This window comes from Callorhinchus milii, unplaced genomic scaffold, assembly GCF_018977255.1.
Source record: "Callorhinchus milii isolate IMCB2004 unplaced genomic scaffold, IMCB_Cmil_1.0 Scaffold3, whole genome shotgun sequence".
Taxonomy (NCBI): Eukaryota; Metazoa; Chordata; class Chondrichthyes; order Chimaeriformes; family Callorhinchidae; genus Callorhinchus; species Callorhinchus milii.
Window position 1 is genome coordinate 20,744,392 of NW_024704744.1, and position 119,424 is coordinate 20,863,815.

General features: G+C 40.1%; 2 protein-coding genes, 1 non-coding gene and 1 pseudogene across 3 annotated transcripts; 1 reads left to right on the forward strand and 3 right to left on the reverse strand.

The window, feature by feature from the left end:
• Positions 1-28,331: 28,331 nt before the first annotated feature.
• LOC103187476 (rho-related GTP-binding protein RhoB) lies at positions 28,332-29,203 on the reverse strand. The gene has a single exon (XM_007906985.2). The coding sequence runs from the start codon at positions 28,967-28,969 to the stop codon at positions 28,379-28,381; it is 591 nt and encodes a 196-aa protein (XP_007905176.1). The 5' UTR covers positions 28,970-29,203; the 3' UTR covers positions 28,332-28,378.
• Positions 29,204-37,401: 8,198 nt separating this feature from the next.
• Positions 37,402-47,220, reverse strand: LOC103187481 (annotated as a pseudogene).
• Positions 47,221-52,451: 5,231 nt separating this feature from the next.
• On the forward strand, positions 52,452-109,542 carry LOC103187477 (pumilio homolog 2). The gene is given in 22 exon segments (XM_007906991.2): positions 52,452-52,724; positions 64,810-64,878; positions 68,978-69,083; positions 70,840-71,024; positions 77,127-77,296; positions 79,566-79,839; positions 85,656-85,749; positions 88,255-88,380; positions 89,274-89,419; positions 89,779-89,824; positions 89,827-89,907; positions 92,123-92,266; positions 94,410-94,694; positions 96,179-96,415; positions 98,000-98,267; positions 98,783-98,912; positions 99,336-99,464; positions 99,599-99,736; positions 100,386-100,511; positions 103,349-103,470; positions 105,267-105,459; positions 106,663-109,542. Coding segments are annotated over 22 exon segments (3,474 nt in total). The 3' UTR covers positions 106,795-109,542.
• trnaa-ugc lies at positions 60,618-60,689 on the reverse strand. Its single transcript has one exon. It is a non-coding gene; the product is annotated as a tRNA-Ala (tRNA).
• Positions 109,543-119,424: the final 9,882 nt, after the last annotated feature.

A 119,424-nucleotide genomic window follows, 5' to 3' on the forward strand; every position in this document is an offset into this window, starting at 1 on the left:
GAGGGATTATTATTCGGCGTGTGGAGTAAGGAAACTTGCCCAAGGTTTCGCCCTGCCTGGAATTGAACTCAGGTCTCTAGCTTGCAAAGCGAGTGCTCAACCACTGAGCTACAGGACTCCACAAATTTTACCTAAAACTGTTGGGTTTTAGGTGATAAAGACATGGACCAGTGTTTCAGCAGCGTGAGGGGTGAGGTAGTGCCGTAATCTGGCGATGTTTTGGAGGTGATGGAAGGCGGTGCCAGTTGTGGTGCGGATATGAGGAAGAAAGGACAGCTCAGGGTCGAACGGAACGCCGAGGTTCCTGACTGGCTTTGAGAGGTGGAGAGTGCAGACTTGGATGCTGATGCTGTCAGCGCCTGAGGTGTGGAGGCGCTGACGAGAGCCAATCAGGAGGGCCTCAGTTTTGCGCACGTTGAGCTGAAGATAGTTGTCTTTCGTCCAGGACTCGATGTCAGACAGGCAGTCTGTCAGGACATCGGTGGTCGTGGAGTTGAGGGTAGAGGAGGAAAGGTAGAGTTGAGTGCTCTAACCACTGAGCTACAGGACACTTTATTAGTAAAGGCAGTATGTAGTATTAAACTGAGCCATACAAAACCGTCTGTATAATTAACAAAATTGAATCAACATCAGGTGGTAGCCCTGTAAATGTACTTGTGGTAGTGAATTTGCTTATCTAAATGCAACAGTTTTAGGTAAAATTTGGTTAACTGAGCTCTCTGAGTCCTGTCCCCATTCAGCCTCCAAGCCTCCACACAGAACAGGTTGGCAAGTAACGATAAAGCCCAGAAATCCTGGAATGATTTGTTAGATGAAGGATGCTGAAATTTGATTGTAGCCAATCAGTGCCACTTCAGTGTTGAGAAATAGATTTAAATTATATCAATTCCCCACTCATAAGCTTAATAATAATAATCCTTGCATTTGATACAGCGTCTTATCATGTCATTGAGACATCTTAAAGCACTTCACGAAATATATTGTAAGGTGAATTGACTGTATATTCTATGGGCAAAACAAATTTATAATTGGTGTTTGAATGGCATTTCCCAAAGGAGATTCAATGCATAGGGCAGTGCTGTTTTCAGATGCTGTTCAGTTCATCAGAAATATCACTCGACCTGATTGTGCGCAGTACACATGGGACTGAGTCAAAATCTGAACAATGGAAGCAACTGTATGCACCAGAGGAGAGATGGTTGTTTTGGCATGCTATGTGGAAAAAGCTGTACAAAGACCTTGCTACATGTTCTGTCACTCACCTGAACAGTACATATTCTTTGTACCTTGAGAAGAAAACATTTATTTTGGCTTTTTGAGCATCCTCTGACGCCCAGCCACTATTCTGAAAAATGTTGTGTGACTTGGATTTCCTTTCCTTCTCTGCTTTCCGATTTCAGATTGCTGCTGGCAGCCGTGTGGTGAGCTTGAACTGATCCAGACCATGGAGTTATTCTAAGAGATGCCAAGGTCCAGATAGATCAGCCACTGGACAGAGTCAACCGTTGATACATTGGCTTCATTCTTTTGTACCATGACATTTTAAATGGTTCCTAATATGCCTAGAACCCTTTTTTTTGCATAGAATGATGTTAAAATATGGAATGTCTTATACAAGCTGAAAGCAGAAGATATGTCCATACTAGGATTTAAAAAGGAACTGGATAAATACTTAAAGAAATTTGATCTTAAATGGGATGTGGAATTGGCATCAGAGTAAATAACAAATTTGCCTATAAATGCACTACACGTCACAGTAAAATCTTGAAAGCGCATTGAGATGTATTGATGACGTGATAACACGCTATTTCACAAGCAAGGATTATATTTTAATTATAATATAACTAAATTAATACATATTAATATATATGTATAACTTCATTAAGGTAGTTAGCTTTAGCACAGATATGGTGGTATTCTTCTATGCTGTAGACTTCCTACGATTCTGTCGGAGTCTCTTCTACAAATGTAAAAAAAAATGAATTTGCTACGTTCCATTTTCACTGTTTTCAGATTTTACAGGGATACAGTACAACACATGAACAGTTACATCTGTAAATGTACTAACGCATAGATGGGAATTTGCCTTTGCTGAAATCTATGAAGTAAAGAATTTTAATCTGAATTTGGTTAACTGAAGAACTGAATAAAAATGACTTTGCAGTTTTACAAATTATTAGGTTTTTTATATAGATTTCTAATGGTTTAAGCCTTTTTTTCTAAAAATAATCTTGGCCAACAAACTCCCAAATAAAATTGGTCATTCATTTCATCGCTATTTGTGGCCTATTGTTGTGCTCAATCGGGCTGCTACTAAATACAATCAGTACACTTCACAGTAAATCCTGTGAAGCGCTTTGGGACATCCTGCCAACATGAAAGACGCTATACAAAATGCAAGGATTATTATTATAACACAATTTAAGAATTTTCCAAAATTCTCTGCTGGTCTTAAATTTTAAGAGGATGATCTTTATCGTAAGATCAAGAAAACATTCAGGACTGAATTATGCTGCAAGTTTTTCAGTGATAAGACTCAGAACAGGGAGCCCAGCACTGTTGTAATATGATTAATATTCATTACATTTGATATAGTGCCTTTAACGTTAGGAGGGCATCTCAAAGCATTTCACCAGTTATACTGCAAAGGAACTATGTACTCTGTAGGCAAACGCAGTTGCCAATTTGCACACAGCAATTTCTCACAAACAGATGTTGAAGTGAATGACCAATTTTATCTGGAAGATTGTTGGCCTGGACATCGGGAGAAACTCCTTTCTCTTGCACAATAGAACCATTAGATCTTTAACATCCACCTGAATAGGCATATGAGACCTTATTTTAACATCTCATCCAAAGGATGGCATCTCTGACAATGCAGCACACCCCCAGCACTGCAATGGAGTGTCAGCCTAGACTGGCCAGCACAATAGAGAAAGATTTGATATTATATTCCTTGAATTACCAGCAGATAGTGCTGCAGCTTTTTGGTACCTACAACAAATAAATACAAAGTGGTATGAACTCAGAGATAATGAATGAACCCTTCACATTTGTGCCTGACACATCTGAATGTTGAACAGTTTTGAGAGTAAGTTCCATTCCTACAGAAATGCCGCTGCATATTTGTCCCAAATTTGTAACTCAATTGTTCCATGTGGCTGAGGATCAATACGTATTTGATGTAAGCATCTACTGATCGGCCTTGAGTTGGCCAGATTCCAAAGCAGGAGATTCCCATGATCCTGATGAAGCTTCCTAATGCAAATCCATCTTAGAATGGATAATTGCCTTACAGAGTATATGACAGAAGCTTGCTTATGATAAAACTAGTACTGGAGGCCCAACTACAAAATCTCCATTATCTGTCGGTCAATGGACATTTTATATTTTGTATACATATTCACAGCACATATTCATAGAATTTAGAGCATATTACAGCACAGAATCAAACCATTTTGCCCATTGAATTCACATTGTTTTTCTCCACAAAAGACATGTCATCTAATTTCACATCTCACTCACCTGCTTGCTCTCCTTATTGTTCAATATTCCTCCTTACTAAGCATGAACACTGGCATCTTAGTAGATATTCCTTAAATTTAAATCTTTAGTATTGTCAACTCAGTAACAATGCACAGTATTATTTGCAGATTTTAGATAACAGCATAATATTTTTGACAAACTGCCCAGAGCTGCAATATAGCTTTGGATTTAAACTGCAGCTGTATTTGATGATAGTACATCAGTAAATGGCTAGTAATGCTAGTAAGGCTGTAATGATAAAACACTCAGTCTAAATCATGCATCATGCAACAGAATATAACCTTTGTTTGGAAGCTGTGGGTGTACTTTTGTTTCAGCCAAAAAATTCCTTTTGGATTAAAACAATTTTTTTCAAAAGCTCTTGTAAAATAATTACTTGTGCATTCATAAGGGAAATGGCCTTCACAGGGGGAGGTTGTCAGACGCATTTTCATTTCTAACAGCTCCAATGACCTTGTAGTGGGGATCAAATCCAGTTGGTCTGAACAAAATAATGAATATAAATATGAAAGGATTGTATGTGCTCCTTTGAACAAGGAATAAATGGTGTCTTTATAGTTACTATGCAAATTATTCACAAAATAATTTGGAATATTGAATGTAATTGTCTCTTTTGGATTGTTGCTGAAAATGTACCCACAATGGATTTAAATGGAAGCAATGGATGAATCTGTATTATCCAATCCTCAATGTTGTAAATCTACCACACCATTACAGCAGGGCAGATTCACAGCAGGTTTAGCTCAACTGAAACAGCAGAACAAAAGGTTTAGAGTTGCAAAGGCCAATTTTAGGACAGGCACCAGGAAGCTTTTCTTTTCCCAGAGGGTAATTAATGACTAGAACAGGTGGGGCTATGACACTGAATTCATTTTAAAAAAAACAGGTTGATGCTGTGTTAGAAAGGCGATATTCTGGAAGGATGAGATCAGATGACTGAAGGGGCTTTTTCATCCAAACCAATGCTGTGATCTTGTGACTGTAGGAAACTTTCAAGATTACCCATTAGCTTAGTTCACACGAAGGTGTGATAAGATGCTCAGGATTACGTACTTTGGCTCTAATTGAATGAGAATTCTGAGGTTGGCATATATTGGTATGGTATTTTTACTAACAATCTGTATGAAAATGATGCAGTCCAGCATAAGATATGACACAATTTTACACTTACCAACATGCTTATTTGAATCTTGCTTGTTACTTGCGGGCCTATTTTTTAAAAGGATTATCCCCCCTGTTTATTATGCTGTGTAATTGCTTTCAAGTCATGATTTTTATTTCCCTGATCTCAGGCAAGTCTTTACAGGCTAACATTGCAAAACCTACATCGCTGTCTGTAAGGGCTGATTGATAGCTCAGTCCACTCCTGGCCAACAAATATGGAAAGCATAGTTCAGGCATAATTACTGGATCAGGGCTCTTCATCCTGCTAATTCAGGTGCTGTTCTCTCCAGAGTTGGGATGAAGACCTATCTAAAAAGGTAGGAGTAACTGACAGTCTGATTTATTTGGTAGCGCTCTCACCTCTAGATCAGAAGGTTTCGGGTCAGGTCCACCATTGTGGATTTGGAGCTTGTGATCTTTGGCTGACACTGCATTGTCCTGTCAGCCAAAGATCATGAGCTGAAGTCCTTCAGATGTGATGTGAAACTGAGTTATCAGCTGCATTTTTGGCTGTAGAAGAACTTATGACAGGATTTGAAAAGAGAAGGGAGATTTCCTGGTGAGGACAGGATTGGCTAATCAGCCAGTTAAATTCGTAATTTGTTCTCTGGCTGTTTCTGGGGTATTGCTGTACACAAATTAGCTGTCACATTTGCCTATAACTACACAGTCATTAAACTTTACATAAAAACTCTGCTTTGATGTAATAAGGTGCTGTATCAAATACAAGGATTATTCTAACTACTTCTGGAGGCAGAAGCAACATTATTTTTAAGTTGCACTACTGGAGTTGAAGACAATTATTGTCATTTCAATCCTCCTCAGGTGTTGAAATGCCTTAATAAGTTGTAACATTTTACCAGTGTAGCTCATTTGTGTTACTTGCTTCCTGCATGCTATAGTGTGTGTACATATAATAATAACAATAATAATTTGATATAGTGCTATTCACAGCTTCTCGACATCTCAAAGCGCTTCACTTCATATGCTGTAAAGTGAATTGATTGTATATTTGTGGGCGAAACGCAGCAGCCAATTAAGCACAGCAGTGTCCCACAAACAGTCGTGGATTGAAAATGACCAATTTATTATTGTTTTGTTTTGGAGGGATTATTATTAGGCATGTGAAGTAAGGAAACTTGCCCAAGGTTTCGCCCTGCCTGGAATTGAACCCAAGTGTCTCGCTTGCAAGGCGAGTGCTCTAACCACTGAGCTACAGGACTCCACAATGTAAGGATTATCATTAAATTATAATAAGCCTGAACCATCTGAGCAAAGTGGGCAGGAGGAGTGGGGTACAAACAGGTCAGAGAGGTAGGGAGGTGCTAAGGAGTGAAGAGATTTATGTATGTAAGAATTTATACTTGACAAAGGTCTGAAATTTTTCATGGTCTTATCTTTAAAATTTAACACCATGCAGAAATTTAGAAAATTCTTAAATTCAGTCTTAATTTTACATAGAGTTACACAGTGTGATAAAAACGTAAAAACACACCATTTGACCCAACTAGTCCGCACCGGTGTTATACTCATGTCATGCTCTGGATCAGAAGGTTGTGGGTTCATGTCCATCCTTCGGGATTTGGAGCTCATGACTTATGGCTGATACTGTATTGTCAGAGGTGAAGTCTTTCAGGTGTGATGTTTAACTGAGTTCAACTGCCTGTTCATTTGTGGCTGTTAAAGGACTTCCTATTCCCCTCAACTATATTCCCTTATATTCATCGATTCCTATTTTGGTCAATGGAAAACCATTTTCCAAATTAAGATTACATTTATGATTTTCCAATATTTTGCCCAATCTTACATTTTAAACAATAATCTTAAACTCAATTCCAAGAGAAATTGTGGGTCTCTAAAAATAATAATGCTTTTTCACAATGGCTCCAAAATAGTACGGTGCAATTTAGCAATTCAGATCACTTCCAATCCCCACCATTTACCTCAATATTTAGCTAAAATGATACTTTTAGTCCACAAAAATGAAAAATGTACCACCAAATTAAGTGAGAACTGTCAAAGTGTCTGTAAAACACAAGTATGCTATTTTCCAGCTGGCAATAATGTGGTGCCAAATTAACAACCAACACTTAGAAAATAAGGTCCATTGTCCCTAATATCTCCTAAATATTATGGAAAATACCTCATGAGAGATTATTTATATATTTTTTGCCGCAATCTGTACTTTCGCCTTATCTCCCGAACAATGCTTGGCTAAGAGCATATGCTGGTCTGCCAAGACAAACACCAGTAAAAATGTAGTCAACTTTGTTGCTCACACAATAGATTTTCCTGTGGACAAGCTGAGGTGTGTGTAGCAAATGTGAGTTGATTTTTGCTTCCAGACACTTTAGCTGCACTGTGTCTGTGTCCTTGCCTTCGTGGCCTTTATTTTACATGTTTTGACGTTTGAACAATTAATGTTGCAGAATTGAAGATGTTGCTGCCAAAGAATTTCACCTTCTTTTGTTAAGGAACACCAGAGATCTTGGATTACGTCAATAAACTATTTGCTAATATTTGGCTATGACGGTAAACTGCATTATGAGGAGTTAAATAATCTGTGGAATATTTTTGAGGAATGTCCAAAATACAAGTGAAATATTGTCAAAACATCTATCCTTGAAAAAGAAGAATGTTAAAATTAATGAACAGGAGTGGGATTTGACTATATGCCAATCTGGCAAACTGCCCAACACATCTTGCCTCTGAGGCAGAAGGTTGTTGGTTCAAGACCCACATCTACACTTTAAGCTGATAGTCTACCCTGACACCCCAATGCAGTACTGGATTGTTTTTGTTTCAGTACTGGGGTATACTGTTTGTCAGAGCCATGTCCTTCAGATGAGATATTAAATGGAGGTCCCGTCTTTCTGTTCAGATGGATGTTAAAGATCCAAAGCTACTACTCAAATAGAGAAGGGTGTTTCTCCCGGATCCTGACCAACAATCCCACAGATAAAATTGTCATTTACTTCATGGAACAATGCTACGTGTAAATTAGCTGCATCTGCCTCTAAATATACACTATAAATATAAATCAAGTGCTTTGATACAACGTGATAAGCTACTGTATCAAATGCAATAATTATTTTTATTGGGAAAAAACACCATCATAGACTTGAGAGACCAAATGACTTGTTTCCGTGCTATAAAATGCTCTTAGGATTCCATGAATCTCTCAGTATGCTAATTTCATACAAATAGAGTTGTAGCTACAATTGGTTAGTTGTAATCAATGTTAAACATTGCTGTGAACAGAACAACTCATCGAGAACATTTTCCCAGGGAACAAATTAATTGCATAAGTTGAAACTTTTTGCATAATATTGAAATATAGGATCAGCCTCAATTATTTATTACATAGTCCCATATCAGGAATAACTACTTGTGTGAACTATGAAAGGACAGGGTAAGAAATCAGATCACATTTCTTTTAAAACAGCTGTATGTTTGGTGACTCACTGACGTATATTGTGACATCCTTCCTGGAAGATGTTCAGACATCCCTACTGGAAAAGATGTGAGCTTTCCTTAGTAACATCACAATATAAACTTCCACCACTGTTTGTGTTACGATTACCACCATCAGCTTTCAATGCCACACTGATGTCTGTGAAATAGTTTGAAATGGTTGACACTGAAGTGTAATTCAAAACAACTGGAGATCAAAGTTAAATGGAAATTTTTCACATTGTTTCGTAACACCTGAAATTAAAGAATCTAAACCATGTTTGCTTTTTACAACAAACTGAACACAGCACATTCATGTTGGAAAATCTCAGGACATTATCCAATTTCTGAAACGTAAATTACTAGTTTCATTTTGAGTTCAAATTTATTGCTTTTCAAGAGCATAATATTTATTGGTTTCAAGGTTAATGTGAAAAAGATTACATAAAAATCCAATCCACAATGTCAGATTTCATCCACATTATCCAGATGAACAAAAAGCACACTTAATATTTTGCTAAAATGTTAGTTCAGATTTTTGAATTACTTGTCTTTGAGGATTTAAAAAAACTTAAGCCTTTAGGAATCCAATTACATTCACGCAAATGTACCACATACATAGTCTGTATAGAAATGCAAATTGAAATCTGCGCTATCATTTTAGAGCTTTTTTAAAAAAAGATACAGCACTGAGCATAAAACTGAAGTCTCTCATTGCAAAGGTGATTTCAAATACAAATATTTCTGATAATAATAATCCTTGCATTTGAAATAGCACCCTTTTACAATTACAAGCATATCAGCCAGTTTCAATATATTAATATCCTACAAGCAGTCAGGAAGTGAATTATTAATCTTATCTGGGGACTGTTGACCAGGACGCCGGAAGAAACTCCCTTTTTTTCAAATAGTGTAATGGGATCTTTAATATCCACCAGTAGTCATAGGATACCTGTGGAGTCCTGTAGCTCAGTGGTTAGAGCACTGGCCTCGCAAGCGAGAGATCTGGGTTCTATTCCTGGGCAAGGCGAAATGTTAGGTAAGTTTCCTTACTCCTCACGCCTCTGTTTACCTAGCAGTAAGCAGGAACCCAGTTGTTAGTCGAATGGCGGATTGCTTTTCTGGAGATAATAAACTCTCAAAAAAAACAATAATAATTTGGTCACTCAATCCATGACTGTTTGTGGGACACTGCTGTGCGCAATTGGCTGCTGTGTTTCACCCACAACTATACAGTCAATTCACTTTACAGTATACTCTGTGAAGCTCTTTGAGACGTCTAGAAGACATGAAAAGTGCTATATCAATGCAAGGTTTATTAATATTATTATTATGTCAGCCCAGCTAAATGTGAGTAAAGACAATATCCTTTCAATAAACCTGCAAAGGCTGCTTCTACATCCGCAAACAGCAACCAATCCCCACTGGAATTGTATTTAACCGAATAAGCATTATTTTTATCTGTGCCTGCTCAGTGAATCCATTTTGCTACTTTACTGTAGTTGCAACACAGATTATCCAGTCACATTCCAGAACTGACAAACTGCAATGAGCACTGTGTAAACCCATGAAAACGATACATGATAACTATTTTCAATGTACTATTTGTCCAGAACAAATACATTAATTGGTCAATATGAATTTCTCTATTTGGAAAAAAATCATAATTTGCACATTGAGCTCAGTGTTCAGGCTGTCACTCGAGGGCTAAAAACTGATGTGCCAAAATTGTCTACAAATACAGTTTGCGTTTTAAACTCTGGAACTGCTTGCCTCAATTTTAATCACCTTGCCCCCTTCCTGTTTGTCTTTAAATCAAAGAGGGGGCAAGGTGATTAAGTCTCTCTTCGTCAACCATGCCTATGGTGCACCTCCCACTTGGCATCAAGCTTCGCCACTCTTGAGTGATCTGATTATAATCCCGATGTGAAAGCGCTCTACAGTGTAATGTGTTGTTGTTGTCTTCCTCTTCGACTGTGCTTAAGGCCACACCTCCGCCTGGCTCCACCAATGTTAAGCGTTCTGAGACGCTACCCTGTGTGGTGGACGCTATATAAGTACAAATTGTTGTTTATGTATAATCATGATCTATTATTATCATAGATGCATTCGCTTGCATTTAATAACACTGTAAATGAAATTAAGGCTAATGAATGAAAGAGATGTGACAGTGGGTTAGCAACAATGTGATCTCCAGCTCAATTGACTTCTCACAATTGTTACATTGAAGGAATTCTTGCCATTTCCAGCTGTCTGCAAGATTGAATAATAATCCTTGCATTTGATATAGCGCCTTTTACGTCTTCTAAACATCTCGAAGTGCTTCATGGAATATACTGTAAAGTGAATTGACTGTATATTTTGTGGACAAAACATGACAGCCAATTGTACACAGCAGTGTCCCACAAACAGTCGTGGATTGAGTGACCAAATTATTGTTTTTTTTCTTAAGGGTTTATCAGGCATTTCTTGAGGGATTATTATCAGAAGTTTCTTGAGGGATTATTATAAAGAAACTTGCCCAAGGTTTTGCCCTGACAGAATCACATTTTCCTCGTACATTTTGATACAGTACTTGAAATGATATTTACTATGGGAACTCTCTCCTCGCCGGCCTTCCCGCCACCTCCCTCCACAAGCTGCAGGTCATTCAGAACTCTGCAGCTCGTGTACTGTCCCGCACCAGGCTTCGGGACCACATCACTCCCACCCTCGCTCACCTCCACTGGCTCCCCATCCCCCAGAGGATTGATTTCAAGATCCTCACCCTCACCTACAAGGCCATTCACGGCCTTGCTCCCTCCTACCTCTCCAACCTACTATCCCCTACCTACCCGCCCGTACCCTCCGTTCCTCTGGCTCCGGTCTGCTCCACATCCCCCGCCCCAACCGCCCTACCATCGGTGGCCGGGCCTTCAGCCTCTCAGCCCCTAGGCTCTGGAACTCTATCCCCCAGTGCCTTTGCCGCCTCCTCCCTTTCCTCCTTCAAGGCCGGTCTCAAGACGTTTCTCTTTGACCGTGCCTTCAGCTCTCCTCTCGACTCTCTACCCCCTCCTCGCTCCCTCCCTTCCCTCCCCTCACCCTGAGCATTTCCCCCTTGCTCGGGTCCTGACCCAACTGTGCAGCGCCTTGGGACGTCCTCCGGATGTGAAAGGCGCTCTATAAATGCAATCCTGTTGTTGTTGTTGTTGTTGATCAGAAACAGTGATACTTAATACAACTTTACAAAACAACAGTTTTCTATACTGACACTGCTGTTCCTAACAGTCGTGGGCAGAGGTGCTGTTCAGTGATGGCTCGGTTGAATCCGATTAACTAAATGAAATGATCTTTCCATAAAAAATATATATAAGCCTTGCAATTGATACAATATTATATATACATAGCTGTGTATATTAATGCTCTACCTTTTAGACTTCCATTTTCCTGACGAGTGATTTTTCAACTCCATTGTTGGGGCATAGCCTTAAAATCAGAGGCAAAACAGTTAGAACTGAGGTCAGGAAGCATTTGTTTACAAAGATGGTTGTGAAGTTGTGTAATTCTCTGGACAAGAAATTGTATTGGCAAAATCAATAGGGACATTTGAGAGAAAGAAACTTGGTATACATAGGGTATGAAGAAAGGGCAGGGAATTGGGATTAAAAGATCCATTAGGATCCGATAACTAGTTGAAGACAATAGATAGTAATAACAATAATAATCCTTGCATTTGATATAGTGCCTTATCACATCTTCAAGACGTCTCAAAGCGTTTGGCAGAGCATACTGTAAAGTGAATTCACTTTATATTTTATGGGCTGAATGGCCTCGTCTTGTTCCTATTTTCCTATGTTTCTAATTTTTTTATGCTTAGAGTGATCATACACATAATGGGGGTGAAAAATGCAATGTTCCTTATTATGTTGTTATCACATTTTAATCTGTTGTGAAATTTCACATTTAAATTCATTGCAAAAGGTTAATTTGTGGAACTAAACTCCTCCCCATTATCTTTGGCAGCAATGAGTCGGCAACAATTTAAATTTCAAAACATTGTTGCTACACATGAAACTGACAGAAGTAAGTTGGTATTGTGTATTTAGTTGTTGCTTTCAAATGCCAATCTCCGATTGGGGGCAGTAATGGAACCAAGAAATCTTTGGGCTCAGCCACCACAACAACTTGTATTTATATAGTGCCTTTCCCGTAGAATCCCCACTTCCTGCCTCAAATATCTCTTTATTACTACTTTCTAATTATTCACTGTAAATGAGGTATTCACAGTTTTTCTTTATCTAGGTTGAACGTGGCAAAGAAAACCCAATACTCAGGCCTTCACAGCTTTCTTTCACTCTATTAAACACCGCATTTATATTACAGGTTCCCAGTGCCATGATGCTGCCCTTTTTGTATTGTGGGCAGCTTTTGGGAGAAGAGAAAACGTTACCATGGGAGGTAATGCCGTGCAGTTGCTTTTAGGTGCAGTGCTTGACCGATTAGGACTGTCTTACATGCTAGCGCTTCAAAGCTTGCAGAGGTCAGGACATGTCTACTCCTGTCTGTCTTGGATTACTTCAGACCTATATGGGTTTGTCAAGCATGTCTCTGCAGTCACTTCAGCCACAGGGAAACCCTGTTTACCCTCCCCCCTCCTCCTCCAAGGAGAATATTTGATTTTAGTCTATGAATCATAAGTTTATATCTGGCACTTGTAGCTCACCAAGTGGTTGGGGAACATCCAGTCACTTTGCTGACATTAATGGGTGGATTGAGGAACCCAGCGCACTGCCAAGTAGATTGATGACTGCTTGTATTTCAGGCGGCAGTGAGCACACAGGGATACTTCCACATGCACCATGGGAGACAAGCATCATGGAGTGAATAGCCTGTGACAATTATCAGATTGAATCTGTTATGAAGCGACTCTTTTTTCCAGCCATTTCTAAAGGCTCACTGCAGAACCAAACACAACCCTACAATGGCTTGATGGTGGATTTGCCTACAAATGTGTGATATTTCAAAACAGAATCATTGTGATAATTATTCACAATAAAATTCTGTGAGGCACATGGAGATATCTTGAAAATAATAATAATCCTTGCATTTGATAATGATGCTTTATGACGTTTTTGAGAGGTCTCAAGGCACATCACACAATATACTGTAAAGTGAATTGATGGTATAGTTTGTGGGTGAATAAGGCACTACATCAAATGCAAGGATCATTATTATTAGTGATAATCGATCCTGAAAGATTGACCTCGGTTTAATAGTTGCACCTGGAGATTTCGCCTTTCCGAGATGCCTGCCAACCATGGAGATCATGTTTTTTAGTGCAGCTAAAATCAGGATTCCAACTCTCTCAAATGCTGTCTCCAAGATTTAAAGACAGAGTTGTGCTAGTTTTCCCATTACCCAAGATTGCTGTCAATTTGTTTTCATTTTACAAGTAGGAAAAATACACTGTGCAGAAAGCATGATAGTGGATGTGTCTGTGTGTGTGCTGGGGGTGGGGGGGTAATTCCATGGCCAGCCCTTAAGGAAATTGAATTAATCCCTCCCTCCCCCAACACACACCCTCACGCTCACATTCCCTTAGGACCTTCAGACTCAGTCTTTACGGATGTCAGTATAACACTTATGTTAAATGATGAAAGATTATTCCTGTTGGATGGTATATCTGTAATACCAGGATGTAAAATCAGGATTGTCACAGAGTTAAAGGGGAGGTTAGGTGGCTATTTTTTAGGGCTAATGGATTATGGAATGCTTTGTCACAACTGGTGGGTGAGGCAGTAGCAATATTTGAAAGGGAATTGGATAAATAATTAAAGAGGAACAGTACAACAGACTCAGAGGAAGAGCAGCGAATTGTGACTAGAGTGTATAAGTTAGCATCAGCATAGGTTCAAAGTGTAAATGTCCTCCTATGCTGTCATTTCTATAATTCTATTATAGTGTAAAGAAAATGTAACAAAATAGACATATTTTCCCCAGCTTTTCATCATTGAAAGCTGAGCAGGTGCAAGCATTCTTGTGTGAAGAAAAATCTAAATGAGCTTTAGCAGCAGAATCTATAAGAGTCTCCTTTCTGCACACATCACTCAACAGCCCACAGCCACAGATATTCCCACAGGAAGCCAGGCAACATGAAACCACATCAGGAACTTGGATAAAAGAGGTTTCTTCAACATGATGGCTTAGTTCCTGTAAGCAGTGAAGATCTGACCCTTTTAGCACTGAGGTACACACACCAGTCCAGCATTTAACTGTAAAGTCCAGATTATCAGTAAATTGTCTTGTATTTTATGAGAGTCGCATCCACAGCTGATTATAGCAAAATGTTATGATCAGTAATTCATTCATTACATTAGCTATTGCTACAATAAGAGCTGTATTTGTGAAAATCAATTAAATACTTGATTTGCGCATTGATAGTAAGACTGAATATAGAACCCTAGAAATTAGAGTCTACCAAATTCATTTAACTTCAGGACATTTTTGTAATATTTTTTCTTGTCCACTAAGATAAATCTGGCAACATTTCAGAATACTTACCTAACCTTACACCTAATTCTTTTTCCTTGACTGATTTCCTTCTCTTTGATATGACATTTCCATGTACCTCTCAGCTGAAAAATTAAAGGATAGCAACAAAGAGGAGATTCATTCAGACGTGTATTGAGACGTTATGCTGATATCTCTGCTCCAGTGTTAAAGCTGCCCCCAAGGTGGGTTTATAATATATTTATATATCACTGTAACTCAGTCTGCGGCACTCTTGCCTCTGAGTCAGAAAGTTGTGGATTCAAGTCCCAGGTTAGGATTTAGAGCTCTTAATCTAGTTAAACAGTGCAAAGCAATGCAGGGTGATTCGTTGCCTTATTAGGATAGAGCTTGTCTTGTTAGATGAGAGTTTAAACCAAAGTCAAGCCTGCAATTCATGCTGAGCTATGCTGCTAATCAGGAAGCTTGCAGAGCAGGGATTCTTCCGTTAGCTCCTGTTAAATCCTGCAAGTCAAAGCCTTAACGGATAGGATTGTTCTAACTGCCCAAGAAATGGGAAGCTTCCTATGCACTGCTCTCAATGTGGTTTTAAAACAAAAACAGAAGTCGCTGGGAACACTCAGCAGGTCAGGCAGCAACTATGGAGAAAGGAAAGTGAGTCAATGTTTCGGGTCCACGACCCTTCGTCAGAACTGACAAAGGGTCGTGGACAAACCGCTATGTGGTTTTAGTTAGGTTACACTTCAGTAGTATCCCAAAGTACAATCTGGGGTCCCAAAGCCTTATGTTGGTTATGCCAGCATACACACATTGCTGTCCAGAATTAGGTAAACAGACTCTTTGCCCCCAGGGAGATTACGCATTCCATTCCAGACAGAAGTGAATTTCCATGTATAGGTGGGATGCACATGTGGAACTCTCAGTCTAGCTTGGAGACTCTTGAGACTGGTGATGGGTCTCTGCATGTGCCAGACACCCAGCTGTTCAGCTGAATGTAAATGATCTTATGACACTACTCAAAAAGAGGAAGAAGTGTCCTGGCCAACAATCATCCAGATAAAACTGGTAATTCACTTCAAGGCTGATTGTGGAACATTTCTGTGTCCAAATTGGCTGACCTGTTTGCCAACAAAATACAGCAATTTGAAATGGTTCAATCTTCTAGGTGCTGAGAAACACTCTTGATGTCATAGATGCTATTTCAAATGCAAAGATTATGCTGAGTGCATTGCAGAGTTCCTGGGACTCAAATTGTCAGCTGGAAATGGGATTTTTTGGAGGCTTTGCACCTTATATTACCCATAAGAGGATAATGATAATTGCATTTGGTATTGTTATAAAGTCTTCGCGACATCTCAAAGTGCTTCACAGAATATACTGTAAAGTGAATTGACTGTATATTTTGTGGGCGAAACTGATATGCTGTATAAGAGAATGACATCCTCAGAACAATACTCCAGGTTTGACAAGACTTGTACATCTCTATGTTTCTAAGCGTCACCATGCAATGTGTCACTGTGAGCAGAGTTCCACACCTGCTGACTGTGATAGTGCCTTGTTGAATTAACTTCTGAAAGGTTGGGCGTGCTTGTTACATTAGTTACATTTGGGTAGCTTCCATGCAGTGAACAGCACTCACATTATTTACATACACTGCCTCTCATTTTCAGATTTATCCACCTCTGGAAAGTAGCTCAGATACACAGCTGGAGCAGCTCAATGATGTTACAATTAAAAGACCATTCATTGCCAGGGAATATAACCCCTCACTTTGACACACCCTCCCAATTCCCTTTCACCCCTACCTAACCCAGGAGCATTAGGGTCAGTTGGAGCATTATAACTGCAGCCCTGGATGAGATCAGCACAGACCAAAGCTGCAACCTTCTGGTCAATATAGCCTAATGTTGCACTATACAGTGCTTTTATCAAAGTCATTGGGAGAGCTGCCAGCAAACTTTCTAACCACACCAGTCTAACCAGAAAAAGTGAGCCTGGATTGCTATTCCATTCAATAATTTCAGTAGAATATAAACTCCAGCAAACTCAATGGGGGCACTGTCCTTAATCAGCCAGTCCTCTAACAAAAGTCTAAGCAGAAAGTTACCTTCAATCTCACTTCATTCACAAAATAAGGAATTTAAACCTTCTGGGTTTCAGAAAGGATTCATTCGGTTTTCACAGTATTTTTCTGAATGACTTTCTTTGTCCCCACACCTATTTCTTTTGACTCAACCTTGGACTATCTTCTTGTAATTTGCCTAAGTTATTCTCAAATTAGTTATTACTGTGAGGCCCATACACAGACCAGTTGCCAAAGCTTAACAGACACACTAAGTGACTTTGTAAACCCTGCAGTTTTCATACTCAGAATTTGGAGATCTAAAGCTGTATTTATACAGCAATGCAGAACCACTTCAAGAAGCGACTCTGTAATTATATACCCTGAGACTTGGATGATGTGGGATCTACTCAATTGAATGATGGGTGGATTCTACTATATCTGAAACAGCACACAATCATATCACATCACACACAGAAATACACCATTCGGACATCAATTCTGCAGTTGTATTTTTCTCCGCATGAACCCGTTCTCCTGTTCACTTCCCAAACCCTTTAAAGGTTCTTCATTTTCAAGATCCAATTTATTCCTTTTCAAAAGATTTTACGGGTTCTGCTTCCAACAATGTTTTGTGACAAGAGGATTACGCATTTCAATTTTCTAATCTGCACAGATATTTTCCCAAAATGTTACCCTTATGGTGTTGCTCTTGCCTCTGAGTCAGTAGGCTGTGGGTTCAAATCCTACATCAATACTAGAACTCGCATAGTGTAAGCTGACACTCCAAGTGTAGGGTGGGGGGAGGGGGTGTTGCATTGTTGTAAGTATCGCCCTTTGGATGGGGAGTTAAACTGAGGTCTAGTTTGCCTGTTCAGGTGTTAAATATCCTATGGCACTATTTGAAAAGAGAAGGAGTTTCTCCCAGTGTACTGGCCAACATTTCCTCAAATAAAATTGGTCATTCGTTTCATCCCTGTTTGTTTGTGGGACATTGCTGTGCGCAATTGTGCTGCCATGTTCGTCTTCAAATACACAGTCACTCCATTTCACAGTGATTCCTGTGAAGTTCTTAGAGACTTAATTCCAACGTGATATGGTGTTATACTGTACCAAATGTAAGGATTATGTTATTATTAATTTCATAATAATTTGGAATAAATTGTAGTATGCCAAATATAGGTAACTGACCACAAAGTAATCCAACAAGAGGGACAAGCAACAGGTGAACAACACTTACAGGATTTTAATTGTCGCATCAATTGAATAATGGAATAAGGATTTACTTTACTTCTTGCATTTTGCTCCCCCAATGTTATTTCTCTGTACATCCTTTCATGACTTACTCCGACAACAGGTTCCAGATTTTTAAGATGTTTACTGGATTATCCAAGTTGTAAATCAGTGTCGGTAGTTCTTTCTAAAACTAGTATTTGGAAATTATATACTTGGAATTTATTAACCTTTAACAAACTCAGTGGAAAAGGATTAGTTCGCTAGCTCCTGGCAGGTGACCGCGAGCACCTTCTCACTACAATTGACAGAAGTTTTGACCTCTTCGGTTGCTCCCTCCAAATCACAGATTGTGCCAAACCTCAGCATTTTGTTTGACCCTCAACTCACCTTCAAACCTTTCATCGGAACTCCAACCAAATCTGATTTCTTCCATCTCCACAACATTTGCCGCCTCACCCATTACCTCACCCTCAACAGTCAAAACCATTATGTGTGCCTTTATTTTCTCTTGACTCAATTTTTCCAATGTCCTACTCCCCAGCCTCCCCAGCTCTACCTTCCACAAACTCCAGACCATCCTGAATTCAGCAGTCTGTACCCTCTCACACACCAGACTCCATGAGACCATCATGCTCATCTGCCCTCAACTCCACTGGCTCCCTTTTGCCCAGTGAATCAATTTTAAGATCACACTTATCTTAAATGGGTTTATATGGTTTTGTTTTATCCAGCCAGTCTACTGAACACAGAACTAAAATTGTAACTTTCAAAGGTCAGTGCTTCTCCTCTGGTTGCCAACACAACAGCTTATATTTACCATCACATTGATATTACAACGCTCCTCCCCGACCATAATGGGACATTTTGATAGTGAAACAGAATTACGAGAGCATTTAAGTACAATATATTCTGCCCAGTTTATTTTACTGGAAATGTTTGTTCTTGAGTTTGAGAGTGTGTAAATTGTAGTCATTGGATTTGCTCACATGTACAAATAACAGAATTAATTGAAACAAACTTGTCTGTCATGACACTGATTAATGTCAAAGGAACTTTGAAATCATTTTAATACATTATCACAACTTAATAAAATTAAAGGTTATCAAATGCTTTATTGACTCAGGAGCATTGTGGATGTGGTGTCTCATTTGGTTGTGTGTCCCTTTCTGTATCATCTTTCCTTAGCTATCTTGCCTGTGAATCAAAGGTTGAACATAACACCATTTGAAAAGAGTAGGGTGTGTCCCCTGGTGTTCTGGCCAACAATTCTCCAGATTGATGTTTCTGGGATCTTTTTGTCGCAAATGTCTGTCAAACCTAGGCTAACTTTTTCCACCCCTGAGCTTTAATCGTAGGGCTAATTCAAGTTCCTCCATCATTACTGCCCTAGTTCAGACCACCTAAATCACTACAGACCCTGAATAAATCTGTTCTGTGCTGTAATGCCTGGTACACCAATCAGTACATTCACCCAGCAAACCACCTTTTACTTTGCTTTAATGTAATTCAGAAATACTCCTCCCCCACTCCCCCTTTATACAAAAAAGACACGATACTGAGTGATGAAAATGAGCTTCATTACTGGGAAATTGCTTTTTGTTTTGATCAGCACAGTTAGAGACCCATCAGCCTAATCACGAAAATATGTTAATTGTAAAAAATAATCCCCTCAAAATAACATCTCAAACCAAACTGAGAGTTTCATAATGCAAGGAAATTTCCCTTTGTCTGCAAGGGAATGCACACTCTTCCCCATAACACCACCCCCACCCGATACTCATCCTGCTTACCTAATCCTGACAAGTATTAGGTTCAGGTTAATTTGTGCCAAGGCCTAGGAATCTTGTGAGATAAGATACTGCTAACGTTTATCCAGCTAACATTGCACAGCTTGTGATGGTGCCCACAAAATACACAGTCAATCAACTTTACATCCTGTGAAACGCTTTGAGACGTCTCAATATCATGATAAGGTGCTATATCAAATGCAAAGATTATTATTATAGTGAACACTGGCAAACTTCCCAGTGCTTATCTATCCAGAACCATCCTACATGAGGGCTTTGACTTGCTGGGTAACAGGAGCTGAATAGGAAGAATCTGGTCTTTCAAGTCCTGCCAAAAAGCCAACGCATCTGGTCTGTCATCAACATTATCTTAGACCAGCCAGGATCTGGACTACCAAGACCACTACAGAGGATCGATCTGATTCTGATATTTCATTGCCAGGCATGTTACCTTGGAGCTAGCTCAGCTTCACCTCTTCTTCCAAGCAAAGTTAAATTGGTTTAGAGCAGGAGGTAGACATTAACCCATGCTGTAATTCAACAACGCATGTACACAACATCTGATTTGTACACTTTACAACAATCTCAGAAAAATAAATTATTTATGATAAAATAATAATCCTTGTACATATTTAATACTGAAATTCATCACATGAAATACCTCAAAGCGAATCTCAGAGTTAACTATAAGGTGCAGTGAGTGTTTTTGTAGATGAATGGCACAGTCAATTTGCAACAGAGAAACATATCGCAAACATCAATAATGTGTGAATGAGCAGTTTTTTTATCTGTAGAATTGTTAGCTAGGACATTGGAAAAAACTCCTTTCTCTTTTCAAATAGCATTTATGGGATCTTTAATGCCCACCTGACCAGGTAGAGGGGACTCAGTTTAATATCTCATCTGACAAAGCAACATTCCACAGCGCTGTAATGAAGTGTAATCTTAGACTATGAGCTCGAAGATTCAACACCGTTTGAACCTACAACCTTCTGACTCAGAGCTCAGACCGACTGAGCTAGGCAGTACTTCTGCTGAACTTGAACGTGAACCTCTGCTACATCTCAATATTAAGTCAATTGAAAAGACAAGGATTATTATTATCTCTCCTCTTTCAGAAAATACAGTATGTTCCACACTGGGCAGTATAAAGTTTCCATTGAGTTGGATCTGAGCCATATGTCATAGATGTCTACTCTCAGGGGTCAAAATTGCAATATACCTAAACACATCCTGCTCCTTAAATATTTTAGGCCAGTATCTGGAGCACAAATTTGGCAGAGTTGGAGGGCCGGGGGTAAAAGGGAAGCTGTTGAGAAAAAGCAGTAAAGATACATGTTAAATTAAGCTGTATCTATGTCTCCAAACTGACACCAGCTTGAAACCAAAGTACTGAGGCGATCTTATTTATAATAACAGGAATTAAAAATGCAGAACTGTTCTGCGAAAACATGTTTTGAATGGAAAATGATTAATATACAAACATGTTTCAGAAAGTCCTTGAAAACAATCAAGTTCTCTTCAGCCTTTCCTCTATTGTAGGTTCTATATCTCTCAGAGATGTGGTAGGTCACTATTGCAACAATGTATGTATTTTACTCTGTTCGAATGCATCAGCGGGCTTACTTTTTCAAAGGCTAAAATATCTTGAAGAAAATGTACTGTAAAGTACTATACAGCACCTCTTCTGGGAGTCAAGTAAGTGTTGCAATGAGCAGAATGGTGCAATATATGAGTTTGGAATTTGGTATGTTCTTAGGCTTAAGCTAATTGTCCTGAAGTTTAAAATTGTGTGGAAGTTTGGGAAACAGTTTTAAATTCAGTTTTAATTTGTAAGTTGTTTTGCCATGACACTCAAAAATAAAGCAATAGGTGAAATAGGGCATTGCCAAGCAATGTTCTGGAGATGGGGGAAGGAGCTGGTGGCCAAGGACAAGATTTAGTGTTTTAAGGAGAGTTGAGGGTCAAGGAAAAAGCCAAGATTGTGCAGTGGCTTGGATAGGGGAAGTTGATGTAGACAGAGCCAGAGGCTCTGGTGAGAGTCAAACAAAATGGCTTCAGCTTTGTTAGCTTTCACCTGAAAGAAGTTAATACACAGGACTTTATGACAAAGTGTCAGTTGGTCAGAACTGACTTACATCAAGAGAAGTAGAGTTGGGCATCAATAGCATACATGTTGAGCTTGATATCATTCCTACAGGTAACCGCACTAAGATGGAGCGTAGAGATAAGGGAAAGTAGAAAACCAAGAAGAGGTGCAGGGTGCAAACCCAGATGAAAGGATTCCAAGCAGGAAATCATGGGACAGCCATTGCGAAGGAACAACACATTCCAGTACTTTGGAGAGAAAGGACAGGTTGGAGATAGGGTGATAGTAAAAGAGGGTGAAGGGATCAAAGGTAAAGATTTTTAGAGTTGATGCCAGCAATTTTCAAAAGGCAGGATACAGTTCTGGAGGATAAGAAAAGGTTGCACAGTGCAAATGTGTATTTTTTGGTGGAGTCAGTTGGGTGTCTGACGCACGTAGAAACCATCAGATTGCTTAAGCGTATCCAAACCAAACAGAGTTTCATGCATCCCACCTATATATGGAAATTCCCAAGATGTTTATTGGAAGGAATGCACACTCTCCCTAGAGGGATACATCTGCTTACCTAATTACAGAATGTATTGGGTGCAGATTGGCAAGAGTCAAAGCTTGGGGACACCAGAATGTGTGTTGGGGTATTACTGGAGTCTAACCAATGAAAACTAATATCTTTCCATTAAGGGCATGGTCTAGTAAACTTTCCCACTGCTTGTCCAGCTAGGACCACCCTACCCTTTAAGGCTTTGACTTGCAGAGTTAACAGGAGCTGAGCGGGAAGATTCTCTGCCCTGAGTATCTGGTCTGCCCTTCCGAGTCCTGCCGATGAACCAGGTACTGTGGACCTGTCTGGTTTATGAGGTTAATCCAGGTCCTCATGTTGAGGGGCTCTGGCAAATAGACATACCCACTGTGAAGCCAATTTTGTTCCAGGGTACTGAACAACAAGTCAGCGTAGGCCAGATCCCTCCCTGCAGCCGCTTCCTCTGTTTGCTTGATCCTGGAGTTTGCAAATGGGCTGGAAGAAGCTTCTCCACTGCATCCCCAGGAACTCAGAACTATAAAGGAGAGTGTTTGCACTCAGATCTTATATGCCACAAATTTGACCTTATTAGCCTGAAAGATATAGGATTGCTTGGAGTTCAGAATTCAGATATGTAGAAATAACAAGGATATGTAAGTCTGAACAATATTCACCATTCCTAGTTTTCTCACTAGTTTCACTTAAACAGTTAATCCCTCCCCCAGTGTTATCAAAGAATTCTGCTGTGGAGGAGCCCACGTAGGACCAAGGCACACCAACAGCATTTAGACCTAAATTTCAACTTCTGTCGCAACAGTTCTGAATGGTGCAAGACATTACTTGCCAATTCAAAGGTTGCTGTTAAGCATAGAGATTGAGCAACAGAGCTACTTGTTTATACAGCCTGAAAGCCAACATTTGAGGAAATGTTCCTAAACTGTCAGACTGCAGAAATGTAAATGTGCTCCTTTGTAGACTCTGAAATTTGAAAGAAATGCTTCTTATGACATTCAAGTGAGATATTGCAACCTTATAGATGAATTATACTTCATTCATCAGTGGTTAGAACAGTTTTTTGTCCAAAATTGTCATTTATATTTACTGAATATAAAGAAACAAAAGCTCCTTTTTCCACCAATAGTTTTATATGTGGCAAGGATCCAGATTTCTTCTATAACGTTCCTTTTGTATTATTGGATAGAACTCAACTCACAGTTCAGTGCTGAAGCAAACTGTTGCATTTGAGAAACTATAAAGTTATCTTCCAAGGGGAGTAGGAGAGGAAAAACATCAGTTTCCACAAATGCAACATGTTCAGACAGGATGTTATTGTTCAAATGCTATAGCCAAGATCGACAAGGACAATATTTACTCACTTCCAAAAGGATCTATTCAAAAGTGCAATAATTTGGGTTTGATTCTTTTTTAAAATTGCCAAAAATACCAAAAAGTATTCAAACAACCACAAAATTACATTTGTATAGCGCCTTTCATGTCGGGAGGATGTCCCAAGGCTCTGAACAGTCAGCGTTTTGGACCCAAGCTGGGGGTTAGGATCAGGGAGGGTGGAGGGCAGGGTGGGGGGAGGAGGCGACTGAAGGCATAGTCAAAGAGGAGAGTCTTGAGACGGGTCTTGAAGGAGGCAAGGGAGGAGTCGAAGCGGAGGGACTGCGGGATGGAGTTCCAGAGGGTGGTGAGAGTGGCAGAAGGCCCTTCCACCAATGGTGGGGCGGGCGAGGTAGGGGACGTGAAGCAGGCCGGAGCCTGCTGAGTGGAGGGAGTTGGTATTCCCTTTGCTAACTGCAACTGAAATTTGTGGGTTCAAGCCCTGCATTGGGATTTGGAACTCGTAGTCTCGGATGACCGTCCAATGTAATGCTGGGTGTGTGCTGCATTGTTGGAGGTGCCACCCTTCAGATGAGACATTAAACAGAGATCCCATCTGTCAGTTCAGGAGGATCCACAGCACAACCCAATTAGCACCCAGGCCGAGCCGTCCCTCTCCACAGTACCTCATACTTCCAGTTACAGATCACTTCCTGCACCCTCCAAGCTGTAGCTGCAATGTGGAGGGATGGGAAGAGAGACGGAGAGGGAGGTATGTGTGTAACAGTGTGAGTAAGTGTGTATGTTTGTGTGTATGTTATATATACAGTATTATAATTGCCCGTCCATTAATTGATATCCACCCAAATTTCCATTCCTAGCTACACCACTGATTCACTTCATGGCTGTTTGTGAGATGTCACTGTGTGCAAATTGGCTGCTGAATTTGCCCACAAAGTACAGTCACTACGCTTTACAGTATATACTGTGAAGCACTTTGAGATGTCCCCCTAACATGAAAGGCATTATATCTAATAAGGATTACTACTTTTCAGCACAGCTCAGTTGAAGCATTAGCAGAATATATTTCATTCCCTGCAAAAGCAGTGCTGGATATTTGCACGAGTGTTTGTACAAGGATAAGTGATTGAAAGGCAAAAAATGCTGTGGTTCAGAAAACTACTATTTTGTAAGATTAATGCTGCTCAATATTTGAATACTGCAGTTACTTTTAAAAAAAAATATCAACAAGGGAGAATCATTTATTTATTTGCAATCTTTCAGGAAGGCAAACTCCAAGCTCCTGAAGGTTTAGGGAAAGCACAAAGTACCATATACAATACAAAGGCACCCAAGATGAGGGTGGGAGATAGGATGGAGGACATTAAGCAGTGCCCCCCACCCGAAGGGAACATCTGAGTTGTTAAGATTTGAGGAGGTTTCGCCTAGTCAATTCACTTCACAGTATTTTCTGTGAAGCGTTTTGAGACATCTCAAAGACATGATAAGGCTGTATCAAATGCAAGGATTATGTATCAAATATAAGTAGGGTGGTACAAGATTGTGAAAGAAATCAAAGAGAACGCGAATTTTGAACTCAAAATACAAAAGTCACTCACATTATCGTTTAATAAAATGAGTACGAGTAATAGAAGAGTTTCTAAGTTATTTTTCTATTCAAAAATAATTTTAAAGTACACATGCAAATTTAAAAAAATCAAAAGTGTAATAACACTTTATTCTTGATAACTGCTTTTCTCACCTTGGCGTTGTACTGCAGACAATGAATCTTTTTCCACTTGCTTTGGGTTTTGCTTTTGTCACCAACAAGTTCCTCTATGTTTGCTGTCCACTTTTTGGATTACATTCCTTATAAGGGCAGATGAGATCAGGACATGAGACACATTTTAAAAAGCAGCTTCATGTTATGTTGGGAGGATGGTAGGTTTATTCTAGAGATCAAATGGACCGAAGGGCCTTCTTCATCAAAACCAATCTTCGGATTAAACATAAAGGCACAGTAGGGCAGGTTTTAAAAACTGTTACTGCATTGCTAATTGGAAAGGGTTCATTCTAAAAAAGATTTAACTTATTGTTCTTAATACCATCCTCCACCAGAGTTCATAAATTATATTAAAAGGGAATTATATGCTTGGTATTATAAGTGTATTAAAGATATATGGTGCAGGCAGGGGAGCAAGATTAGATTAGGATAAGGAGAAAAATAACAGACGTAATGGGCTATAATGTCTGATTATGTGCTGTGATTCATAAAATAATTTGTGATTCTGTCCACATGGTTAAGAATTTGCTGGGTATTAAGATCTCCAAGAACTGCAGTAAATTGACCACTTCCTGTTGTATGTTAAGAGATATGAATCACTAACATTTTATCAAATATAAAATATTAAATTGTAATATAGTGTAGCATGAAACAAAGAAAGCAGCACAAATATTCAGTTCAAAACTAATCATAAGCCCTACAATGAAACATACTGCAAAGTATTGCTTTGGCATTCAAAGCATGAAATTAATAAAGGGGGGGGAAAGGGGAAATCAAAATATCTATCTATTGTGTGTCAGCTTGGTTCTGTTACTCTCGCTTCTAAGTCTGCAATCCTGGTGAAGTGCTACATGATCAGAAGTGACACATATAATAATACTTGCATTTGATGTAGCCCCTTATTACGTCTTTGAGATACCCCAAAGCGCTTCACAGAATATACTGTCAAGTGAATTGTGGGCCAATTGCGCCAAGCAGGGTCCCACAAACAGTCGAAGAGTGAGTGATCAAATTTTTATTTTTTTAAGGAATTATTACCCCCAGAAAAGCGACTAACAACCGGGTTCCTACATACTGCTAGATAAACTGAGGCGTGTGGAATAAGGCAACTTGCCCAACAGTTTGCCCTGTCGGGAATCAATCACAGGTCTCTTGCTTGCAAGGCGAGTTCTCTAACCACTGAGCTACAGGACTACATAACCTCACCCGGGACATCAAAGATCTCAGAAGAATAATGAGCAACAATCTTCAAGATAAAATTGATCATTCACTTTGTGGCTGTTTGTGGTGGGATCTTGCTGTGATAAAACAGCTGCCCTGCTTAACTCCTTAACAACGATTACACTTCACAATATTTCCTGCAAAGTGTTTTTGTTTTTCATATATATATATAAAAAAGTTCTGGTCTGCTTTTGAGTTCCCAATGCTAATGAATGAAGCAAAACCTCAGAAGTCATCTTGATTATATTTTAATACTTTCTGTAAAAACATGTTTACACAGCTTATATTCAGTATAGAGTCCTGTAAACAAATGTACGTCTTGGCTTGACCGTCTGTCAGTTTTAAACTGAGACAATGACCCACCTCAGTACCACATGAAGACGTATCAAAAATATTAATACATTTAACCCTCTCTTAAAAATCAAGAGAACAGTACAGATTTTCAGACAGATCAGCCTCATCGCTGAAAACAATGTACTTTCCATTTCCTTATTCTGGCCCCCCCCCACCCCACACAAAAAAAACATTTCTTTTTTATAAAAAAAACTTAACGTTAGTGTCCCAAAGGTCCGTCCTCAGTGCTGTCACACAATATATATCTTGAAAAGCGTGTTTTTTTGTTGTTTTTTAAAAAAATTGTGATCATCACCCTTAGTCCCGTTTAGATGGGAGTGGTTTTGTGGTCAAGTCACTTGTGCAAACAAGTTGGTGAGATGTTGTGTTGTGGGCACCAGTGCTTCAGGCCAGTAAGTAAGTGCCTTGAGTACTCCTCTTCAATATTCAACAGTCTGTGAGGTCTTCCAGGGGCGTCTCTCTTGCAGATCCTTCAGTTCACGCGAACACCCCACAGCTTTCCAGCCTGCTTCTCCCCTTCCTCCAACCCACCTCCCCTTCCCCGCCGGATCGCCATGTAAATGGTGGGAGAGAGGGGGGGTGGGAGAGAGAGAGAGAGAGAGAGAGAAAAAAGTCCCAGTGGCATCTCACATGGCGAATAATGGTTCAGAAAAGAATAGCCAGACATTGGGATTGGGATGGACCCTTCAATGCAAACGCCTGGGTTGCCCTCCCCGGTTAAGAGTGCCGTCTCTTACTGAACGTGACATGATTTTTTTTGTTGGGTGTACATTGTATTGCATTAATGTGTGTTTCAAAAAAAATAAATCCAAATCCAACCCAATAAAAAAAGACTTTCTCCCTTTCCTTCCCCCAACCCCCACCCCCCCAAAAAAAAAGTGATGGGCTCTTGCAATTGCTCCTTTTCTCAGCAAACCCCCTACTCTTTGCTCCCCTTCCCGATTTATATATATATGTATACATATAAAAAAAAATCTTCGGTGACCCTCTCCAAGACACACACAAAAAAAAGAGTGATCGCCTCTTGCAAAATCGCCCCCTTTTTTTTTGTCCCCCCCCCACCCACCCACCCACCCACCACCCTCTCAGCAAAACCCCTCGCGTTTCATTCGCTCCCCTTTTCCCCTTCGTTGATGCGACCCCCAATCCCCGCGTCGACCCTCCACAACACACACAGACAGACAGACAGAGAGGAGAGGAGAGAGGAGGAGAGGAGAGGGGAGAGATCGGCTGAGAACCAAACAAAAAAAAAGAAAACAGCAGCAATAAATAATACCCCCCCCCCCCCCCCCCCCAAAAAAAAAATAACAACAACAACCATCAGCATCGGGGGGGTCGCAAACCCCCATCACAAGACGCTGCAGCAATGGGCGCAGCCTCTGCTCGGTCGGGGTCGCTTCTGCAGGGCGGCCCGGGTGGCCGTCTCGAACACCTCCCGGACCCCTTCCTTGGTCTTGGCCGAGCACTCCAGGTAATCGTAGGCCCCGATCCTGACCGCCATGGCCCGGCCGTCCTCGGTCCGGACCGGCTCCTGCTTCATGCGGGCCAGCTCGTTCCTCACGTTCTCGTCGTTCCTCAGGTCCTTCTTGTTGGCCACCAGGATGATGGGGACGTTGGGGCAGAAGTGCTTGACCTCGGGCACCCACTTCTCGGGGATGTTCTCCAGCGAGTCGGGGCTGTCCACCGAGAAGCACATGAGGATGACGTCGGTGTCCGGGTAGGAGAGGGGCCTCAGGCGGTCGTAGTCCTCCTGGCCCGCCGTGTCCCACAGGGCCAGCTCCACCTGCTTGCCGTCCACCTCGATGTCGGCCACGTAGTTCTCGAAGACGGTGGGGACGTAGACCTCCGGGAACTCGTCCTTACTGAAGACGATCAGGAGACACGTCTTACCGCAGGCGCCGTCCCCCACCACCACCAGCTTCTTCCTGATCGCCGCCATATGCGGTCCGGTCCGCCTCGGCCGCCCGGGCCCTGCGGGACTCCCGGGTGGTGCTGGTGCTGCCTGAGCCGACTGTGCGGTGGCGGCGGCGGCGGCGACGGCGGTGCCTGAGCCGAGTCGCCCTGTCACTGCTGTGCGGATCTGCTGTGTGTGTGTGTGGCGCGAGTTTAGTTTTGGATGTGCTCTCACACTCCCTCTCTCTCTCTCACACTCCCTCTCTCTCTCTTCTCTCTCACACTCCCTCTCTTCTCTCTCACACTCCCTCTCTTCTCTCTCTCTCTCACACTCCCTCTCTCTCTCTTCTCTCTCACACTCCCTCTCTCCTCTCTCACTCTCTCTCCTCTCTCACACTCCCTTTCTCTCTCTTATCTCTATCTCTCTCACACACACACACTCACTGGGATCCCCTTCTGCCGTTCACCGGCGGTGAAGCAGCTTTTTAAAGCACCGCAGCCGTCGCCTAAATATAGCCGTCCAATCAGCGGCCGCGGACCCGCTGCAGCCCCCGTGCGCCCCCTCCCGGCTGTCGGGGATTGGAGCCGCGCCGCCGGGGGGAGGGGTGTAGGAGGAGTGGGGGGGGTGTAGGGGGGGGTGTGGGGGGTCACACGGCTCTCAGTCAGCGGCAGTTTCAGTCAGTTCACGGGTTTTTTGTTAAAAAAAACCCTCCTCCCTTGAAGCAAAAGCAGTTTTTTAAAAAAAATTCTTTAAAATTTAAAAAATTGGCCCCGGAGGGCGGGGAGGGGGGGGAGGGGAGGGGGGGAGCGGGGGGGAGGGCGGGGGAGGGGAGGGTCAGGGCTGAAGGGGACGTTTCCCATTGGACTGGTCAGCAATCTCCAGACAGGAGGACCGGGCTCTGTGGTAATGTTCTCCACCCCAACCCCCACTCCCCCCCATTACCCCACTACCCCCACTCCCCCCCACTACCCCCACTCCCCCCCCGCTCCCCCCCACTACACCCCCCCACTCCCCCCCCCTCCCCACTACACCCCCCACTCCACCCACTACCCCCCCACTCCCCCCCCACTCCCCCACTCCCCCCCACTCCCCCACTACCCCCCACTCCCCCCCCCACTCCCCCCCACTCCCCCACTCCCCCTCCCCCCCCCCCCAGTCTGCAGTGCTCTGCCAGCACTCACCCCTGAGCAGAGAGAGAAGCCTCTCGTACTGTTAAGGTACTGGAGAGCCAACGCTGCTCTGGTGGAGTCGAGTCCCCGAAGAAGGAAAATTGGGAGTCAGATGTCTTTCAAGAGGGGAGAGGAGACGATCGGCCGAAGAAAGTGCCTCTGGAGTCCCTGTCCTACGTGTTTTCTGTGTTCCATATGTATTTGTAATAAAAACGATAACAATCCTTTTATTTATTTACAGAGCGTTTACATCGCATTTATTTTGTAAGACTCGTTGTTGATTGTAGGCAGATATGAGGTGAAAACTCAAAGAGGAGGAACATCTCTCAAATAGCAACACTATATTCAAGTGGCAATAGTGCTGTTTGATATAATGCATTTGTTAATGCCATTGATGCCCTTTGAGACATAAGTAACATACCTTTATGTAATGCATTTGTAAAAATAAGGTTTGCCAAAGACTGATTCTTTAACAGCCTGATCAGAAAATAATCTGCATGAAAATTTGACAGATCGATTAGCAAAAGAATGATTACAAACAAAAAGTAAATGCAGTTTTTCAAACTGAATTCCCAAACAATGCTCGGGGTTTGGTTCTCTAACTATGTCAATTTAATGCTAAAACAATTATATTTTGGCAAGTTTTATTTTGCTCACTCAGCTTGGTGTCTGAAATGTGGAAACTCATCACCACGCTTTAAAGTTAAATTAATTCCAAATCAATTTCATATGCTGATAGGGAAATTTCCAAAGGATAGTTTTAAAATTGACTTCATATAAAAACTACTAAAGGTCTACCACCTTACAATTTGTCCTCTCGCTAAGATATATAACATTGAGGTGAATCAAGCAGTAGGTGAATTGCACACCAGTAGCTTTAATACTTATAGAGAAAACAATTGAACCAGACTGATCATGACCATTTCAAATGAATTATAAGTACCATATGATGTCACCACAAAAGTAGCTGATTGTGTTGCAAAGCTCTTACATGGGAGGAAGGGGGATCTCAAAGTTCAAGAGAACAAGCCAACACACAGACGTGTGATTTAAATTTCTCTGAAATTAGTCCTTATCTTATTCTCCCAGTCCCCAAATCTTGGCTCTACTGTTGACATTACTGATATCATGAAAGAAACATTAGCAAATTCCAGTTTAAGCTGGATTGCTATCATGAGAGTACAAAAGCGAAGATGGTGTTTGAACTCATTCCTCATCTGAGGCAGGTGAGACTCATAAAGGAGGAAAAGAAGCAGATATCGCACGGGCCAAATGTACTTTTAATTATCAGATGAATCATTTCAGTGAAGTTCCAAAGCAGTGGTGGTTGATCCTACTGATATCTCGTTTCGTTTATAGGGCTTCCTCTGACAGCAGATCTCACTGAGCAAAGCTGGAGTCCACTATCTCCAGAAATGGGTCTTCGTTCACCTTGGCAATCACTTAACACTACAATTCTGCAGCTGCACCCAACAGTAGTATCAGTGAACATACAGCCATGCAAGCACTAGTTACATAATAATATTAATCCTTGCATTTGATTTTAAGAAGTATAGCGCTTTATCATTGAGATAAGGCACAAAGCTGGTTGGACTCCAGTACCCCAACACACATTCTGGGTCCCCAAGTCTTGGCTGTTGCCAACCTGCGCCAAACACTTTCCGTAATTAGATAAGCAGGATGTGACCCTCCAGTGAGAGAGTGCACATTCCACTGCAACAAATATCTCTGGAATTTCCATGTGTAGGTAAGGATACATGAACTTTCAGTTCGACTTGGATACTTGTGAACATGGTTTTACGTTTCTCCGGCTGACTCCCCTCCAAAAATCTTTTTGGAAAATTTCAACCTGGCGTGTATTGATATCAAGTAAATCTATTGTATTTTTTGAGAGTATACAACAACAACCTGCATTTATATGGCGCCCTTCTCGTGGGATAGAACCTAACTATGATTGTGAAGTTACTTCTACAATGTGTTTGTCAAAATGAATAGTCAGTAAAACCCATGGTCTCGTCACGTTACTTCACTTCTGTTTTCAGTTCTTCTGTTTGTTAAGGGGAATACTAAGTTTTGACGCAGTTTGTTCAGTGTGAAACCCATTGATTAATTTCTCTAATATGGGAAAGGCAACACACAAATACTTGGATTCGGAGAAGATCACCATCTACAGGACAAAGGTGGTAATACTCAACGTGTTCAGGTTTGGCCTTACATAGAGAGAGATAGGTGTTGTGTTGGTCAGTAAATAACTAGCAAAGAAATCTAAAACATTAAGAAATACTGAACCAGAACCTTGTAGTCCTCCTGATGTCACAAGAGAAGATATCTTAGCGGCAAGAATAAATCTTGAATAAAATCATAGCCGAATATTTGATATTTTGCCCACAAAATACACAGTTAATCCCACTATACAGTATATCCTGGGAAGTGCTTTGAGAGAGCTTGATAAGGCGCTAAATCAAATGTAAGGAATATTTTTATTTTATGGCAATTATAGCATCCCAAGATGTCGTAAATTTCACCTCTACATTGTCCTGGCCAACAAGCCGCCAGATAAAAATTTAGATTCTATGCATCTAATGTTTGGAACATGCCCACTCTGGATTCCATTGCGTTATTTTGCAATGCTATAAAATAAATTTCTGAGCTTGAAACAAGCTCCAAACATTTCTTTAATGTTGTTTTGCAATGTTAGCTGAATTGCATTTTCAACTGTTTAAATATGAGTAAGAGAAGTGAACATTCAGGCCTTTACACTATAATTATTTAATTGCATTATTGGGTCAACTCTTCCATTTGTCCACAACTTTGTGGAGCGGGCAAGCCTCCCATTCTGAAATCTTGTTTGATGCTTATTAATTTAACATACAAAAAGCCTTTAATTCAGATCCCTGTTAAATAACCTGCTTGCTTATACAGTACTCATTTAACTGGCTCAACCATTATAATAATAATCATTGCATTTGATATGTCGCCTTATCACGTCGTTGAGAGTCTCAAAATGCTTAATTCCTCTCTTTCTACCCTTGTGTTCTTTGTGTGCCTTGCAAAATTTCCTTTTTCCTCAATGCAATCCCCCCCCCCCAACAAATTATATTTAAATGCTATTCAAATCATATATAAATCATATTTAAACCCCAAACAAATTTGGAACTTGTTCTTTTTTTCTCTTTCCATTTTCAATAGTTCTAGTCACCAGAGGTGAAGGAATTGATCAAATACAAAGACCAAGCCAATCTTTTAAAATCACCTTTGGTAATCTTTATCAGGTTGGTTAAATATTATTACTAAAATCGCAGGTAAATTGCTGCTGTGCAAAAAAATGACCTTCGGTGTAATCTGGCATGTTGCAGCACATCAGTTTAAAGATAATATTTTTTTTACATTAAGTCACTTTAAGAGGTTCTTTGAAGCTTATGTTTGGTAAATCCATTTCCACCCACCTCTTTCCTAGGCTCACATAAGCAGTTCCAGCAATTGATAGTATCATGTTGTCAAGATGTATCAAAGCACTTCAAGGGATTTACAATCAAGTATTTATTTTGTAGGTGGATGAGGCAGCCAATTTGTGCACTGCAATGTCCCACAAACAACCATGAAGTGAATGATCAATTTTACCCAGGGGATTGTTGGCCAGGACACCAGGAGAAACTCCCTTCTCTTTTCAAATAGTGATCTTGAGATATTTAACATCCACTTGAACAAGCAGAGGGCATATTGATATAATATTGTATCCAAATGAAACAAAACACTCAGATGAAAGCAATTATCTCAATATTTCAATGTCTGCAAACAACATGAAGGATGTTCTTAACTGTACTCATCCCAAGGAACTCGAATGCATGTCCTGCTTCACAGAATTTGTGTTCCTAATTGATCCATTTACTAAATCGTTAATAAACAATTCAAGTTTCCCCCACGTTTTCTGACCTCAGACGAACCTCTCAAAGTTATACTGGTCTGCAGTCCTCTCCAAATTTAAAGCATTGATATGCAGTATATAAAAGAGTAATGTCTAAAACTGATCATATTACCAAATCAAAGTAGCAGCAAAAATCAACAACCACAAATGAACAGTCATTGATTTCTCGTTGTCCTGTCATGTGGCTTTATTTTTGTTTTCAATCTTATGTTTTTAAAGCCAAACAATAATCTTTTATGTAGTTTGCTTAAAGTGAAACCCATCAACCATTTGATTCACTTCTACTTCTTATATGCAGTCTGGCTCAGTTGGTAGTCTTAAAATTAGAACCACGCCATTTAAGAGTAAAATCAAGAAGCAGTTTTTCACTCAAAGGGTGGTAGAAATCTGGAATTCTCTCCCTCAAAAGGCTGAGGACACTGGATCCATCCACACCTCAAGAGTGAGGTTGATAGATTTTTGAAGGTCAGGGTATTAAGGGATGTGAGGAGCGGGAAATTTGAATTGTAAGGATTGGTTGAGGTACAGATCAGCCATGATCTAATTAAATGGTGGAATAGGCTCGAAGGGCTGAATGGCCTATCCTTGTTCCTAAGTTCTTATGGCAGCACGCTACCCTCTTGAGTCAGACGGGTGTGGGTCCATGTCCTATGGTGGGACTTTGAACTCACAGTCTAGGCTGACACTCCAACACAATGCTATTTTGTTGGAGGTGTTGTGCTTTGGATGAAACATTCACCGAGATCCTGATGACCTGTGAAGAGGATATTAAAGGTCCCATGGCACTATTTGAAAAGAGTTTCACCCAATGTACTGGCCAAAGATCTCCCAAATAAAATTGGTCACTCACTCCATGGCTGTTCATAGTGCATTGCTGTATGTAAATTAAATGCTGTGTTTGACAGCATGCAGTCACAGCACTTTGCAGTATATCCTGTGAAACGCTTTGAGATGCCCTCCCAGCGTGAAAAGATTATCATCGTTATTGTGGTAAATGCAGCATACAATCCTTGTGACCAGTGCTGGAAATACTTGGTCTAAGAGAAGATCACCATCTACAGGTCAAAGGTGGTAACAGCCAATGTGTTCAGGATTAGCTTCACATAAAGGTTTAGGTTTCATGTTAAATAACTAGCAAATAAATATTGAACCAGACACCTTGCAGTCTTGCTGATGTTACTAGAGAAGTATCCTTACCGACCAGGATAAATCCTGATCAATCTAGCCTTTTTTATATTCCCCACCCAATCTGCTCCACTACTAGTGGGTGAACATTCTGCTTTTTGACCCCTGCTCTGCCTTGCCCCCTCACTCTCCACCTTCAAAATTTGCCTTAAGATCTATGTTCATTTATTTTGATGCGATTGAAAGACCCAAACACTGTTAATACTTTTTAATCATTCAGGAAATATTTAATGATGATCAGACTTTGAAACCTATTTTTTCTTTATGAATCTGTTACCTTTAATGTTAAATACAATCATGCGTTAAGTTGTTTTGAAATGTTTATGTATGAATTAAAATCCTTTACATTTACTTTCCAGTTAAGTCTATTGTCTTTGGTAGAGTATGCAGATTCCATTCTAGACATAGGGAATAATAATGATATTAATCCTTACATTTGATATAGCATCTTTCACCTCAGCAGGACATCTCAAAGAGCTTTACAGGCTATATTGTAAAGTGGAATAAAGGGAGTGAAGGGATTTGTGAGTGTGAGGATCTTGAAGTCCATCAGTTCTGTGATGGGGAGCCAGTGGAGCCTGACCAGAACTGGTAAGATGTGGGTACGGAGTTTGTACGTGGGTGGCAGAGTTTTGAATAAGTGGAACTCAGTCTGGTTTGGATACTCTTAAGTATGGTGATGGTAGGTTTCCGAATGTGGCTGACTACTAAATGTCTTTGATTTCACCCGCCAACCATCCACTTCCTTCTGTATCTCAACCTTTTCACCTTACGGCCAACTTACTAATGTCTGTAGGGATCATTTGATGCCACTGCTAATTCCTCCATAGATATTTATAGCACAGAATGAGGATTGAATATTTGTCCACAAAATGCACTGTCACTGCACTTTATACTGTGAAGTGCTTTGGGATGTCCTCTCAAGATGAATGGGGCTATACCAAATGTAAGGATTGTTATTATTTGGCCTACTCCAGTGTAGTATTGATGATAAGCAGGTCAGGTCAAATGCACGTAAAATCTACTAATTCCTTTAGGAGAATTGGAGTTGCAATTCAGTGGTATGCTCAGTTTTTATATGTTGACTGGGAAAACAACTGTTAAGAGGGACTCTGTGAGCACACAAGCCTTCCACATCATTACATATAATTACCACAGCCTCTCCTGTGTAGGTCTAGCATGGTAGCCTTTTATTGGATAATAAAATACAAAAAATCATTCCCAGTATAAGTGTCACCTGAGTCTAAAAGATCTATTCTTTTCCGATTATATTTCATTTGTTGAAAATTAGTTTTGAAGCATAATGTGCCAAATTCATTATTTCTAAGTTTCAAAGGTTTAGTTCACAGTGTGAAAAATAGAACTCTACATATTTCTTCATAGGCAGATCAGAAAGTCGTGGTTTTGATTTCAGTGCACTGAGTTAGTTGATGTCAACCAGGACAGGGATAAAGATGCAGTTTTAGCTGGTTAAGCTGCAGCAGTATCACATGCACACTCTGTCACCAAGCTTTGGCTCTTGCCAGCTTGCGCCTAATACTATCCAGAATTAGGTAAGCAAGATGTGTCCCTCCAGGGAGGGAGTGCGCATTCCATTACACAAAAATTTCCAAGTGTAGATGGGATTCATGGAACTTTGTTTGGTTTAGAAGCTCTTTTGTGGAGTCCTGTAGCTCAGTGGTTAGAGCACTTGCTTTGCAAGCGAGAGACCTGAGTTCAATTCCAGACAGGGCGAAACCTTGGGCAAGTTTCCTTACTCCATACGCCTAATAATAATCCCTCCAAAACAAAAAACAATAATAAATTGGTCATTTTCAATCTACGACTGTTTGTGGTACACTGCTGTACCCAATTGGCTGCCGCGTTCGCTCATAAATATACAGTCAATTCATTTTACAGTATATTCTGTGAAGCGCTTTGAGACGTCTAGAAGACGTGAAAAACGCTATATCAAATGCAAGGATTATTATATTATTATTATTAAGCATGGTGATGGGTTTCTGCATGTGTCAGACACCCGGCTGACCAAACGTGAGGTAATCTTTCAGTACAGATTAGCTCAGTGAAGTAAGGTTCAATGTGCACGGTTGATTCTCAATAATTCAGCAATACAGTGTCCGTAATCTTTATTGGAAAAAAAAGTGTGTGTCTCATATATATTGAGCTCATTTCAAAGTGTTTGCTATGGTGTAGTGAAACTAATCCAGGCTTGTATGTGTTGGAGAAACATCTAGTAGAAGCTGCAGAAACACAGTGAGATTGGACGCCAAGCCTGCACCCAGTTTGAAGTGAATAAATGGAACATAAATCAGCAGCCCACTAAGAATGAAGGCAGACACATACAGATGTTTAACCTGAGGACTGTTGATTAGTAGCACCACCACCAGTCCAACTGCAACCAGCAGCATCACTATTGGGATTAGGATGGGCACCTGCAATGGGGCAAAGAATAAAAGTTTTAATGAGAGCAAAGAACCCACATGCCATTGATCTGACCAGCCGTTGGAATTCAATGAATCTTCAAAACACAAAGGAATACGATCATCAAAGAAAAATACAAGTCAGAGTCATATTGGAAATCACATTGCCACTAACATTTCAAGTTTGAATTTTCACATCTCCAAATTTCTGATTGTCAGATAACTCGTTGACTGCAGTTTGAGGGTTTAAGAGAAAATGAATTATATATCCGTTTCAAAATCAATGCAGTTTAGTTAACAGTGAATTAATTGTTTGAGGTATTTATGAAAATCTAACTGTCTTGTGGAGTCCTGTAGCTCAGTGGTTAGAGCACTCGCTTTGCAAGTGAGTGACCTGGGTTCGATTCCCGGCAGGGTGAAACCTTGGGGAAGTTTCCTTACTCCACACGCCTGATAATAATCCCTCAAAAAAAACAATAATAAATTGGTCATTTTCAATCCACGACTGTTTGTGGGACACTGTTGTGCATAATTGGCTGCTGCATTTCACCCACAAATATATACAGTCAATTCACTTTACAATCTATTGTGTGAAGCGCTTTGAGACATCAAGAAGACGTGAAAACCGCTATATCACATGCAAGGATTATTATTATTATTATTATTATTATTGTCTGTATCAGATCAAATAGAATTTTATTCAGTAGGTATCTGGTCCAGAAATTATTGAATACATTGCTATCTCTATGGGGTGGCCATTTTAAGCTCTTGATGTATCCTAGAGTTCCTCTGTCTCGTCCCTCCCATCTTCTTTCCTACCTTCTCTCCCTCCTTCCCTCCACACCTAAAGCCCATCTTATTTCTGCCCCTATTATTAGTATTACTTCCAGTGGTACACTTCCCACTTGCTGTTCTGGCTAGCTCTCTGTGCATAGCTATAAAAGGCCTCCTGGCACCTAGCAGAAACCTAGCAACTGTTGGAAACACCAGTGAGAATGGTTACTGGCTTCCTGTGCGCTGAGCTGATGACTTGGCAATGCTGACCATCGACCAATTTTCTAGTACTCAAAGTGTTTGTATTTATACTCCACATGATCTTCTGGACCTCCCAATCCCTCCTCCAATACCCTTCCTAATCCCCCTCCAATACCCTTCCTAATCGCCCTGCAATACCCTGCATAATCCCCCTGCAATACCCTTCCTAATTCCCCATACAATAATAATAATACCCCCTCTCTTATCTCACCTAATTCCCCCCCTCGTGCTCCTAATCCCCCTTCCTATATACCTTCTGATCCACTCTCCCGAATGTCTCTAATTCCCTCTCCCATGCTCCTTTAATCCCCTCTCCCTCATGAACAGTATTTTGTCTAATTAAACAATTGTAAATGGAAAAACATTATAGCCTGAATGATTACTGATAATTATGCCTCATTTATGCCCCCCCCCCCAACCCACAACCTGCTGCCCCTGCTCAACTGGCTCCAGCCTTCTGCATGTCCTCTGTGTCCTGCGTTCCACCCATGGTGGCCACACTTTCAGCCACAATGCCACGAAACTCTGGAACACTCTTCCTTTATCCCTCCGCCTTGCCCCTTCCTTCTCCATTTTCAGGGTCACGCCTGAAGACCTTCCTGTTCAACTGTGCCTGTATCACCTCCCCCCGGCTTGGAGTTGTGCTCTGCCCCGTCAAGCGCTCTGGGAAGTTATCCTGGATGAGGGGCGGTATATACTGCAAGTCGTTGTTGCAAAACATATTCTAATACAGTATTGTTGTATCCAGGCAGCTACATTTATTGTCTGTACCTATGAGAAATCAGTGCTCATCGGACAAGCTCGAGAACAGTAGTCGTCTCCCTTAAAAGGAGGTGACTACGGAGAACATTAGATATACTGAAACCAGACGCTGCACAAAATCAAAACAAACTAATTATTCACAAAGTTAAAACAATAAAAGTAAAAAAGGTTAAATTAAACTTACTCTGTAGGGCCGATGAAGATTTGGTTTCTTAATTTTCATATACATCGTGGTACCAAAGATCAGTCCATAAAATAGCCATGTTGCAAAACTTTGGAATAGGAGCAAGATTCAGTTAGTGACTGAACAGAGATATTTACTTATATTTTTAATCAGATCAGATTGCAAGAGACTTCCGCCTATTTTATCTCTTCCTTCCAGAATAACAATCCTGCTCTCCTCCCGTTCCATTCTTAATCTATGTCTTCAGTTAGTTCAGTTGCTTTTGTCAATCTGTCTCAATTGGTAGCATTTTCATCTCTGAGTAAGCCATGTTGTGACTTTGAACTCACATCGTCTCCGCTGACACTAATGCAGTGCATTAATTGTGTGCAGCATTGTTGGGCTGTCTTTGGATGAAATGTTAAATGGAAGGCCTGTCTTCCTGCTCAGGTGAACACCAAATATCCCATGGCACTCTTCGAAAAAAGAAAGGAGTTTCCAAAAGTGTTCTTGGCACCAATCCCCCAGATAAAATTGGTTAATCGCTTCATGGCTGTTTGTAGGACATTGCCATGTGCAAATTGGCTGATGTGTTCAACTACAAAATGTACAGTAATTACACTTAGTTAGAATCAGAAATATATTATTGCTTAAAATATTATTTTGGTTCAGTTAGAAACGCTTATGTTTGTTAGCTAACCTGCGTATGACAATCGTGATAATAAATTGTTTGTTTGATCAGGTGAATGTTGTTTATCACATCCTAGTCCATATTGAAATGATTTGTAGACACTATAAGCCTAATCAGAATCAGCTAAATTGTTGAGTTTATGTCTAAGTGTGACATATGTTATGGGGTAGTTGGTATAACTTTAGATAAATTGTTATGGGAAAATGATAGCATGTGTACCTTGAAGAGTTCAGAAGTAAGACATGTGTTTATTGCAGCTGCAGCTTTCTTGTTAAATGTTGATGTAGCGGTCCTAATCAAAATCAGCTCATGGCTCCTGTACTCAAGGACGGTCCCAGCTTGTTTAAACCAGCCTAAAAACAATTATCAGGTGAGTGAAGATTTGTGAGGATGTGCAGATTCACACAGACTATGTATCTCGATGCTAAAAAGGGACAATGATAAGAGAGGCATAGCTAAGCTATACTTTGTTCAGTCAGAATTGGTCATCATAGTGTTCGAACTGAGGTGATGAGAGTGAGTGCATCTTTCACTTCCCTTGCTCCGTGACTCAAGCCATTTGCTTTGATTGTTTCATCGATTCCAGCAATTTCAGAAGAATATAAAAGAGAAGAAAAACAAGGATACAGGATTACAGCTGAAACAACTGCTAGAGACAAGGACTTTGATTCCTTAATTTGATGTCTGCAGCAAGCGATTTTGAGATTTTCCATCCACTGCTCATGACCCAACTGTGCAGCGCCTTGGGACGTCCTCCTGACGTGAAAGGCGCTCTATAAATGGAATCTTGTTGTTGTTGTTGAATTTATGAACTGTGATATTGTCATTACAGTGACATTGCTATTCGTGAGCGTAACAGACAATATTGTTGGTGGTAACTTGCTTGGTGTAACTATGTTTATTAAACAAATGCAACTTTTCTGCCATGTTCAGTAAACAAACTTTGAATATAAAATATAAGTGACTTTGGTTCCTCTGTTCATGGATCCTAATGTTATAAATTCCAGCAAACTGAATAAGCTGGTTTCAACAAAGTGGTTAACTCAACTACTAACCGTACTTTTGATCCCAAACATAACAGTAAATCCTGGCAAACACAACTTCCTCACATGAAAGATTCTATATCAAATGTAAGGAATTTTTTTTATCCTGGTTACTATCTCCTTTCTGGTAACTAATTGATTCTTATTACATAATATATTTTATAACAATATTATAATTATATATCATCTATTATACAATAATAATAGATCCAAAGGACCCTTCTCTCAGAATATTATGAACACAGAATCCTGGCCGGTTTTAATAATACTGCACAAATTCATTTCTATTGAAACTTTTACAACCAAGAGTTAGACAGGAAATTCTCAGCCCAACATTTGGACCCTGGTCCTTTTGGAGGACAAGAACACTATGCTGTACATTTATTCTTGAAAACTATATTTGACACTACTGACTGGTCAGGTACAGGTGCAATCAAAATGGGTGGAAAGTAAATCAATAGGTTTAAAATCAAAAGTATTGAAAAGAAATACAAAAAATATATACTTTTCACACAACACGAGAAAATCAAAATGGTGCACAAACCTCACATAATTGATGATATTCAGGAAGTCTCTTGGGATTAACATTATCAAAGAAATGAATGCTGTAAATATAAGCGAGGCTGAAGGTGTCAAACGATCTATGTGAGTCATGGACAGAATATCCAACAGGAAGAGAAAAAACTAAAGCAGTCGACAAACATTTAAAGTATTTTGGGGGGGCTCTGATGGCTCTCAGTTTGTGAGAGTATTTGAACCTCACCATAGGTGTCAGCTTGGTTCAGTTGATATAATTTAAGCATGTAGTGCTTGGAGGAGTGCAGCATTTTTGGAGAGTCTCGTAAAACTCTTGCCTCTGTGTCAGCAGGTTTGGGTTCAAGCCCCATGTTAGGACATGCACTGTAGTGTCATCTGTATGAGCTCAAAGTTCCATTATGGGACTTGGACCCAAACCCTTCTGACTCACAAGCGAGAGTGCCTCCAATTGAGCTCGGCTGACTTTGGTAGATAAACTTCTGATCTGTATTGTAATACAGAAAGAACCAATTGCTGATGAGGGCAACATGACATTGTCTGGGACAATGCCTATAGTTGGGATAATTCCTAAATCTGGGACTATGACCACAGTCTCATATTTGATGACCTGACTGCCTTTTTTTCAAATCTGTGCTATATTAAATAAAAATAATAATCCTTGCATTTGATGTAGAACATCATTACATTGTCGAGATGTCTCAAAGCACTTATCTTGGGTGTTTATTTACTTATTCATTAATGTGTATTCATTATTTAGGATCTCACTGTGTTGATTGTTATTTAAGTGTCAACTTCGCTAGCTCACAGCATTTTTGCTGCTGGGCCAGAAGAGTGTGGGCTCAAGGCTACATTGGTATTTGAGCTCCAGTGTGGTGCTTGGAGGAGTGCAGCATTTTTGGAGGGTCTCGTAAAACCAAGTTCCTGTCTGCCTGTTTGGATGTATGTTAAAGATGCTATGACACTATTTGAAAAGAGAATAATTTTATCCAGTCCTGGGATAAATTAACAATATTCTAGTATCCTCCTCATGTTTGTTTGTGTAATCCTTGCTGTGTACAGGGGTGGACTGAGAATAAGGGAAACTGAAAACATTTCTGAGTGCCCCCATGCATGGTTCTTAAGTAACCCTGTGAATGCTTCCCAGTGACCCGATGAATGGCTCTCGATTCTTAACAGCCCGCAGGCCGCCGAAACCCTCGTACATGCCTTCATTATATTGAGGCTCGACTGTGCAAACTCACTGCTTGTTGACTCCCCAATTCCTCCCTCCACAGGCTGCAGATCATTCAGAACTAGGCTCCTTGACCATATCACCTCCATCCTCAACCAACTCCATTGGCTTCCCATCACACAGAGAATACAGTTCTAAATCCTGGTCCTCACTTTCAAAGTCCTCCAGTCTTGCTCCCCCCTACCTCTCTGACTTCCTAACCCCCTAACACCCTGTTCACTCCCTCCGCTCAGCAGGCTCCGGCCTGCTTCACGTCCCCCGCCTTGCTCGCCACACTAGCGGCAGGTGGGCCTTCCATCACTCTGCACCCACCCTCTGAAACTCCATCCCGCAGTCCCTCCGTCTCGGCTCCTCCCTTGCCATCTTCAAGACCCACCTAAAGACCCTCCTTTTCGACCGTGCTGTCGATCTCCCTGCTTCCCCCCTTGCCCTCCCCCCTCCTCCACCATGATCCTCAGCTCGGGTCCATAACTCTGTCTGTCCAGCGCCTTGGGACGTCCTCCCAATGTGAAAGATGCTATACAAATATAATTTTATTGTTGTTGATGTTCAGAAGTTCTATTTAAGCCTAACAAAGTTTTGAAATGCACAGATGTTTTATGCTTTTTGGTGACCCTCACAAACTGTTTTCGCTGTATTATTGTGACACTGTGACAACCATTTAAATATGCATAAGTCTCTCACAACTCAAATTTATCCTTCAAGCTCTCTCTCTTTCTCTCTCTCTACTTTCTTTGTGGAAGGCTGAAAATCTTTTGCTAACGGCTACAGACTTTTGTCTCCTACTCTAGCCTTTCACACAGTCCATTTCTGGCCGTCCTATCAAATCTTCCACGTTCTCCTCGATTGATCAAAAGTTCTGAGCTGCATACAGTTCTTAACAAATTGTTAGCATATGACCATTTCTGGCTGCTACAACTGTCAGTGAAGGGATTTCTATTTATTGATCCAAATGTGCAAAAGCACAAATGACAATGTAATCAACCAACCCCAATTTCCCAGCACTTTGTTTCCGAAAATAGAGAACATATACAATAATGAACATGATGAGATATTTTACCAGGGATAATCATGGCTGTTGCACTTGCAGTTGTTTAATATTAGATATGTGTTAATGGGTGTCCATCCCTATTCACTGGTGTACAGTGACTATGCAGGAAAACTATAATGTACAACCTTTAAAATAGCAGAAAATGAGCACTCAAACCATTTAATTCTTCTGATAAATAATTAATATTTATTAACTGTCAAAAAGTACACAATACAATGTGTCATTTGATCAACAGTGAACAACAACAACAAGATTTCATTTATAGAGCGCCTTTCACGTCGGGAGGACGTCCCAAGGCGCTGGACAGTTGGGTCGGGACCCGAGCAGGGGGGAAATGGTCAGGGTGAGGGGAGGGAAGGGAGGGAGCGAGGAGGGGGTAGAGAGTCGAGAGGGGAGCTGAAGGCACAGTTGAAGAAAAGTGAACAGTGAACTTTGATTGTTGCTCAATAGCTTTTCTACGTTGCTCAGCAGCTCAAGGAGGCACTGGGACGTCTCAGCGCATTGGGATGTCACCCTGACCTGTACAAATGTAATTTTTTTATTGTTGTTTTTGAAAGATAAAATAGTGCATTCAGTATCTGCGTGACATCCAGATGATGTCACCTTTCTGGTGTTGGTTTTGCTATATATTTAGAACCTTTAGACAACCTTTAGAACCAAGGAGGAATTCAAGGAAATAGAATCAGCTTCTACAAAGAATCTCAGAGGAGCCCGAAGATTTCAGCAAGGTCTCCATTGCCATTTATGAGCCTGGAAAACAGACTCTCTGGGCTTATTCTCAGGATATTGCCCTCACTGGGGCTGGGTTTGACCACGTATCCCCTGAATAAGCTGAATAAAGCTGCTTTGGGCACTCAAGCCCTGCAAAGTAGGCATCCAAGCTGGTGATGCCTAGGGGTTTAACATCCAAATTTATATACATCTATTACTCCATGGGTTATATACATCATAATATTAATTGAATTTTGTTTGCATTGATGCAGACCATGTACAGTGCAGGATCTACACACATAATTAAGTCAGTGTTTCATGGCTGGAATGTCTCAAAATAAACACCAAGGATAACTGCATGTTTTGGCCTTGGCCTTGGGCCTGTAAAGATATAGCATTTGACCTGGACCTTCAGACAGAATGGACAGTTCACTGAGTTGTCATTCTGACCATGTTATACCACACTGATGGTTTCAGGTTTCCATCAGCCTGAATGGCCTCAATGCAAAATTGTACAGTTTATGCTGACCATTTCTGATGGTCAAACCTTTCATTTCGCTATCAGAGAAGTTCATCAGAATAAGAACAAATCTACTTGTGACATTTCTCTATGTAGGTTTCATAGAAATTAGTCTATTGAATCAATGCAATATTTACGTCGTTCACATAACTTACCCCCAAATTACCGCCACAGTTGGAATCATAGCTGCCAGGTAGCTCACATTGACAAGCAGATACAGCACTGTCATCATAGGAAGGCAAATCAATAAAGCTCAGGAAAGTTCCTCTGAACTAGGGAATCATTGCATTTTTCACCCATATTTAAATGAATTCAAATATTCATAAACTAAATGTTCTTCAACTGAAACTTAGCTCTGTGTCAGACTCTGCTACTGTGAAGTGTTCCAGGACGCTATCCCGCGTGAAGGGTGCTGTATAAATGCAAGTTGTTGTAGTTGTGAAGCAGCAGCGTTCAGCTAAAGCAGCTTCTACTGTATTGTCCATCACTCTGGGACGCTACCCTGCATGAGGGGCGATATATAAATGCAAGTTGTTGTTGATATAGCACCTTATTATGTCGCCGAGACATCTCAAAGCGCTTCACAGAATTAAATGGATTAAGTGGCCGAAACGTGGCAGCCAGTTTGCACAAAGCAGTGTCCCACAAATAGCCATGGAGTAAGTGACCAATTTTGTTTGGCGAATTTGTTGGCCAGGACACTGAGAGAAACTCCCTTCTCTTTTCGTGTAGTGCTAGGGGATCTTTAACATCCACCTAAAACATGACTTATATAGTAACATGTTTCACTGAGAGTAGCAGTATTGTTTTCCAAATATTTTTAATATTGTTTAAACACATGGAGGAACACTATGTTCATTCTGCTAACATTTGGCATTCTGCACTGTTGGTGTACAACATCATCAATATTGCTGCACTTAGCAACAGGAGAAACATATCATCCGTGATATCACACAGAACTTGATTTTAAATTATGGAAACATTTCACACCTCTCCATGTAGTTATTGGCATTTAAAAGCATTTAAGCTGAAGAAATACTCTGGGTTTAGTGCTGCGTAAAATATTGATTCTCATACTTACTTCTGGCTGCTTTATTTCTTCTGTTATATAATTTAAGTTGTTCCATCCATCATAGGACCAAAAACCTTGACAGAAAGCAAGGGCCACTGGGCCAAATACTGCCTTTGTTCCTTCGAATGCATTCTGGAAGTTGGTTGTATGTCCACCAACAGGTAATACCACCCCACCTCTCACAATGGTTAGCAGCGACAGCAGCTTGAATGAAGTGAAGACAATCTGGATACAGGTTGCAAATTTCACATTAAGACAGTTAATAGTAACTGTAACAAGGATGGTGATGGAGCAATACAATTTACTGCAACTGGAGGGACTTCACAATCTTCATAGAGTGCAGCTGCAGAATACTGGGCTAAACTCAGAGACGATGCAGCAATACTGGAAGGTTTAATCACAAACACATAGGTCCAGCAGAAGAGAAAAGCAGGGACTGGACCAAAATTCCGTAAGATGTATTCTATGTAAGATGTATTCAGGTGTATTCTTCACCTGATTCCTTTATGACAGTTCCGAGTTCAACAAACGAGAGAGCCCCTAACATGGATATCACACCACAGATTGCCAATATCAAGAGGCTGGCTCCTGGGCTTCCAATATATCATAGAATCCATTCTGGCGACATGAAGATGCCAGAGCTGATAATTAAGCCTGCGTTTAAAGAAATGGCACCAATCAATCCTACTTCACGCTTTAAACTCAGTTTTCCTGCAATGCCATCAGTATCGGATGCTATGTGAAGCAAAGCTGATACTTGTTCCTTTTTAGCTTTCCCCATTTTCAGCAGTTATGGACACCAGAGGTGAAGGAAATGATCAAAAGAAAATACATCAGTCTGTCTTTCAAAATCACCTTTTAGTAATCTTTACTGGGTCTGTTAAATATTACAACTAAAACCTCAGCGAAATTGCTGTTGGTTCAAACTATGTATTGCCTTTCATTGCTATTGTTGTGATCTTCGATTGTTACCATACATCACTTTAAAAATAACATTTGCCTCCGTGACATGTGGTCATTTCATGCAACAAATACATTGACAAACATTAGGACCTATGATAAATTTTCCCTTTTCTAGCATCAGCTGCGAGAACATCTAGTACAGAAAAAAGAGTTGTATCTGGTGTAATAGTTACCGCCAGTAGTGATTATCATGTATAACATTTTTCTCCCCAGTTTCTGTCCATCAGTTTTGGACATCCCAAAGGGAAAATGAGTGAGAAAGAGGGAGTATGCACATTGTGAATCCACCACCAGGCATCTCACTCCCCAATCCACTACCCGGCGCCTCCGCTTGACTGGCACTGGCCTCCTGCTCATCCCTCACACTCTCCGCCCCACTACCGGTCGCGCTTTCAGCAACTAAGCCCCAAACAGCAACCTCCCCCTGGCTCGGAGTCAGGCTCTGCCACTGTTAATCACTCTGAGACGCTACCCTGCGTGGAGGGCACTATATAAGTGCAAGTTGTTGTTGTGGACACAGGAGAAGAACATTTACAAGTTGGAGAAAAAAAAGACTTGTGGTGGAAGGGAGAGGGAGAAAGAGAGACACACAGAAGACTGGTTATGTGCGAAAGAGAGAAACAGATATTTGCAAACAGGCTATTAACTTGGATGCTGATCGTACAACTGAAGAACTTTTGTATATTCATTGTCACTTGAGTTTCCAGGTACTAGAGATAGAATTGGATGTACTATTTGTCCAAAGACAAATGATACACAGGGAGTAGCTCTGATCAGTAACCAGAACCTGTTGGCAGTGGAAGCCAGAGTGTGTTTTGCTAAACCTTTCTGGGCAAAGATGCAGTGCAATACAAAATTACATTTGTATAGTGCCTTTCATGTGGGGAGGATGTCCCAAGGCAATGGACAGTGAGGGATTTGGACCCAGGAGGGGTGGAGGGCAGAGAGGATAGGAGGATGGCCGAAGGCACGGTTGAAGAGGAGGGTCTTGAGTCGTGCCTTAAAGGAGGCAAGAGGGAGCAAGGCGAAGGGAATGTGCTTTAACCCCCTCAAGGTCCTCATGCCTCCATTTGTTTAACTCTGAAGTAAACAATATTATTTATTTCCTCATACCCCTGTAGTTGACTCTTTTTAAGGTAATTATCTAATTCCCTCTTGAAGACCAATATGGATTCTGCCTCACTGCTGTTCCTGGCAGGGCATTCCATATCCTAAATACTCTTTTGTGAAAAAAAATTCTTCTATCCTCCCCAATTTGCTTGTTTGCTAATTATCTTAAATTCATGCTCTCTAGTCACTGACTCACTGACCAGTGGAAATAATTTCTTCCTACTGACTCCCTTCATAATATCAAAACCCTTCATAATTTTAAAGATCTCTCTCAGGACACCCTTAACCTTCTTTGTTCAGTTCCTCATGCTCTGCTCATAGATTCATCCCCTGTATCATCCCAATAAATCTCCAATGCACAGGATGGCTTCGACATCTTCCCTAGAGGTGTAACCAAAAGGGGATACAATATTCTAAAACTACGTAATTAAAAATGTTTTTTTATTACTGAACCATCTCCCTCTATTTGGTTTAGTAATTTATCATTTGGTAAAATCTACTCTGCTGTGATTACTGCTTGATGATGTGACAGAAGAAAATATATCTTTGGGTTCTGTCATTAAAATGATACACATGTAATGAACTTCTTGTATGTGATTCATTCATCAATAAAATGGCTGAATAGTCAACCTATGCATTATGTTCACTTCTCTGAGAGACATTCACAATTAATTGATATTTTCCTCATCCAAGAGAGAGGCAAAGAACTATATGAGATAAAATGATAAAGAACACATAGAAAGGCAAGTCTTCCTGTGGGAGTTCTGACACACAGACAGACAGACAGACAGACAGGGAGGTGCAGTGTGTGTTGGGGAGGGTGCAGTCTAAAACAAAAACAGAAGTCACTGGGAACACTCAGCAGGTCAGGTAGCATTTATGGAGAAAGGAAAGCAAGTCAAAGTTTCGGGTCCACAATCCTTTGTCAGAATAGACATTAGGTCTATATAGATGTATCTATTTCTCTAGAAGGCTGTGTGACCTTTGATGCGTAATACCATGCATCCATTTTGGGGGCTTAATGAAAGCATTTTTTAATATATTTTTGAATATTGCTCATCAACGATAGGAAATCCCCGAAATATAATATGCGCACGATGCCACCCTCCCCCATTTTAAGATCTTTCCGATGAGGTCTCTACGTCAATCAGTTATTGAGTTATTGATGGACACACACACAGACAGACATTACGTCTTTATTAGTATAGATTACCCATTTTACACCTCAATTCCTAACTAATTTTGCAGGCAGCAAATTTGCAATTAACAACATATTAACCTCTATATTTTGGGAGTCCCTTCCATGTTTCCACAAATGGGTGGAAAATTATCTTTCTTCTCTCGAATTCTCTTCAATTGTGTACAATTTTTTTTGGGGGGTCAGCCGAATGGCTGACACATTTTGAAACACATCATCATGCTTAAAACTACAAATACAGTAACAATAACAACAAAAATTGCATTTATATAGTATCTTTCACGTCAGGATGATATCACTATATTTTACATTAAATTCTGAGAGGTGTTTTGAGACATTTAAATAATCAATAATAATCCTTGCATTTGATATAGTAGTTTATCACGTCTTCAAGATGTCTCAAGCGCTTCACTGAATATACTGTAAAGTGAATTGACTGTATATTTTGCGGGCGAAAATGATTTCGATGACAAATGATAAGGTGCTATATAAATAATAATAATTCTTCCATCTGATATAGCACCTTTCACATCAAAACATCCTAAAATGTTACAAGGCATTTACTGTCAAATGTAGTGATTGTGTTTTGTATGTGAACGCAGCAGCCAATTTGCGTGTAGCAATGCCCCAACAAACAACCAAGTGTTGTTAATCGGGATAACTTTGATGCGCTCTGAGATGCTGCGAGGCTCTGAGACCCAACCCTGCGTGGACGGCACTATATAAGTGCACATTGTTGTTGTTGTTGATGACTTGGCTAGGACACCATAAAAAAACTCCCTATCTTAGTACTGTGAGATCTTTAACATGCCTCGGACAAAACCTCGGTTTAACGGTCCATCTGAAGGCCGGCACCTCCAACACTGCGGCACGCCACCAACACTGCACTGGAGCATCCGCCTAGATTCTGAACTCAGTTCTGACCCAGAGGCTTGAACGCACAACTTTCTGACTCAGAAGCGAGAGTGCTACTGACCGAGCCTGTGCAAATGACTATTAATACAGCAATAAAAATAATCTTCCGACCCTTCTACCAACTACATCTACCCATCTACAACCTACCTTTCTGACCTGATAACCCCCTATCACCCTGTCCGCTCCCTCCATTCAGCATGCCCCGCGTCTCCTGCCCGACCCGCCCTACCATCAGCAGTCGGGCTTTCGTCCTGTCCGCCCCTACCCTTTGGAACTCCATCCCGCAATCCCTTCGCCTTGCTCCCCCCCTTGCCTCCTTCCAGACCCTCCATTTTTTGACCGTGCCGTCAGCCGCCCTCCTACCTCTCCGCCCCTGCGCCCCAACACACACACACACACAACCCCCAACCCTCGGCTCCGGATCCCCAGAGCTGGGTCCAGCGCCTCGGGGGACGGCCTCCCGACGCGAGAGGCGCTTCGCCAAACGCAGCGCGGTTGGCGAACCGCCTTCAAAGCACAATTGACAACGGACGAATCTGGCGCTTTTTCTTGATTCGGGGACTTAAAACGTTGGGGGGGGGGATTTTTTTTTTTGGTTGGTGGGGGGGGAAGAAAAAATCGCAGTGTTTCAGTGTGAGTGTTTTGTCCAATGGTGCATTGAGCAGTTGGGGGGTGTGTGTACCCCCACCCACACCCCCCCACCCCCAGTCTCTCTCTCTCTCTCTCCTGCAGGAAGTCAGGCTGGAGACAGTGTTGGGGGGGGAGGGAGTGGGGGGGGGGAGGTCCCGTCGTGCTTTTCGCGGAGAAGATGACTTTCGCCATGTTGTGAGAGCTGAGAGTTTCTCATCACACAAAAAAGAGAAGAGCAGAGAAGCGCGGACCCGCCTCTCTCTCCCTCCCTCTCCCCCTCTGCCAGGCCGGGCCAGGCCGGGCCCCGCACCCGCACCGCACCGCCACCGCGCACACACGGCGCTTCTCGCACACCCCGTCACTGCACAGCCCGTGAGTATTGGACACGCGCTGCCCCGAGGCCGCACCCCGGGCGGGCGGGCGGGCGCCATGCGGGTCGGGGTGGGGTGGGGGGGAGTTATCTGTGTGTGTGGGCGGCGGCGGCGGAGGTCAGGGCCCGGTTTGAAGGGTTGGGGGGAAAGGAGGAGAGAAGAAGCGGGAGAGGGGGGAAGGGAGGGGGAGGGGGGAGAGGCCCCGGGTATGTAGGGTCAAGGCCTGATGTGCGGGGGAAGGCGGGTCGAGGCCCTAACGCGCGCGTCTGTGTGTCGGGGGGGGGGGGAGTCGGCGGATATCGGGGTCCAAAGTACAGTGGCGGGGGGGGGGGTGTGCGGGGGGGGTTGGGTGGTGTGCGGGGGCTGGGTGGTCTGCGGGGGTTGGTGTGCGGGAGTGGTGTCGGGGGGGGGCTGGGTGGTGTGCGGGGGGGTTGGTGTGCGGGGGGGGGGGTTGGGGGGTGTGCGGGGGGGGTGGGGGGGGGGGTGTGGGGGGGGGGTTGGTGTGCGGGGGGTGTGCGGGGGGGGGGGTGGTGTGCGGGGGGGGGCTGGGTGGTGTGCGGGGGGGGGGTGGGGGGGGGGGGGGTGTGCGGGGGGGGGTGTGCGGGGGGGGGTGGGTGGTGTGCGGGTGGTGTGCGGGGGGGGTGTGCGGGGGGGGGGGTTGGGTGGTGTGCGGGGGCTGTATCCGGAGCTCTGCTCTGCTCGGCTGTGCTGTGCCGCGGTGCCGATCTCCATTGTGTTGTGGGCTCAGGTTGTCGGGGGATGAACATCCCATGTGTGCTCCTCGGCATGAATGAGGCGGCCTGGCAGCAGGACTCGGCCCGCGTGATGCACGGCGGCGGCGGCGGCGGCGGGGGGGCTCCTCAGGAAGGTGCCGGCGGGGGTATGGTGCTGAGCGCGGCGGCGGCGGCAACAGGGCCCGGAGGCGCATCCCCGGCGATCGCGTCCAACCACCCCGGGATACAGGCAGCCCTCGCCGGCCGCTCGCAGGACGACGCCACGGTCGGGTACTTCTTCCAGAGGCAGCCCGGAGAGCAGCTGGGCGGCTACTCCAGCAAACACCGGTGGCCCACGGGCGACGGAATCCATATTGAGCATCAGGTATGTTGGGCCCCGTTTTATTGTTCCTGAGCCCTTTTCTCTCTCTCCTCACCCCCCCCCCCCCACACATACCCCCCCCCCCCCCACACATACCCCCCCCCCCACACATACCCCCCCACCCCCCCCACACATACCCCCCCCCACACATACCCCCCCCCCCACACATACCCCCCCCCACACATACCCCCCCCCACACATACCCCCCACCCCCCACACATACCCCCCCCCCCACACATACCCCCACACATACCCCCCCCCACACATACCCCCCCCCCCACACATACCCCCCACCCCCCACACATACCCCCCACCCCCCACACATACCCCCCCCACACATACCCCCCCCACACATACCCCCCACCCCCCACACATACCCCCCCCCCACACATACCCCCCACCCCCACACATACCCCCCACCCCCCACACACATACCCCCCCCACACACATACCCCCCCCACACACATACCCCCCACCCCCACACATACCCCCCCACCCCCCACACATACCCCCACCCCCACACATACCCCCCCACACACATACCCCCCCCCACACATACCCCCCCCCCACACATACCCCCCCCCCACACACATACCCCCCCACCCCCCACACATACCCCCCCACCCCCACACATACCCCCCCACACATACCCCCCACACATACCCCCCACCCCACACATACCCCCCCCCCCACACATACCCCCCCCCCACACATACCCCCCACCCCCCACACATACCCCCCACCCCCACACATACCCCCCACCACACATACCCCCCCAACACATACCCCCCCACCCCCACACATACCCCCCACCCCCACACATACCCCCCACACATACCCCCCACCCCCACACATACCCCCCCACCCCCCACACATACCCCCACCCCCACACATACCCCCCCACCCCCACACATACCCCCCCACCCACACATACCCCCCACCCCACACATACCCCCCCACCCCCCACATACCCCCATCCCCCCTCCCACACATACCCCCACCCCCCACACATACCCCCCACCCCCACACATACCCCTCCCCCCCCCCACACACACCCCCCCCACACACACACACCCCTCCCCACAACAACAACAGCAACAACAACAGCATTTTTGCAAGCGCAGGAAAACAAATGTCTGGGAGGGGTTTGGAGGAGGAAATCGAATCGGTGGAAATGTTCACGTGAGTGTTCAGTTGCGTTTCGTTGCCATGAGGAATGATCGCAATCTTCCCAAATATCTCTTCTGAGATACGGGGCGGCAGTATTTTCGTAAAGCACTCCCCACCCCACCCCACCCCACCCACCTCGGCATTTCGTTTGGTTCAGTGGTTCCTGAGTTTCAAGACAAAGGCTCTAAAATGAAAGGTTGCTGATGCCAAAAACAAAGGTGCCGGCTGTCGGAATTATCTGTCCTGCAAGTTATGCTTTCAAATGTCTTAAAGCCTTTTCGTAGGAATGCTAAAATGCTTCCCAGTGGCTGGTGTTAAACACAAGCAGCCAATTGATGGCGTGTACCTTTTGCAAGTAGACCAGCATCTCATCCTGGTCTAATTGCAAACGGATTGATACGTTTGCTTGAGAGGGCAAAATTCGATATCGTAGCTCCTGAAAAATCACAACAACTTACGTTTGTATAACGCCCTTCACCCGGGGGAGCATTTAAAGTCACAAAGCTTTGGCGCCAGGCTGGGGGAGGAGGGGCGGTGACCGTAAGCCTGGTTCGAAAAGGAAGATCTTCAGTTGTGATCTGAAAATGGGGAAGGAGGGGGCAAGGTGGAAGGATTGAGGGAGAGAGTTCCAAAGTTTCAGGGTGCCCCGGCTGAGAGTATGGCCACCGATGGTGGAGCGGAGGGCACGAGGGACAAACAGGAGGCCGGAGGCAGCTGAGCAGAGATGTAGTGGAGTGGGGAGTAAGCAGATAGGTGAGATGCGAGGGCATGAAGGGATTTAAAAATGAGTGAGAGGATCTTGAAATCGATCTGTTCGGTGATTGGGAGCTATCAGAGCCCAACTATGACTTTCCCAGGTTTTTGCCCAGGTTTTATTATTATTAACTACTAACACATAGATCCCCATTGTAGGAAATAAATTGTATTTGAGATATATTGAAGATGTGGATTTGAGTATTTGTAAAAAATACTTATTGCTCATGGGTGTGAGCTGACTTAATTGGATAGCGAGCTTTGCAAGACCAATGCAAACAGAAAATGATTTTGTTTATTGAAAGTTGTTTTAACGGCTGAAATTTCAAATGCATCTTTTCATTTTAATTACAGGACTATTTTTACAATTAGAAGTAGACAAATCTTTAAGGGGTGACTGTTTTGTATTTGGATTATAGTAATCTAAGTCTTAAGATGTGAATTGTATTCTAATACCATTGGCTTTATATCCACTTCATCTTTTTGAGGGTTGCTAGCTTCCTATTTCCCAGCTTTTTAGTTCACTTGTGTGTTGTCTTAGTTTTTTTTGGTCAGCCGGATGTCTTAACACATGTGGAAACCACGCTTAAAAGTATCCAAATCAAACTCACGTACACATGGAAATTCTAGAGATATTTATTGGAATGGAGTGCACACTCTCTCCCTGGAGGATTTCAAGCTACCATACGTGAAGGGTGCTATACAAATGCAAGTTGTTGTTGTTGTTGGAGGGTTCCTGTTTACCTAATTCCGGAAAGTATTAGGCACAGGTTGGTAAGAGCCCAGGCTACAGGACCCCAGAGCGTGCTTTGGGGTACTGCTGGAATCTAACCAGCAAAAATTGCAAAGCTTGCCATTGAGAGCTGCCTGGCAAGCTTTCCCACTACTTGTCCAGCTAGGACTACTCTATCCGCTTGGGCTTTGGTTTGCAGGGGTAACAGAAGCAGAGTCGGACGAATTCCTGTCCCGAGACATCTTAAAGCGTTTCACAAATATACTGTGAGGTGAATTGACTATATTTTGTGGGCGAATAGTACTTCTCAAAATCAGCTATCATACAAATGTTACACATGTCAATTACATTGAACACGTGTTAGTGGTCGCATCTTAAAAACTTTGAAAATAGAGTAAAAATGCATGTACTCCAACGCTACCATTCAAACGGTTGGGAATTTTAAAAAAAAACTATTCAAGTCTACCTTGTGTAATCAACTTGATTTGAATTGTCCTAGACCTCTGCTACATTACATAACATTGTAGAATTAATGAATTAAGACTATTCAATGCATATACTGTTCTGAAGTTAAACATGGATGATAACATTTGGTAAGTCATATGTTAAATATTGTGGAATAAAATTATCGGTTAACTGTACATTGGTTTGGTATACTTTTACCTTCTCCCTGCTTCTGCCCCTGCCCTCCACCCTCCCTGACACCGACCTCCAGCTCGGGTCTGTAATTGTGCAGCGCCTTGGGACGTCCTCCTGACATGAAAGGCACTTTTTGTTGTTGTTGTTCTCTGTTCTTTGGCCCCTATCTCTAATTCAAATGATGTCCAAGGGCCTTTTGTTGAATGCCTTTATAAAAGGGTAATCACTGAGTGTTCAACCCTCCTCCAAGAATTCTTACTCAACTATAGTGTGTTTTACTATCCACACATTTTAGTGACTATGAAGAATAATTGCCCTGATGAGTTTATATCATATCAGAAATTAAGAATGCATATAAATGCTTTAGATCTTTATTCCAAGTATCAGTATCAAATCAATTTAGTATATAGCGTGAATTTCACAGTGACTTCATTCAGTTTTGCTCAGAGACGCATTGTAAACATTGATAGTGCATTCTCCCATTGATGCATGATGTCCACATTGAGTTCATGAGTGTGATGTAATCACTCTATTGGGAAATTAACATGTAATACTAGGAAATAACAATTTCCTGCTGGGATTGTTACTGAAGATATTGTGTACTATTTCCCCAACAGATTTCGATGCACAGAAACTTCTTAATAAAAATGTTGAATTTTAATCAGAAGATATTGCAGTATTTTTGCCAAGCTGGTGCATAACTTTTACGTTCAGTTCTGAGCAGCAAAATGCTTCTAGGATGGTACAACTTTTTTTGTAAGTGTAAGCAGCAATTTTTTGAGGCATTCTGTAAATGAATGCTATAACTTTTTATGATGCATTTTGATTTGCATTTATATAGCTCCTTATATTGGGAAGACATCTCACTATGTCTGATAATGCCGGCTGGGCATCTGCATTTAAAGGTATTGAACTGTAAATTTGACATTAGGCATTTTAAGCATCATACCGAGGTAGTATAGGTATTCGTATAGGAACAATTCACTTTACAGCATATTCTGTGAAGCGCTTTGAGACGTCTAGAAGACGTGAAAAGTCCTAAAGTGCTATATCAAATGCAAGGATTACTGTAAGTTAGTACAGGTGTTTGAAACTACTGCAGTTTTACTTTACCTCAAGATTTGACTTGATTGTTAGATGATTACATCTTTAATAATAATTGCCAAAAGAATTGTTGTAGGGTGTGTCCAATGGAACAAAGATTTCAGTGGCACTTGCCAAAAAAATACCAACCTTCAGGAAAAAAATAGTCTTGCAAAACATGTTGTTTAAGGTAGAGTACTTAAAATAGAAAGCTCTTGATTTACCTTTTCGTAAGATGTTTTCCATTTTAGGTAAATCAGAATTAGCTTGCAATATAGATTGCTTCTGAGTGGAAATTATGGAATTAGTTTCTGAGAATGTTTTTAGCTGATTTCTAATTAGAATGCAAAACAATTTTGTGTGTAAGTTTTGAACAGAAGAGTAATATTGATATAATCTCTTAAATCCAGCTAATGCACTGTGTTTTCAATAGTTGTTCTGTTCAGTTGCAGCAATCTTACTAAAATAAGTGATTTTTTTGCTTTGCTTTCTGCAACATCAATTGTTCTACTTTTAAATGGTTTTACTATTTATAAATAATTTTAAAAAATGGACTTTTGTTCTGCTAGAATCATTCTACTGATTTCCTGGAAAAATCCCAAGTACTGGACTGAATGGTATTAACATCTGCATGATGTGTTAAGAACATAAGAAATTGCTGGGCGAAAGAAGACCAAGGTCCATTTAGTTTGCCTTCCAACATCCTGGCAGTCATTTGATATGTCGTGTCCCAAACCATATACTGTATCCCAAGATATTATTTTGTGCTAGAAATCTATCTAATTTGTTCTTGGAACATAAACAACACTTTCTGTTTCCACTGTCTCCCTAGGGAGCCTTTTCCATCCTTTACTCATTGAAGTAGTGTTCCTGTAGATTTGCTGAATTTACACCCCTTCAATCGCAAGCCATGTCCTCTCTTTCTACTGTTTAGTGCAAGATAAAACAGCTTATCATGGTCTACATTATCTAGTCACTTCAGAATCTTAATGACCATAATTATATCTCCCCTCAACCTTGACTTCTCCAGTGTGAACATGCCTAGCTTATCTAATAAATCCTCATAGTCCAGTCTTTCTTATCCCCTCAATCATTTTGGTTGCCCTCCTCAGTAAATCTCAATTGCTGCAATATCCTTTTTGTATTGTGGTGACCCGGACTGCACACAGTATTCCAAGTGTGGTTGAACCAGTGATTTATAAAGTGGCAGGATTACTCACTATTTCGGCTTGATATTGCCCTTTAAATACAACCCAGAATCTGTGTTACTGTGAGGTACCCTATAAAACAAATAATTTGAATAATAATTGTACAATAATTATGGAAGATACAAAATAAACTTGTGAAAAGATTATGAAAACATTCATGCAGCAAAATAGTTTTAAACCTGTTAATAGAAACCTGATATGGCCCTAATATTCATTACTCTTGGAAAACGACTGTTTCAATCCTTCCAAACATTTTACTGGTTTTAAGTTACCCTAATTAATTGCTGGATGGATGTTCATTGCATGCTTCAAAACCCCTGAGATTGCTCAATAGCAAGGTGTATTAATGAGTGTTTCTGTTGCTTTCTCTAGTAGGGAAGCCTCAAGGAGTAAGTTTTTGTAGGTTGTGATTAGGGCTTTTGGGGCAATAAAAGGTGAAAGATGATTAGTGTGATTAGAATAAAAATAAATGGTATTTGATAGCAGATAGATTAGATCTTCACATGATGGAGAGGGGAATAGAAAGGTTTGGCAGGGAGTAAGGTATGAGTGAAGACTCATGGAGTATAAACTCCACAAGGGTCAACTTCCACATGTATGCGGATGACACCGAAGTGTACCTCTCTGCCTCCATGCTTAACTCCAGGACCACTGCTGTCCTGACAGAATTTCTGTCAGATATCAAGTCCTGGATGAGAACTAACTTTCTTCAGTTGAACGTCAACAAGACCTGATTGGCTCCCGTCAGCGCCTCCACACCTCAGGTGCTGACAGCATCACCATCCATGGTTCACACTCCACCTTGCTAAGCCAGTCCGGAACCTTGGCGCCTTGTTTGACCTTCAACTATCCTTTTTACCCCACATCTGCGCCATGACCCACTCTTCCTTCCCCCATCTCCGCAACGTCGCCCGGCTCCGCCACCGTCTCACACCGCAGGCTGCCCAAACCCTCATACATAACACCGACACTTGACCATGCAAACTCCTTGATTGTCGGCCTTCCCAACTCCTCCCTCCGTAGGCTGCAGATCTCCAGAGCTCTGCAGACAGTATCCTCTACCGCACCATGTTCCATGACCCTATCACCCCCATCCTCGTCCAACTCCACTGGCTTCTCATCACTCAGGATAAGGTTCAAATCCTGGTTCTCACCTTCATCGCCCTCCATAGCCTTGCTGCTCCCTAGCTCTGCGACCTCCTATCCCCCTACCATCCTGCCCGCTCCCTCTGCTCAGCGGGCTCCGGCCTGCTTCACGCCCCATGCCTCACCCAACCTCACCACTAGCGGGCAGGCCTTCTGCCGTTCTACACCCACTCTGGAACTCCATCCTACAGTCCCTCCGCCTTCCCTTGCCTCCTTCAAGACCCATCTCAAGACCTCTTCGACCATGCTTTCGATCACCCTGCTTCTCCTCCCTCCCCAATCCCGACCCGCAGCTCGGGTCCAAAACACTGACTGTCCATTGCTTTGAAATGTTCTCCCAACATGAAAGGTGCTATACAAATGTAATTTTGTTGTTGTAGTAGTAAAAGCACAAGTATGGACATCAGAGAGAATAAGATCAGCCTTAACTGTGATGCTCTTTATTGATGCATAGCTTAACACGAAGGCACGGTTGAAGACGAGGGTGTTGAGATGGGTCTTGAAGAAGGCAAGGGAGGGGGCGAGGCAGAGGGACTGCGGAATGGAGTTCCAGAGGGTGGGGGCAGAGTGGCTGAAGGCCCGGCCGCCAATGGTGGGGCGGGCGAGGCGGGGACATAAAGCAGGCCGGAAACTGTTGAGCGGAGTGAGTGGGCAACTTGCATTTATATAGCGCTCCTCCCACGGGGCAGGGTCTTAGAGAGCTTGCACATTTACAGGGATGATCCTGTTCACTATCTATTGGATCATCCCTCTCTAACCTTGGGAAATAGGTTAATTTTTCATACTCCACTCCAACTGAGACCAGCAAATGCGAAATAGCTTGGGAATTGAAAATAGCACGTTATTGTTCTATCTGTCCAGCTTTCCACTGCAATGATGCAGTTTCCACTTGAGCCATTGGGATAACTGTTAATTTTCAATAACTAAATCTTCATTATTGTAATAATAATAATAACCCTTGCATTTGATATAGCGCTTTTCATGTCTTCTAGATGTCTCAAAGCGCTTCACAGAATATACTGTAAAGTGAATTGACCGTATTTGTGGGAGAAACGCGGCAGCTAATTGCGCACAGCAGTGTCCCACAAACAATCGTGGATTGAGTGACCAAATTGTTATTTTTTTTGAGGGATTATTAGAGTAAGGAAACTTGCTCAAAAGGTTTTGCCCTGCTGGGAATCGAACCCAGGTGTCTCGCTTGCAAGGCGAGTGCTCTAACCACTGAGCTACAGGACTCCACTATGTTCAAGTTCCATTATTGAATATAGTGGAGTCCTATGTTCAATGTATTATCAATGCTTCTTTGTTTTCAGTAATTTGTTTGGATTCCGTGGATCTGTGGAAGAATTGCCACATTCTGAAGTTGGCTTACTTAAAAACCCATGTTAATGTGTTATACTGTAATGCTTCCTGTTTTGAGCAAGCTGTGTTTTTTCTATAATGTATTTTTACATCAGTTGTTGGATCTGTGAAACATTGGCCATTTGCTTAGGCCAAAGTTTGCTGATTATGTAAGCTATATAAATGTGTGTATCATTCAGAGAAATGTACATAAACATGAAAATTACTTTTGCTTATCAAAATCTTGAATTTTCTACAAAACACTGGTGGTGATTTGTTTTTCCCCAGAGGTAATCTACCCTTCCTTGTTACACTCTTGTTTGCTCATTCAATCTGGAATTTATGAAAACTTGTTGCAACAATCAAAGATGACTTCCATTTAGCTTACAACAGGAAAAACCTTTGTTTCTTTCAGATTGTGGTAAAATAATTGGTTTACTACAATGTTAGCATTTTCCCTGTAGAATTCCCTGTACAATCAAGAATCCCCTGTACAAACTGGTGTTACTTAATTAGAAGAGCATATTTATATTGGTCTTGAAGATTTATTTACAAATCCCTTATTTCTGTTGTCTGAGGATTTGAATTGAAAATACCAGTGATTTTTAAATCTTAGATACGGGTTAAATACTTCACGTTTGCTTTTTGTAGTTTTTTTTGTTCAATATTTGCAGGTAAGTAAGAGATAATTGATAGTTCTGAAAACTGAGGAAATGTCCAAGGATCAAACTCTGTGACAACTGTTCTCTGGGATTTTAAAATCAGTTGATTTCAGATGATTGTAATCTAAATGTAAGTATTATAATGTGGGCTTCAACCACTTTGTCTGAAGCTCTGGAACTCCCTGCGTCAATTCCTCTGTTTTGCCCCTTCTTTACTTGTCTTCAGATTACACCTGAACAGCTTTTTGACCATGCCCACGATATCCACCCTTTTCTCCTCGGATCGGCATCAGGCTACACCATTGTTCAGCGCTGTGAGACTCTACGTGAAGGAGTGAATAAATGCAAGTTGTTGAGTTTTCATATAAAGCTTGCAATTAAGCAACAGGAAAACTAAGAGACTAAGGACTTTTTTTATACATAGGGTAATAAGTTGCAGAACAAGCTTTCCCTTTTTCTTTAATAATATATAATATTTTTATAATATGTGTATATATTATATACATGTGTATATATTATATACATGTGTATATATTATATACATGTGTATATATCATATGCATGTGTATATATTATATGCATGTGTATATATTATATGCATGTGTATATATTATATACATGTGTATATATTATATGTATATTATATATTGCCATTAAAGCCCTCCACGGCTTCACTCCTCCATACCTCTGGGACTTCCTAAGCCCCTACTAACCTGTCCGCTCCAACCACTCAACGGGTTCCGGCCTGCTTCACAACCCTGCCTTGCCCACCCCACCATTGGTGGGCAGGCCTTCAGCTTCTCTGCCCCTACCCTCTGGAACTGTATCCCACAGTCCCTCCGGGTCTGGCCTCCTTGTCCCCCGAATCCTCCACTCCACCCTCGGCGGCCGTGCCTTCAGCTACTACGCTCCGAGGCTCTGGAACTGCCTCCTTCACTCCCTTCATCTCACTCCCTCCCTCCCTCCCCATTTTCAGGTCTCTGCTGAAGACCTTTTCAACCGCGCCTTTGGTCACCTTCCTATCCCTCCCCTTGGCTCGGTCCCGGGATCCTAAACTGTAAAGCGCTCTGAGACGCCGTCCGGCGTGGAGGGCGCTATATAAATCCAAGTTGTTGTTGCTTCGCCTTCAAGACCCATCTCAAGACCCTCCTCTTCAACCGTGCCTTCGGTCACTCTCTTACCCCTACCTTCCCTGCCCTCCATCCCTCCTGATCCCAATCACCAGCTCGGGTGTGGATCCCTGACTGCCCAACGCCTTGGGACGATTTCCTGACATGTAAAGCGCTTTCAAATGTAATTTGTTGTTGTAACAGATTAGGAAAATACTTACATTTATTTCCTTTACACTTTACTATGAAAATGTAGAATTATAAAATTTAGAATTCAATGTATTTTGTGTTCATTCTGCTTATAAGTATTCGTCCAGACAATGTTTCTTGATAAAATTACTGCTGTAACCGTTCAACCGTATTTTTTAAAATTTCACTGAATTTCTTGCACTAATCAGAGTTGCTGTTTATTCAGTAGGACAATTACAATTTGAATTACAAATAACTGAAAATGTTATGTCCTGAAGACATTTGATGTCAGAAAACATTCTATGTTTAATTACATGGTGTGATTAAACATGAGGGTTTTATTTCAATGAGGCAGAGTACCTTTTAAGAAACTGTCCGACATACAGCAAGAAGAATTAACATTTTAAGGCTGTGCAGTTTCTAGAACAACCTGCTCATTTGTATCTAAGCAACAAGGGTAGCAACTATTGTGTCCATGGAAGACCTGATAATGGAGAAATCTGTTCAGTTTGTTGGGGGGGAAATGACTCATATGTGAGATCCTGGTTTTATAATTATGGAATTTGTGACATGTTGATAATGTTACTACATTAGCAATTACTGCATCAGTAATTATGCAAAATGATTGCTTGGTTTGGCGTGGTAACTTTTTGTTTTAGTCCATCCTTTGCAGTCATGACGAAACAGCTTTTTTTAATCTAATCATTGGATTATTGCAATATTTTGAAGTATTGATGTTTCTCAGGGGAAAAAATTCTGGTTAAATGCCCATCTCCCATTTTGCATAGAAATGCTTCTACGTAGATCCTGGTATGGGTAGCACTGATAGTTATGGGAGATAGAGTAAGAACGGCAGATATTTAGATGAAGTAGAGCTATCCAAGAAGAAATTTGGTCTCACAAGGTATCGGAAGCATGATTAAGAGTTTTGACCATGGAAAGGAATGATTGGAAGAGTGCTTTAGGACGTTACCCTGCATGAGGGGCGCTATATAAATGCAAGTTGCAGTGTTGTTATCGGGGTGTAAGATGACGATGTAAACTGATGGACCGTTTTGGTCAAGGATTATTCATAGAGTTTGAAACAACGCTGTGTTTTTGTTGGAGTCAATGGCCCACATGAATTGATTATTTTCTATTTGTATTTATCCATCTAGCTATCAACTTTAGATTTTTTTTAGAAAAAAAAATTATTCATTAATGATGCATCCTCAACTGCAACTCTTGTTGGGACGGGGTAGAACATTCTTTCACATCTTAATTGAAGCTTTTAAAATACATTAGGATCATGTTTTCTTCCTCATTTGTCAAATGAACATTAATTCAGTTCTGTGAATCAATGTTTGTAACTTAAGAGTTGGTAATTCACTTGATGATAATAATAATCCTTGCATTTGATATAGCGCTTTATCACGTCTTCAAGATGTTTCAAAGTGCTTCTGAATATACTGTGAAGTGAATTGACTGTATATTTTATGGTGAAACGCGGCAGCCAATTGGCTCAGCAGTCCCATAAACAGTCATGGATTGAGTGATCAAATTGTTATTTTTTTTAAAAAAATAATTTTTGAAGGTATTATTAACCGAAAAGGGATCCGCAAATCGAGTAACAACCGGGTGTCTACTTACTGCTAGATAAACAGGTGTGTGGAGTAAGTAAACTTGCTTAAGGTTTCATCCTGCCCAGGAATCAATCCCAGGTCCTCTCGCTTACGAAGTGGTTGCTATATACTAACCACTAAGCTACAGGGTGCCACAAATGGCTATTTTTGGTACATGCTGTGCTGCCACAAATTGCCCACAGATGCACACTATTCCCACTATGCTTGTCTATAAATGTCTATCGATTTAACCTGAGTCAGGCTATTGAACCTATTCTTCTGATCATTGTATTTGTTGAACGTTAAGAAATGTTAAGCATCATATTAGGATTGTTGCTCCTCACCAATTCAACAATGTTCTTCCTTGGTACAAGTGCTGATATGCTGCATCACACAATTGATTTTTATAAAAGTAAATAATGTTCCTTTAATAACTGAGGTGTGTTTTCTGCAGGTTCGATCTGTGGATGAGATGAACCATGACTTTCAAGCTCTTGCATTGGAAGGTCGGGGAATGGGGGAAGTAAGTTGGGTAAAATACATAATTCCTATAAACAAGGCTCAGTTAAAAGAAATTTGTTTTATTTTCATATACCTCTATTAACTTAGAGCTCAGACTCCTGTATAAATTTATTGAGATATGAACACAAACTATAAGTATACTTTTAAGTATTATACATAGCAAAGGTGAAGTAATGTGGGGGTGACCAGACCACCTGGAATCTTTTGTTTATGAGAGCCATTTAGTTTCCAATTCCTCACACTTGTATTTTAGTTTGTATTCTGTTGTGCAGAATTTTATCAAATGCCTTCTGAAAATTCATGTAGATAATTCTTGCACTTGATTTAATGTGTGTAACAATTAAATAGCTCAGAACACTTCATAGGGTATTGCTGTCAGTTTTATTGGCAAATGTGGCAGCCAATTTGGGTACTAAACAGTTGGGAAGCAAATGACCATTATATGTGGAAGGATGTTTGCCAGTACACTGGTAAAAACTCCCTAATCTTTTTATGGAATCTTTAATATTCATCTGAACATGCAAATGAGAACTTGGTTTAAGGTGTTATCTGAAGGGTGGTGCCTTATGATAATGCAGCACCCCTCCCCTCAGTACTGCACTGGACTGTCAGACGTGATTGCTAGTGGAAAGTTCGGACAGGCTGAACCCACAACCTTTTGACCCAGAGGACAGAATGCTACCTGCTGATGTATGCTGACACTTAGATGACTTCCATCAATCCTCTTCTGCCCTGCACTTCACTTGTTCTGTCAAATAAATGTGTTGGGTTAGTTAGATGTGACCTACCTTTTACAAACCCATGCTAACTCCTTGATCAGCTTAGACATATCCAGTTAACTCTGACCTTGATTATGGATTCTAGTAATGTTTTCACAAATTGTTATACTCTTCCGTATAGTTATTTGGATTGTTCTTTCCACTATTTTTAATAATATTTAGTTGCACAATGATAGATCATTGTTCACTTGCTGGTCAGGTTAAGCAAGAGTTAAATTATCAGATTTGAAATGTATGTCTAAATAAATTATAAAATGTATCTTGCTTCTGGCCTCAGTACAGTACAATGCCATTTAGACCTGTAGATTGGCTAAAGGTGATCTACAGCATTGTATTTTTTCATTTCTTACAGGATCACAGCTGAAGTAGACAAAATATTTTATAATTGGAGCACAGGAGCTCTTGCAGTTATACTTCAGCCATTTTTTTTCTTACACGCCAGGGTCCACAAATTCATAACTCCCATCTTCAATAAGCTCCAATGGCTCCCAGTACCCCAGTGAATTATCATTAAGATTTTTGCCCTTGGCTTCAAATCACCGCAGTATTATCTTTTCTAATCTAGACAATCTATTTGTTATGTTCTCCTGCCCATACCCTCCAACCTCCTGACTGATTTATTGCTCACTTCTCTGTTCCACCACTGGTGACTGAACCATCACTGTGTTTTTGTCCTCTGGAACACTCTTCCAAAATCGTTTAAACCCTTCCCACAATCAAACCCTCTTTAAAAACTTTTCTACTAGTCAACATTTTTAATCTCTCCTCAATATATTCAGCCTATATGTACCAGTGCAATTGTTTGTTGTTGCACTTAACATTTTGTATAAGGGCAAATGGTTCGCATGGAATGTGAGTGATGGATTGTTATGCTGCTTCTTGTGTGGATCATTCAAGCTTTCTTTCAAGCAGCAGATTAACAGCTCTTAAGCCAGTAATATTTAGACTATGTATTCGGTGGTTCACTGCACTGGGTTTGTCCTATGGCACCCAAAGGCAAATTCTCCAAACTTGATCTGTGTAGGCATTTGAGTTCAGATTTGTGTGACATCTTGTTGCAGTTGCCTTTGGCTTCATCCAGTTTTCCATCAGATGCGTAGAAATATTTCATTCTTTTCACTTGCGTTAGTGTGACCTGCTTGCTGTAATGTAATTGGAACAAAAGTAAGAATGTCAAACACCGGGAACACATTCAGAATTTAAGAACATGAAAGGAGAGGGTCAGGTAGAATAATTTTGCTTAAATAATTATAGACTTTAGAATAAATTAATGGGGAGGACATTGTAGTAAATAGTATAAGTGGATTCAAGAAGTAACTAGATGTTTTGCATAAGTCTTATTTTGTTATGACAGATACACATGCTGCATCTCAGAAGATGTTCATTCACTATACTGAAATTTCATACAATGGTATAAAAATTATAATCTCTTATTTGACCTGCTTTGATGGAGTGTACATGATGGCCATTATGATGGAGATTAAAGTAGTTTTATTCCATTGAACAAGCTAAGTACTGCATTGCCTGAAATTGTTGAGCAAGGGAGAGAAGAGAACTGACAAAACCAAGAAACTATAAATGAGTTATCTAGATCTAAAATCAGTGGGGTGCTATAATAAAAAATAAGATTTAAAAATCCTACCTTCTAAGCTGCTGCCATTTTAGTGTTTCTTTGTCTTGATACTATTGCCTCCGGAAGTGAGCGCATGACCTTTAGCTAGAAGTGTTGGCTAACCTACTTTACTCTCTGTAAGTTAGCTGAAGCCCTTCAAACATGGATATCTTTCATGGTCATGATCACCCTTTTACCTTAATTGCATTCTTTGATTTAATATCTGGTGTTTATTACCGATGTCACAGATTCCTCTTGTGCACTGCATGCTTTACTCTTTTGATATTCTTTGCTCTCCCAGACTAAGTTGGTAAATTCATTAAGCTTGGGTAGAAATGCATGAACTGCAGACATTAGGAGCCAATTTATATTTCTCTGGACTTGTGAGTTATGAGAATTAATTCTGACTACTGGTGAATGCCAGAAAATGGCACTCTGGGTGAATTGATTTCTTTGTAGCTTGCACACTTTTGATGGAACAAACTAATTACAATATTAAATCTATTCGATTAGGAATCGCTATAACTGATTTTTGACACAGTTTTCTCTTTCATATTCTGGCTTGTTTTTTTATTTGGGATTTTACGTTTTACTTTTGTTAATTTTCTGACATAGATTATTTTTGAACTTCCAAATTTAAATATAAAACCTTATTTTCTACTTTTATTTTTATCCTATATACTGTAGTAAGTGAGAGCAATTTTCAAAAAAAACTAGCTTTTCAATTCATCAAAAGCACGAACACTTGAATTGATTTCATGATTAACTTCACAGTATCTCTTCATACAAACCAGTCCACAGTTTAAAAAAGCACAATGTTAATATAAATTGGTTGACCTTGTCCTTAAACTTGCTGATTTTCTATTAGAATCTTATTTGGAAGTGAAAGCTACCTCTTATTTCTGCATGACTGGAATTCCTAATGGTTCTTGGACGTTTGTGCTGTATGATTGTTTTCTTTCTAATTGATCCATAATATATTCTTGTCTGATATAAAATGTTATCAAGTGCAATTTTTTTAACATAAGTGTGTCTTACCTGTTTGAGTACCTTGGAGCTCCAAACATGTTAACAATATTATGAGTTTGATTGTTTTGTGTAGTTTCTTATAATCAGCTGGTATGTGTAAACACGGAACAGATGGCTGGTTTCACCCTGCAGGGGAAAGACACTTAGAGGAGAGTAGCTATTGGTCTGCTGTTTACAAAGTGAAGGCCTGCCAGCAGGTCACTCGACCTTTCAGTTGCAGGAGGTGTGTGTTTTGGGATGATGTCCAGCAAAGGAAAAGATTAAATGCCACTCGGGGTGAATTATAAGTGCTAATTGTACAGGTATCCAACATTACCCCTAATTGTTGGTAACGAGAGTATTACCTTGTATTATTTCTCATTGATTTGTGTGTCTGTTGATGTTTACTGTACCAATTCATATCATAAACAATTTCTGCCTCAAATTGTTAATATACTGATTTGTATGTTAGCTGAAATCAATCATTGAAAGCAGTCTCATATGCCATGCTGAACACATTTGCAACTAACAAACCTGCATGGTGTATACTTCTGAGCATGTAGCCATGGGAAATTTGAGATTTTTTTTGACTGCATGCTATTACCAGATTGGTTTTTGTCCATCAATATTTGCTATTTGTCTGATTTTAGTATTTTGAGTTCTATTTAGTGTAGTTGTCATTCTTTTATTTTTTTTTGTAGCTTTTGCCTGCAAAGAAATTCTGGGAATCTGATGATTCAGCTAAAGATGGACAAAAAGGGATATTCCTGGGAGATGAGTGGAGGGACAATGCATGGAGCGCATCTCGTAAGTGTTCCTAATAATATTGCTTCCTAATTGCTAATGTTTATATTTTGTGTGGAAAATATTTTTGTTAGTGGCAACCAACTTCAAGTTCACATCAAGCTTCAGTAATGTGAATTAATTTGCAATTTTGTTCAGTTCTGAAAATGGTCACTGATTACATTTCAGAGAACACAGGAATACTTGGCCAGAACCAGAGGGAATTATTGTTTGGAATAATATAATAATAATCCTTGCATTTGATATAGTGCTTTATCTCGTTGTTGAGGTGTCTCAAAAGCGCTTCACAAAATATACTATACAGTGAATTGTGTATATTTTGTAAGTGGAATTCTGCAGCCAATTTTGTACAGCAGTCGTGCATTGAGTGACCAAATTATTTTTTTGAAGGAATTGTTATCCCTAGAAAGCGATCGCCAATTGACTAACAACTAACAATTGACTAACCGGGTTCCTACTTACTGCTAGGTAAACAGTGGTTGGAGCAAGGAAATTTGCTTATAGTTTCACCCCACCTGGAAATCGAACCCAGGCCTCTCGCTTTGCGAGGCGAGTTCTCCAACCAATATGCTACAGGACTAACATATTCTGAATTTGTGCTTTGGGAATATTCAATATTGTGTGTTTCACAATAAGAATGTGAAAGGAACTTTTTCATGATTATTAATGTAATTGTATATTGAAATATCATTCAGTGTACCCAAGTGCTTTTAGCATTTTATTAGGATCTACCTTTGTGCTGTCCCATAATGTTATTTCCTAAAAGAAAACTATCTAATCTGTGTTTGAAGGAATCAACATTTCCTGCATCAACTGTCTCCCTCGGGAGCCTGTTCCACAGGTTTACTATTCCCTCACTGAAAGTGTTTCCGTAGATTCGTTTTGAATTTACCCCCCCCTTCAGTCGTGTCCTCAGGTTTCAACAAGTGAATTTTTAAATGTAGCCTTACACTGCCAATTATACTGTTAAACACCTGGATGCAGATGTAATCTGTTAAATTGGTGTTCTCTGTAGATTCCAGTTGTGTTGCAATTTCTGCACCCAAGTACTCTTGAAGTGCATTAATGCTATAAGCGTCATAAGAATGTGAGCAACTGATGGTGTTAAGTCTAAAACTTGATGACCTACTTGTTTGCAGTCCATCATAGTCTGTTCATTATTGTCAATGCTGATCAAATAATCGTTTATCTAGCTTGAAGAAGTATGATAATGGTGCAGCACAATACTAGCTGGTCAGCCTTTAACAGTACCTTGGATTTACTGTGTGTCTACTCAGCCAATGAAACCTTGGGGCGTGCTTGCTTGCCTTACCCTCCTCCCAAAGAAAATATTTAATCTTATCTTCTTGAGTCTAGCAACTGTATGGAAGACAATGTCAGAATGTTATTTTAAATTAAAAACCTCATAATGTTTTGCCACAAATGACCCTAAATCAGTGGTGGTCAACCTGTAAGTGGCCCGTGAGGCTGTCAAGAAGCAGCTTCCCGAACATTCTCACGAGTGTCGGTTAGTCTGAATTCAGGCGGTAGTGCGTTTTCTGTTTTTTTTGATTGGTTTGTGGCACAAGTACAGAAATGTTCAATTAAGAGAATTTATTTTTTGGCTGACCATAAAGGTTGACCACTACTGCACTAAATATTCGTGTGTTAATTTCACATGCTTTTTATAAGCAAGTAGTTTCTTTGACACAAAGTAGACCCTTTTAATATAAGTTCCTATAGATATTAAGCCCTTGCTTACATTTATTGTGTTACACAGACTCTGTGTCACAGCCCATCATGGTTCAGAGAAGACCTGGTCAAGGTTTCCATGGCAACAATGAAGTTGGCTCGGTTCTGTCTCCTCGATCTGAAAGTGGTGGACTGGGAGTAAGCATGGTGGAATATGTTTTAAGATCTTCACCCGGAGATAAGCTGGATACTCGTTTTCGAAAAGGACCATTTGTGAGTATCTGATCTACAATTAATTTGATTTCTGTGATATTATTTATCATTGAGGAAAAATTCATATTATCAACCTTAGTAAATCTATACTTGATCTGCACATAGTTTTATTCAATTTTGACAAACAGTAAAAGCTTTCATTTAGTGTAGCACATGGGAACTGAACTCAGGCAACAATATAATTAGTAGATTAACTAGAACTGATGTTTTTTCATTGTGTAAGTGCACACATATTGAAATATGTGAGTATTTGCTGCTAAATACTGTATGCATTCCTTATTGAGGTTACTGCCCAAGTACCTATAATGCTCATTGGTATTAACCTTAAAATCAGCCTTCCACTACGATTTATACTTTGAATATTCTATGTTTTTATCTAAACAAAGAATCCTGATGATATCAGAAATTGATTTGGTGATGGTGTAAAACATTTGAATTAATGTATGCAGTGAAAGGCAACATGAATGCTTTATCGTTAGGATAGTGATTGCAGCTGATCTAAATAGATACTTCACAATTAAGGGTCTTAAGGGGTATGGAGAAATGACAGGAAAATGGGACTGTGCAATAATTTGATGGAGCTGAATGGATTCAAGGGCTTCTTTCTGTTTCTATCATTTTGTAGTCAGGGTGGATAACTCTACCACCAAGGTATTTATGAAAATGATGTTAGTTCTTTATAGTGCGATTTTTTTTAAACTTCCTGTTTAATGAAACTCTGGTCATGTATGAGAGCAGCCATGTCTAAATTGAATGAAAAACGAATAATCAAAATATCAGTAACACCAATAGTAACCAATTTAATTCATGTATAAAGAAAATATAAAAAACACAAACACTGTAGAGAACCCTGCTTATCCTCATTGAGACTCAGATGTGTCAGTAAATGTGGGCTAAGTTGTCCGTGCACACAGTGTAATGAGATTCACAATTTTCTCTAAAGTTATGTGAGGACAACTGAAAGGGATAAGTTTGGTACACGCGTAGAGAGAAGCACAAACCCACCCTTCCCCACACAAAAACAAACACACACACGAGTATACACACACACATGCAGATATGATAGCTGCACTGTTTTCACATCCACAATGACGCTGACCGCAATGATTGAGGATAGTGATTTTCTACTGTAAAAGTTTGTGTTGGAAACTGCTGTTGCTTTACAATAAGTAAAGAGTTTAACTTTGACACTCTGTTATAATATATTTGTATTAGTATTTTGTACTTGACAAATTCTGATTAGCCATTTCCTTTTGAAATTTCTTTATATTCATATTTAGTGAGTATGTAAACTTCAAAAAAAATTCAGTTTCTGACACGATCTTGCTCATTTTTTAAAAAAAGTCACTTTAAATACCAATCTGGAGTGAGCTTAATTTTATGCTGTGGCACATATTCCAGGGTACTGCAAAACTGGTTCAAATCAAAGTGATTCTGTGGTAACCTTCAAGTGCTGTTGCTGTGGGTTCTATGCATTTTGGAATTCACAGCACCAATAGCAACACGGAAATAGTTCTGCATCCTTAATCTACTCTTCTCTCCTCCTTTCCCCCCCACTCCCCTCCTCACACCCATTCTGCTCGCTCCTTCTTGGATATCCTGTATATGATGTTCGTAACTCACCAGCGGCTAAAATGCACCAGAAAGGCGGTGCTCAGTTCTGTTTCATACTTCCACCCACACTTTACTGTTCTGCCTCTTTGTACTGCATGCCAGTTGGATTTTTCCTATTATTACTCGTGATATTAGCAATACTACAGAAATATGTATTCTAAGCGTGCACCAGTCTTTTATACATTTGTTTCAGTTCTGAGAAGACCTGTTTTTCTGAGTCTGATTGACCTATGCTGCCAATCCAGGTTCTGTTTCCCAGATCAGTGGAGAGGGTGTTTTCAGTATTAACATGGACTGGTGTGCACCATATGAGACTTGAATCTGATGGACAATATTTTTATCTTGAAATGCTGGATGATTTTTAAAAAATTTAACTAGTACAAAAGAAGACCATTCAAAAGGCTACTGCTAATCGTTGTGTACCTACAGATGCTATATTACTTGACAAATTGCATGTTTATAATAATAATTCTTATATTTGGTATAGCACCTTTCAAGTCAGGAGGATGTCCCAAAGCTCTTCACGGGGTGCACTGTAATGTACAGTGACTCTGTATGGTACAGGGTAATATGATGGCTAGTTTGTGCACAGTAATGGTCCTACAAACTGCATGAAGTGAATGGCCAATTTGATTTGTGGGATTGTTGGCCAGGGCACCAGGGGAACTTCCCTTCTCTTATTGAGTATTGCCATGGGATCTTAAACATCCACCTGAACAGATAGGACCTCAGTTTAACATCTCATCAGAAGTACAGCAGCTCCAACAATGTGCACACCCCCAGCTCTGCATTGGGGTGTCATCTTAGACTATGAATTCCAAGTCTAGATGTGGGGCTTGAATCTGCAATCTTCTGACTCAGAGGTGAAAGTGGTACCAACTCAGCCAGGTTAATGCAAAATAATCCACTGCAAATAAACTTGCATTCAGTTCATGTGCTGTATAAATGTGAATTTTATTGATGTTTTTTTTGTTACTATTGCAGTTACTATTGTAAATGGGAACACTGTTTTAGTGCCCTTCAATATGTATTATTTGCAGCCTCATTTATGGCATGGGTCTGCTGTGGACCCACACTAGACTGAAGCAAGGTTTCCTGGCTTCTGGTGCTGACTAGCTGGCTACTCAGGTCAACACTTGTATACTAAGTGCAGAAAGTATTGCCAACAACATTTTGTGTGCTGTTTATCGTCAGGAAGTGCTGCTAACGTCTTTTGCTGCAGACTGAAAATGGACAGAAAGGGAGCTAACATCATTTTGTCCAAGAAATTATGTTAGTGTTGCTTCCTGTAAATGCACAACACTAAAAGTGACATCAGTGACGACATGATCCAGAATTCTGCTTTCTTTGCCTCACTTATTAATAATGTCGCTGAGACATTGGATCCAGCTGAAGATACTACATTTCCTTGTATTTTTTAAAATTGCCTGAAGGTTTTGATCCAGTCACGGAACCTTTGTCTAGTGTTAATAATCTTACTGTTTACTTAGATTATTTTTAAGGGATAACTATTTTAGACTAAATTATCAATATTTTAATGCCTCAAATATAATCCTTTGCGAAGATTAATTCTGTAATATCAGTTGAGAGTTGTATTGTAAATAACACAAACAGATTACCTTCCTTATGTAGCTCCATTGCGCGCAACATTTTTCTTTGAAAAAAAATAAGGCTGTAAACGTTTGTGTATCTGACTCCACTAAAACTAATTTTGAAGACATCTCTTAGACTGCATTTTAATTCCTTGTTTGCTTAATTCAGAAACTGGTAATTTGGTGTGTATCCAGATTGCATCATCTGATAACAAATCAGTCATTTAGCATGTGATTTGTTTTGTGGATATAGTGAAAATAATAAATTAATATGGGGGCATAAGGGGAGTTACTCATTAATATGGGGGCATAAGGGGAATTACTATTTTCAGAAATAGAATTGTTTTTTAGCGAAAATTTCTACATAATTTTTTTAGAAATTAATGAATGTTTTCGATGGGGTAAATAGACGTTATTTTACACCGATCAAAGAGTTGGAAACTAGGGTGAAAATTGTATGATTATCACAAGAAGGAAAAAGGGGGAATGTTCTCCCTCTGCTTCAAACATTGTATATTGTTTTTAATAATTCATATATAGAACCTACAAGAAGGAATATCTCTAAATATTTGACAGCAATTGCCTGTGAAATGCTTTATTGTGCACCAGTAACACCTGTTGAGAAAGTATGTTGTAGTTAAGGACTTTTAAATTTGAGCTTTTCATGAGTTTTTTTTATGAGCCGGAGCAGGATACTGAGCAGGGATGATGTGAAAGGTGATGGTCAGAGTTAGGTTTTCAGAATGCTTTTAAAGTTAGAAAGAGACCAAAGGTAAGGCATAGTGAATCAGCTGAAGGCTCAGCCACCAATGGGCACCACAGATTACACAGAGGTCTGAGTTAGCCAAGTAGAAGGGGTGGGCAAGAGAGTGAATCTGAAGAAGATCACAGAAGTAAGGAAGACTGCTGTTGTGTAACAATTTGTAGGCAAATATGAGGATTTTGAATTGATCAGATGGGTAACATGGTGCCTGGCGAGGATGAGGGTTATGGACAGCCAAAATTTAGTGCTTGTAAGGATGTGAATAGTGGAATATTGGATGAACTGGGCTTGTTCAAATAGTGCAGATGAGGAGGGCATTTGGGAAATCCAACACCACAAATTACATTTGTATAGCATCTTTCATGTCGGCAGGACGTCCAAGGTGCTGGATGATCAGGGAACTGCACCCAAGCAGGTGGTTGGGATCAGTAGGGGTGGAGGGTAGGGGTAGGAGGGTGACTGAAGCCACAGTCGAAGAGGAGAATCTTGAGAGGAATTATGAAGGAGGCAAAGGAAGGGGCAAGGAGTAGTGACTGTGGGATGGAGTTCCAGAGGGTGGGGGCAGAGAGGCTGAAGGCCCACCCACGAATGTTGGGAAGGAGGGGGAAGTGAAGCAGGACGGAGCCTGCTGAACATAGGGAGCAGACAGGTTGGTAGGAGGTCACAGAGGTAGGGAGGAGCAAGACCGTTGAGGGATTTGACAGAACCAGGATCTTGAACTGTATCCTCTGAGTGATGGGGAGCAGTGGAGTCGGGCGCTGATGGAGTCGTGGCGCCTGGTGGTGTGGTAGAGGGCACTGGCTGCAGAGTTCTCGATGATCTGCAGCTTGTGGAGGGGGAGTTGGGGAGGCCCACAAAGCAGGGAGTTTGCAGAGTTGAGCCTGGATGTGATGAACAGGTGGAAGAGGATGTGGTGAGACACAGTGGTGAGGCCGGGCAATCTTGTGGAACGGGTCATGGCACGGATGTGCAGGATGATAATAGTTTGGCGATAACAAAGGCGTGGGTTTTGACAACATAACAATTTTGTGGGGGTGAAATTAATCTTTTTAGTTATTTTGGTATAATAGTAACTTGCATTTGCATACTGCCTTTCAAATAAAACTAAACTTTGTAGTGCTTTAAAAAATATGTAATTGATTTCAAATTAAGTCAGTGTTTAGAAAAATGTAGCAACTAATCTCAACTAGTGACATGAGCAGTCAATTCATTTTAAAGTAATGGGTACGGTTGGCTATAGAAGGGATTATAAAACAGGTTAAACCTGAAGAAACATTATACTTTTCTTAATAATAAAAATCCTTGCATTTGATATAGCGTCTTATCGCGTCTCAAAGTCTCCACAAAATATACTGTAAACTGTATGAGCTGTAGATTGCCATTTAAAATAAAAATGGCAAAGCAAACCTTTTAAATCCATCTGGATGATGAGACAGATGGAACCTAAGTTAATAACAGATTTAAAGAATGGGATAGTCATTTGTAAATAAAAGGATTTATATGTAATATCAATACTATGTAAGCAAATTGGCAGCTAATCTTCACCAGCAACATTCCATAAAAGGCAAGTCAATTTAAAATTGAGGAAGGAAACCATATGAACAAAAAATTAAAAAAATAATAACACTAGGGAAAAATAAAAAAGAAGGCAGAGAGGTGGGGAGTTCGGAGCTGTTTTTTTTTTAAAAAAAGTATCTGACAGGCTTTTGGGATTTTTTAATTAAATATAAATTGTGATATTAGCTGAGATTTACCTTTTTATATCAAATCTCCCCGCACCTTGATTTGATCCTGTTTGTTGACCACAAAATGCTCCCATTAAAAAATACCTAGTTTTTTATACAAATTAAAAACTGCCTTCAATTATTATTAATTAATGATCCATATATAAAAGGGTAGTTTTTTCAATTATTCACTATAGAAATGTGGCACTGGTTTGATTGCTTCTGCATTGGCAGAACGGCTTGGTCTGAATTAGGATGCAAAACATTGCCTTTTATCCAAAATTTCCTATGTAGCACATATGGAAGCTTGCACGTCAAACATTCTGTTACCAGGAGTATCCGTGCTATGTGGAAATTCAACACCTTTTATTTGTGTAGTATGCCTGCTTTAGTGGCTTTCTTTCATCAGGGTGCTGGAGACACTGAGGCTGAAGGGAATGAGAAGGCTGATCACAAAGGCAAGTCATCGCCTTATGAGGAGGACAAAAACCGAGATCTAAAGCAGGGAGATGATGATGTTTCCAAAACTAATGGGCTGGTTTTGCAGAATGGCATAGATGCAGACTGTAAGGACTTCAAGTAAGTATGCTGGTGTTTCTACATTATTTGAGGGAATTTAACATTCCAGTTTGTTTCCCCAAATGAAGCATGGGCATGCATCTACTCATAGACCTTTGGCAGTGCCAGTCTCGATGGACTTCCAGGGTCTTTTCCTTCCAACCAATTTGCTAGTAGAGGGAACAGGACAATGTTGTCATGACAATCCAGTCATTAAATCTGCAGGGTTTATATGGAACCCTTTTTTAGGTCACAAAATCTTTTGTTGGTGTGGTTAATATTTTGTTCCAGACAGAATGGAATTAATGTCCTTTCTTAGGAAAATAGCTTTCTGATTTTCTATATAGTCCAGCTTCTATCTTGATGGTAATTTGCATAGCGGAAAAAGTTCACTTGCTCCATAAATGGTGCTTTTGAGTCGCATACAAGTGTTTCAAGTGTACAAAGTCCTATATGGCACTGGTGTGCTTGGTGCTTTCTGTATTTGGAAATTCCCTCCATTATTATTTGCCATTGATAATTTTAATTTGTTTTCTAGCTGAAAAGCTGTTTTATTAAACAAGCTTTTGAATACTATATTACAGAAAATTTTCCATTTATCCTTTATTTGGTCAAGTCACTACAGATACAAGTCAAAAAGACATGATTTCAGATTTTATTCCTGTTCCTTATCTTAGTCAGATTGGATTGGTAGTAAAAGTACAAAATTGACCTCAGCATTTGAATTCCTGTTTTTGATTGCCATTCATTGGCCACTGCTGGAAAGTACATTCATGTGGATGGCAGGTGATCACAGAATTCAACTTGACTGTGATGTCCTCATGATTGAAAAGCATGCTAACGCTTAGTATCTCTAGTCTCACATATTTTGGGTGAGATGATGAAGTTACTGGCTGGCACCTATGAGAGTGCATCCAGCATGACATGCTTTCAGGAAAGGCAGGGATGTGGGGGAGGGATATAGCCAAACATCTGGGGTGTGGGTTTAATCTAGAGATTAACTGATTTGTGATTGTTTTAGCAAATGGGAACATGAAAACTTTATGTTTAATTGGTGAAGTGAAGTCCATGTTTGTTTTTGTAAGAGGCATATGGTCTTGATCAGCCAAATGGGCTTTTCTTGTTCTATGCCTTGTTTTTAGGCCAAACAAAATATTGGTAAGATTGTATTAGGTGTCTCAGAAGGGTCAAAACTTATTGTGCTGCTGGAAACCAGTTTTAAAAGCCTTCTCCTTTTACATTGGGAAGTATTGTGGGAGATGCTAAATGCCAGTATGTTGAGTGAAGCAGTGAATAAAGAAAGTAAATTTTGTATTTTTTCTGGGTTTTAAGAGGATTTTCAGTGGTCCTAATGTAGAACTGATTAAACAGTGTAGATTTAGTCGTTTTTTTGTCAACAGTCAGCCTTGAAATGTTTGCCTTCCATTCTAAAGTAGTTAAGAGCTAACAAGGCAAAGAGGTATTGGCTTATTAAAGGAGCTTGATTTTGTAAGATCACTATTTTGTTCTACTTGACTAGAAAAAACAGGCTAAATACCATCAATGTTGACGTGTAAAATTCTTGAATTGGAAAATGCCCTTTATGCTCCATAGCTCTGACGGATTTTGTCAAGTAGGGGAAAGACAAAAGAGTGAATTTGTGCATAGAAGTACCTAAAGTGGTTTATTTTACAAAGATAATCGTCATTTTAAAATGATTCTTTCTACCACTCCTAAATCAGAGGTAGAATGTCCTTTTTGTTTTTGTGTATGTTTAAACTTGCAGTTCAATGTTGAGGCAAAGTGCACCAAGAAGCTAGTGTACTGTCTTCTATGATAAGTACTGTATTAACCTATGTCTGTATTGCTGCAGTCGATGGAAGTCTTTCTTCAGCAGCAGTGCAAAATTACGTCGTTGCCTCCAAGTATGGTTGGCATAATAATCGGAGGATCTTTATCCTACCTTGGAGGTAACAACACCTGAGGACATGTGGCCACTCTTGATGCACATCCACCATGTGTTTCTGGCCATTTGGAAGGCAGAAATGTTATCCTGCCCCTACAAGCTTATTATGCAAATTTACATTGTTCCCATACAGACCTTCCTTGGAGATTACAACAGAAAATTAAATGGTGCTGTGGAACAAATCGTACTCTGAATTGAGATCGTGCCTAATATTCTTAAAAGCGATTTAATTTTTCAAAATTGTAATTAAAGTGTGTGTGTATACATACGCATGTGTTGCACATGCATATGTGTTCCATTTAACAAAAAACTATAAACCCACATTTGTATTTTTATACTGCACAGCCGTACTCCTGGAAGCCGTCAAGCCTCCCCCACTGAAGTGGCTGAACGTCTCGGTCCTAACCAGAACCCTTCAGAAGGTTTAGGCCAGTTGCCCAATGCCACAGCAAATAAGCAACCTGGAGAGGAGTTTCATAATTCTGACACCCAAAATTTAGACACCATTGAGGCCACAGTTGGCCTAGATCCTTTGCAGTTTGACTATACAAGCAGTCAAGTATCCATGGACTCTTCGGCAGCAGCTGTAAGTCTTTTTGACTACGCTTCACAGCAACAGGTTAGTCTCTGCAGATGAGTTGCAGTTTTGATATTTGCTTTCTCCAGAAAATAAAGATCATAGTTGAACATAAATGAAAGCAGACAGTGAATCAAGATCATTTAAAGGTGTGCAAAATCTCTCAGCAGCATTGTAGTTAAATAAAAGGCTATGATAAATGAAACTGCCATCTTATAGCCATGCTAGTAAATACAAAGATTAAGTGTACCATTTATGAACGGCCAGAAATGACAGTGGTATTTTAAGACTTCCAGTCCCAGGTGTAACTCCTGAAGTCCAGTTCAGTCTTTGAGCTCTTTCTGCACTACTCCCGTGGCCCTGGTAAATGCAAATTATCAAATGCAAGGATTATATAACTATTATAACTATGCATATGCCGCTTGGTCACTCAATTCAATGTTGTTCGTCCTGGACCCTAAGTGGAATTTTTTTTTGAATATTGGAATTCATTTTCTTTTTTTTCTCCCCTGAAACGCAAGGTGGAATATTTAATGTGGCTACGATACAGGATGCAACCATCCTGTAGAAGTCATGTCCTGTTGACCAGTCAGAATGTGGCATTGCGACCTGCAGATTTTGGGGACTCCCTTTCCCCAGATATAGTGGCAGCATGTAGCAGTCAAAAAGGTTTGCAGGATTAATAGACAGAATTAAATTGTATGTATTTCTAATGGATTTTTTTTTGTTTTTATGTATGGTTTTAATTTTATAAGAATGCTCAATGGCAATAATAACTTGTCAAAGGCTAAGTGACCCATTTGATTAAAGATCTATTTAATTTGTGTCCAATTTAAGCATAGTCTGCCAAGCTATTACTGTGTTTGAACCACAGTGAGATTCAGTAAAAGATTTAGGGTATTACCCTGTTACACACCTACAATTATCTTGACACAAATTAGATGTAATAATAGTGAAGTAACTGATTTTCTCTTGTAAGAAGTTCATGATTCATCCACCCCAGTTGTGTTGATCTGCAACTTGTTTTCTTCCTCGTGAGATTGATTTATTATAGTACAGTTCCCTCCTGACAGCCCATCTATGACCAGGAACATAATAGGAGGGATTTGCTGTTTGTGAAGCACTTTGATATATTAATGCATTATGCCACTAGGCCTTTTCATTTCTTTAATAAAAACAGAAGTTGTTGGGAACACGCAGCAGGTCAGGCAGCGTCTATGGAGGTAGAGGAAAGTGAGTTAACGTTTCAAGTCAATGACCTTTGGTCAGGACATCGACCTGAAAACTAACTTACTTTTCTCTCTCGCCATAGATACTGCCTGACCTCTGTGTTCCCAGCAACTTCTGCTTTTATTTCAGATTTACAGCATCTGCAGTGTATTGCTTTTTATTTCTTTGTTGATTAGATTATCTTTTCCTTCCTTCGATGTCTGGGATGTCTGACTAAGTTATTTTCATTATGGATTCATTTCTTTCTTTTGCAGTTTAACAGCTCTTGCAACATGCCAGTTTTGTTTATGGCCTGCCCATGTCTCTGTCCTGATGATACTTAATTCTAGGTAGATTGAATGTAAATAGCATTTGATATTTGACAAATGTAAGTTTATGGATATTGTTGCTAAAACAAGAAGAAAAGTTAATCACACATTGGTATTGTTGTATTAAATGGCAGCATTTACCAGTGCAGAGGAGGGCAAATGAAGCTGGTCTCCTCTGCTGCATATTGAGCATTAATGTTTATCCCATTTGTGGTAATTTAGTCTCTTATACTACAAATTTTGGTCACTTCACAGTGACTAACAACTAACTTTATTTACAAGCTGTACTGTGGTTAAAAAATACAATATTTCAGCAAATACTGAAATTTAAAAAATCTATTTTAAAACATAAAATATACACAACTAAGATGAAACAATATGAAACCGACTGCTACGATAGGTTCAAATAAGATCAATGGAATCATCTTCTATTTTTTTCTTCCTGGTCAGTGAATAGAGGGCATCGATTTAAGATAGCTAACAAACTAGGTAATGAGAGATTAGAAGATGTTTTCATGCACAGAGTAGTTAGGATATGGAATGTCCTGCCAGAAGCAGTGTTCAAGCAGAATCCATATTATCTTTCAAAAGGGAATTTGTTAAATACCTTAAAAAGGTATGACTCACAAGGGTATGGGGGAAGGGCAAGTAAACGGAAGATTGTTCTTAAAAAAACAAAATGGCCTTTTTCTGTGCTGTAAATTTCTATGACACTTAGTATTGTGAATTCTGACACTACACACAAAAGCTTTTGGCAGATGTATCAAGTTGAGAATTTTGTACTGATCACAAACCAATTACCATTTTGACCCCTTTAATGCCACTGTTTATTAGCCAATTAGAGGTCTTTAGAAGTAGTTTTCTTGAAACTTCAGTTACCTTCTACTTCTGGTTAGATTTTTTTTCCCAAGAGAGCAATAATAACATCTTGTGCATATTTAGCATGTTAAGTTTAGCTGATTTAAAATTACTTCATTCATTGGCTGTGGATACAATAATATCCATAGATTAGCTACAGAAAATCTATCAAGCACTCCCTTTGTCTACCTTGGAGCAAAGCACTTAAGTAATATGATTTCTCACGTTGTTATGCCAGTCCATCAAGTTTCACATCTCATGACAGTTTTATTTATTTTGTACACGTTCCAGACATTTCCAGAGAGAGAAACATTTAATTATCTTTTCAATATTTTAACAGTTATTAAAGGCAGTATCCACTCTTTTTTAAAATCACATTAGTGTTGTTAAAAGCCATGCTTTGTTTTTGCTGGAATATAATCCTTGAGACTAGACTACTTTGCAACATTACTGGATGTTCAACACCTTCCACCTCATGCATTAGTTGAAATTTGCTTCATTTTCTCTCAACTTCTTTCTCTTCATTCAGTCGCTGTCATTCTTACCCCTTTGTCATTCTCCCTACTATCCTCCATTTGGTTTATGGAAGTCGCCAGTGTAGCCACTGTTCTGTGATTGTATTATGGGTCTGGCAGCCCATAATCAAAATTGGAAATCTGTCTTGAACACTTTCACCCACCATTTGCTGTTGGCTAACTCTAACAATTTTTGTTCTGCACGACACCATTGCGTAATGATAATAATAATCCTTGCATTTGATATAGTGCTTTTCATGTCTTCTAGACGTATCAAAGTGCTTCACAGAATATACTGTAAAGTGAATTGACTGTATATTTGTGGGCGAACGAGGCAGCCAATTGCGCACAGCAATGTCCCACAAACAGTCGTAGATGGAAAATGACCAATTTATTATTGTTTTTTTTTTTGGAGGGATTATTATTAGGCGTGTGGAGTAAGGAAACTTGCCCAAGGTTTCGCCCTCTGCCTGGAATTGAACTCTGGTCTCTCGCTTTGGCAATATCCCACATTTTATGTATATATAAAAACTTTTGCATATTATTTTTCCTGCTCAGTGTTACCTAAATAATGTAGAGCAACTGAGGGGAAAAGACCCAAAACTATGTTGTATAATATTCAGTTACAGGTAGTGGTATCGGCTTCTGTTAATTTGGTAGTGGCGGTTGAGTGATCAGGGTCTTGTGATGTTATCCATATAATATATATATATGAATGATGGTGAAGCCATCATCTTTACAAAGTAGTGATGTTGTATCTTCAACTTCTGCATAGAAGAAAAATCCTGAATGTATGTGCATTTTTAAATAAGGACAGGGCTGTACGGTGAGCATGTTCACGTACGTGTCGCCACATTGCATTTCTATGACTTGATAAGGTGTGTCAATTGTAAGAATAATTGTTTACTCACAACTTGCTCTGCCAGTTGGACAGATTTAAGAAACTAATGTTAACAGCATCAACTCACCAATGGGCATATTTCTGCATAAAGGGATGACAGAAAATACTGATCAAGTAAACAATGACGACAACAAATTGCATTTGTATCGCGGGAAATACGTAAACACCAAATCATCATATGGTATCAAAAGTATTGCCATAATAGGAGCTGTTTACTGAAACCATCAACATTTTGTTCCTGCTCTGTAAATCATTGCTACCTAACTTGTTTCCATTATTATTTTAAAGTATTCCTAAATTGTATTGGCAAAGAGCTTTACCACTGTTATCCAGTCTATCGAGAAATATGCTAATTATTTACATACTATATGTCTATAGAGATTACAAAATATAGGGATATGAAAGATTAAAGCTACTGCAGCATTAAGTAGTGTGATTATACTGGCAAGTTTTGTAACTGCAGTCCAGTCTACAGAAATATGCTATTTCTTTGCAAATTTTGCATTTGTTGAAGTTGTCCAATATCATTCATCATTAAACATTAAGGATATTGCAACATTCTGAACTTTTTGGGTGAGCACCATGTGCAAACATTTTGAAATAACTTGAATCAACTAGGATGACTTGTTGTGTACCGCATTGTAATCTGACAAGTTTTCTTAGGGATTAATAAATTCTGACATCAGAAAATAAAGCTTCAATTTTGGAAACTGGGAAACAATTAGTTAATTGTTATCATGTGGAGATTGTATGTTACTGTAGGTGTTATGGATTCTTCCTTGTGTTGTAAAGTGAGTAATTATACAGGAGGGGTCGTCTTGAGGTGCTGAAGAGCTAGTGTTTAATGTGGCTTTGCAACATGCTGCTATACAAGCATGATATTGTTGCTAAGGATAAAGAGCTACTATAAAAATTAAAGTCACAAGACATTGGCAATTAAAGGGAATTATAAGGAAAGATGAATCTACCTACTGTAACTGGTTAATCAATAATTCTCACCTTGTATAGAGAAATTTGAAGTGGTGTGTGGAGATGTTTACTTCCAATAATTTTTCCACTTACCTGAAATCTTTAATGTATTTAATTAAAAGCAATCAACAGTTGTCTTTCCACTTATTTGTTGAATATGATGTTCTGCTGCATTAAGTTGTCACCTCTGTAATGTAGAAATGTCTTATTGGATTTTAAGCAAATATTTCATCAGCAATATTTTCAATTTGTTTCCTACGTTTCTAAGAAGCAATTAGCTTCAAAATACTGAACTGCAAAGAGACTTCAAGGTCTTGCTTTTTATATTCAGTTTCAAAATACTGTACATGTAACTTTCCATTTCCTTTGTGGCATACAAAAATGAAGTAATTTTTAAATGCAGTATTTCTAAAGTTTCACAATGTTCACATCAATCGTTGCTTGGAAGAGGTTATTTTTTCACATATACATTCTAAAAAGTAAAATTACAATTAAAGTATTGGTTGATTCCCCAAACCTAATTTTTGACCACTTCAAATTGCTTAATAAAGGCATTGTAGCTTTTTAGGGGAATAGGAGGAAAAACAATTAGCAGGTTGATTGTGGATAAAGGGAATCATTTTTATTTTTTTTTCAAAAAACTTGTGTTTTAAATAAGACTCCCAATAAGACTTTATATTTGTTTTAAATCTATAGTTGAGTTAAATTTAGATGCTACTGAGACTATTTTCATCTTATTTAATATAAAATAAACCTATTTCATACAAGAGTTAATTTGAAACCCTAATCCACCTAAGAAATTGAATTGAATGCTGATCATGTTGGGCATTAACTTAATGTTTCTGATGGTGCTAGATGTGACTTGTAGTTTATCCTGTTCAAATGCATTATTGGATGCTATTCCACTACATACTTATACTTGGTGGAGTAGTAGGAGTGATTGTTGGAACATTTTCCTTTCACCTATTTCCTCTACTATGGTTCTGTTACTTTCAATTCGTGAAGAACCAATGGGAAAAAAGTATAGGAGTATTTTGCTGTGGGTCTCTACATTCAGTTTGTAATTGTACATTACAGCTCTTCCAACGGCAAAATGCACTGACAGTACAACAGCTGACTGCAGCCCAACAGCAGCAGTATGCACTGGCGGCAGCCCAGCAGCCACACATAGGTAAGCAGCAAGAATAAGCTAAGCAGTTAGTATTTGTTGAGGTATACCCTTTTCCCTTAGTGAAGCCAAGTCTGAAACATTCCATTTGATTAAATGTGCACTAATTTTTGTAATCGTTTGTGAATTCTGGATGTACACTTGTGTAAAATGTTTAGCATAAAAATAAATCACACCAGCCAAATAGAATTGTTTCCAGGTTACTTAAAATAGTTGACAAATTTATCAAATGCATTGAGTTGATCTTTGTAGATAAAGGGTAATATTTGTGAAACAGATTCATTCAGAATGTACAGTGGTACTTAGTAATTTTACTGTGACAATGATATTGTGTAGTATAACGTGTGCAAAAATTAAAATTGTAATGTGCTTAATAGACCTGGTTTTCATACTCAAATGATATGAAAATTTGATTCTTAGCATAATTGAATTGTGAGCATTTAACACCTATGCACAAGTATAGTAGATTATAGTATGAATGGTATGGTTAGGTTAACCCTAATTTAAGTAACAATACTGTAATTGTTATAGTATATAAACAGGAGTTTACTTTGAACCCAGGAAAAATAGTCACTGAATCATGACCACCTTAGTTTCTTTTAATGGCGTTGAGCTAAAGATCCTGTTTGAGGACTGATATAAAACATCAGATCATCAAATCTCTAATTTTAGAAACAAATATATTAATCACTGTAAATAAATACCTATTAAATACTTTTAAGGATTGAAGGAAAAACAAATGCTGGACATCTACATCAAATTGATCAATATTTGAAGAACAATAATCGGATTGAAAAATAAATACGACTCCCAAAATATTACCCAACTATTTTTATATGCAAATTTGCCTTAAGTACTTTCTGAAGTTTTTTTTATTTCCAAGTATTGAAATATTGGAAATAACTTTTCATATTGTTTGATTTCATTCAATAGTATGTTGGTCTTTGCCCATTGGGGGAAATCACTCTTGAGCATTGATTCTTTCATTAAAATTGTATTTTTTTAATCTGCTGTACCAGAAACTCAATTGTGACAATTAATGCTAATACATCTTAGCACTAGAAGCAATTGAAAAATAAATGTTTGTTCCAATGTATGTTGATACAAAAACATCGTCCTCTTGAGTAATTTCACCAATGAACAAAGACCAGCATTCTGTTTGATAAGTTTCAACTTTAATCAAAGAAGGATGAAGACTGTAATGGATAATTACAATTTTATAGATTTCTCAATGTCTGAGGCTTGAGTAGTTATTAACTTTTAAATGTTATGGGTGCCAGTCTGTAGTTCATAACACAGCCATGTTCATGTTTCAGGTATGCATAGGAGCACAAATCCATATATATATATGTAATATATCTTGAGTTGTTGCATAGTAGGTAACTGAGAACATGAGTAGTATTTCCATTTAATTCTTCTATTCCCCCATCTTAGCATATTGTAGGAATGGTGCATTACCTTTGATTACATAAAGAGAATAATGCACAGCTCAGTGTACAATTGTGATTTTAATTCAAGATGATATTTTATATTTGCAGTTTTGCTAACAGTAGCTGTTCACCATTGCGGTTTCAAATACAAATACATATATTAGAATATTTACATTCATAGTAATGACATCCTTTGGATACTGTACCTCATTACACGACTAAATGTCATTTGGATGGATATGTGTCTGGGAGTTTTAACTGGCATTTTGCAGTGTAGACCGTGGAATGTTTAACTTAATGTTTGTGCTATTTCAAAAAGGATGTTAATCTCAAAATCATCCACTGGCTTCTTGTGTCCTTCTCACAGCCTTATTGTGTATTTCATTCACTTTCTCTTGTAAACTGGACCGAGCATGCAATGCTGTTATATTCTTGGCATCTCCTCAAAAGCCTAGTACAGTCATTAACAATAGCTCCTTCTGGCCAATTAAATTAACAGATCATTGCCTTTCTCAAGTTTACATTGTAAAGAGAAAATCATGGATAAAATCCAGTTTGATACAACTGTTGACCTCTCCTAATGATTTTACTCTCTGCCCCCCCCCACACACACACACACACACACACACTCCTCCAGCAAAATATATATCCATTGCTTTTTAAGATTGGTTGCTTCTCCCCATCATTGCTAAGTTATTTTCCTCCATTTATGTTCCCTGACTATTCCCAGACAATCAGACAGTGTTTCTATGAACTGGTTGGTAGGAGATTTATGAAAGTGGTGTCAGTGAGCTTGCTGTCATTTTTTTCCCCCTCTAATCTTGCTTATGGTTGCTATCTCCCTCATTGACCTGTTTGAGATTTGAAGCTCAGTATATGAAATCACAGGCAAATATAATGCAGCATTTGGCCATGCTGTTCCCTTTTTTAAAAAAAATGTGGGAGGGGTGGGGGGGTTGCGTGTGGAACTGGTGTCCTATTCAGGGAATGCCCTTCACTTGTCTGTGATGATATTATTTGTGGATAATTTCCAAACAAATTAGTTATTATACCCCATGTTTTTCTTCTTCTCGGACAGCAGGTGTGTTTTCAGCAGGCCTTGCTCCAGCTGCTTTTGTGCCAAATCCTTACATCATCAGTGCTGCCCCACCAGGCACAGATCCATACACTGCAGCAGGACTGGCTGCAGCAGCTACTTTAGCAGGTGAGAGTTGATATGGTGGCATAACAGCTATTAATAGGTTATCAAAAGCATATGCAATGCGCATGGTAACTTAACTATTTCACTGAGGGTGAGTTTGATTTTTAAAAGATGACAACAACTTGCATTTATATAACGCACTTCACGTGGGTCAGCGCTTCAGAGCACTTAACAGTAGCCGGGAAGGGGTGGGGGGATGACTGTAAGCACTGTCAAAGATCACAGATAAGTATATTTTAATAGTTTTGAATGTAACAAAGTTAGTGTTGTAGCTGCACCATTAATATTTGTTTTCATTTTGAATATTTAAAATTGTTGAGACTTACCTCTTGGTCATAGTTTGAATATAAGCAGCATTTGTGAATTTGGAAAGTGTAAAATATCTATTTACTATCTATTACTTAACTACACCGTATTCCAACATTATACATGTTGAGTGGTTGTCTTGGTAAAAATTCTAATAGAACGATGTTCAAAATCATATTTTATTGATAATGGATTTGATGCACTTTGAGATGTCTGAACGATGTAATAAGGTGCTATATCAAATGCAAGGATTATTCTCTCCATGATAACATATTAGTTTAAGTTCATAAAATTGCGTCCAGCCTTATAATGGGGCCTGATAGCTAGTCAGTGCTTCACATGATTGGTGATACCATTGTACAGAAAGCCAATACTGTGCAACATGCAGGAAGTCACATTGGCAGCAGCCTGACAACCTGGAAATCATTGGAAGTGGGTCCCCAGGCACCTGTATTCTAAGCAAACCCACATACAACAAAAACAAAGCACATTATAACAGGGCTGAACTATATGCAGTGCTAGTCAAGATTACTGGACTGCACGAAGGTTGTGTACCATTATTAATTCACCATTGCACCTTTTCATCCTAGGCCCCACCGTTGTCCCACCTCAGTACTATGGAGTCCCATGGGGTGTGTATCCAGCCAACTTGTTCCAACAGCAAGCAGCTGCAGCAGCTGCAAGCAACTCCGCCAATCAGCAGGCTGCAAACCAGGCCCAGCAAGGGCAGCAACAAGTATGTCATCTTTATGTTTAGTTACCAATTCATCCTCCGTAATAAAATGGCATCACTACATCTTTGTGTTTTCAGTAGATAGAGCTGTATGTAAATAAAAAAAAGTTGAAAGGTATGGTATAAAGAAATCTACTAATTCTGATTTTTTTGGGAGACAATGTGTTTAGTATTGGATTTTTTTTAAAAAAAGGTTAAGACTTCCTTTTTTTTACAGATTTTATCTGGTGTAATTTTGATTTGATTAAAAGCTAGATCTACTCTACTTACCTATGTTGTTGTCAGTGTTTAATATGTTAGTAATGGCTGAAAACGTTTATGTGAAAATAAAATGTTGACTTTTATCTACTTTTGTTAAATAGGTTCTGCGTGGTGGCAATCAGCGTCCTCTCACTCCAGGCCAGGGCCAGCAGGTCAACAAGCGGACTCACTAGCAGCTGCAGCCAATCCAGCTCTTGCTTTCAGCCAAGGTCTCGCTACAGGAGTGCCAGGTACTGTATATCCATTTGTGTGTAGGCAATTAGAGTTGAGGATATTGCAGCATCTGCTGACCTCACAATATATCCCTGGTGTAAGTTTCTCACTTTCCATAAAGGAAATGCCTCATTCTCTCAATGCCATATAACCTATCTTATTTTGCCCTTTTTAACTTGTTAATTTTCATTTTAGTTGCCCTCCACTGCAGGTATAACTGTTCATTATTTTTCGTTCCTTGCATCTTTTTAAGTTGTTTCTGCAAGAGCGTTAAGTTAATTTTGACCCCTCCCTACCCCCAATTCAGGCTCTATGATATTACTATATTTCACCTTTGCATGGTAGCATACATCCATTCCGCACAGAAATAAATTGACTTAATTTTTCTTATTTTAATCTCGATTCACTCCTATGGTTTTAGAAACATAGAAATCTACAGTGCAAAAGGAGGCCATTCAGCCCATCAAGCCTGCACCGGCTCACGTAGCAAGGAGATCACTTCAGTCCCACTGCCTCACCTTAATCTCCATACCCCTTCAAGCCCCACTCTTACATATGCCTGTCTACTTCCCTCTTGAAAGCTACAATGGACTCCACATCCACCACACTACTCGGCAGGACGTTCCAAATACCAACTACTCTGGGTGAAAAAATTCCACCCAAGTTCTCCTTCTGCTCTTCTTGTGGCTGTCTTATAACAATGTCCCTAGTTACTGATTCCCCTATCAATGGAAATAACTTCTCTCTATTTACCCGAACAAAACCCCTCATGATTTTGTATATCTCAATCAGCTCCCCCCCTCTACCTTCTCTGCTCCAAAGAAAACAGGCCCAGCCTCTCCATTCTCAAGATGCACAAACATCTTTCCTGAAGTGAGGTGCCCAAAACTCAACAAAACTCTAGTTCCAGCCTGACCAATGATTTATGCAAACTTAGCATCATTCCTTTTCTTGTAGTTGAAATGTTGGTTCATCTTCAATTTTGCACAATTTCTTGATTTCTGTATCAAATCAGCTATATGGTCATCATTGAAATTTGAGTGTTCTGTGGGCTGACAAAGTACACCAAATATATCATCTGCCCTAGATTTATTTTTCATCCTCTAGGCAATACTGATTACCTTCTGTGAAAATTGTTTGTACTTACAACTGTCTCTTGTGGTTTTCCATGCTGTTTCTACTTTACCACTGGGATATTACAATGCTTATCATGCAGATTTCCTGCCACCTTTTACTTGTACAATTCTCTACGTATTCATCTTGATTTGGTGGTAGTTGTCAAGTACAATTTTGTTGGCCGTATCATTACTAATTTTCACCCAGATTTCATGTTTTATTTCCCCTTTGCTGTGATATTGTTGGTAATGCTACTCCTTTACTTCACTTAATATCAACTACCCATGGAAACTTTGCTCAGTGCAACTTTTCGGAGTGGCATTCCTGCTGGTTGGCATCACATAGTTCTGGTTAACGCAAATGGTCTTCTGGGAGATTCCTTATTAAGGGGTCCAATGCAAAATGAACTTGGGTTTGTGATACCAGCAAACAAAAAAACAGCTGGACACTATGCTTGGTGTTACTGGCCAATAATTTATCTGCAGCATAACTAAACCAGCAGCACAAAGAAATATTATCAAGCTACGGTATAGGGGTTGGAAACTGAGAGAAAGTCAGGGATAAAGAGAAAGTTAGAGCCGGAGCTAGAGAGAGTCAGCCTTGTGAGTGTTCACAGGCAAGTCAACCATTAGGGAATATCACAGCCAAGCCCAATCCTGTCCTCATAAAACATTCACCCATGCACGCTTTCCAGGAATCGTTGGATAGCGATCAGGAGTGAGATGCCTGGCTGATTTTCTTTTCTCTCTTTTCCCCCTCTAGCTCAGGGGTGCTGAGACCAATTGCAAAATCCCTACTGTTGCCCTGGCTGCTTTCAGCTAATTCAGCGCAGATTGGGAATCAACCGTGGGACCATCTTTGACTGTATGATTCAGTTCTGCTTTGAACAGCTTGTCAATTGAACTATCAGAGGGGTGTACTTGTTCCTTAAGTGTAAAAGTTACTATCCATGTACAACTTTAGTCATCATAGTTAGCTTAAAGTTACACCTTTTTTTTCTCTTTCTTTCTCTTGTTGTCTCGCTCTCCCCTCCCACCCTCCCAAGCATAAGCTTTAAGCAAACTATGACGGTCTGAGAAATAAGCAATTTAACTGCAGCTTTTCTATTTTATGTAGGTTATCAAGTTCTAGCCCCAGCTGCCTATTATGATCAAAATGGTACCTTGGTAGTGGGACCTGGAGGAAGGGCTGGACTGGGGACACCAGTTCGGCTAGTGGCTTCAACACCTGTTCTCATCAGTCCTGCCGCAGCACAGGCTGGTAAGTTCAAACTTATTACTGCATACAAATACAATAATTTTGATATACAAGATGCCTCTACATACGAATAGTATGTTGCACTTCTTCATGCCTTCACTTTTTTTTACAGTAATTTGTCTTATTCCTTCATTGAGGCTTTTCTTGATTATTTTCCGGTAATACTCAAAAAGGTTGTATCGGTCTAGATATATTTTGCATTGATTCAGTCTTATGGTTTCAATACATGTCTACTTATGCTTTGTAAAATCCTTTGGAAGCAAGCATTTTGAATGCTGGTCTTTAATTCTTCTCATTGGAGCATTGCAAGCATGTTGCCGTAATAAGACCTAGTTACCAAAGGGGGAAATATCTTAGATGTTTTTAACAGCCTTTGCAGCTACACTTCCTATCTCTCCCACCCCCACACACACACACAACAAATTACACTTGTATAGCACCCTTCATGTCGGAAAGACGTCCCAGGGCGCTGGAAAGTCAGGGTTTTCTGCACCTGAGCTGGGGTTTGGGGTCAGGAGGGCAGGGAGTGATGGGGATGGGATGGTGGCTAAAGGCACGGCCGAAGAGGAAGGTCTTTAGTTGGTATGTGAAGGAGGCAAGAGATGGGGCAAGGCGGAGGGATTGTGGGTTAGAGTTCCAGAGTGTGGGCGCAGAGATGCTGAATGCCCGACTGCCAATGGTGGGGTGCGGAGTGTGGGAGAACCTGAAGCAGGCCGGTGTCCGTTGAGCGGACAGTCTCATGGGGTTAATAAGTCAGAGAGGTAGAGGGGGAGCAAGACCGTGGAGGGCTTTGAAGGTGAGAACAAGGGTTTTATAATCGGTTCTCATGAGGGATGGGGAGCCAGTGAAGTTGTGCAAGAATCTGGGTGATTGGTTTGCAGACCTTGGTGCCGGAGAGGACATGAGCTGCAGAATTCTGACTAATCTACAGTTTGTGGAGGGAAGAATTGGGAAGTTCAGCGAGTAGGCAGTTGGCGTAGTCAAGCCGGGACGTGATGAAAGCCTGCATCTCACACATGCACACATTATTTTCCTAATTAATATATTACCAGTCACAGGTTTCACATCTGGCAGCCATGGCACAAAGGTTTGATTGTTTTTATTGGTGTGTATCTGTGCATGTATATTAGTTCTCCTTTAAAGATTTTTGTTTCCTCCTTTTTCCTATCCCTCTACCTCTCCAGGTTTTCCTTTAGAATGGCTTCAATTTGAAGAGTAGCTTTAAGTGTCCCCTCTCTTTATAAATCTTGAGGGTCATTCTTGATGAAATGCAGTCTCCGTTATTGCAGCATGTCTTGATTTCCAGCACTATTAACCTATTTTTCTGAAAATCCCTGCGACAGTAGTTTAAGAATTTGCTGGCTTTTGAAAACTGTTTAAGTATAAACAGTATAAATTCTACTTCCATGTGAAAGTTGTGAAATATCTCTAGTGTTCTAGATTTGGCATTTTGGCATATATCTTTGCCTTTCTGTTGAGTGGTGTTCCTGGTCTTCAGATCCTGCCACAATCTTGCCCCACCTTACATATGCAATCTTCTTCCGCCCTTCATTATTTCAACCTGTGCTTTCAGCTCTTCTGACTCTGGTCTATTGCTTGCTCCACACTCTTTACTCCATTACTCCATAAATCCTATTAAATAGGATCAGAATCTGATTGCGTGCAAGGTGTTCTTTCGAATTCCTGTCTGCTTCTAATTGTAAAAATTCTCACATGGAGAACATACATGTTTATTAGTTCAGTCAAGAGTGTCAATGAACTTGAGGTTGTACATTTTTAAATGTTTGTTCTTTCACCTTGGATGAACATAGAACTATTACACTGCATTTATAATGTCTCTCCATGTGGGCTATTTGCCCCTTTTCAAGAAACTGGCAATCTATTTTGTCATGCACTTTAAATTGGGTAATCCAGTTTCATTGTGTGGATCTCTTTTATGTTGATGGGAACAAGACTATTCTTAAAACACTATTTATGTAGGATGTGTGTTCAGGTGGGGAAATGATGGGGGCTTTAGTCCTTTTAGTCATCAAATTAGGTTTGCATCGGTGGCTGTTTCAGTAACGTATGGAAATTGGATTTTTTTAAAAAAAATTATGCCACTGATTTTTTTAACTTAAATATTTGGTATTGTCCTATTCAACAGCTGCAGCAGCTTCAGCTAATGGAACAGCAAACAGCTTAGGGACAGCAAATGGCCTTTTCCGTCCAATGGGAACTCAGCAACAGCAGCAGCAGCAACAACAGCAGCAAAACAACAACCTACAGTCGAACTCATTTTATGGCGGAAACTCACTGTCAAATAATTCCCAGAGTAGTTCTTTGTTCTCTCATGGGCAAGGGCAGCCAGGCAACACCTCACTTGGCTTTGGAAACAGCAACTCATTGGGTGCTGCTATTGGTTCAGCACTTGGAGGATTTGGATCGGCAGGTAAATCAATCTCATTTGGAGTTGGCCTCTCTCCATCTTGCCCGATTTAGCTTTTGTTTCTCCTCTGATTTTAGTTAGTCAAACAGGTTGTGAGAATAGCATACGTTTAGTTCCATTGTGATCTAGAGGGCAAGCTAGAGCAAAAATAACCACAGTTAATGGAATGGTTAGAGGGGATAAATGTATACAACAATCCTTTATTACCTAACTGGAAATACAATTGTAATGTGGAAAGCGTACATTGCCATTCCTTTTAAGAAAATGAGAATTTTTTTCCAGCTGTACTGAAGAAAAACACCTACCGTTACAAATATTTGAAGTGGCCAAGGACCTCTCCTTCAGCTGCCTGCACAGTTATAAAAACAATGTAGAAATTAGTTCAAACTTTGGTGCCTTTTTTTTAAAGTATTGGCGTAGGAAATGCATGTACTAATAAAATAATAAATCTTGTAGTTGATATAATGCCTTATCACTTTGTTGAGATGTCTCAAAGTGCTTCACAGAATATAATGTGAAGTCAATTGGCATGCTATGTCAATTTATGAAAGAGAGAGCAGGGTCCTATAGGCCTAGAAACATCTCCTGACAATTACAAAGCCACTAAACTTGATTTGTTAGCAGGCCCAGTGCTACTAAGAAATCTAATTCATTGATTGATGATGGTATACTGAAGTTACCATCTTCACAAGTGCAGGCTTGGGCCTAGTTGTAACATTTCCTCATTTGAAATGATGTAATACTGATTGTTTCTGGTATCCAAATTTACATGGGAGCTTCAGCTGGTGACATCCATCGACTACCCTTCTCCTACAAATGGCAGAAGCAGATGCCTTTTTAGGATCCAGACACTCGTCAGATATCTCTACCTATTTAATAGATTTTGTCCAAATGGATTCAATAATAGGCCTGCAAATCTGAAATCCATGTCAGTGCTTGCAGTGACGATTCCTTGTCCATTTTTAATTTGTTCATGCACAAATTAATTGGGTGTTAGATATTCTGAGAAATTCTACTTCGGTGCAATTCTGTTAACATTTGTGGGGAATTGCAATCAATATAATTAACTAATGGAGTATTCTTTGAAAAGCTTATTTTATGCCTGAAAGCATACTGTCACATGTGACTATCACACATACAGTATTTTAAAGTACAAATCAACATTTACTTTTGAATTTTCTCTCAAAAATCTAGTTCTCTGGAAAACATGTTTTCATTTACAGTCCCAATAGTTTGCATAGGTTTGTGGAATGTAACATTTTGCATTACATTCCAAGGCAACAAAACCGCTTACTGCATAAGGTAGAAATTCAAATATTATAGGAATTTACAGTGTTGAAAGCTTGCTTGAATGAGTTTTTAAATGTTCCTCTGCAGTTGGAAAAAGCATTAATCTAAATTTTAGTACTAAATCATTGGTTAAAAAGTTATTCAAATATTAAATCGAACAGCATTTTCAATACCCATTTTGAAATCCTGTTTTACAGTTGGCAACTCTGGAAATGCTGGTATATCCAGGAGGGACTCGTTGTCTGCTAGCTCTGATCTGTACAAGCGATCAAGTAACAGTTTGGCTCCTATAGGACAGCAGTTCTACAGTGGCCTGGGGTTCTCTTCTTCCCCTGGTCCAATTGGCATGCCTCTCCCTAGTCAGACTGCTAGTCACTCTCTGACACCACCTCCATCTCTCTCCTCGCATGGGTCTTCGTCCAGCCTTCATCTTGGTAGGTTTGCTATTTTGTGCATTAATACTTGTTTAAAATCTTAATATTCAGGACTTCAGCTCATAAGTAAAGAGTAGGTTTACATTGATGCAAAGTCTTGTGTGTTTTCATTTGTAGAGTTTTGACAGGAGTCAGAATCTCATGCAGTGGGTAGTGAATTTTATAAACTGGAAATGATAGTCTAGGTTTTGCAGTAATGTACCTAACATTGATGGATATAGTAATCACTGGTGACTTAATATGTTAATTAACTGTGTTGCTCCAGTGGAGGAGCTTAGCACCAGCGCAGGCACAGGGGTCCAATGGCCACTTTCTGTTTTTATCACATCAATGATTTTGAAACATTCCATACGAACCTGTATGGTTTTTAGAATTGACTTGTACATGGGTTTATGCTCATTTGAATCCAGAAGTAATCTGCATACATTCAAGGAAAATTGCCGGAGTGGAGTATTAGAAAGGCAACTTACAAAACTGCATTTTTCCTGTTTGAATTTTGTCTGAATAACATACACATAATTTACATTTTGACAAATATACTGTTACTAAATGAAAGGAAAGGTTTTGAAGTGCTGTTACTAAGTACATCAAACTATTGTAATCTTGAGCACACATGTATTTACATTAGTACGCTAGACTACGGCCAGACTACGGCACTACCTCACCCCTCGCCAGACTACGGCACTACCTCACCCCTCACGCTGCTGAAACTCTGGTCCACGCCTTTGTCACCTCAAGGCTGGACTATGGGAACTCTCCTCGCCGGCCTTCCCGCCACCTCCCTCCACAAGCTGCAGGTCATTCAGAACTCTGCAGCTCGTGTACTGTCCCGCACCAGGCTTCGCGACCACATCACTCCCACCCTCGCTCACCTCCACTGGCTCCCCATCCCCCAGAGGATTGATTTCAAGATCCTCATCCTCACCTACAAGGCCATTCACGGCCTTGCTCCCTCCTACCTCTCCAACCTACTATCCCCCTACCTACCTGCCCGTACCCTCCGTTCCTCTGGCTCTGGTCTGCTTCACGTCCCCGCCCCAACCGCCCTACCATCGGTGGTCGGGCCTTCAGCCTCTCAGCCCCGAGGCTCTGGAACTCCATCCCCAGTGCCTTCACCTTTCCTCCTCCCTTTCCTCCTTCAAGGCCGGTCTCAAAACCTTTCTCTTTGACCGTGCCTTCAGCTCCCCTCTCGACTCTCTTCCCCTCCTCGCTCCCTCCCTTCCCTCCCCTCACCCTGACCATTTCCCCCTCCTCGCTCCCTCCCTTCCCTCACCCTGACCATTTCCCCCCTGCTCGGGTCATGACCCAACTGTGCAGCGCCTTGGGACGTCCTCCTGACGTGAAAGGCGCTTTATAAATGGAATCTTGTTGTTGTTGTTGTTGTTGTTGTAGTACAATTTTAACTGTTTTGAGTTTTTAGAAAAAGATAAGGTAATTGAAGAAGAGCCGGTTTTGGATGTAAACCGTGAGCTATTGTACAGAAGAATTATTGAACTTTTATGTTCAGTACAGTGTGCGTTGATGGGGTTCTCCTCTTCCCCTGGTCCAATTGGCATGTGTTGATATTGTGTGTTACCAATATAGGTGGACTGACAAATGGTAGTGGGCGATTCATCTCTGCGGCACCAGGAGCTGAAGCTAAAAATCGCAATGGGATTAATTCATCGAGTTTGTTCAGCTCCAGCAGCCAGCTCTTTCCTCCATCTCGCCTTCGTTACAGCAGGTCTGACATTATGCCTTCGGGCCGAAGCAGGCTGCTTGAAGACTTCAGAAACAATCGTTTCCCCAATCTTCAGCTCCGCGATCTGGTTGGTCACATTGTGGAGTTCTCCCAGGACCAGCATGGTTCTAGGTAGGTTGGTATGTTCTCATGGTTCATTCAAGTTGTATAATAACAACTTGCATTTCACGCAGGTCAGTGTCTCGGATCACTTAATATTGATATAGTGACATCCAGTTTAGCGCTATCTCACCTCTAAGCTGGAACGGTGGTACACCTGGCGTTCAGCATTAAAAATGATCCAATTCTGGGCCATATTCTCAGTGCTAATAGCATTAGAAATGAAGCAGAGACTTGGAATGTGGCACTGCCCACAGGTCATCGTAATTAGTTTCAGATTGGACTATATTTCAGATCACCTACAATAACATTAATGTCTAAAACCACATGATTAGGGTATTATGAAACGCCCTGTAGAGGAGGATTTTTTAGCTGACATAGAATCGGCATTGCTCGGTGATGCATGTCAAAGTTACGGTAATGTAGACTTGTGCACCACACATTTTGAGCAAATAACTAAATTATTTAGGTTGCTTACTTGTGAAAGTAACTGCCATTGTGATTTATTGTATTTTTTTAACCAACAGATTTATCCAACAGAAGTTGGAACGTGCTACACCTGCAGAACGGCAGATGGTTTTCAGTGAGATCCTACAAGCAGCGTACCAACTGATGACTGATGTGTTTGGAAATTATGTAATTCAGAAATTCTTTGAGGTAACTGTATTTTTATGAAGTATTTCATTTGAAAATTATCTCGAGTGTTATCTTAACTTATTCTGAGTACCTTTTCAGCTCTTTCTATTGGTTTTATTAGAGTAGCAGGAAGGATCCTTGAATGTAGGCTTAAGGGCTGATTAACATTGCAGTGACTCATCATTGATGAGTTACACCATTGCTTACACACAAATTAATGCTGCCACTTTCTGAAATTCTACAATATAAAAACATTGAAAAAGGTTAAAGATTAGACAAAAGCACATTTGTAGTTGTGCGTGTTTTCTGATGTTTTAAAACCAATAAATACCGGGGACTGTGGTAAGGAGGAAGTTAGAGGTATTGCAAACTTTATAAACTATTTGGCTAATGTTTGGAATTTTAGTTCGATTTTGAATCATGAATTTATTTTAATCTTTTCAGTTTGGAAGCTTGGATCAGAAACTAGCCTTAGCTCAACGTATTCGTGGCCATGTTTTACCCTTGGCCCTTCAGATGTATGGCTGTCGTGTTATTCAGAAGGCACTGGAGTCCATATCAGCAGACCAGCAGGTAATTGTAAGTTTGAGCTTTTTTATATATAAATGAACCTATTCTAAAATTATAAGATTCTATTGGCTATTAATTTAGTAATATTTTTCTTCTGAGTGAAGTAGTATCATTTAGTTTGACCTCTTTTATTGCAGAATGAGATGGTGAAAGAACTGGACGGTCATGTTTTGAAGTGTGTTAAAGACCAAAATGGGAATCATGTGGTTCAAAAGTGCATCGAGTGTGTACAACCACAATCTTTGCAGTTCATCATTGATGCTTTTCAAGGACAGGTGAGCACTTAATCTGTTATCTTGTATTTCCCTTTGGACCATTTGTTTACAAATACCATGAGCATTGTTTATGAATTGTATCAGGTTAAAACATATATCAGTGTCAACCAATTGGTTAGCGTTTGCCAAATTAAGACAAGGACATCTCCTTGTACTACCTGAAATCTCACCCTCGGCATTTGTGTTGAGAAATAAAACATCTGTATTTTCTTTTTTTAAAAAGTGGAACCATGGGCAGAATCGGTCTTTATTGGACTAACATGCATAGTGTTGCTCTGTGGACCTCTACCACCCAACTTTCACTTGTTGCTGAAACTTGTCAAATGAATACAGATGGGCAGCATGCATATATACATGTTCAATAATGCATTTTCTTTAAGTGAACTGATCACACCTGTTAAATAAATGGCAGTATTCACTTTGAAATAGTTCAAAGTTGGTGTTATCACCAATAGGCTTTCTCTAATGTAAGGATGATAACTGAGAAGATTAAATGTTTCTGTCAGTTTTTAGTTCTATCACCAGCAAAATTTGTGGTAGTGCTTCATCAATTTTTATGAGTCAATGGTAAAGAACATTGCTGAGTTGTCGTATTGTTGTGAAATTCTCATTTAATGTTGAACAACCATTTTTCTGTGTTAAACTTCAGGTATTTGTGTTGTCGACTCATCCTTATGGTTGCCGAGTTATTCAGCGTATTTTGGAGCACTGCACACCTGAACAGACACTTCCAATCCTAGAGGAGCTGCATCAGCATACAGAGCAGTTAGTGCAGGTAAGGTCCAGTCAACAGACAGCAACAAAGCTGTGAAAGCTATGTGTGCTTTATAGAATTTGTGCTGTTTGCATATATACAGCACAATGAACATGTATTTTCAAAGTGGGGACTTGTATTTTACACTAAATACATCCTAACTTGCACAATCTGTCACCACCCACGACGTGCATCCACTGTCTTTAATTACGAACTGTCTGCTTACCTGTGCAGAGTACTCCGTGACACGATGCCAGCCATCTTTTAAGAAACAAAGTAAGTAACTAAAGCAAAAAAAAAGTATGCAATATATATGTAAAACAGATGGTTGGTAATGCATTCCTGAAGTCTATACACTTCATTTGTTTTGGGCTTTTATGTGCAGTCCTGACAGTGTCAGTAATGCAAACCTGAGTTTAATTTAAAAAGACAAAAACACTTTCAAATAGAGATTCCATTCATCCTTGAGTTTTGGAACCCAAGAATCTGTATTCGAAGCTGAATTGAAACTAACATGTAGTGCACAGATCCTTGGTACACACCATTCTTAATTACATCTTATTTATTTCTTCCCTTGCCACAAAATCAGCTAACAAGATATATTCTATACATCGCTTGAATTTCCTCTCATCACCATGCACATTAAACTCATACCTAGCACAAACTTCTCAATGAACGCCTCAAGTAGCTGAATGAACCATACCTGAGTAGATTTTGGGAAGAAACTTATTTTGATTCTGTATTTCTAACTTTCTCGTACAAACACAGGTAACAGATCAGTGAATCTTTTTGAACTTGCGTACCAAAAAATGACAAAATATAGATTTGTTAAGTACAAAACATTTACAAAAATAATTTGTCCAATGTTACACTGATGGAGGTGGAAACTTGGGTGTCAGTGGATGATCTCTCTGTGTTTCTTGCCAACTGGTAATGTTGTTTGCTCACATGTTTTAAACTGTTGCTTTCCAACAGTACTTAGTGGCAGGTTGCAATCCTCATGAGTGAAAAAAGGGGAACAGCATTCACATGGTCAGATTTCCAACTCTTGTGACAATAGTGATAAAACCTGGACACTGTGCTTGTAACTTCTAATCATTTTTTCCCAAATTTGCCGTAACTAGCCTTGATAAAGGAACTAAATTCCATTCAGCCAGTACAAGCTAGAAACAAAATAAAACTAATAAGAACAAAAAATTTTAAAAATATGTTCATTAAGCCACAACTAGAATATTCTGTGTAGTTTTGGGCTATTAGAGCTATGATGAGGGTACCATAGATCCATGAGAATATGGTTAACAAGGAGGGATAGTTATGAGGAAAAGCTGAAGAAGTTGGGACTCTTGCTGGAGTAGAGAGTGTTGAGGTGTGATGTGTTAGAACTTTAAAATAATCAAATGTCCTTTTTCTGTGCTGTAAATTTCTAAACGGTAAGAAAGTAGTTGGTGGTTCAGAAATTTAAGATTACAAACCAGGTGCATGAAAGAGGAAGTGAGGGGATGGGGAATTTCTCTGAGGGTTCTGAATATGGAATGGGGTAGTAACTTTGAAGCAAAGTTGATTGGGACAAAATAGGGAATTAGTTAGCTATGTGCCTATTGAATCAGAGGGTACAGGAAAGGGTAATGAATTATAATAATCCTTGAGTTTGATGTAGTGCTTTTTGTGTTGGAGCGGTATCTCAAAAGCATTTCACAGGATTTACTGCAACGTGTGGACTGTGTTTTGTATCCAAATTGGCAGTCAATTTGGACAGACCAATGACCCACAAACGGCCATGAAGTGAAATCACCAATTGTATCATTGAATAGATATTAAGATTAGGATAGATGGCTTCACAGGACGAGCAAATATCGATCCTAATGCAGTGAGTCAGGCAGTGTACATTCTGTGTTTAAAGTTGTTATAGTTTCTTATTTAGAAACCTAGATAAAATAAATGAACATAATAATTGATAAGTAAATTGATAAGTTTACTTGTCAAGATAGTGGAGAGCTAGTAGATTTATGTATTCATTAACAACATCCTCCAGCTGTTTTCAAAAGCATTTCTGATTTAATGAACCTCACAGTCTGAGGGTTCCATTAGCTTAAAAACTTGAAATAGTTTGCAGGCAATGAAAAGATGCTTGTAAGTGTATTTTGGAGGAGGAACCAGGGGATACAAGTTAAATGTTATAATATTAATGTTCTAGGTTGAAAAGAGATTAAAAAGTTGTAATTAATTGTAATAAAATATAGAGACAACCGGATACAAGTATAAAATAAAGGGTTTTTAACAATGTTTGTAAATAATTTTGGGTTTATATTATGGTACTAAAGCTATCCCCGTTGTTTGATTAGTTTTAATACCGGAATTTTAATGTGACATTTTCCAGAGTCTGTGTGTGTGCTGAAAATAAAATACAAAAGATAATTAAAGAATGAAATGTATTTTTTAATTGAGGGAAACATAATTGTGTAAAAAGGAAATTGACAAAAGAGTACAATTGTGGGGGTGAAGAAAGAACATCTTTTTATAGATTGCAAATAAAGCCTTCAGGTATTTATGACACTTCTATCATTTTAGTAACTGATTAAATTTACAGATTTAATTAAGAAAAAACAACTGCAGGCGTTGAATGAATCAAAAAGACCTATAGGCAGGCATGGATTCCATTCTCAGTTTTAAAGGAATTGAAGCTTAAATTATAAAGGATACATTTCAAGTTCATGCAGAATGTTTCGAAATGTAAAATGTTCCGGTTTTCATTTTGTTCTGATGTGCAAATAAGAATATTTGAGAATATCTCTAAAAGTGTAACCAAATTTCATTTGTAGGTTGCACTGAATTTGTATATAACTTTTTTTATATATTAGGATCAGTATGGCAATTATGTCATCCAGCATGTACTGGAGCATGGACGTCCTGAAGATAAGAGCAAGATTGTTGCTGAAATAAGAGGGAAAGTTCTTGCTCTAAGTCAACACAAGTTTGCCAGGTACGAGAGTTTTATCAAGTTACAATGGACCTGCCTACATGAAATACTATCCCATATTGAATACTAATCAGAAATAAAATCACTTTTACTACTTTATTGAAGATGCCCGTAATTGAATCACATTCTTGTGAGCAGAATTTAAATTATACAAAATTAGAAGTGAACAACATGGAGCACAAAAAAGATTTTGGGTGGTTTCAATTTACCCCAGGAGTTGGCCTTTTGTCTTTCCAAGATGTTTAGCAGTCAACTGAAGTAACTGATAAAAGGCCCTTCTTAATCTTTAAAGTTTTGTTTGATTTTGGTAAACACAGTTTCAAAGTTCCTGTTTTTGCATATTCTATAGAGCTCCACCTCATGATGAAAATCGTAGTGCGGGGCGCAATGACAGCAAAGATGTGGAAGTAAAAAGATTGGTGTGATTTATTGGTTGTTTTCTCTGTTTTTACTCTACGTTATCCAGAAATATTTAAATATTAGCTCATGTTTCCAAGGGTGTTTGAGTAACTTTAAAATGTTTATTATAATCCTTGCACTTGCATCACGCCATCTCAATGTCTCAAAGCTTTTCATGAGATTTGTAGAGTGTGGTGACGGTGTATGTGACTATAGGTGAACACAATGTGCAATTTACACTCAAAAATTGCCCACCAACAGCCATGAAATAAATTTTTTCTGGGGGTTTGTTGGCTGGGACACCAGGAGAGACTCCTTTTTGAAAAGTGCCATGGGATCTTTAATGCCCATTTAGGCAGGCAGGACTTTGGTTTAACGTCCCATATGAAAGATGGGACTCTTAACAACGCAGCACTGCACAGAATTATTAATCTCGACTTGGGCTAGCAATGTCCTAATTTGAGCCTAAACCCAGAGGTTTTGATTCAGAGACGAGAATGAGCTCAGATGACACTTGTAGGAGTAATGGTAGTTGAGTCGTTTCCACTGTGGCAGATGCTAATTCTGTTTCCATTGATTTTCTCTCAATTGCTTTAATACTCTTACTTACAACTCTGAGTAATAAAACACAAGTTTATCAGACTTTCATGACGATGTTATCACTGGATGTTAGATGTGGGCCCAAACCTTAATGTAGTCTGAACATGAGAGGGTTTGATGAGCCTAATGGCCTTGTCTTTCTCCATGTTTTCTTCTTGTGACTAAAGATAATAATAATTCTTGCGTTTGGTATAGTGCATGATCATATCTTTGAGACATCTCAAAGAGCTTCACAGAATATACTATTAAGTGAATTGACTGTATATTTTGTGGGTGAATTGCAGCAGCCAATTGCACACAGCAGTGTCCCACAAACAGTCGAGGAATGACCAAATTATTGATTTTTTTTAAGGGATTCTTTGCCCAGAAAGTTATCCGCCAATCGACTAACAACCGGGTTCCTACTTACTGCTGGGTAAACAAAGGGATGCGGAGTAAAGAAACTTGCCTCATGTTTCGCCCTGCCAGGAATAGAACCCAGGCCCTCTCGCTTGCGAGGCGAATGCTCTAACTACTAAGCTAAAGGACGCCACTATTTAGATGCTTATATTTGATCAATGGAGTCTAAACCGCAATGTTCACAATCTGGATTATTTGTGTTAATTAAAATGCACTCCAAACAAGCAAAATATGTTAACGAGAATGTCGGCCAATCTATTTTTTGTGCATTTCATTCATTGCCATTTTTTCCCGACCTATTTAAATGCAATTTGGGTCCACTTATTTCTTAATTTAAAAGAAATGCCGTTTAGCATTTGGTTGAGGTTTCAGACTTGTCTTAAAATATATTTCCTTTTCAGCAATGTGGTTGAGAAGTGTGTTACCCATGCCTCTCGTGCTGAACGTGCTTTACTGATTGATGAGGTCTGCTGTCAGAACGATGGTCCCCACAGTGCCTTATATACAATGATGAAAGACCAATATGCCAACTATGTGGTTCAGAAGATGATTGATGTGGCGGAACCTGCTCAGCGTAAAATTATTATGCATAAGGTATGTTTTTTCAATAAATTGGGACTATTGAAATCAACTGTCAGCTGATGATGATAATTCTTACGCTTGGTATAGCGCCTTTCACTGCAGGAGGATGTTACAAAGGATGTGGGTGAACGAAACAGCCAATTTGCTCTCAGCAATGTCCCACAAAGAGCCGAAAAATGAATGACCAATTTTATTTGAGGGATTGTTGGCCAGAACACTGGGAGTAATTCCATTCTTTTTTCAAATAATGGGATCTTTAATATCCACCTAAACAGGTAGACGTGGCTTCGGTTTAACATCTCCGAAATGCACCAACAACTTGCTTTTATAAAGCACCCTTCACGAGAGTAACATCTCAGAGTGTTTAACAGGCAGCATCTCCAATGCAGCACACCCCCCAGCACTGCTTAGATTATGAGTCCTGACATGGGGACTCACAACCTTCTGACTCAGAGGCAAGAGAGGCTACCAATTGAGCCAGGCTGACATACAGCTTGACTTGCACGTCATCATTTTAAAAATTCAGAACAAACCAGTGAAGTAGTAAAATAACTTTTTTTTCATAGAGCCTCATCTTGTTGAAATGTCTCAAAATGATTCACAATTCAATTTTGTGAGAGCACAACAGCCATTTTCAAAAGTGAGTTTCCATAAACATCTAATAGGTGAATCATCAATTAATCTGAAAAACTGAAAACCATTTGAATAGTGCCACTTTAACTTGATGGGCCCTCATTTTAACATGTGACAATGCACTGCTTGCTCCAATCGATTGTAGCGTCTGACCAGGCTTGAACTCAAAGTTAATGTAGGACTTGAATCAGTACCTTACCCAGCGACTAGAATGCTACCAGGTGATAGACCAAGCTCTGAATTACATTGAATATGTGTTACTACAGAAAAGATGCTTCTAAAATGTATATGTAAGATCAGTTATACTGTCTGTCTGAACTGTTATAATTGCATGAATTTAATTAATCTGATGAATACTAAATTGTTAGACTAAATAAAAGCCTTGCATCATCACTGAGAAGTTGTAGGTACCCAAACTAAAAAATGGGATTTGATTTTTCTAACCCTGCATCCCTCTGTTTTATTTACCATTTTGAGCCTTTAATACTATATCTGTAATGCATGTGTGTATCTATAAGGCCCTCAGATCATATTGGTTACAGAAGTTTCAAAGACAAGTTACAAATTTGCTTTTCTATGCAGATCCGACCTCATATTACCACCCTGCGAAAATACACTTACGGAAAACACATCTTGGCTAAACTGGAGAAGTATTACATGAAGAACAACACTGATCTGGGGCCAATTGGAGGACCACCAAATGGGATGTTGTAAATTAATTGGTTCACCCAAAAGATATGGAAAACTGCGCTTCTTAAATGTTGAATGCGCCAAATGTGAAAGAAAAAATCATGAAAACACAACTTAACTTTTAATGAATACTAGCTTTTTTTTCTTTTGTTGGTTGTGACTTTTGTATGTATTAAAATGATTGATACACTTTAACTTGTAATTGCTTTTAGTATTTGCATTTGTTTAAGGAACTTTAGCTAGGGGTTTATCAGAAACCTGCTGAGTAAAAAACAGAATACATGGATTTTATGTAATTGTATCAAACTAGCATTTGTGTATTTTGTAAATTTAACCTTGTAAGATGTTGGGTATTATTTGGTAGATTAGAAGGAATATTCAGTATTCTGTAGATTAACCGCCTTGCATTCTGATATCTCCTCTAGGTATTTCTTGCACAAAATAAATTTCTAGGGCTCAGTAAATCCGTTTAAAATCTTTAAAATCCGACTACTTAAACATTAAAACTGGAACCAAATCATGGAAAAAGCAATGTAAAGTTAAGTTGTGTTTCAGCACAAACTTTTTAACACCATTGTTTATATGGCAAACAGACAGAACAGTTATCTAACAGTTTGGGTCTGTTGAAATAATGAGATGTAATTCAGGGAAGTGTTTAAAATGACAGGCTGATCTGTAATGTAACTCCTGATGTTTACTGTGGCGATGTCAATACTCAATAGGTTTTATTTTTTCAGGTAAACACTGCCCTGCTTTTTTAAATATTTTGGTGATGTATAGAAGTGTTGTACATACATAAATATTTAACCAATGCACAATATGGCAGTAAGGAATCACGATAGTACTTTCATGCCTAAATTGAATTGTCTGGAAAGTTGAGAAGTTCCTTTTGTTAGATTTAGATTTTCAGTCCCATTTTGGAATGGGAAACAAGTGGGGATTTGTATTTTTGAATACCTAATGTAAGAAAGTTTGTGAAGGTGTGGTTTTATTTTTCTTTCTCAAGTTAGAGAGTCTTGGGCAGATTTTGAAATAAAGGGGCCATTGAAGGGTGAGCTAGGTGGCTCCCCAAAATGCATGCAAAAAATTGAAATAGTCTTTCAGTTTTGCTTCTTTATAAATATGTAGTGTATAAGTGTAGACTTTGCAAATGATAGGTGTAAGTTTACAGTTTGAAAAAAATAAAATTTATTGTTTCAGTGTTAATCACAGGCTTGGCTAACTTAGTAGTAATGCATAAATTGGTTGTACAGTTGTACATTTGTAAACCTGATGCTGTAAATGTTACAATGTCTTTTACCCTTCGGAGAGCAAACTTTGCAGTTTAGTGTATATTCACTCCCCACTCTCGTGCCCTGGCATAGTGTTGTATAATGTAAATTTATTTGAATCAAGAGTGATTTTTTTAAATTGTACCTTTATATGGCTTTGAAAATGAACCTGCTTTCTTTTTATCTATTGTTAGAACAGTAGTATTTGTTTATAATCGTAGCTGTTCAGATTCTGTTAATATGGTAATTTTTGAAAATTTTACAATTATAATGTTTCCACGTATGAGTAAAGTTGTGCATAGTAAATATTTGAAAGGTTGGACAGAGCCATCTAGTTACCATGGAAACCAAATGTTCTTTCCATCTCTTAAGGGTGACATGATCCTTTTTGTACAGAAGAGTACTGTATTTTGGAATTGTCTACTTACATGTAAGTGAAAGTCTGTATGATACTATCAATTTTTCATTTGAACATATGAGGTTGTAACACTACATATAGACGATGTACATTTACAGGAGGCCTTATGTACATTTCCTGATGACATTTTGCAGGCAGAATTGTGACCATATGTGTATAATTAACAGTCCTTTGTATCCTTTGCCTCGGTAAATATTTTGAAACATGCTCTGTATATTCAGTTTCTGAAAGATTAAAAGATTGTCCTTTGTATTTGGTGACCTTTAAAAGTCAGTATTTTGTATAAATGGAATGGCTTAGTGGATTTGGAACAATCTGAAGTTACTTATCTTGAAGCCCTTGAATGTGATGTCCTTAGCATTGACAAGATAAACAGTTGTGTTTATTAGGGCTGTGCAGTCAATTTTTTTTAAAATCGCCAAAACCTTCAATGGATTTAAAAAAAAAGTACTGTTCAGTTTTAAATGCTAAATCTTTAATTTTTTTGTGATTTTTTTTTACAATTTTCATTTGACCTGTCTTACAACAAAAACTATCCGTTTTCCATTTCATATTGTTAAAAGTTTTTCTGGGGCATTTCACTTGTAATTTAAGATGCTATGCAGTACTTAGCTTCTAAAGGAGCTGCAAAAAGTTCTTCATCAGGAAAGATCATGTTGGCCATGTCGATCGGCTGTCAGCTTACTAGAGTAAATCAAGCCAGTTGGTTTTACATCAGTTGGCACAGCCCTAGTTTCCATGGCAACTATTTATTTGCTGTGTAAAGGAGGTCACTTTGTGACGTGCTCTGGTTTTGATTTGAAAACCAGGAGTCTAGGTGAAAATGCAGATCAAAAATGTTTAATATTAGTATCAATGATAAATTGAACAAAACCACTAAACGTTTTGCTAACATTTCCTTAAACATGGATTGTTGATGGACCATTTTTATCTTGTGTTTGATCAGGTCTGCCACCTGGCTCCTTGGCAGTTCAGATGGAGTAATGTTATATTCACTTATTTGTATATGCTGTATAAAAAAAAGAAAAAAAATGTGAATAACGTTGTATGAAATAAACCTGTTTGTGTTTTCTGTAGGAAAAATATGACTTATGATTCTTTTTGCGAATTAGCAAAATTAGCCACTTTCTAAGGATTAATGGGAATTAGTGGAGTCCTGCAGCTCAGTGGTTAGAGAACTCGCCTCGCAAGTGAAAGACGTGGTTCTATTCCCAGCAGGGCAAAACGTTGGGCAAATTTCCTTTCCTCCACACGCCTCTGTTTACCTAGCTGCAAGTAGGAACCCGGTTGTTAGTCGATTGGCGGATCTCTTTTCCGGGGGTAATAATTCCTTTTTTTAAAAAAAAATTGGTCACTTCAATCCTCGTCTGTTTGTGGGACACTGCTGTGTGCAATTGGCTGCTGCGTTTCGCCCAAAAAATTATATTCAATTCACTTTACAGTTTATTCTGTCAGTGCTTTGAGATGTCTCAAAGATGTGATAAGGCAGTATATCAAATGCAAGGATTATTATTTCCATAACTATAGATGACCCCTTAACAAAATTAAGAAAAAACAAATTAGTTATAAAAATTAGCTTAATGGGGTGGGTTGGCAGACTTCCATCAAATATGTTTTACCTCAACCTTGGTGCTCAAGGTACAGTCTATTTTCACCAACCTAATACGTCCAACATAGGCAGTTCAGAAGTGGTTGTGGTTATTAATAACAATAATCCTTGAATTTGATATAGTGCACTCGTCCTTGAGGCATCTCAAAGAGCTTCACAGAATATATTGTAAAGTGCAATGACTTGTTGATGAAATGCAAACAGTGGATATCTTAGTTGAGATTATCTGATTTAATAGAAACAATAAATATGATTATAAGACAAATTTTGCTAAAATGTAAACTGGGTATGTTTATTGTCCTTTTTTAATTAGTTTAATAGAATTGCTCGATAGAATTGTAACACATTTGAAAGGTCAAGGAGGCCAAAGGCCTCTTATGTAACAAGAATTCAATTTTCATTGTTATGCAAGCAAAATAGTTTAGGAAAGGTGGATTCTTTCAACCCCATTGATCTTTCTAACCCAGGGAATCAGCGTCTGTGGGTGATTGGTGCAATAACTAGTGTTTGCCATGGCCAAGTATAAGATCTTCCTCAAACTAAGTCGTCCAAGAAGGTGGCTACCACTGTGATATTTGGAGACTGAAGAATAACTTAAGAAATCTAACAAGGGCAGGGTCACTCAACGGCTTACATGATGTAAGCTTTTCTGTTCAATGGCTTTTACATTGGTGTTTACGCTCATGGCAATTATTCACAGAACTGCGAAACCTCAAAACCTTGGCCTGGGACAACTCGTCAGCATTAGCTAACCTCTTGACAACTTATAACAACACCTTACAACGAGGCCCACCTCGAGACGCATCTCTTGACAGCATATCGGTCAACTTTCTCCGCCCCACCCCTTCAACTGCCAGCTCGGGCAGTCAGCAAGCAGTATGGAGTGATTTAATAATAATCCCTACATTATTAAATAATAAACCCTCTGCTTTACCCCTTCCCCATCTTCAGGTTGCACCTGAAGACCTTCCTATTCAACTGTGCCTAAGGTCTCCTCTCCTCCCCTGGCTCAGCATCGTGCTTCACCACTGTCGAGCACTCTGGGACGCTACCCTGCGTGAGGGGTGCTACATAAGTACAAGTTGTTGGTAACATTTGATATAGCGCCTTATCACGTCTTCCAGACGTCTCAAAGCACTTGACAGAATATACTGTAAAGTGAATTGACTATTTTGTGGGAGAAACGCGGCAGCCAATTGCGCACAGCAGTGTCCCACAAACAGTCGTGGATTGAGTACCCAAGTTATCATTTTTATTTTGAAGGGATTATTACCCTCAGAAAAGCAATCTGCCGATCAAGTTTGTATTTACTGCTAGGTAAACAGCCGTGTGGAAAAAGGAAACTTGCCCAACGTTTTGCCCTGGGCGGATCCTCTCACTTGTGAGGCAAGGGCTCTAACCACTAAGAGGACTCCACAGATAAGAGATCCTCTTGGCATGAAAGACATTATATAAATGAAGATTGGATTGCTCAACTGACAATTCAAGAGCATGAAGGTCATAATTTAGAGCAATGTTCTCTCACTATTAGTTGGCACAAATCAGATGCCAGTGTTAATGATGGAAATATAGATGCTTGACAAAAGAATGCTAAAAGGTGTAGAGCAGAAGAGTGGGAATAGATGATTTGTGTTAAGAATACCAGTACAGTGGCCTATTTATGTTCCAAAATGTTGTGATTCTATTATCCTTTAGTGATTTTGAAGCACTCTTGGGTCCTCTACAATTCCTGGGAAAAATAATTAGGTCTAGCCTCATGACTATTATCCATCATCCCTGATATGTTTATGAAACTGAATAAGTTAAATTGGTAACTTAGTATATTTTTAATATTCTGATAAATTCAGTTGAATTATTTGTAGATGGTTACAATAAATTAGACTGAAATTTGATTGGAATTTGATGGATTAGACTGCTAAGACTAGAAGTGAGATCAGAAAACATTTCCTCCAAGGTTGAGAAAATATGGAAGGAAGCAGATGGATACTTGAGAAGTAAGGGCATCAATAAGTGGCTTGGAGACTAGATAGGTCAAACATCTGTCAAACTGTCAGAACAGGCTTAATAAGATGAATGGTCTCCTATTCCTACGAATACATAGACCATTTTCTGAGATATAGAAAACCTTGTGCAATGCAGTTGCAATGTTTCATATGTTGTGGTGAAAATATGAAATGTACATTCAAAGATCATGGAGGATAATTATGAAGTAATTCAGCTACAATATTTAAATTCTCCACAAGATGTCAGTGTACTTACGTATTTAGAATCTTAACAGATTTTATATACCAAATAAAATATTGGAACTATACATAACACAAAATTAATTTCTCTTTGACATGTGTTTAATATTACTCAAAACACACATCAGAATGTCTCACTAGTAATTACCAAGTGTAGTGCCTATTTTAGAAGGTAAAAGTGTCAGCACAGTCCCCCAAGCAGGAATGAGGCGAATGCCCAATTAACACCAAATTATCCTTATATACTACCTTTCACACCAGGATGATGTCCCAAAGCGCTGAACAGTCAAGGATTTCCACCCAAGCTGCATACCGGAATCAAGGGGAGGAGGCCATTGAGGTGGGGTTGAAAAGATGACCGAAGATGCAATCAAAGAGGAAGCTCTTGAGATGGACTTTAAATGAGGCAAGGGAAGGCTAGATATGATAGAGTTCTTCAAACTAGCACAGTGGTTAGAGCACTCGCCTCACAAGCGAGAGACCTGAGTTTGACTCCTGGCAGAGCGAAACCTTGGGCAAGTTTCCTTACTCCACACACCTGATAATAATCCCTCCAGAAAAGAAAAACAATAATAAAAATTGGTCACTCAATCCATAACTGTTTGTGGGACACTGCTGTGAGCAATTGGCTGCCACTTTTTGCCCGCAAAATATACAGTCAATTCACTTTACAGTGTATTCTGTGAAGCGTTTGAGACGTCTCAAAGACGTGAAAAACGCTATATCAAATGCAAGGATTATCATTATATTATTAAAAACACAGAGGAGATCTCAGAGCTATAAGATAGAATCCAAGAAAGTCTATGACACAGAAGAAGACCAATTGGCCCATTAGGTCTTTGCTGATTTTATCACCCTTTCTGGTCTAAATTTAGTGACTATCCTCCACGAGAGGGGATAGGGGGTTTAAGCGGGGTGTCCTTGGAGCTGATCTGGCACCAAGGTGACTTGCTTTGCAACGGAATGGCGGAATGACGGTCTTGGCAGTCCGGTTCCTCAGCCAGGCATGTCTGCTGTGGTGCAAGCCATTGCTGACAGCAGCACAGCCAGCCTGGCTCAAGGGCAGGACTTGCAAGGGCAGACCGGTCACTGGGGGCAGGGATTCATCCTACTCTGCTCCCAACCCCGCGAGGCAAAGCCCTAATGGGTATGATCAAATGGGCAGATGGGTCTTCTGCATCTAAACCAATCTTGTGATCTTGTGAGATTTCTGCTTTGATCCAATTAACTTGCCTTTTCCCTGTAAAGTACTTAACAGAATAAAGCGAAGAAATGCGAAACAATAATTTCTGTTACATAAAAAGCACAAGAACAAGAGGGTCTGAGGGATAGGACTGGTACCAGGAATTGCCTTTATACAAAGGATGCTCAACAGCTGGAGCAAGTTGCCATAGGGTGGTTGAGTGCAGAACACTGGACTCATTTAAGAATCAGCTTGATGCTGTAAATGAAGATGGTATGGATAGTGTTTTGGTCAACTGAGCCCAAGGGCCTTTTTAACTGGAACTAAGCTTGTTAATATTTGAACACAAGACAAGCATGATTCTTGCTGAACACTTTATAATAATAATATTTGCATTTGATATAGCGCTTTTCACATCTTCTCGACGTCTCAAAGCGCTTCACAGAATAGACTGTAAAGTGAGTTGACCGTATGTTTGTGGGCGAAACCCGGCAGCCAATTGCACACAGCAGTGTCCCACAAACAGTCATGGATTGAAAATGACTAATTTATTATTGTTTTGTTTTGGAGGGATTATTATTAGGCATGTGGAGTAAGGAAACTTGTCCAAGGTTTCGTCCTGTCTGGAATTGAACCCAGGTCTCTTGTTTGCAAGGCAACTGCTCTAACCACTGAGCTACAGGACTCCACGGAACTGGGGCATGTTGGGGGGAGAGACTTTTAAGGACTAACAGAGAGGGGGGAGACAGGGCAAGGAAGACAAAGGAGAAAATGGGGTAGAGGACAGGGGATGATGGGTTAAAGAGGTGTTAATGATGGAAACAATGAAGAGGATTGCAACAAAACAGGAGAATAGAGGTGTTAATCATCCCAAACAAAGTGGGGAAATTGAAACAAAATAGACAGACCGGAGAGAGAAAATGTGTGTCTGGGACCCAGATGATGTGGTAATGAACACCAGAGGAGGGAGAATGTGAGCTGTTATGGTCTGAAATTATTGAAATTAATATTGAGGTCAGAGGGCTGTAAAGTCCCCGGCAGATAAATGAGGCGCTGTTCCTCGAGCTTGTGCTGTGGCTCATTGGAACAGCATTATTCTGACAAAGTATTGTGGAACCGAAACTTTGACTCACTTTCCTTTCTCCGTAGATGCTGCCTGACCCATGAGTGCTCCCAGCGACTTCTGTTTTTGTTTCAGATATCCAGCATCTGCAGTATTTTGCATTTTGTTTTCAGATCTTTAATATCCACTTGAACAGGCAGATGGAATCACAATTTAGCATCCAATACAAAAGACCTCTGACAAAGCAGTATTCTCCCAGTGCGCAATGGAATGTCAGCCTGCATTTTGAGCTCCCAATGTGGGGCATGAATCTACAACCTTTGGACCTGGTGGTGAGAGTACTACCAGTTGAGGCAAACAAACTTTGATTCATATTTATTGTGATTTTTTTGTGCACGTCAAAATGAGAAACGGGGAAGTACTACTTCCCCATTGCTGCATGAGTCATTCTATGGCCTTTCAATTTATTCCATCAGTCCAATGTGTGCCCACTAAGAAATGACCGACTGAAAATGTCTTATTTGAAGGACAGCACCTCTAAAATTTAATTGTTTAACAACAAAATAAATACTTTCAAAAACAGTAATTCTTATTTGATGGAGGCACCCTTTTCCATTTAGTTGATAACAAGAGAAATGTAATGCTTGCAGAATAAATACTTTACAACAACAACAAGATTCCATTTATAGAGCGCCTTTCACGTCGGGAGGACGTCCCAAGGCGCTGGACAGTTGGTTCAGGATCCGAGCAGAGGGGAAATGGTCAGGGTGAGGGGAGGGAAGGGAGGGAACGAGGAGGGGGTAGAGAGTCGAGAGGGGAGCTGAAGGCACGGTCGAAGAGAAAGATCTTGAGACCGGCCTTGAAGGAGGAGAGGGAGGAAGCAAGGCGAAGGCACTGGGGGATAGAGTTCCAGAGCCTCGGGGCTGAGAGGCTGAAGGCCCGGCCACCGATGGTAAGGCGGTTGGGGCTGGGGATGTGGAGCAGACCGGAGCCAAAGGAACGGAGGGTACGGGCAGGTAGTTAGGGGGATAGTAGGTCGGAGAGGTAGGAGGGAGCAAGGCCGTGAATGGCCTTGTAGACATTGAAAATGTATTTGGAGTCGAAGTTCTATTAATTATGAAATAAAAGGTAGCCTGAGCAGTCTTTTACATTGCTTTTCTTATTTTCCATGATCATCTTAGTGTTTCATTTCAACCTTAGGCAAGTTTTATTATTAACTTTAGTCCATTTTGTCTATCGCAGTTTCTTTCTCTCCTGTTTATCTATCCAGATTTAGTTAGTCTCTAAAACAAACGAGAACTTTCCGATACTTGTTAAAGTAATTCTATCCCTTTTCACCTGCTCTCTGCCATCCCCTTTACATAATAATAATAGTAATCCTTGCATTTGATATAGCATCGTATCACATCTTCCAGATGTCTCAAAGTGCTTCAGAGAATATAAAGTGAATTAACTGTACATTTGTGGGCGAAATGCGACAGCCAATTGCGCACAGCAGTGTCCCACAAACAGTCGTGGATTGAAGTAACCAATTTATTATTGTTTTTTCTTGTGGGATTATTATCAGGCGTGTGGAATAAGGAAACTTGCCCAAGGTTTTGCCCTGCTGGGATTCAAATCCAGGTCTCTCGTTTGCGAAGTGAGTGCTTTAACCACTGAGCTACAGGACTCCAAATGTGAGTAAGAGGGAATGTCGAGTAACTTTCATTCAGGATTTCTTTCCCTCATTCCATTCCTGTGGGAAGGGGCTGGCTTCAACCTCGCAGCTCTTCACATATGTAGAGGATCAAGGTGCAAATTACTCTGAGGCACACGTAAGCATACATACTGAGCCACTCTCCATCTGGGAATGCATTTAATCTGCATCTACACACACTGAGGTAACTTATAATAATAATACTTGCATTTTATTTAGCGTTTATTGTGTCATCGAGATGTCTCAAAGCACTTCACAGGATATACTGTAAAATGGATTGACTGTATTTTGGGTGCAAAAAGTGGGTGAAACATAAGCAACAACAATAAAATTACATTTATAGAGCGCCTTTCATGTTGGGAGGATGTCCCAAGATGTTGGACAGTCAGGGGTCAGGACCCGAGCATGGGGGAGGGGTGGGGTAGGGGTGAGGGAAGGCAGAGAGGTGGAAGGGCGACCAAAGGTACAATCAAAGAGGAGTGTCTTGAGACCGGCCTTGAAGGAGGCAAGGGAGGAAGCGAGGCGGAGGTACTGTGGGAGGTGTTTCAAAGTGTGGGGGCAGAGAGGCTGAAGATGCAGAGTCAGAATTAAAAAGTGTGTCAGCTCCAAAAATGCCATCAAACAGCATAACCACCAGATCAAGCATTCAACAACAACTACAAATTACATTTGTATAGCCCCTTTCACACCAGGAGCACGTCCCAAACCGTTCATCATGTTGTCACGGTCCCCCGTTTTGTTTTCTATGCCTGTCTGTTCTTTAAATATATTGAGTACCACTTTAAAGACATTTGTTTTCTGTATTTAATATTTTTGATGCTTATGGTGCCATCAAGTCTGATTCTAGGGTCGATTGTAACAATTTCACAGGTAACTAACTATCTATAATTTGCATCAATGGACAGGAAGGTGTAATGTCTCCCTAGTGGGTCAGTTAAAGGATGATTTTGACTGGACCATAAGAAAGGCACCAATTCATCAAGTAATTCAGGGAGGGGCTCAATGCCAATAAAAGAACGAGTGCCATGCGTTATTTTTCTACCTGATGAAAATAAAGGTACATGCTCTGACTATTGATGAGTAGTAGTCAGAGGTTGGTTCTTTGTGCATTTTACAGTAATTTTATTACAAGTGGCTGCTAGAGTATGTAGTTTAAGTGTGATTAATGTTTGTTATCTCATAGTTGTGTTTGTTGATACTTATCATGTTGTTTAAGATTTAACGCCGAGGGTTGTGGATTTCATCAAAGTTACAATAAAGTTCCGTTGAGCTAACTTAACCGTGCTTAACTTGAGTTTTCTGTATAAGTCAAAGGAGGGAATACACAAACAGGTTCAGCCTAGGCCACAGAGGTATAAAATAAACTTCTGATTGAATGAAATTTCTCCAATTTGGTTTAATTTAAATAGCAATTGGTAGTACCTGTCATTGTGGAAGAAATCAATAGTCAAGTTGCACCTAGTTATAGGGACTTGCATTCATTAGTGAAGATTGAACACAGAGGCCACCCAATACACTGCGAGGGAGAGCGAGCCATATTGTGTACATGTAAGGGTGGTAGCCGATTTTCTCAGCTCCACCATTCACAAGATCCAGCTCATTCAAAATTCTGCTACCCACATACTGACTCGGCCCAATCTCTGTACCAACATCTCACCAGTTCTGGTCAGGCTCCACTGGCTCCCCATCATGGAACAAATCAACTTCAAGATCGTCACACTCGTGTTCAAATCCATTCACTCCCTGACACCTCCCTACCTCTCCAACCTCCTCACTCCCCAATCCACTACCTGGCGACTCCACTCAACTGGCACCAGCTGCTCGTCCCTCGCACCCTTCGCCCCACCATCGGAGTTTGTGCTTTCAGCCACAACGCCCCAAATCTCTGGACCACTCTCCCTCAATTCCTCCACCTTGCCCCCTCTTTCCCCTCTTTCAAATCCCGCCTGAAAACTTTCCTCTTCGACCGTCCTTACGGCTACTTTCCCCCACCCCGTGTTTGGAGACAGGCTCCACCATTGTTAAGCGCTCTGAGACACTACCCTGCGTGGAGAGCACTATATAAATGCAAGTTGTTGTTGTTGATAGAACCATCTCAACATAATCTGTGCTTGCTTCAGGGAAAACCTTGTGCGGCATTCCTACTTACAAGACCTCGGCTTCAACAACATCTCAGATCAGAGCTAAAGTTTCACGAGTTATGACATCAGGCGAATTCTGTGCAGAAAACTCATTTTATGTAAAGCAACAGTTACACTGTTTGATCGCTCTTTGAGTCCCATCAAATAATCACAAGAGAGATTCCGATAAAGAAGGCACTTTGATCATATCTCAAAAGAACCAACTTTCATATAAGCACACAGAGAGCCCACTTTATATTTATGATTCAGAATACCACTGCTGTAACTAATACTTGTCAGGAGCATAGTGTAAGTGTAAAAATCACTTTTAGGCACCAGGTTCATGATTATAAATAGTTTGTTGCATGGCTTCACACAATAAAAATGTCAGTGAAGAAATTGCCTGATAATCGAAGTTGCTTTGGAGTATTTCTGGAGGATATCCAGACGAACCATCCTTAAAGTCAGCCTCACACAGGTAGGTTAATGTGTGCATGTAGACTCGAGAAAGGATTCCATATCTTGCAGAGCAGGCCCAGACATTGTCTCATCATGTACATTACTTTATCCAGAGGCAAAATTTCCAGCAGTGACAGTGGGGAGGGTGGGGGAGATGGGAATCCTTAGTCATTTCTCCATTCCTACTGCTGCTCTCATGACTAGTTTAAATGTACAGCTGCTCCACCTGGTCTACTTCTCTAAACTCATTGCAGTACACAATCAAGCTGTATCTAAGTCAAAGCAGTTCTGACTAATATGGTTATGATGATGTGTATTTTCCTGCAACCAAGGGCGACACGGAAACACAGACGAAACCTCTGGAGGAATGTTGCTCACTCTGCAGAGAGCCTGGAAGAATATGTGCAGACATTCTGCCCATAGTCACACCTGTATAGTAGAATCTATGTAGCAATTTGGAAAGCATCTCTAGATGTTGGGTTCTCGCTACAGATCAAATGCATTGTTCCTTTATATATTTAGATTTTGTTCCCATATTAAATAAATGGAAATATTTGAAAGGGTCTCATCATGCACTTTATACTCCCCAAAG

Excerpts from the sequence above, each read along its gene's own strand:
- LOC103187476 (XM_007906985.2), bottom strand. The coding sequence starts at position 28,969 with ATGGCGGCGATCAGGAAGAAGCTGGTGGTGGTGGGGGACGGCGCCTGC.